Genomic DNA, 139,346 nt, shown 5'->3' with positions numbered 1-139,346 from the left:
TTTGAATTTCTCGGCGTATGATTGAATGTTTGATTTGTCGCCAATTTGGTTACAGTCATGGTGTATAGAGGAACTATTTTGCGAAGGTTGGCCATCACACAGATGGTGTTTGGGGCTGTGATGTTCGTATTTGGAATAACAAGTATTTTCGTTGCTGAACACTGGACTTCGTACATTGCTTTTGGCGTCTGGGTTGGTGTTTGGGTAAGTTTCGACCAGCTTGGTCGAATAATAGAGACCTTAAGCAAACCGAGACGGTAACGACAATGAGGACGTGGCAGAACAAAAGATCTAATGGGCAGAACAATAGCCAGCATATGCCTTTTAAAACTATGCTCATTTCATAGCCGTGCTCCGCAAAATGACAACGTGGAATCACAAAAATTTGCGTCGTCTGCAAGCGGAAACCGCGACGGCAAATTAATTTATTTCCATTTGGAACTCAAAGCTGCTTAAATACGTTATGCTGAAGTGCATTTTTTAATCGACGTCCTTCCTTGGCGTTTCTGTCCTGACGCGCGACGTGGCTTTCATGATAGGGTATGTATATTTTTTTTTTGGCAAAAGATCAAGATAATAGGTATTTTGTTGCACGCTCTTTCGACTGGAGTTATATATTTGACCGTTTTGTAGCAGGTTCAATATGAACTTACGGTTTCACAAGCGCTTGATGATTTAAGATGGCACTACTTTCCATAAAATCTAATATCACAGCCCCATAAATTAATATGCAAACAGTTCTAGGATAAAAAAAATAATGGCGGGAAGTATAGATTGTATTTTGAACTGGGGATTTGTTTTCCAATTGAATGAGGCGGTGCAGAAGTCTTACCAATCTATTATTAATGAGAAGCAAATTGGTTTTAGTGCAGAAATGACCAAATAGAAGGCGTTTAAAATAAATCAATGAAAGGATAGGTGTGTGCACTCTGATTACGTTGCATTGTGGTTGCGTTATTTTCAATATTGCCGTGCAAGCGGAATTGACTGAACATTCCGTAAAAGTTAGGCTGTTCCTTTTCCCTTCGCCATAGGTGAATGAAATTTGACTTATTTTGAATGTGTTGAAGTATTTTCCAATCGCATTTGTCGCATATTTAGTCGCTCCATTTAGTCGGACAAACGGAATCACTATGTTTAAGTATGGAGGGGGGCAATGGGATTTTCGGTTTTGTGGTTTTGGCTATTTTTTAGATCGGTTTTCCATTTTTGTGCCAAAAGACTTGGGCTTTTCGGTTTTGGTGTTCATTACGGTTTGCAGATTTTCCGTTTTTTAGCATTTGGTTTTCGGTTTTCGGTTTTCGCGAAAAATACTAACGGGTTTTAGGATTTGATATCAGATGCGGTTTTCGGTTTTTCCAATTAGACCTATTTGAGTTCCGGTTTCTCTTCGATCTGAGCGGCAATTACGCTACAATTACAATTGAAATATCGCAGGGATCCCTAGGTAGCCTACACGTTGCTGTGCTCTTCCCCTCCCCTAAGGTGGGGGGGAGGGGAGGGTGCGGCTACAGGTAGGGTACGGCTAAGCACGGATCATCGCCAGAGTTTCTTTATCAACGCCACCTCGAAGTTGAAGACAAAGTTACAGGCCACACGTGACTGATTGATTAAACATTCCAATAGAATCTCCAAACTTTCAGGTCTTAGTTCGCAAATAGAAATGTTAGATTAAGGATATTCGATGAAACTTTCCAGAGCTCTAGCTTTTTGCGACTGCAAAATTGTAATTCCATCGAGGACTTTTGTGCGAATTTCCTGAATTTAATTAGGCTCTATTACCAGCTGCTGAGTCCGCAGAGACCACGCTCGAGGTCCTCGAGAGTGCAGCTACTAATTTAAGCAGATACTAGAAGATACGAGTGCCAGGTTCATGGTATTCATGAATCCTGTCATGAAATTAGTATAGTTTACTCTGTATGTTCCATTTGTCACCAATGTATCGGATCGATTAGGGTTTTAATAACTGGGATGTGAAAATGTATCGATTTTGACAGTTTTGCATGCGGTTTTCGGTTTTGATCAAATTTTTTTTTCGGTTTTTCGGTTTTGGATGATTTTATCTACGGTTTTGCGGTTTCTAATGGGCCTTAATGCCCCCTCAGTATGTAATTTCAGACCAATTTTCGAGAAGGTCAAATTTGATGTACGTCGTTGTCTGATCAAGTCTTTATTTATCCAAAGATTTGGATGGTCGCTTTGATCAAAGCTCTGATCAAACGCTCTCCCACGGTACTCTTGTTTTATGTATTTTAAGTGCCTGTGTTTGAGATCGGTTACAGCAGCGAAAAGGCCTATTACTGTGTATAGCTAGAGTGTCTTACGTGACATAGCATAATGTTATTGTAACGAAATTTCGTATCCACTATACTCAGTCGTGTTGTAAATCTACTTTCTGTAGTAAAAGAAAATTAACTAACCGCGATTATTTTATGGTAAATCTACTATTTTGATTGTTGAATGAAGAACTGTTGAGTTAAATCAGAGCAATAAAAGGAGTCACTTAACCAATGATTAGGGCTCAATGATTTCCGGCTCAGCCGGAAAGCAAAAAAAGGCTGTTGACCGTTAAAAAGTGTTGACGGGCCTTTGCGACTCCTGTCATTTGCTAGCCCTTTTAAATCTTCTGCCTTCAAAGTTAAGCTCTCACTAGGATATCTAGTAACTCCCGAGATATGTGTCTCAAACTGTCATCTGGGTATCCTCTATTCTTTAAGCATAATTTAAAATTCTATACGTTTTCATTAAACAAGAGCGTGAAACATTTGTCCTTAGCAGGCGTATCACTGCTTCCTTTTACGAATCCTGTATGGATGCCATGTAGATGAAGTTTGTGTATTAGAATGTCTCTGTCTCTTTGTAGTGCATTAATGTGTCACGAGTCAATTCCCTGTTAAGTACCTGCGTCTAGGAATCTAATTTCTGAATTTGATGTTATTCACATAGCCATCGGCTGTGACTGTAACTGCATTCTGCCATTTCTGTAGATTCTTTACTTAGGCAAGACTGCAATTTAGATTTTTTCCGAATCTCGTCAGTAATGTGCCTCCCAAAAACAAATTAATCACAGAGGAATGACAAGAGTTTTGCAGGCCTGTTAACACTTTTTAACTTTCGAAGGAATTGTAACAGACAGTGAATCCCCTTTACAATTCAGGTATAATCACGCTATTTTAGTTATCATCAAAGATGTTCACTCCACGGCAACAGGTTGCAAATGAGTTACTTTTTCTTGTACGACCATAATGCAACACAATGAGAAAGAGTACATCGCCTGGGATGGGTGGATCCGGTTTAAACGAATCAATCTGATACCAAGTACAGTACCAACACTTTAGTTTGATTTTGATATCAATACTGTGACCCCACCGAGTTAAATGGAAAGTTACGTGATAAGATTAATCTAATATAGAATTTTATTACATTGTTGGCAGCTTCTGACTGGGCACTATGTAGCGAATCCTGTGTTCTGCTTGGCTACCCAAGCAGGCAAAACGGGCTCATTTGCTTGCTGGGATTGCCTACTTAGATCTAGAGCAAGAAAATGATTGCGTGGAGCGTACTTACAAAGTTCATAATTTTTGGACAATTTTGGCAGACAAAAGCGGTAGACGACTGTCAAAGTAAAGAAATCATAACAAGTCTTGTCGGTTTACTGTACTACAAACACAGTTGGCTTTCTTTCCTGGCCCTCAAAATTAAAACATGTTATTCTTGATTCCTTGTAAAGCAAATCTTTTTGCTCTATATAAATCCTTTATTGACTATGCAAGCTTGCTCTGTTAAGATGGCTTGATATTAACCGATATTTTGTTTGGACTTTGATGGACCTGGACTTCGTCTCAGTTCATAATATGCAAAAAAGGAACTTAGCCAATATTCAGCCATGTTGACCTCACTATATGGCCAGTAACATATATATCTTGCACTATTAATGTGACTCGTTGGCCAATATTCTATAGTTACTGTAGCATCAAAAATTGCAAGACAGTCAAACAAATCAAACATTTTTCAAAAAATGTTTTTAAAAAAGCCGAAACATCGAATATAAATGCCCTGCGCAATAACACAACAGAGAATACACCCAATATATGATATATAGGTCACTGTCAGTAAAAATCCCATTGGGGTAGTCAGCATTGTAATAGGCTAATGGGGATGTGCCACTGGATGGGGTCACATTTTTATGGGGTACTGCCTCGTGACAAGTATGGGGTCGCGAAAAATTATATTTTCGAAACCTCCACCCCTTCAGTTGGTGGAGTTTTCTGAGCTTGTTTGAATAGATGTGAATCGTATATTTAAGGCCAGCAAAATGTGAAAAATTCTATCATTGAGACTGAAAAGAATACTTAATATGTTATTATTTCATAGTAAGAAAGGAATTATTTGAGAGATCTTTCTGCTGGTTTGTATTGTAGGTTTTCATCACAGGAATTTTGGGATACATCGGAGCAAGAGATGATTCAAGGCCAAACAAGTGTTTGGTGAGTAACTGGACTATTTAAGGAATTTTTTAATTGTTATTTCTGTATCTTTTTCTTCAATACACACCAGCTTATCACATAAAAGCACCCCGATTATTTGATTATTGAACCAAAAGTTTAATTGAATGGCTTAAAAGAACATCAATACATTAGGCAAGAGGGAAGGTACATCCTCGAACTGTTACCCTCTGCTAAAAGTTATCCAACATTGATTTACATGGTCTAAAATGTTGATGTAGATCAGTTTGTTTCAAGTAGCTACAGTGTGCCCACAACTTGTTCCATCATTCTTTGAAACTGCATTAGTTTTAGAATTATGTCAACCTCGTTTTGCCTTTTCAGCCATGTTATACACTTACTCAAACATTCAACAGTTTTTAAAACTGCATCATGTGCTAATGTACTTGTGTGCTTTGTCTGATGGAAAAAATGGTATGGATCTTGAAAGTTATTTTAATATTAATATTCTTGTTAAATGAGACCAGAGATTAGCAAATCTGGATAATAATGATAGTAATACTACAACTTATAATGATAATTATGATAATTATAATAATAGCTGTTGCAGTTAAAAGATACCAATAATCGAGGCCCAGATTATCTATGGCTACCCTTAGTATGGTGGAGAAGTGGGATGAACTCCCCTTCCCCTGCCCCCATTTACAGCATTTATCTTCGATGTTTCTAAGACATCTTCAAAGACTAACAGTAATTTGATGAATTTGTCGAACATGAAGGTAGAAAGAAAGAAAGGAAAAAAAAGCAACAACAGAAACGACTAAATTAGCAAACTAATAATATACGTTTTCTATAGGTTTGCAAAATTCACAAGATAAATATCCAGAATATTTCTGAATTAAACTTCCCAGCCCATAATAACTCTCGTGCAAGCCTATTAAATAAACATAAAATTAAGGTAACTGTTTAAGGAATAAGTTATCAGATTGAAATTAATTTGAGGGGGGAACGACTGGACAAATTTTTAGACTAAGATTTTGAAAAAGAGTACGTGGTTTTCCTGTTTAACAAGATATGTTATTCTTTTTTAAGCTAACAGGCAATTTTGAGTAAAAAAAGGCAGGCATTTTGGCTCTCTATAAGATTTTAATAATTAACCCAACCTCTATAACAAGTCCCTATCTGAAGGACCTGGAGTTGAGCACCCCTCACCTCTCCCCTTAGGTTTTTTCAAGGAATTGACAGTTCTTACAGATTGAATTAAATGGGGGAACAAGTATGGTGCAGTGGTGAGAGTGCTCGCCCTCATACTGCTATGGGTGGGGTTTGATTCCTGGACCTGCCGTCACATGTGGGTGGAGTTTGTTAATGGTTCTCGTTGTTGTTCCGAGGGTTTTTTTTCCCTGAGTCTTCCGATTTCCCGCCCTCCACAAAACCACAACCTGGAGATAGTGGACAGGAAGAGCCACCTCGTGGAATGTCCGCTTCATAATTATTATTATTTTTATTATAATTATTGTTAATAAAAAAAGATTGGTGTGAGATTCAACACATTTCGTTCATGTACATTTATTAGGAGATGGTCGACTTTGAATTCTAATTGAATTGTGTGATGTGTTTTTATCAACAGATTGGATGTTTTATGGGTTTCTCCATTACAGGTTGTGTCTTCTCAGGAGCAATGTTCGTCTGTTACTGCATTACTCTTGCAAGTTACTCCGAAATGAAGAATTTATGTAGCCGTTATTATAGAGGCGACTACAAGTATTACTCTTATTATGATTGCTATCGGTGGTATAACTTTCGTAGATCTACAGCAGAAAATGTGGCAGGTTTAGGTTCTTGTCTCCTCATTTTCTCCTTGGTTGAGTTGTTCTTGGCCCTTGCGTCATCCATCTATTGTTGCAGGGCAGTGTGTTGTAAATCACCAGCACCTGGGAACACAGTAAGTAATTACCACCAACAGTTCAGTTGCTAACGTTAAAAGTTTTCTTAATATTATTTGTTGTTAATACTTTTTTTTATTTATATTGCATCAAATATTTTTGCATACTTACGGTTGGTTTTTTGTGGGGCTAAAACTGAGAACTATTCAATTATAATCCATCAATTTTTTTTTGCCTACACGCAATTGTTATAAATACATCATGTGATCAAATATGCCCTGGCTAAAACTGGGGAATATCCTAGAATATATAACCCAACTGATACTCCTCAATTTACAAATCCTTATGGTCAATACGATAAAAGCCATCGTCTAGAATTCAATTCACGTTGAAAGTGCATTTTTGTTACAGTGAGGATGATATATGCTCGAAGATATACCCTTATATTTGTCCTTGGGCATTATCTCTTCCTTGAAGCTCATGGCGACCCTCTCAGAGGACTCTTGGTATCGAGGAACAGATATATAATGTCCCTGGACAAATATTCGTGCATATGTTAGTGTCCGATGCCAGCTATTGTTAATTTATTGCAATTTATAAATCTTGTGTCCAGTTGCCCAGTCTAGCGTTATAGAAAATTAGTTCTTAGAAAATTGTTTGCATCATGGAACAAACATTATGTTCACTGGACAAATATCTCTTTAGTGAACACAATGCCACGTATATAGTGGTAATAATGATCATGATGAACAATTTGTATAGGTAATAACATGATTTTCAATGCAATTTGGTGTTAATAAGCACACGTAGAATTTTCATAAACAACTAAGTTGGACAAGCCTGTAGGGCAATTGGTGCAAGTTGTATTCTTTGAAAAATTGCAAGAAAAATAATGTTATTACTTGTTCATAATGTACATGAGAGAAACATCAAAGAGACTGGAGACAGACATATATTTACTGGCAGCACAAATGCCCTAATTGTTATTTGCACTTGTGTTACAACTTTGCACTTGTGTTACACCAGAATGCACCTGTTTTCGGCCAATCAGATACTCGTAATGTAAATTATTAATACTGGGTTATTGAAAATTAATAATAATTAGTATATATTACGGACTATTGGAATTTTTAGTTATGAATGTTAATACAGTCAACTCCCCTTTAACAGACACTATTTTTTCCTGTCCACAGTGGACAGGCTTTGGTTGGTTTTGTGCATTCCATTGACTTTATCTGGTGAAATGACAGCTAGCATTTTTAATAAATTTTAGACTGTAAACATTTAATTTATCTGATTTTTAACTATTTTGACTATTAAGACATGGACCAACCAGCAAGTGGTGTATGTACAGCCCCAATACATGTACCCTGGGGTACAGCCGGGTGGGGTTTTTATGCAGACCGATGCTGGTGGGTACCCAGCAACAGGCCAGCAACCTTTGTATTTCCTCCAGCAGGTAACTAGATATAAATAATTATATACTGATACAAATTACACGAATCCAAGTTTGGAAAAAACAAGGTTCTAGGCAGAGTACTTTAAACTCGGAATAGTCAAATTTTTTTTCTTGTTTAGTTTTTTTTTTTTTTCAGAAAAAGAAATTAGTCATTATTCCATGCAGTGCAGTGTTTACTATCGAAATTCAGTTTGGTCTAAAATTATCCATAAATACATTGATTGTAAGACTGTATACTTTGGAAAGGTTTAAAAGAGGAATGAATGCTGTAATTTAGATGCATAACACATAGTTACTTATTCTTTCTCTTGGTCTGTCTTAGTATTGTTCTTACTATCGTGTTTTTTTGGGCATTTCAGATGTTAGGAATTTGATATTTGAAATTCTAAGAGTGACTTGCATCTAATTTCTCCCAACAATATAACCCCTGGATCAAACATTAAGGTAAAAAGAATAAAGGAAATGATCACCAACTAAAGAAGAAGCTCTCGATTGTTAAACAAATTCTCCCTGTCAGGTACCTTGGGAAACATTATGTAAGGACAATATGGACTATATGCATACTCATGTTATGGTGAAAAGGGATAAAATGCTTGCATGGTGAAACTAACGCTACTGACAATTATACATTCAGTATGGTGAATTTTTTAGCTTGATGCATAAATAAAGACAAATTTGAGTTTGTTAGATATGAAGCTATTACTGGCCCAATTCGCCTGAGTGAGCTCTTTGTAACTTAATGGCAGAGGACAAAGTCCAAAGGTCTAGTGTCTATTTCAACATGGGTGACTCAGAGTTTTTTGCCACATGTGTATGAAAACTTGTAGAAAGTCTTCCCCTAGATGCTATCAATGTTCTAGGTCTAAAATATTTCAACATTATTCATTTGACAGCCTGGAGTGGTTGCACAGCCTGGAGTGGTTGCACAACCTGATGCGGCTGCACAACCTGGAGTGGTTGCACAGCCTAGAGTGTTTGCACAGCCTGGGGTAGTTGCACAACCAGGAGTGGTTGCACAGCCTGGGGTGGTGGCACAGCCAAGGCTGGTGGTACAGCCGGGGGTGGTGGCTCAGCAGGGGATGGTAGGACAGCCAGGAGTGGTGGCACAGCCTGGGGCGGTTGCACAGCCAGGTGTTGTTGTACAGCCTGGGGTGGTTGCACAACCAGGGGGAGTAGTGGCACAGCCAGGGCTATTGGCACAACCAGGGGTGGTGGCACAGCCAGGGGTGGTGGCACAGCCAGTGGTGGTGGCACAGCCAGGGGTGGTTACACAGCCCGGAGTGGTTGCACAGCCTGGGGTGGTTACAACGCCTGGGGTGGTTGCACAGCCTGGGGTGGTCGCACAGTCTGGGGTGGTTGCACAGCCCAGGGTGGTGTCACAACCTGGGGGGATTGCACAACCTGGGGTGGTTGCACAGCCTGGGGTGGCATTTCAGCAACCCACTTACTGGCCTGTTCCCTCAGGATCCAACGCAGCTGGAGCAGTGACTTTACCCTATTCAGATGTTCCCCCCCAAGTGCAGTATCAAGCTCTGCAAGTCCAGGTAATTATGCTGGAATACGTTAATTTAACCCTTCAGCCCTAAGGACTAACCAGAATCTAGTTTCTCTTCACAGTTTGGCTCCTTGATCAAACAGAAATGAGAAAAAGTGAAATGATGGTCAACTAAAGTGGCTCTTTATTGTTAAACAGATTCTGTGTGTCAGTACCATAAGAAATTTGTGGAGAACACTACGATGTTTTTTTAAATAAGTGTTGTTGTGAAGGGGCCTGTTTGTTCACTTTAGCCTTGATCTTAGCAAACTCTCCAAACAGAATCTCTGAGAATCGATTGTCTTGCTTAATATTTCCGTAGATTCCTGTAGCAGTAACAGACGAGGACATGCCAGCACCATATTCATTTCAACAGTCAGGCAATGTACCACCACCAGCTTTCTCATCTGAGGATGCCAATCCAAATGGTTAATGTCTGATTTCAGTACATGAATCAGCAGTTACATCTAGAGTATTATTAGGGCATGCTTTAGAAGTTTTGAGTTCGTGAGCTCTTGCAGTAGAATGGGAAAGGAATGGGAACCAAGGGAGAGGAGAGGTTGGAGAGGACAATAGGATAAGAGAGGAGAGGGTGAAAAGTGCGAGCTGAATGAGGGTTGGAAGAGGGGGGGAGTGGAAATGTGAAAATGTGAACTATCCTCAATAGAGAAATCGGAGATACATGTAAGAGCCAAAGATGCTGAGGCCTGTGAGAAGCAAGACATTCTTTCCCTCACTCCTCCCGACCCTCCTCCACTCCTCCCCACCCTCTTCCACTCCTCCCCACCCTTCTCATTCCCAATCTATTTCCTGATTAAGATAAAGCTGTGCCTCCAAGATATGTATGTTTATATACTAAGCTGAATTACAGCTGCATTTTGATTAGCTCATTTTTATAAACTTTTGGATGTGACCGTTGACAACTTTTTTCTTCTTTATTACTAATAACAAATACGGGTAGAGAGATGACGTCACAAGTGGTAATAACATCAATGACACACTAGGCTGCGCCTCATTTGCCACTTTTTGGATCTTACCACATTATGACGTCATCTGCAATCTCTTACTGAACAGAGATATGACAGCTTGCAATCTCTTTATTAATTTGTAGGGGTATATTTCAGCTTTGATGTTCGTGAAGATAGAGGTAGTAATAATGTGCCAGATTTGCCTTTTATCAGGAAATGATGATTTAGATGTAGCACTGTATTGTTTAAACTGAAGTGTGAATGAGGCTTTTGATCCATCCTGCTTCTCAGGACTACCCTCACTTAGACGACTAGACTACACGATCAAACCTACATCTTCAAATGGCTTTTTAAAGTGGAGTACATGAACTATTTTGCTGAGGGTTACTTCACTAGATTGTTATTGACCTCGAGGAAGAGAATCTCAAGACTTGTAAAAAACAAATCGAGCTCCCGCTTTTTGGTCGACTGATGTTGTTAATCACTCAACGTATGATTACAGACCGAATCGAACCCCTCCTAGTCTTATTATCATTAGTAGGCACGCCTAAAGTTTGCGCACAAGAAGATGTTATAACGTTAGTCTAAATAACACATTCAAGATGCCTAAATTGATCCGTATCGTAATGAAAATATCATTACAGTTTAGAATTGTCGTTTTGCATTAGTGGACGCGAATATTTGTTGTAGCCCGATATGCACCTGAAATAAAACAAAGTTCTCTAATAAAAAAAAAAACGTTATAAAACAGGTTTAATTTGCTACGGCAACGAATGGTTTTATGACACACAGGCAAACCTATGGTGGTGTTCACAGGATTTGGAAACCCAAGCCCAGATAAAGTACAAAAATCAACCGCATATTGCTAACTCTTGCTTTGAGCCAGTGTGAAGTTTCCTATCTCTTTCTGCTATTTCCGTATGGTAGAGCGCTCTATGAACAAGTCTTCAAAAATAAAAGCAAAGTAATCACGATCAGAGTAATGCTTATGAGAGGCTGTAAATTTGGTTCAGTGAATCGTAACAGATCAATGTTCACAAGTTAAGTTACCCCCCCCCCCCCTCCCACGTTAATTGTCGTTAGGAATACTTTCTCAATTTTAAAAGGAGGCTAGACAGCCCTTTTTTGTTTATCATTTAAACAACAAGCCCTTGGTATGACAAAAAAAAACATATATCTTTGTGTGTACTTCTGTGTAGAAGGCTTGATTTCCACATTATGCGCCGATAAATTCCAAGCTTAAAGATCCCCTCCGAACATTTGAACGGTTAAAATTTCTTACCTTCCCCCTCCTCCCTGGGGGCCAGAACTGTATTCAAATGCTCTTCCCCACTGCTGGATTCGATGATTAGTTCTTTTTTTTTAAGATCAGCAGCAATTGATTTGATTATGAGAGCTTTAAAACCTAGACCTTGTTAACCTTTTCTTGTGAGCCATTCGCTCGCAAAAGTGAATTAACTCTGCACCTTTGAACAACTCCATGCTAAAATATAAAACGTGTATTCCGCTGAAGAGAATCGACACTTCCGGTTCAAATTCCCCATCCCAGCCAGGGAAGGGTCACATTTGCCGACCCCAGGCACTGAATACAGTCAAATACTTATGTTGCTAAGGAAGAATTATGAAGCCTTGAATTTTTTGGCGTATGATCGAATGTTCGATTTCTCACCAATTTGATTACAGTCATGGTGTACAGAGAAACTGCTTTGCGAGGGTTGGCCAACGCACAGATGGTATTTGGGGCTTTGATGTTCGTCTTTGGAATAGCAAGTATTTTTCTTCACTACAGACTGGACTACGTACGTCGGTTTGGCATCTGGGTTGGCGTCTGGGTCGTTTCGTCTAACTTTTTCGAATAAAAGGTCAAGATAATGGGCATTTTGTTGCACGCTTATTCGACTGCAGTTACATAGTTGACTCTTTTGCGGCAGGTTCAATATGAGGCTTACGGTTCACTGGCGCTTGGTGATTTAAGAAGGCACTACTTCCACTAAAAACCTGAAATCACAGCCCCAAAAATTATAATGCATACACTTCTTGGTTAAAGAAAACAATGGCGAAAAGGACAGGTTGTATTTAGGACCGGGGATTTGTTTTCCAATTGTATGAGGCGAAGAGAAAATTTTACCAAGCTACCAATCAATGAGAAGCAAACTGGTGTGAATGTGGAACTGACTGAAAAAAGAAGGCGTTTGAAACAAATCAATTTAAGGATGGGCTCGGCCTTGACGGTGTGCGCACTCTGATTGCGTTGCATTGTGGTAGCGATAAGTTCATTGTGGCGGTGAAAGCGGCAGAAATAAGCAGATTTTGACTGAACATTCCGTAAAAGTTAGGCCATTCCTTTTTCCCTCCGCCACTGTTGAAAGTAATTTGTTTTATTTTGAATGTGTTTAAGTATTTGTCGCAATGTCAGTTGGTTGTCAAGGACAAACGGAATCACTGTGGTGAAGTAAGTAATTTGAGACCAATTTTCGAGAATGCCAAATGTATCGTACGTCGTTTTTTGAAGTCTTTATTTATCCAGGGATTTGGATGGTCGCTTTGATCAAAAGCTCTAACCAAATGCTCTCCAACGGTATTCGTGTTTTGTTTATTTTAAGAGCGAGCGTTTGAGACCGGTTATGGCGGCGAAAAGGCTTATCGTTGTGTATAACTACAGAGTATTGTGTTACATAGCGTTACGTTATTGTAAGGACGTTTCCTATTTCTAATCAATCGTGTTGTAAATCTGCTTTCTTCTAGCGCTTGAGCAAACTCCCACAACTTTAAAACATACATTTGAATTTACTCACAGATTCTTTCCTCGAAATTTACAGAGGTATTCTTCGTACACTAATCATCGCTGGAAGTGAATAATACTTTCCGCTATTGAGGTTATTAAATGGTTTTGAAGAAAAAATTGTCATGACAGTTCCTGAACTTGAGTTTTTTTGCCAAACCAGTACCATTCTTATTATTTTTCAAAAGTGTACATGCGCTTTTTTTCTTACGTGCTCTCTAATTGACAAGTGTCAGATTGGGACAGATAGTTGCGAAAAAAATGTTTCTTTGGAAGCCTTTTAAATCGCTTTTATCGCTACATAAATAAAAACTTTATCGGTCTCTCTCTTTCATGTGCATTATCTCTGTTTTAACTACCATTCACTCGCCCGAAAATTTTTCAGTTTTAGGACGATCTGGGTAGTCTGCCTTTTGATAGGCAATTGGGAATGCGCCACTGGATGGGGGTCACCATTTTATGGGGTACTGCCTTGTGATAGGCTAATGCCACTCGATGGGGTCACAATTTTATGGCTGGATTGATTACAATGGGGTTGCATTTTCCTCAGAGTTACTAGAATGGGGTTCATCCCACTTTTTTGAGATTTTGGGGGTAGGAAAATTGTAATAGTGTAGTTTGATCGTCCGGGTGAGTGTAGTCCTGAGAAGGACTGTTGTTAAATCATTCGTTGCCAATACATTTTTTATATATATATATATTGCATATATATATTTTTTATATGTATATTGCATCATTTTTATATATATATATTGCATCATTTTTGCATACTTACAGTTCGTTTCACAAAAAGGGGCACATAACTGGATATGTAGGGCTAAAACTGAAAACTATTCAATGTTGAATACAGCATGTGATCAAATAAGCCCTAGCTAAAATTGGTGAATATCCTTGGATATCTAGCTCGACTTATATTCCCCAATCAGTCAAATCCTTTTGGTCAATACGATAGAAGCCTTCGTTTAAACTTGAATTCGAGATGAAGGGCATATATTAACTGCAACAGAGGAAGAAACATGATTTTTTACATAATATCCACGGACAAATATCCGTGCATATTTTTTAGTGTCCGATGGAAGCTGTTGTTAACTTATTGCAAGTTTAAAATCATGTGCCCTGTCCAGTCTAGCTTTGTTCTTTGTTCTTTGTTTGCATCGTGGAACAAACATTACGTTCACTAGACAAATATCTCTCTAGTGAACACTTGTATAGTGTTAATAATGATCATGATGAACAGTTTATGCTGGGCTAGTGACATTTGAAATAATTAGTATTCATCGTGAACCATTGGGACTCTTAGTTTTGAATGTAGTACAGTCAACTTCCCTCTAACTAGACACACGCTGTTTTCCTGTCCGCAGTAGCTCAGTTGTAAACCTACCTAGTAAATGGTTTTGTTCATTCTATCAACCTTATTTGGTGAAATGGCAAGTTGTGTTTTTTAATGAGTTTTAGACTATAAATATTTAATCACCCTGCTGTTTATTTACTTTGACTATTAAGACAAGGACCAGCCAGCAAGAGATGTATGTACAGCCTCGGTACATGAACCCAAGGACACGGCTAGGTGTGGTTTTAATGCAGACTGAAGATGGTGTGGTGCCACAGGGATACCCAGCAACAGGCCAGCAACCTGCGTAAGTCCTCCTGCAGGTAACTAGAAATAAAACGTTTTCTACTGATACAAATGAAATGAATCCGAGTTTGAACAAAACAAAGTTCCAGGCAAAGTATCAAATGTTTTTTTTCTTATTTAGTTTGTTTGTCAGAAAACAAATTAATTATTATTCCGTGCAGTGAGGTGTTTACAATGGAAATTCAATTTTGGTCTAAAGTTATCCATGACTACATTGACTGCAAGAGAGTATACTTCAGAAAGATTTAAAGGGGAAAAGAGGAATGAATGGTGTCATTTAGATGCGTAACACGTAGATTAACATATTCTCTGTCCTCGTCCTCTTAGTGTTGTTCAGGCTATTGTGTGTTTATTAGGCATTTTTTTCAGATATCAGGAAATTAATATTTGAAATTCTAAGAGTGACTTGCATCTAATCTCTCCTTACAATATAACCCCCTGAATCACACATTAAGGTAAAAAGTATGAGGAAAATGGTCACCAGCTAAAGAAGCTCTCGATTGTTAAACCAATTATACAAAGATAGAATGGAGTAGATGTATACTCATGTTATGGTGTACAGGGTTAAAATGCTGGTATGATGAAACTAAAGCTGGTGATCTATACATTCAGTATGGTAAATTTTTTAACTTGATGCACGAATAAAGAAAAAATTCGAGTTTGTTATGAAGCTATTGATGGCCCAATTCACCCGAGTGAGCTCTCTGTAGCTCAATGACAGCGCACAAAATCCAAAGGCCTTGTGTCTAGTTCAATATGGGTAACTCAGAGTTTTTTTGCCCCACGCATTTGAAAAAATGAAGAAAATCGTGCCCCATGTATATGCTGTCAAGAAGTCTGAGGTCAATTGTGTTCTAGGTCTGAAAGTATTTTAACATTGTTCATTTGACAGCTTGGAGCGATTGTACAGCCTGGAGTTGTTGCAGAGCCTCGCGTGGTTTCACAACCTAGGGTGGTTGCTCTGCCTGGGGTTGACTTCTAGCGACCCAATTACTGGGCTACATGAATCCATACATTCACTACATGAATCAGAAGTTACATCTGAAGACCTTTGTAGTGTAATTAGGGCATGCTTTAGAAGTTTTGTGTTCGTAAACTCTTGTAGTGGAAGGGGAAAGGAATAGGAACCATAGGAGAGGAGTGGTTAAAGAGGACAATAAGATAAGAGAGGAGAGGGTGAAAAGTGCGAACTGAACGAGGGTTGAAGAAGGGGTGCGGGGGAAATGTCAAGGATACGAGAAGTCACGGATATTGAAGCCCGGTTAGAAGCAAGAGATTCTTTCCCCCTTTTCCCTCCCTACCCATCTCTTTCCCAACTAAGGTAAACCTGTGCCTCCAGGATGTGTATGTTTATCTAATAAGCTGAATCACTGCTGCATTTTGATTGGCTCATTCATAGATGATGTGACTTTTAACAGTTTTTTTGCTTCTTTCTTATATATAACAAATCAGGAGCCCTTTAATGAGCTCCTGGTAAATATGGGTAGACAGATGACATCACAATGTAGCTGCGCCTCGTGTGCCACTTTTTGGACCTTTTCTCATGTTATGACGTCATCTACTATCTCTTACTAAGTAGAGATATAGCAGCTAATAATCTGCACGTTTACGATACACCACAAACGAACCCAACAGAACGATATAGCATTACCCTCTTACTAATATTTCCGCATGCTAGAGCCCTCTAGGAACAAGTCTTCAAAAATAAAATCAGAGTGATCAGGATCAGAATAATATTTATGAGAGGCTGTAAGTTTGGTTCAGAGAATCGTAACAGTTCAACGTTGACAGGTTAAATTACTTCCCCGTAAAATTGACGTTAAGAATACTTACTCAAGTTTAAGACTCCCCCGTAATATTCACGTTAAGAATATTTATTTAAGTTTAAGACAGGAAAATTGTGATAGGAAGCTGAACAGCCCCTTTTTTTATCATTTAAACAACAGCCCGTGGTATGGCAAAAAAAAACATATCTTTGTGAAAGTTCTTCCCTTCCCCCATCCTACCTGTGGGCCAAAACTGTACTCAAATACTCTACCCGACTGCTGGATTAAATGATCAGTTTTTTCTTAAAGATCAGCGACCGCAACTTTCTTTTCATTCACTATTTGAGCTTTAAAAACCTAGACCTTGTAGACCTTTTCTTGTGAGCCATTCGCTTGCAAAAGTGAATTAACTCTGTACCAGTCCGGGCCATAACCATTTCTGGATACTTGATGACGTCACCAACATGGATGTCGTAGTGGGACATCGAGGAAACTCAATCATTACTTTATTCGAGCCCTAGCGACTTAGTTCCCTACCCATATCCCATGAAACCTTGCAAAATTACAGAAGACAAGCAATTACACACAACAAGCAAAGAACTGATGGTGATCGCGATGACGTGAAGGAAAAATTCAGATGAAAATTCGGGTGGAGGTCCATGTTTGCGAAGGGCTCGATCGAGGAATAACCTCTATTTAGTTGAGGTTTTCAGGTATGCAACATTTTTTTTGATTCCTAAAAAAAATCTTTTAAAAAACTAGAATAAATTTGCTTCCGATTTGTCAAAATTCCAATCGAGTGCACGAGGTTTTTGCTCGAGTGCACAAATGTTGAAAGTCTGTTAGTGTGCAAACTACCAGACGGATTCCTTTGTTAAGATCCATCGGAGTATCGTGTAAACGATAAATTTTAACCATACGTTGTGGCCGGCCAATTTAAAGTAAAAGGACAATTATTTATCGGACCTTTGTAAGCCTACATTGTGAATTACAGATCAAGCCAACAGCATGGATGAACACATTCAGTATCTCGAGACACTTTGTCGTCTTTGTGGCACAAATCTGCCACGGGCCTGGGTCAGTGCTATAAACAAAGAATATTTTAAATCGGAGCTCTGGATGAAATTTCAAATCAATGTCGATCTTGACATCAGAGAGATTCATTCAGCCAAGGCGAATGCACACTAAAAGATAATTTCAGGAAATCACGAATCTAACACGTAAATGTGATTATCCAGCGAGTAAGTTCTCCTTCGGGCAAACATAAAACAAAAAGGTATTCGTTCACTGAGCTCTCACATCTTCAGGTATCGTATCCGGGAAATGTGCGATAAGAGCGGCATGAAGATGAAAATAAAGAAATCACATTGGTGGAAAGCCTTGCCGAAGTGTCTCTATTACAGCATTCCGGAAAGAAAGGTTGGAGGTTAACCACACGAACTGATGAGAGTGAAATTTTCGTCTAAAACCACAAGGGACTTGTTTGTAATTGTGAAACTCGTTTAGAAACACCGCTCGTGCTTTCACATTTTGCAGTGATTACCTAAACAAACTTTCTATACAGGGTGTTCAAATCAAAGGGTAATTGTAAAGGACATATTATTGCTGACTAAAAGCTGTAGGACCGAATTTGTAGTGTTCTGAGACCTAGATTCTCCCGCGAATCGATCAATAGCGCGCAAAATACCTTGTATGATTCTCTTGCATTGAATTCGATCATGTGTATTCGTCTTAATATAGATTGTGACTACTTGATTTTATTTCATCCCACTCATGTATTTATTGGCGTTTATTTTCCAGGTATCATAATTTCAAGATCAAAGCTCCACGTGGAACACCGCTTGTTATTCAAAGTGAAGACGACAACACGTATGACTCGCATGCACTGGCTTGTCTTCTTCCACGAGAAATGGAACGCATTCCAGAGGCTTTACGAGAAGTCCAGATTTTCAGCAGATCGCAGAGAAAGACATACACTTTAGGAGATGTCAAAGGGCAGCAGATCGGCACGGTTCAGCACTTTCTAAACATACAGCTGCATGCTTTGCTTCGATGTGGCAAAATAACCAGGAATTGAAAGGTAAGTTACTGTTTTCTTGCTTTACTGTTACTTTTTCGTAAAGGCTTGATGGACTGAAATTGATAATGTCTATTTAAAATCGGAGAGAAGCAAGATATTGTCTTTCCTCGACCTATACTGGAGAGAAATGAAATTGTCCTGATTCCGCGATCTCACACCTCACTCGTTCCAATTGTTATCAGTGCGCGTTATTTGGTTCAACCTCATTTAATTGGTTTTCTTGTAACCCAAAATAGGGAAATCAACGGAGAACGGACAGTAACATCGAGGCCAAGCTCTACCCTGAAGTTCTCCAGATACAAACAGGCTGGCGGAGGAGCTTTTATTCCTGTGACGCTCTTGGTGGAAGGACCACAGCGTTACAAAGAATTTGTGCTAGAAAGAATGCGAGAATGTCTAGGACATGCATGTTGAATGTTTGAAATAAACGAATATTTTTAATGGTATCTTACGTCCAGTCCTTATTAGCGAATTTTTTTTCAGCTTACTACCGCATTACAACATGGCCGCCACCAAAAAAAAAAAATCAGCTTCTTCTTGTTTCCAGCACCTCTCGGCCAAATTTGCTTTGTTTTGGTTTTGATCTCACCCAATCACAAAGCTCGAAACCGATATCCAGAAATGGTTATGGCCCGAACTGTGCACCTTTGAATAACTCCGTATTAAAATATAGAACGTGCACTCCGCTGGAAAGACTCAATACTTCCGGTTCAAATTCCCCATCCCAGCCAGGGAAGTGTCACATTTCTAACCACCGGAAACTGACAACAGTCAAATGCCTTCGGGTTGCCAGGGAACAGATTTTGAAGCTTTGACTATCTCGGCGTCTGATCTAATCTTCGATTTGTCGCCAGTTTGATCACAGCCATGGTGTACAGAGCAGCTACTTTGCGAGGATTGGCCATCGCACAGATGGTGTTTGGGGCTTTGATGTTCGTCTTTGGAATAGCATCTATTTTCGCCACTGTAGACTGGACTTCGTACGTTGGTTTTGGCATCTGGGTTGGCGTTTGGGTAAGTTTCGTCTCACTGTTCAAATATTAGGGACCTTAAGAAAAGCACGACGGCGACGGCAACGAGGACGTGGCAGAAAAAAAAGATCTAAAGGGCAGAACAATAGCCAGCATGTGCGTTTTAAAACTATGCTCATTTCATAGCTGTCCTCTGCAAAACCACAACGAGGAATCAAAAAAAAATTGCGTCGCCTGCGAACGGAAACCGCGGCGGCAAGTTATGCAAGTTATTTTTATTTCCCTTTGGAAATCAACGCTGCTTAATATACGTTATGCTGAAGTTGAGGTAAGGTGCCGTAAGAGACAATGAACTCATGCGACTATTTTCGAACAGAAATTCATTTTTTAATCGATGCGTGTCTTCCTTTGCGTGAATGGAATGAATGAGCTTTTAGTGGCAAAGGTTAAGGTAATAGACATTTTGTTGCACGCTTTTTCGACTGAAGTTATATAGTTGGCTCTTTTGCAGCAGATTCAATATGAGCTTACGGTTCACAGGCGCTTGGTCATTTAAGAAGGCACTCCTTCCACTAAAATCTGAAATCACAACCCCATAGATTATTACGCATACAGTTCTTGGATAAAGAAAATAATGGCGAGAAGCATAGATTGTATTTAGGACCGGGGACTTGTTTTCCAATTGTATGAGGCGGAGCAAAAATCTTACCAATCTATTTTCATTGAGAAGCAAACTGGTGTTCGTCGGGAATTGACGAAAGAAAGACATTGAAAGACAGGCGTTTGAACCAAATCAATTTAAGGATGGGCGTGCACACTCTGATTGCGTTGCATTGTGGTTTCGTTATTTTCCACTTTATGGCGGTGAAAGGGAAAGAATCGGCAGATTTTGACTGAACATTCCGTAAAAGTTAGACCATTCCTTTTTCCTTTCGCCTTTGGTGAATGTAATTTGATTTATTTTGAAAGTATTTTCCGTACGCATATCTCGCAATTTCAGTTGGTTGTCAAGGACAAAAGGAATCATTGCGTTTAAGTATGTAATTTCAGACCAGTCTTCGAGAAGGTCAAATTTGACGTACGTGGTTGGTTGAAGTCTTTATTTATCCAAAGATTTGGGTGGTCGCTTTGATCAAAAGCTCTGACCAAACGCTCCCTAACCGTCCGCGTGTTTTATGTATCCCAAGAGCTAGCGTTTGAGACTGGTTATGGCAGCGAAAAGGCCTATCCTTGTGAATAGCTACAGTGTATTGCGTTACATAGCGTAATGTTGTTGTAAGGACATTTCCTATTTATACTCGATGGTATTGAAAATCTACTTTCTTTTAGCGCTCGCGCAAACTCCCACAACTTCAAAACATACATTTGGGTTTACTTACAGATTCTTTCCTTCCAATTTACAGAGGAATTCTTCATACGTTAAACATTGATGGAAGTGAATGATATTTTCCATAAGGTCATTAAATGGCTTTGGAGAAAAAATTGTCGTAACAGTCATTGAACTTGAGTTTGTTTGCCAAACCAGTACCATTGTTATTTTTTTTCAAAAGTGCACCGATGCTTTCTTTCTCTTACGCGCTCTCTAATTGACGGGTGTCAGATTGTGACAGATACCTGTAAAAAAAATGTTTGAAAGTTCATCACCTTCATCGTTACGCAAATAAGAAAATATCTAGGTGAATTCTCTCTCTTTCATTTATGTTATCTCTGTCTTAACTGCCTTTTACTCCCTCAGAAATTCTTCAGTTTAAGGAGGATCTAAGTAGATTGCCTTGTGATAAGCTAATGGGGATGTGCCACTGGATTGGGTCACATTTTTATGGGGCACTGCCTTGTGATAGGCTAATGGGGGCGCCACTGGGTGGAGGTCACCTTTTTATGGGGTACTGCCTTGCGATAACCCAATAGAGATGTGCCACTCGATGAGGTCACATTTTTATGGCTGGATTGATTACAACTGGGTTGCATTTTCCATAGAGTTATTTGAATGGGGTCGATGCCACTTTTTTGGGATTTTGGGGGTAGGAAAATTGTGGGCAATCTTTGGCATCATCACATAGCTCTCCAAAGATAACCTCGTTAAAAGGTTATATAATGAAGATACATAAACAAAAAGTGACTGAGTTGGGATCGCGAAAATTATATTTTAGTGAACTCCATCTGCACTTCAGTTGGTGGAGCTTTCTGAGCTTGTTTGATTTGAATTGTATATTTATGGCAAGCAAAACGTGAAAAAATTATCACTTTGACTTGAAGAATACTTAATATGTTCTTATTCCACAATGAGAAATGAATTATTTAATTGATTTTTCTGCTTGTGTGAATTGTAGGTTTTTATCACCGGAATTTTGGGATACGTCGGAGCAAGAAATGATTTCTACCCAAACAGGTGTTTGGTAAGTTACTGGGCTTTTTCAGGAAACCCCTTCAATACAAACTACCTTATTATAGTGAAAGAGCCTCGATTACATGTATTTGATTGATGAGCCAAAAAATTAAAACTGAACGCTTTAAAGAAAACATGCATCAATATATTAGGTAAAAATGAAAGTACATCCTCAAAGATTCACTGCGCATATATTGTTAACCTCCACCTAAAGTTATCCAGCAACGATTTACATGGCCTAAAATGCTGGTGTTGTTCAAGTGGCTACAGTGTGTGCCCACCACTAATTCCATCACTCTTAGAAACTACATGAGCTGAATAATGTCAGCCTTGTTTTGTGTTTTCAGCCATGTTAAGCACTTCCTCAAACATTTAAGAGTTTTGAAAAGTTTAATATGTGCTTATGTGCATATGTGCCCTGTTTGATGAAAAAATTAAAAAATGATATGGATCTTGAATATTATTTTAATATAAATATTCTTATCAAATGGGATCAGTGAGCGAGTCTGGATAATTATAAAAATGATAATAATAATAATAATAATAATAATAATAATGATAACAATAAAAAGATACCAGTAACCAGGGCCCAGATTATCTAGGGCTACCCTTAGTAAGGGGGAGAGGTAAGATGAACTCCTCCTCTCCTGCCCCATTTACAGCATTTTTCAATTTTTCTTGACCAATATTCAATTGATAAATTGGTCAAAAATAGATAAATTAATAAATAAAGAAAGAGAAAAATGAAGACGGAAAGGAAGAGAGAAAAAAAAGAAACAACAAAAATAACTCAACTAGCAAATCAGTAATACACATTACCTTTAGGTTAATAAAATACACATAATAGTTATCCTGAACTGAATTTTTCTGAATGAAACTTTTCAGCCTTAATAACTCTTGTGCAAGCCTAATTGATTAAATATAAATTTAAGGTAACTTTTCAAGGAATAAGTTCTTTAATTGGAAATTGAATTAAACATCCGAGGAGCAACTGGCCAATTTTTAGGCTAAGATTTTATGAAGAGTAGGTGGTTTTTCCATTGCTCTGTGAGACCATTTTAATTGTACTTGACATATTTGCAGTTGGCTTTCAATGAAAATAAAGATCAGTTTTTTAACCTGAGAGAGTGCACCGTCAAAATTCCAACAACCAAGCTCTTCTCTGACAAGCCACAATCTCCTCCTTCTCTCTTAAAAGACGTTAAAATTACACTAACAGTAATTCTTTCCTATATTTTATGGCCTATCATAGGTACTAAAATTTTTATTAAATGGGAAAAATATACACTGTTCAGCAAATTATGTCATTCTTTTTAAGCTAAGAGGCAATATTGATGGACAAAAACAATTTCCTATCTGAAAGCCCTGGAATCTTGAGTGAAAAATAACTGGCGTTTTGGCCCTTTATAAGTTTTGAATAATTAACCCACCCTCTGAAACAAGTCCCAATCTGAAAACCCTGGAATGTAACACCCCTCACTCCTTCCCTTGGGTTTTTCAGAGAATTTAAAGTCCTTACGAAAATTGAATTGAATGGGGAGCAGAAATGGCGCGGTGGTGAGAGTGCTCGCTCTCATACTGCTATGTGCGGGGTTCGATTGCTGGACCTGCAGTCACATATGCATGGGTTGAGTTTTTTATTAGTTGTCGTTGTTGCTCCGAAGGGGTTTTTCTGCAGGTCTTTCGATTTCCCTCTATCCACAACACCACAACCTGGAGATAGTGGACAGGAAGAGCCACTTAATGAAATGTCCGCTGCTAAATTATAACTAATAATTGTTATCATTATTATTGATAAAAAAGATTGGTATGAGACTTAATACGTTTAATTTATGTACGTTTACCAGGAGATGGTCCAGTTTGAATTCTAATTGAATTGTGTGGTGTGTCTTTATCAACAGATTGGATGTTTTATGGGTTTCTCTATCACGGGTTGTGTCTACTCAGGTACAATGTTCATCTGCTATAGCATTACTCTCGCAGTCTACGCTGAAATGAAGAAATACTGTGACAGTTATAAGACTTATTCTCCATACCGCTACAAAAGTTACCGTTATGGTACCAACAAGTACTATAATTGCTATGGGAGCTCTGGCCTCAGAGCTACAGCAGAAAACTTGGCTGGTTTAGGCTCTTGTCTTCTTATTTTGTCCTTGGTTGAGTTGGTCGTGGCCATTGCGTCATCCATCTATTGTTGCAAGGCAGTGTGTTGTAACTCAGGAAGAGTTGGGAACACAGTAAGTAATTACCACCAACAATTCGGTTGTTAATGTTTAAAGCTATCTTGAAATCATTTGTTGCCAATATCTTTTTTTTTTAATTTTTTTATAAATATTGCATCAAATATTTTTTAATACTTACGGTTAGTTTCACAAAAAAAGGGGCACATAACTGGACATGTGGGGCTAAAACCGAAAACTATTCAGTGTTATCATCCATCAAATATTTTTGCTCGCGCGAAATTGTTCTAAATTCATCATGTGATCAAATATGCCCTGGCTAAAAGTGGGAAATATCCAAGGATGTATAGCCCAACTGATATTCCCCAATCAGTTAAATCCTTATGGTCAATATGATAAAAGCCTTCATTTGAACTTAAATTGAAGATAAAAGAGCATATAGATACTTTTACAAAAGAAGAAACATACTTTTTTGTTGTTGCTCAAGTGGGACCAGAGAATACTGAAATGGAACTTAAACCAGCAAAAATTAAGTTGTTCACAAACACTTTCCCCGCGCAATTTGCAAAAGTATGTTGAAGGATGATATACACGCCAAAAAAATACCCTTATATTTGTCCTTGGACATTATCTGTTCTCTTGTTCATCATAACCCTCTCGGAAGGCTGTTCGCATCTCAGAAGACAGTTCGTATCTCGGAACAGATATATTAATGTCCACGGACAAATATCCGTGCACATTTTAGTGCCCGATGGCAGCTATTGTTTATTCATTGCAATTTTAAAATCTTGTGTCCTGTTTCCCAGTCTAACTTTGTTCTGAGAAAATTGTTAGCATCATGGAACAAATATCTCTGCATTGAACACAATCCCACTTGTATAGTATTAATAATGATCATAATGAACAATTTATACTGAGTTATGGACATTTAAAATAATTATTATTCATTGTGAACTAATGGAATTTTTAGGGTTTGAATGTAGTACAGTCATCTCCCCTCTAACAGACACACTCATTTTTCCTGTCCACAGTAGCTCTGTTGTAAACTTACCAAGTGAATGGTTTTGTGCATTCTATTAACCTTATTTGGTGAAATGACAGTTAGCAATTTTGATGAATTATTAGACTTTAAATATTTAATCTATCAGGCCCCAGATGTTTGAAGGGTGGATAACACTATTCACTGGATAACTCCCTATCCGCTGGATAGCGCATTATGTTCTATTAACCTTTTAACTCCCAGATCAAATGTTTCATTCTCCTTACTGTCAACCATACAATTCTTACAATGCTAGCTCAGAGAATTAATTATTGGATCAAGTAATTATCCCCAAATTGATATTTTTCTTTATTCTCATCGCTTATCTGGTTGATATTGTATTGATATTGTGAGGAGAAATTCTGTGTTGGTCACTAATGGGAGTTAAAGGGTTAATTCCTATCAGCTGGATCGCGATTTATCCATTGGATAGTGTTATACGCTCTTTGAACAACTGGACCCTTGGCTGATGTTTAATTATTTTGACTACAAAGACAAGGACCGACCAGCAAATTGTTTGCTTGTGCCAATGAGTAAATAGCTATGTTTTGTAAACTGTAGTGCTTGTAGCCAATAATTATACAGAGCACTTTAGCTATATAGAGACCCTTTGTAAATAGCCCTAGTTTTAATTGTACTAATTTTATATTGTAAATAATTATTTAATTCAGCCTTTGGCTGCAGCTTAGTTATTCTTATGAAACTCTCTATCTCAACCAACCAGCAAATGACTTTTGTACAGCCTCAGCAGAGGGCACAGCCTGGTGTGGTTTTAATGCAGACTGAAGGTGGTGTGGTGCCACAGGGTTACCCAGCAACAAGCCAGCAACCTGTGTATGTCCTCCAGCAGGTAATTAGATATAAATAATTATGTACTGATACAAAGTAAATATATCAACGTTTGGACATGCAAAGTTCCAGGCAGTTTACTATAAACTTGGAGTGATCAAATGTTTTTTTTTTTGGTTTAGTTTGTTTGTTAGAAAACAAATTAATTAGTATTCCATGCGGTGCAGTGTTCACAATGGAAATTCAATTTGGTCTAAAGTTATCCAAGAATACATTAACTGCAAGAGAGTATACTTTAATAGGTTTAAATAGGGGAAAAGAGGAATGAATGCTGTTATTTAGATGCATAAAAGTGAGTGATCAGCATCTAATTTCTCATTACAATATAACCCCCTGAATCACACATTAAGGTAAAAGGAATAAGGGAAATGGTAACAAACTGAAGAAGCTCTCGATTGTTAAACAAATTCTCCTGATCAGGTGCCTTAGGAAACACTATATATTAAGGACAGTATGGAGTAAATGCATAGTCGTGTTATGGTGTAAAGACTATTAATAGGTACTGACACATACATTCTGTATGGTAATTTTTTGAGCTTGATGGGTGAATAAAGAAAAAATCTGAATTTGTTAGATATGAACCTACTAATGGCCCAGTTCACCTGAGTGAGCTCTCTGTAGCTCAGTGGCAGAGCACAAAATCCAAAGGCCTGGTGTCTAGTTCAATACAGATAACTCAGAGATTTTTGCCCCATGCATGTGAAAAAATTGGAGAAAATCTTGCCTAATATGCTGTCAAGAAGTCTGAAGTCAATAACGTTCTAGGTCTAAAAATATTTTGGCATTGTTTATTTGACAGCCTGCAGTGGTTGCACAGCCTGGAGTGGTTGCACAGCCTGGGATGGTTGTACAGCCTGGGATGGTTGCACAGCCTGGGGTGGTTGCACAGCCTGGAATGGTTACACAGCCAGGAGTGGTTACACAACCTGGGATGGTTGCACAGCCTGGAGTGGTTACACTGCCTGGGGTAGTTTCACTGACTGGGGTGACCGTTTAGCAACCCAATTACTGGGCTACATGAATCCATACATTCACTACATGAATCAGCAGCCACATCTGGAGACTTTTGTAGTGTAATTAGGGCATGCTTTAGAAGGTTTGTGTTCGTGAGCTCTTGTAGTGGAAGGGGAAGGAAATAGGAACCATGGGAGAGGAGTGGTTGGAGAGGACAAAGGATAAGAGAAGTCACAGATATTGAAGCCCGGTAAAAAACAAGAGATTCTGTCCCCAACCCACCCCCCCACCCACCTCCGTCTCTTTCCCGATGTAGGTAAAGCTGTGTCTCCAGAACCGGTATGCTTATATAATAAACTGAATTACTGCTGCATTTATTTTGATTGGCTCATTCTTATAATCTTTTGGAGGACAGACATAGATGATGTGACCAAATACGGGAAGACAGATGACGTCACAATGTGGCTGTGCCTCGTTTGCCACTTTTTGGATCTAACTACATTATGACGTCATCTATCATCTCTTACTAAACAGAGATATGTCAGCATGAAATCTCTTTGTTAATTCGTAAGGTATATTTCAGCTTTAATGTTTGAGAAGATACGGGAAGGAATAATATGCCGGATTTGCCTTTTCTCAGGAAATGATGATTTAGATGTGACACTGTATTGTTTAAATTGAAGAACTGAATGTGGCTTTTAATCCTTAATTGCAGCCTGTGTTTTACAATTTTAACTATAGTAGTAATACTTATAATAAGCTAACGTTGTGACTCGAATGATTATCCATTTGTTCATATTACAATAAAGTATGTCAAACATGCAATTTTTTCATGTATATGGGTGCGAAATTTTGTTTATGTATATTCTATTTTCATTAACTACGAAACCTGAAGATATCAATGTGTAAAATGTTGCGTTTATTAATTGTTGCCGTTCTTTGGTCACTGAATCCTCCGTCACTAACAATGTTTGACAGGAATACTTTGCAAAAATAGAACCGAATCATATTTTAAGCTTTTTACTTTTCAAGATGAACAAGAATCTGTACGTTTACGATACACCACAAACGAACCGAACAGAACAATGTAACGGATTGAAACTGATCAATTACAACCGAATTACACCAACTGAGTCTTATACCAACATTATGGCTGAACAAACCAATCAGTTCACATGAATCAAACAACAACTATTCAATTAATTCTGATGATGACTTCTGCGCAGGTTGTCGAAATATCAGTCACTATTACTGACAACAGTCCTTCTCAGGACAATTTTGGTACTATCAATTGAGTTGATAACGTAAACTGGCCACTGTAAAGAGTTTTAAAGCTGACGTTTCGAACGTTAGCCCTTTCATCGGAGCGAGGTCGCGAATTATCATGTTATACTCTCCCACCGACGTAGCTTCTCAGGACTACCCTCACTTAGACGATTAGACTACACGATCAAACCTACATCTTCAAATGGCTTTTTAAAGTGGAGTACACGAACGATTTTGCTGAGGGTTACTTCACTAGATTGTTATTGACTTCGAGGAAGAGAATCTCAAGACTTATAAAAAACAAATCGGGCTCCCGCTTTTTGGTCGACTGATGTTGTTAATCACTCAACGTATGATTACAGACCGAATCGAACCCCTCCTAGTCCTATTATCATTATTAGGCACGCCTAAAGTTTGTGCACAAGAAGATGTTATAACGTTAGTCTGAATAACACATTCCCACGTAAATTGACGTTAGGAATACTTTCTCAATTTTAAGACTGGAAAATTGTAAAAAGGAAGCTAGACAGCCCTTTTTTGTTTATCATTTAAACAACAAGCCCTTGGTATGACAAAAAAAAACATATATCTTTGTGTGTACTTCTGTGTAGAAGGCTTGATTTCCACATTATGCGCCGATTAATTCGAAGCTTAAAGATCCCCTCCGAACATTTGAACGGTTAAAATTTCTTACCTTCACCCTCCTCCCTGGGGGCCAAAACTGTATTCAAGTGCTCTTCCCCACTGCTGGATTCGATGATTAGTTCTTTTTTTAAGATCAGCGACTGCGAATTTCTATTCATTCACCAGCAATTGATTTGATTATGAGAGCTTTAAAACCTAGACCTTGTAAACCTTTTCTTGTGAGCCATTCGCTCGCAAAAGTGAATTAACTCTGCACCTTTGAACAACTCCATGCTAAAAAATAAAACGTGTATTCCGCTGAAGAGAATCGACACTTCCGGTTCAAATTCCCCATCCCAGCCAGGGAAGGGTCACATTTGCCAACCCCAGGCACTGAAGCCTTGAATTTTTTGGCGTATGATCGAATGTTCGATTTCTCACCAATTTGATTACAGTCATGGTGTACAGAGCAACTGCTTTACGAGGGTTGGCCAACGCACAGATGGTATTTGGGGCTTTGATGTTCGTCTTTGGAATAACAAGTTTTTTCTTCACTACAGACTGGACTACGTACGTCGGTTTTGGCATCTGGGTTGGCGTCTGGGTAAGTTTCGTCTAGCTTTTTCGAATAAAAGGTCAAGATAATGGGCATGTTGTTGCACGCTTATTCGACTGCAGTTACATAGTTGACTCTTTTGCGGCAGGTTCAATATGAGGCTTACGGTTCACTGGCGCTTGGTCATTTAAGAAGGCACTACTTCCACTAAAAACCTGAAATCACAGCCCCAAAAATTATTTTGCATACACTTCTTGGTTAAAGAATTATGGCGGTGAAAGCGGCAGAAATCAGCAGATTTTGACTGAACATTCCGTAAAAGTTAGGCCATTCCTTTTTCCCTCCACCACAGTTGAAAGTAATTTGTTTTATTTTGAGTGTGTTGAAGTATTTGTCGCAATGTCAGTTGGTTGTCAAAGACAAACGGAATCACTGTGGTTAAGTAAGTAACTTGAGACCAATTTTCGAGAATGCCAAATGTGACGTACGTCGTTTTTTGAAGTCTTTATTTACCCAGGGATTTGGATGGTCGCTTTGATCAAAAGCTCTGACCAAATGCTCTCCAACGGTATTCGTGTTTTGTTTATTTTAAGAGCGAACGTTTGAGACCGGTTATGGCGGCGAAAAGGCTTATCGTTGTGTATAACTACAGAGTATTGTGTTACATAGAGTTACGTTATTGTAAGGACGTTTCCTATTTCTACTCAATCGTGTTGTAAATCTGCTTTCTTCTAGCGCTTGAGTAAACTCCCACAACTTTAAAACATACATTTGAATTTACTTACAGATTCTTCCCTTGCAATTTACAAAGGTATTCTTCGTACACTAATCATCGCTGGAAGTGAATAATACTTTCCGTTATTGGGGTTTTTAAATGGTTTTGAAGAAAAAATTGTCATGACAGTTCCTGAACTTGAATTTTTTTGCCAAACCACTACCGTTTTTATTATTTTTCAAAAGTATAAATGCGCTTTCTTTCTTACGTGCTCTGTAATTGACAGGTGTCAGATTGGGACAGATAGTTGCGAAAAAAATGTCTGAAAGTTTCTTTGGAAGCCTTTTAAATCGCTTTTATCGCTACATAAATAAAAACTGTATCGGTCTCTCTCTTTCGTGTGTATTATCTCTGTTTTAACTACCATTCACTCGCCCGAAAATTTTTCAGTTTTAGGACGATCTGGGTAGTCTGCTTTTGATGGGCAATTGGGAATGCGCAACTGGATGGGGGTCACCATTTTATGGATTACTGCCTTGTGATAGGCTAATGCCACTCGATGGGGTCACAATTTTATGGCTGGATTGATTACAACGGGGTTGCATTTTCCTCAGAGTTACTAGAATGGGGTTGATCCCACTTTTTTGAGATTTTGGGGGTAGGAAAATTTTAATAGTGTAGTTTGATCGTCCGGGTGAGTGTAGTCCTGAGAAGGACTGTTGTCGGTACTAGTGACTGACGTTTCGACAACCTGAGCGGAAGTCATCATCAGAGAGCAATTTGTGAGCAATTTTTGGCATCATCACATGGCTCTCCAAAGATGACCTAGTAAAAGGTTTTATAGGGTAGATAAATAAACAAAAAGTTTCTAAGTTGGGATCGCGAAAATTATATTTAGTGAACTTCATGAACTCCATCTGCACTTCAGATTGGGGAGCTTTCTGAGTTTTTTTTGATGTGAATTGTATATTTAAGGCCTGCAAAACGTAAAAACGTTTATTACGTGGACTTGAAGAGTACTTAATGTGTTCTTAATCCACAATGAGAAATGAATTATTTAAAAGATCTTTCTGCTTGTGTGAATTGTAGGTTTTTATCACTGGAATTTTGGGATACGTCGGAGCAAGAGATGATTTCTACCCAGACAGGTGTTTGGTGAGTTACTAGGAATTTTAAGGAAACGTTTTTTGGATAACTTCCCTATCTCAATACACACTACCTTATTATAATAAAAGAGCCTTGATTACATGTAACTGATTAATGAGCCAAAAATTAAAACCGAATCGTTTAAAAGAAAATATGCATCAATATATTACGCTAGAATGAAAGTACATCGTTAAAGATTCACTGAGCATAAAATGGTTTACCTCCCAAAAGTTATCCAACAACGATTTACATAGCCTAAAATGCTAGTGTTTGTTGTTCAAGTGGCTACAGTGTGTGCCCACCACTAATTCCATTGTGTGGTGTCTTTTTATCGACAGATTGGATGTTTTATGGGTTTCTCCATTATGGGGTGTGTCCTCTCAGGACAAATGGCCATCTGCTATAGCATTACTCTTTTAGTCTACGCTGAAGTGAGGACACACTGTAACAACTACAACGATTACGGTTATGATACCAACGAGGACTATGATTGCTATGGGAGGTATGGCCTTCGTAGAGCTACTGCGGAAAACTTGGCTGGTTTTGGCTCTTGTCTCCTTATTTTGTCCTTGATTGAGTTGGTCTTGGCCCTTGCGTCATCCATCTATTGTTGCAAGGCAGTGTGTTGTAACTCAGTAGCAGTTGGGAACACAGTAAGTAATTACCACCGCAGTTCAGTTGTTAATGTTTAAAGCTATCTTTAAATCATTTGTTGCCAATACACTTTTTATATATATATTGCATCAAATATTTTTGCATACTTACAGTTCGTTTCACAAAAAGGGGCACATAACTGGATATTTAGGGCTAAAACTGAAAACTATTCAATGTTGTAATCCATCAAATATTTTCGCCCGCGCGCAATTGTTCTAAATACAACATGTGATCAAATAAGCCCCGGCTAAAACTGGGGAATATCCTAGGATATCTAGCCCGACTGATATTCCCCAATCAGTCAAATCCTTTTGGTCAATACGATAAAAGCCTTCGTTTAAACTTGAATTCAAGATTAAGGGCATATATTAACTGTAACAGAGGAAGAAACATGATTTTTTATATAATATCCACGGACAAATATCGGTGCATATTTTTTAGTGTCCGATGGAAGCTGTTGTTAACTTATTGCAAGTTTAAAATCATGTGTCCTGTTGTCCAGTCTAACTTTGTTCTTTGTTCTTTGTTTGCATCGTGGAACAAACATTACGTTCACAAGACAACTATCTCTCTAGTGAACACTTGTATAGTGTTAATAATGATCATGATGAACAGTTTATGCTGGGCTAGTGACATTTGAAATAATTAGTATTCATCGTGAACCATTGGGACTTTTAGTTTTGAATGTAGTACAGTCAACTTCCCTCTAACTAGACACACGCTGTTTTCCTGTCCACAGTAGCTTAGTTGTAAACCTACCTAGTAAATGGCTTTGTTCATTCTATCAACCTTATTTGGTGAAATGGCAAGTTGCGTTTTTTAATGAGTTTTAGACTATAAATATCCAATCACCCTACTGTTTATTTACTTTGACTATTAAGACAAGGACCAGCCAGCAAGAGGTGTATGTACAGCCTCGGTACATGAACCCAAGGACACAGCCTGGTGGGGTTTTAATGCAGACTGAAGATGGTGTGGTGGCACAGGGATACCCAGCAACAGGCCAGCAACCTGCGTACGTCCTCCTGCAGGTAACTAGAAATAAAACATTTTCTACTGATACAAATTAAATGAATCCAAGTTTGAACAAACAAAGTTCCAGGCGGTGTATCAATGTTTTTTTCTTGTTTAGTTTGTTTGTCAGGAAGCAAATGAATTATTATTCCGTGCAGTGAGGTGTTTACAATGGAAATTCCATTTTGGTCTAAAGTTATCCATGACTACATTGATTGCAAGAGAGTATACTTCAGAAAGGTTTAAAAGGGGAAAACAGGAATGAATGGTGTCATTTAGATGTGTAACACGTAGATTAACATATTCTCTGTCCTCGTCTTCTTAGTGTTGTTGTTCAGGCTATAGTGTGTTTATCAGGCATTTTTTTCAGATATCAGGAAATTAATATTTGAAATTCTAAGAGTGACTTGCATCTAATCTCCCCTTACAATATAACCCCTTGAATCGCACATTAAGGTAAAAAGAATGAGGAAAATGGTCACCAACTAAAGAAGCTCTCGATCGTTAAATAAATTCTACAAAGATAGAATGGAGTAAATGCATACTCATGTTTTGGTGTACAGGGTTAAAATGCTGGTATGGTGCAACTGAAGCTGGTGATATATACAATAAGTATGGTAAATTTTTTTAGCTTGATGCACGAATAAAAAAAAACTTCGAGTTTGTTAGATATGAAGCTATTGATCGCCCATTTCACCCGAGTGAGCTCTCTATAGCTCAGTGGCAGAGCAAAAAATCCAAAGGCCTAGTGTCTAGTTCAATATGGGTAACTCAGAGGTTTTTTGCCCCATGCACGTGAAAAAACGGAGAAAATCTTGCCCTATAAGTCTGAGGTCAATTGTGTTCTAGGTCTGAAAATATTTTAACATTGCTCATTTGACAGCTTGGAGTGGTTGCACAGCCTGAAGTGATTTTACAGCCTGGAGTTGTTGCACAGCCTCGAGTGGTTTCACAGCCTAGGGTGGAGTTTAAGCGACCCAATTACCGGGCAACATGAACCCATACATTCACTACATGAATCAGCAGTTATATCTGAAGACCTTAGTAGAATTAGGGCATGCTGTAAAAGTTTTGTGTTCGTGAGCTCTTATAGTAGAAGGGGAAAGGAATAGGAACCAGGGGAAAGGAGTGGTTGGAGAGGACAATAGGATAAGGGAGGAGAGGGTAAAACGTGCGCACTCAATGAGGGTTGGAAGTGGGGGGGGGGGGGAAGAGTCAAAGATACTGAGGCCCGCTTAGAGAGAAGGGCGAGAGGTCACAGATATTGAAGCCCGGTGAGAAGCAAGAGATTCTTCCCCCCCCCCCCCCCATTTCTTTCCCAACTAAGGTAAACCTGGCCTCCAGGATATGTCTGTTTATATAATAGGCTGAATTACTGCTGCATTTTGATTGGCTTATTCATACATGGTGTGACCTTTAACAATATTTTGCTTCTTTCTTATATATAGCGAATCAGAAGCCCATTAGTGGACTCCTGGCAACTACGGGTAGACAGATGACGTCAAAATGTGGCTGTGCCTTGTGTGCCACTTTTTGGAGCCTACCACATTATGACGTCATCTACTATTACCTACTAAGCAGAGATATGGCAGCATGAAATCTCTTTGTCAATTCGTAAGGTATATTTCAGCTTTGATATTCGTGAAGATAAAGGAAGCAATGATATGCCAGATTTGCCTTTTATCAGGAAATGGTGATTTATATGTGACACTATATTGTTTAAATTAAAGTGCTAAATTCGGTTTTTAATCCTTAATGGCACCCTGTGTTTTACTATTTTAGCTATAATAGTAGTACTTATAATAAGCTTAAGTTGTAACTTGAAAGATTATTCATTTGTTTAGTTTTAAGGGGGAGGCCCCACATCAATAACGTTGTCACCTTAACATGAAGGCGTGAAATATTATAATAAAATGTGTCAAAAAGGCTATTTTTCACGTATATGGGTGCGTAATTTTGTTTTGTATATTCTACTTTCATCAACTACGAAACCTGAAGAAGTCAATCTGTAAAATCTTGCTTTTATTAATTGCTGTCCTTCTTTGGTGACTGAATCATTCGTCACTAACAATGTTTGACAGGAATACTATGCAAAAATAGAACCAAATTATATTTTAAGCATTTTACTTTTCAAGATGAACAAGACTCTCTACGTTTACGATACACCAGAAACGAACCGAATAGAACAATGTAACATACCCACGGATTGAAACTGACCAATCACAACCGAATTACACCAACTGAGTCTTACACCAACATCACGGCTGAACAAACCAATCAGTTCACATCAATCAAACTTATTACACTGACAACAAGTATTCAATTAATTCTGATGATGACTTCTGCGCAGGTTGTCGAAATATCAGTCACTATTACTGACAACAGTCCTTCTCAGGACAATTTTGGTACTATCAATTGAGTTGATAACGTAAACTGGCCACCGTAAAGAGCGTTAGCCCTTCATCGGAGCGAAGTCGCGAATTATCATGTTATACTCTCCCACCGACGTAGCACAACAGTTTCTTCAGAAACTTTCCCTGCTTCTCAGGACTACCCTCACTTAAATGATTAGACTACACGATCAAACCTACATCTTCCAATGGCTTTTTAAAGTGGAGTACACGAATGATTTTGCTGAGGGTTACTTCACTAGATTGTTATTGACTTCGAGGAAGAGAATCTCAAGACTTGTAAAAAAAAAATCGGGCTTCCGGTTTTTTGGTCAACTGATGTTGTTAATCACTCAACGTATGATTACAGACCGAATCGAACCCCTCCTAGTCCTATCATTATTAGGCACGCCTAAAGTTTGTGCACAAGAAGATGTTATAACGTTAGTCTGAATTACACATTCAAGATGCCTAAGTTGATCCGTATCGTAATGAAAATATCATTACAGTTTAGATTTGTCGTTTTGCATTAGTGGACGCGGGTATTTGTTGTAGCCCGATATGCACCTGAAATGAAACAAAGTTCTCAAATAAACAAAAACGTTATAAAACAGGTGTAGTTGCTACGGCAACGAATGGTTTTATGACCAATTTCGCTCCCTTTCCATTATGGGTGAGGACATCGTCCCCGCAGACACCGCCAAAGACCTTGGTGTGATTTTGGATTCTAATTTAACTTACGATGAACACATAATTAAGACCGCTTCCTCGTGCATGTCCCGCCTCGGCCAAATAAACCGTGTCAAGCATGTTTTCGACAAACGTACACTTTTGATGATTATTAATTCCTTAGTTTTCAGCAGGTTATTTTATTGTTCCAATGTTTGGTCAAATACCTCAAAATGTAATGTTGACAAGTTACAGGCGGTGCAGAACTTCGCATGCCGCATTGTTAGCGGTGCGCGTAAATTTGACCACGTTACACCAATTCGCAAGGAACTAAATTGGCTTTCAGTTCAAAGCCAGCTTTACTACCGGAACGCTACTATGGCCTTCAGATGCATGACTGGTCAGGCTCCAGATTACCTCTCATCAAAATTCATAAAGCGAGCCGAGGTTAGTCGACGTAGCACCAGAAATTCGCAGCTTTTGCAAATTCCATTCTTTAGAACAGCTAGCGGTCAGAGAACATTTTTCTATAGAACTGTAAACTTATGGAACTCTTTGGATAATTCCTTTAAACTGTGCAACTCCGTTAAGGTTTTTAAAAAACGTTTAAGGACCAAATTACTCAAAGAGTTGTAATTTTATATATTTGTATGCTTTTATTTTTCTTTTAGAACATTCAGATTTTAAAACATCTTTAATTGTAAATAGGATTTTTTAATTGTAATAGGATTATTTTTATAACATTGTCTTTGAAAAGCCCCCTTGGGGAAAGTCAATAAAGTATGTATGTATGTATGTATGACACACAAGCAAACCTATGGTGGTGTTCACAGGATTTGGAAACCCAAGCCCAGATAAAGTACAAAAATCAACCGCATATTGCTAACTCTTGCTTTGAGCCAGTGTGAAGTTTCCTATCTCTTTCTGCTATTTCCGTATGGTAGAGCGCTCTATGAACAAGTCTTCAAAAATAAAAGCAAAGTAATCACGATCAGAGTAATGCTTATGAGAGGCTGTAAATTTGGTTCAGTGAATCGTAACAGATCAATGTTCACAAGTTAAGTTCCCCCCCCCCCCCCCCCCACGTAAATTGACGTCAGGAATACTTTCTCAATTTTATGACTGGAAAATTGTAAAAGGAGGCTAGACAGCCCTTTTTTGTTTATCATTTAAACAACAAGCCCTTGGTATGACAAAAAAAACATATATCTTTGTGTGTACTTCTGTGTAGAAGGCTTGATTTCCACATTATGCGCCGATTAATTCGAAGCTTAAAGATCCCCTCCGAACATTTGAACGGTTAAAATTTCTTACCTTCCCCCTCTTCCCTGGGGGCCAAAACTGTATTCAAATGCTCTTCCCCACTGCTGGATTCGATGATTAGTTCTTTTTTTAAGATCAGCGACTGCGAATTTCTATTCATTCACCAATTGAGAGCTTTAAAACCTAGACCTTGTAAACCTTTTTCTTGTGAGCCATTCGCTCGCAAAAGTGAATTAACTCTGCACCTTTGAACAACTCCATGCTAAAATATAAAACGTGTATTCCGCTGAAGAGAATCGACACTTCCGGTTCAAATTCCCCATCCCAGCCAGGGAAGGGTCACATTTGCCAACCCCAGGCACTGAATACAGTCAAATACTTATGTTGCTAAGGAAGTATTTTGAAGCCTTGAATTTTTTGGCGTATGATCGAATGTTCGATTTCTCACCAATTTGATTACAGTCATGGTGTACAGAGCAACTGCTTTGCGAGGGTTGGCCAACGCACAGATGGTATTTGGGGCTTTGATGTTCGTCTTTGGAATAGCAAGTTTTTTCTTCACTACAGACTGGACTACGTACGTCGGTTTTGGCATCTGGGTTGGCGTCTGGGTAAGTTTCGTCTAGCTTTTTCGAATAAAAGGTCAAGATAATAGGCATGTTGTTGCACGCTTATTCGACTGCAGTTACATAGTTGACTCTTTTGCGGCAGGTTCAATATGAGGCTTACGGTTCACTGGCACTTGGTCATTTAAGAAGGCACTACTTCCACTAAAAACCTGAAATCACAGCCCCAAAAATTATTATGCATACACTTCTTGGTTAAAGAAAACAATGGCGAAAAGGACAGGTTGTATTTAGGACCGGGGATTTATTTTCCAATTGTATGAGGCGAAGAGAAAATTTTACCAAGCTACCAATCAATGAGAAGCAAACTGGTGTGAATGTGGAACTGACTGAAAAAAGAAGGCGTTTGAAACAAATCAATTTAAGGATGGGCTCGGCCTTGACGGTGTGCGCACTCTGATTGCGTTGCATTGTGGTAGCGATAAGTTCATTATGGCGGTGAAAGCGGCAGAAATAAGCAGATTTTGACTGAACATTCCGTAAAAGTTAGGCCATTCCTTTTTCCCTCCGCCACAGTTGAAAGTAATTTGTTTTATTGTGAATGTGTTGAAGTATTTGTCGCAATGTCAGTTGGTTGTCAAAGTCAAACGGAATCACTGTGGTTAAGTAAGTAACTTGAGACCAATTTTCGAGAAGGCCAAATGTGACGCACGTCTGAAGTCTTTAATTACCCAGGGATTTGGATGTGACGCACGTCTGAAGTCTTTATTTACCCAGGGATTTGGATGGTCGCTTTGATCAAAAGCTCCGACCAAATGCTCTCCAACGGTATTCATATTTTTTTTATTTTAAGAGCGAGCGTTTGAGACCGGTTATGGCGGCGAAAAGGCTTATCGTTGTGTATAACTACAGAGTATTGTGTTACATAGAGTTACGTTATTGTAAGGACGTTTCCTATTTCTACTCAATCGTGTTGTAAATCTGCTTTCTTCTAGCGCTTGAGCAAACTCCCACAACTTTAAAACATACATTTGAATTTACTTACAGATTCTTTCATTGCAATTTACAGAGGTATTCTAATTGCTCTCTAATTGACAGGTGTCAGATTGGGACAGATAGTTGCGAAAAAAATGTCTGAAAGTTTCTTTGGAAGCCTTTTAAATCGCTTTTATCGCATAAATAAACAGAAACTGTATCGGTCTCTCTCTTTCATGTGTATTATCTCTGTTTTAACTACCATTCACTCGCCCGAAAATTGTTCAGTTTTAGGACGATCTGGGTAGTCTGCCTTTTGATAGGCAATTGGGAATGCGCCACTGGATGGGGGTCACCATTTTATGGGGTACTGCCTTGTGATAGGCTAATGCCACTCAATGGGGTCACAATTTTATGGCTGCATTGATTACAATGGGGTTGCATTTTCCACAGAGTTACTAGAATGGGGTTCATCGCACTTTTTTTAGATTTTGGGGGTAGGAAAATTTTAATAGTGTAGTTTGATCGTCCGGGTGAGTGTAGTCCTGAGAAGGACTGTTGTCGGTACTAGTGACTGACGTTTCGACAACCTGAGCGGAAGTCATCATCAGAGAGCAATTTGTGAGCAATTTTTGGCATCGTCACATGGCTCTCCAAAGATGACCTAGTAAAAGGTTTTATAGGTAGATAAATAAACAAAAAGTTTCTAAGTTGGGATCGCGAAAATTATATTTAGTGAACTTCATGAACTCCACCTGCACTTCAGATTGGGGAGCCTTCTGAGTTTTTTTTGATGTGAATTGTATATTTAAGGCCTGCAAAATGTAAAAACTTTTATCACGTGGACTTGAAGATTACTTAATGTGTTCTTAATCCAATGAGAAATGAATTATTTAAAAGATCTTTCTGCTTGTGTAAATTGTAGGTTTTTATCACTGGAATTTTGGGATATGTCGGAGCAAGAGATGATTTCTACCCAGACAGGTGTTTGGTGAGTTACTAGGAATTTTAAGGAAACGTTTTTTGGATAACTTCCCTATCTCAATACACACTACCTTATTATAATGAAAGAGCCTTGATTACATGTAACTGATTAATGAGCCAAAAATTAAAACTGAATCGCTTAAAAGAAAATATGCATCAATATATTACGCTAGAATGAAAGTACATCATCAAAGATTCACTGAGCATAAAATGGTTAACCTCCCAAAAGTTATCCAACAACGATTTACATAGCCTAAAATGCTAGTGTTTGTTGTTCAAGTGGCTACAGTGTGTGCCCACCACTAATTCCATTGTGTGGTGTCTTTTTATCGACAGATTGGATGTTTTATGGGTTTCTCCATTATAGGGTGTATCCTCTCAGGACAAATGGCCATCTGCTATAGCATTACTCTTTTAGTCTACGTTGAAGTGAAGACACACTGTAACAACTACAACGATTACGGTTATGATACCAACGAGGACTATGATTGCTATGGGAGGTATGGCCTTAGTAGAGCTACAGCGGAAAACTTGGCTGGTTTTGGCTCTTGTCTCCTTATTTTGTCCTTGGTTGAGTTGGTCTTGGCCCTTGCGTCATCCATCTATTGTTGCAAGGCAGTGTGTTGTAACTCAGTAGCAGTTGGGAACACAGTAAGTAATTACCACCGCAGTTCAGTTGTTAATGTTTAAAGCTATCTTTAAATCATTTGTTGCCAATACATTTTTTATATATATATTGCATCAAATATTTTTGCATACTTACAGTTCGTTTCACAAAAAGTGGCACATAACTGGATATGTAGGGCTAAAACTGAAAACTATTCAATTTTGTAATCCATCAAATATTTTCGCCCGTGCGCAATTGTTCTAAATACAACACGTGATCAAATAAGCCCTGGCTAAAACTGGGGAATATCCTAGGATATCTAGCCCGACTGATATTCCCCAATCAGTCAAATCCTTTTGGTCAATACGATAAAAGCCTTCGTTTAAACTTGAATTCAAGATGAAGGGCATATATTAACTGTAACAGAGGAAGAAACATGATTTTTTATATAATATCCACAAAATCATGTGTCCTGTTGTCCAGTCTAGCTTTGTTCTTTGTTTTTTGTTTGCATCGTGGAACAAACATTACTTTCACTAAACAAATATCTCTCTCGTGAACACTTGTATAGTGTAAATAATGATCAAGATGAACAGTTTATGCTGGGCTAGTGACATTTGAAATAATTGGTATTCATTGTGAACCATTGGAACTTTTAGTTTTGAATGTAGTACAGTCAACTCCCCTCTCACTAGAAACGCGCTGTTTTCCTGTTCACAGTAGCTCAGTTATAAACCTACCTAGTAAATGGTTTTGTTCATTCTATTAGCCTTATTTGGTGAAATGGCAAGTTGCGTTTTTGTAATGAGTTTTAGACTATGAATATTTAATCACTCTGATGTTTAATTATTCTGACTATTAAGACAAGGACCAGCCAGCAAGAGGTGTATGTACAGCCTCGGTACATGAACCCAAGGACACAGCCTGGTGGGGTTTTAATGCAGACTGAAGATGGTGTGGTGCCACAGGGATACCCAGCAACAGGCCAGCAACCTGCGTACGTCCTCCTGCAGGTAACTAGAAATAAAACATTTTCTACTGATACAAATTAAATGAATCCAAGTTTGAACAAACAAAGTTCCAGGCGGTGTATCAAATGTTTTTTTCTTGTTTAGTTTGTTTGTCAGAAAACAAATTGATTATTATTCCGTGCAGTGCAGTGTTTACAATGGAAATTCCATTTTGGTCTAAAGGTATCCATGATTACATTGACTGCAAGAGAGTATACTTCAGAAAGGTTCTAAAGGGGAAAAGAGGAATGAATGCCGTCGTTTAGATGCGTAACACGTAGATTAACATATTCTCTGTCCTCGTCTTCTTAGTGTTGTTGTTCAGGCTATAGTGTGTTTATTAGGCATTCTTTTCAGATATCAGGAAATTAATATTTGAAATTCTAAGAGTGACTTGCATCTAATCTCTCCTTACAATATAACCCCCTGAATCACACATTAAGGTAAAAAGAATAAGGAAAATGGTCACCAACTAAAGAAGCTCTCGATCGTTAAATAAATTCTACAAAGATAGAATGGAGTAAATGCATACTCATGTTTTGGTGTACAGGGTTAAAATGCTGGTATGGTGCAACTGAAGCTGGTGATATATACAACAAGTATAGTAAATTTTTTTAGCTTGATGCATGAATAAAGTAAAACTTCGAGTTTGTCAGATATGAAGCTATTGATGGCCCATTTCACCCGAGTGAGCTCTCTATAGCTCAGTGGCAGAGCAAAAAATCCAAAGGCCTAGTGTCTAGTTCAATATGGGTAACACAGAGTTTTTTTGCCCATGCACGTGAAAAAATGGAGAAAATCTTGCCTTATATGCTGTCAAGAAGTCTGAGGTCAATTGTGTTCTAGGTCTGAAAATATTTTAACATTGTTCATTTGACAGCTTGGAGTGGTTGCACAGCCTGAAGTGATTGTGCAGCCTGGAGTTGTTGCACAGCCTCGAGTGGTTTCACGGCCTAGGGTGGATTTTAAGCGACCCAATTACAGGGCTACATGAGTCCATACATTCACTACATGAATCAGCAGTTACATCTGAAGACCTTTGTTGTAGAATTTGTTGTAGGGCATGCTGTAAAAGTTTTGTGTTCGTGAGCTCTTGTAGTAGAAGGGGAAAGGAATAGGAACCAGGGGAGAGGAGTAGATGAAAAGGACAATATGATAAGAGAGGAGAGGGTGAAATGTGCGAACTGGAAGAGGGGGGGAAGAGTCAAAGATACTGAGGCCCGGTTAGAGAGAAGGGCGAGAGGTCACAGATATTGAGGCCCGGTGAGAAGCAAGAGGATTCTTTCCCCCACCTAACCTAACCCCCCCTTTCCCCCCCCCTCCCCCCCCCCCTCATCTCTTTCCTAACTAAGGTAAACCTGGCCTCCAGGATATGTATGCTTATATAATAAGCTGAATTACAGCTGCATTTTGATTGGCTCATTCATACATGGTGCGACCTTTAACAATATTTTGCATCTTTCTTATATATAACAAATTAGGAGCCCATTAATGGACTCCTGGCAAATAAAGGTAGACAGATGACATCAAAATGTGGCTGTGCCTCGTGTGCTACTTTTTGGAGCTTGCCACATTATGACGTCATCTACTATCACTTACTCAGCAGAGATATGGCAGCATGAAATCTCTTTGTCAATTCGTAAGGTATATTTCAGCTTTGATGTTCGTACAGGTAAAGGAAGCAATGATATGCCAGATTTGCCTTTAATCAGGAAATGGTGATTTAGATGTGACACTGTATTGTTTAAATTAAAGTGCTAAATTCGGTTTTTAATCCTTAATGGCACCCTGCGTTTTACTATTTTAACTATAATAGTAGTACTTATAATAAGCTTAAGTTGTAACTTGAATGATTATTCATTTGTTTAGTTTTGAGGAGGAGGCCCCACATCAATACCATTGTCCCCTTAACATAAAGGCGTGAAATCATATAATAAAGTGTGTTAAAAAGGCTATTTTTTCATTTATATGGGTGCGGAATTTTGTTTTGTATATTCTACTTTCATCAACTACGAAACCTGAAGAAGTCAATCTGTAAAATCTTGCTTCTATTAATTGCTGTCGTTCTTTGGTTACTGAATCCTTCGTCAGTAACAATGTTTGACAGGAATACTATGCAAAAATAGAACCAAATTATATTTAAGCATTTTATTTTTCAAGATGAACAATAATCTGCACGTTTACGATACACCACAACAGAACGATCTAACATTACCCGCGGATTGAAACTGACCAATCACAACCGAATTACACCAACTGAGTCTTATAGCCATTACCATCAGGGCTGAACTGACCAGTCAGTTCACATAAACCAGACTTATTATACTGACAACAACTATTCAATTGATCCTGATGATGACTTCTACTCAGGTTGTTGAAATATCAGTCACTATTACCGACAGCAGTCTTTCTCAAGACAATTTTGGTATTATCAACGGAGTTGATAACATAAATTGGCCACCGTAAAGAGTTTTAAAGCTGACGTTTCGAGCGTTAGCCCTTTATCGGAGCGAAGTCGCGAATTATCCTGTTATACTCTCCCACCGACGCAGCTCAACAGGTTCTTTATAAACTTACCCCCTTTTCAGGAGTCCCCTTACCAGGACGATTGAACGACACGATCAAACCTACAGCTTCAAATGGCTTCTTAAAGTGGAATGCACGAACGATTTTGTTAGGGGTTACTTCTCCAGATTGTTATTGACTTCGAGGAAGAGAATCTCAAGACTTCTAAAAAACAAATCGGGCTCCCGCTATTTGGTCGACTGATGTTGTTAATCACTCAACGTATGATTACAGACCGAATTGAACTCTACTTACACTTATTACCATTATTAAGCACGCCAAAATGACACGTTCAAGTTGACCTATATCGTAATTAAAATATTATTATAGTTTAGATTTGTTGTTTTGCATTAGTGGCCGCAGGTATTTGTAGTAGCCTGGTTGCACCTGAAATGAACACAAAGTCCTTTAATAAAACAGGTTTAGTTGGCACGGTAACGAATGGTTTTATGACCCACAGGCAACCCTATAGTGGTGTTCATAGGATTTGGAAAACCCAAGCTCAGATACAATACAAAAAACCAACCGCATCTTGGTAACTCTTGCTTTGAGCCGGTTTTGTCGTAATGCCTTAAATTTTTTATACCTCTTACCGATATTTCTGCATGATAGAGCGCTCTGTGAATGAATGTTTAAAAACAAAACCAAAGTGATCACGATAGCCGATCCGAGGATAAGAAAATTTCACAATTAACCAAAAAGAAAGCAAATTTATTCATTTTTTTAAGGCATATTGATTGAAGCGCGGGTTGCATTTAGTGTTGAATCAGATTGGCTGAGAGGATTACACGAGTTTTCGGCACCACTCACAAAGCAAAGTAAAGCAAATGCATAGCAATCCCGGATTAGTATCGAAACTCGATTGCACATTTCTTTATCTACCAAAAATTAATAAACTCTACCTGTTCATCATTTAACTCCGATCTTTGCGCCCATCTGAAAAGGTCCTCATATACGTTGCCATCGAAACGTCCCAATGGAGAGTTAAGTACGTAATCTGAATGATCAAAGGCGTCAACCAGAGCCACTGCTTCAGGTCTTTACGTTGAGAAATACAGAAACAAGAAAATCGGGTTAACTCAAACAAGTTGCTGATTTTCAAACCCATTCACGATATCATAAGACAACAGCGCTTATGTTCTTAGGCATAAAAATATTTTAACCCTGACTCACAGTTACTTTAGCCCGCGCCACTAGGAGAGGGTTGAACTGACTTTTAGAACAGCCCAAAACAAAATAATGCCTATGAATATAAACTGTATTACCATTATTACTTTGGGGGGCATTAAGAAAAAAAACCTGAAACCAAAAAAAAAATGACAAAACAGTCTTAACAACCAAGCAAGCGGGCGCGCGGGCTAAAATAGATTTGGATTCGGTTTCACAACGATGACTAAGATAATTATCAAGGCCTTAGTTCTCCTAGGACCATTCCGTCCTGGCCTCGACCTTGTGTACTCGACCCAATTTTCTTAACTCGCGTTCAAAAATGTCGAATATAAGGCCCAGGCCCTACTTTCGAAAATGTAGGCCTTACGCCATATCTTTACGCCATATCTTTACGCCATATCAGTTTATTATATTCCGTTTCTTAAAGGTTCTAATATTTAAATTTCATTACTATCAAAAACTCGATCTTGACATCAAACAATTCCCAAAGTTGAGAAAAATAAAAAAAACTGGCTTTCCAGAACTGCTAAATATCAGAACCTTGAATATCAGAACTTTCGGGCCCTTCGTCAGAGCGAAAGACGAAAGGGCTAATGCTCGTAACGTCAGCTTTCAAACTCTTTACGGTGGCCAATTTACGTTATCAACTCCGCAGTTGTTAACACTAAATTACCCTCTTAAGAATAAGGGATCTTTATTCTTAGTCAACTCACCTGAGCTTGTCCATCAAATCATAAACTTGTTGTCGTATAGTTTGAGTTTGAGCGCAGTTAAGAACTCCAGCCTAACAGGAAATGGAGAAAAAAAAGAAGGCAACAGATACTTCATACAACTGATATTAAAAATGGCTTCCTATCTTTCATTTTCATTTTTCATGCAGGTTTCTCTTCTACACTACTTAAAGCTGGATACATCATAACTTTTGTTGTTCGCTTGTTTGTTCTTGTTTGTTTATCACTCGGCATGAAGGTCAAGGCGTTTCATCTGAGCTAAAATCATTTCTATTACCAGCTTCATAACATTATCGCTCTTGCTTACGAAGTTTTTAATCTAAAAAATCGTTTGTTACCTCCAGAAAACTTCCTGAGTCTTCAACGATACCCCAAAGAACAAACAAATCTGCCACACATTTCAGCACCCTGCGTAAACTTGAACTAACACCAGACAGGTTCTCCATCGAATCCAATAAATACGAAACCATAACACAATGACTATAACCCTGAAACAAAGAGAAAAAATAAACTAATAATTTATATCTAAGTGAGATATCTTTATTGGAGGCACATATTACTTCCAGACGTCCGCGCGAATCAAAGGCTGCACACACTCCATTAAAAGGCTGAAGCAAAAGATCGCGTAATCATCACTGCAAATCCGAAGAAGAAAAATATTGAGGAGAGCCAATGAGAACTCAAAGTGTTGACACGGGAGCGGGTATATGCGCGGAAAAACGCAACGCCCAACCCAACAACAAAGATGACAACGTAATCAATCGCAACAGCCAATCAAAAAGGGAATAACACTAAGAAGAGCCAGTGAGAAAAAGAAAAACGCGGGTGCGCGAGGCAAGATTGCGCTCAGTTTCCTGCTTATTAGTTGTGTTGCTGGTAAGCAGTTAGCCTGCATAGCAGGCGTAATTTTGGCCAACGAATGCGCAGTATTTTCTTAATGAAAATTAAGGTCGCCATATTTGATCTTAATGGCAGCGGAAGACTGGGGGGAGATAGAGATTTGTACCAAGAAGGTGAGCGACGTAACTCCAAATCAGACATGGCCGGTTGAATGAACAATCGCGAGCTTCATCACGTTAACTCGCCCTAAGAAGACGCCTGCTCTGTAGGCTAGCGTGCAGTTTTAAGAGTAAGATTAGTTAAATTCCAGATTACTTTTGAAAATCAATCAACTGAACATTTCTCTGCAACACAGCTTGTGTTATGGTCACCTCGCTCTTTGGCTCACCTTAGCACAGCGTAGTAAGTCTACAGACAGCTCGTTCCAAGCATCAGAGGAGTCCGTTCCAGAGGAAATTTTTCTTTGAAGCTTTTCTGCAACAGCCCTCACCTCGCTGAAGGAACGCAAGGGAACGTTAAACTAATTAGTGACAGCCTATTTCTTTTTCTACATGGATATGCTTAAAACTGATGCAAGCTACAAGGCCACTGAACGGACGGACACCTGACACCGCCTCAAGCTTGAAAAAGCAGGACGCTTGACGTATCTAATGGGATCGCCTCATAACGGCACGCAAAAGTAGGTTAGCCTACTTACGGGCTTCCCAAATCATTTTTTTGGGGTGGCGGTGGGAACGGTTAAATTCTCTCACCTGCCAGTCCTGTCCTGGTAAATTCTTCTTTGTACACCTGGCTCCAAAAATCCTTCTCCGTTGATTACCGGACACTGTTCATTTCTTCGTGACAAATACCTCAGTGAAACAGGTAGAGCTTTTCCCTCTTGAGCTTGAGAGGCGATTTTTACCAGAAACCTGTAACGAAATATAATCCCCGCAAATGTAATCAGTTGTGCAGCGCGAGAAGAATTTCAACTAATGCCAGAAGCTGAATACACGAATGATCAGGGAGAAGAACACGATCCCAAGCGCAGAAATGAAGGTGAAATTATATGAGTTTTTCCTTTCAAAGGAAAAAAAACGCCAAAAGTCAAAGTACGAAGTGACTTCACAAACCCATCACCACTGGGCGAGGGATGTTTCTACCAGGTCACTAGGCAGTCGAAACATTGCGATCGTTTTTGATAGTAGGGCCGTCTAACTTAAAAGCTTTTTAACCTTTTACAAAAGTAAATTTAAAACCTCAATTACATTTAGGTCAAAAGTCGGGGGCGACGCAACTTTAAGTTGGGGGTGACGCACAAAAACTTCAGGGCGACGCAATCATACTTCGGGGCGACGGAACTTCACTTGGGGAACCCATGCAGTGGGGGCGACGTCACCTATATCCATTTAGGCAGTACAATAATGTATACAAGCTTACCTTGCTACTTGCAGGAAAAGGACATCATTATCTCCTTCGTAAGTACAGGCAGCATTCAACAATGTATACAATTCAGGAAGACCGCTGTACAGTAAGTAGCCATGTCCACCACACGCTAGTCGGCACGTCTCTGCATGATGCATGGCCGTTGAAGTCGAAAACGCCTTAAGACCACTGGTGATAGCATGGCTCTACAAATAAGAAATAGAAAAAAAAGAATAAACTTGAGGAAAACTTAGGCAAAGTTTGTTAAAAAAAAAAAAAAAAAAAAAAAAAAAAAAAGAAAAATCTACGTGTCGATAATATCTCTCACTTAGGATAAAATTCGTATTACAATGGCTGCCACACGACATCCTCTATTTAAAAGGGCTGGCGATAGTATATTACATTGAATTTTGACTGGTTAACAACCCATAGTATCTCAACTCATATACCATAGACCATTTTCAGACTGGGAACACGAAAAGGTTTTACTTTACCTCTGGTAATATGGACAAGTCACCAGCTGCAATTTTCTTTTGACGTTCCTGAAACGATCTCCACACATGATCAAACGCAAACTTTGAGGCATAGGCCATGGCCAGCCCGGGTAACAGTTTGTACTGTTGTGTCTTGTAATCGATAATCTGGGTCTCGGGTTCCCTGTTGTAAGATCAAAGACAACTTGTGGGTAAATCACTAAATATACGTTTCCGAGTGTTTCACCAACGGTTAATTCAACCAAACCTTCTCGTAACGCGTATAATGACAAACGAAAGGCAAACAAACAAACAAACAAAAACCTGACGCACACAAACCAACAAACAATTTAAAACGTCATGTTAAAACAAATCAAACAAACAAACAAACAAACGAAAAACAAACTGAGTCCTCATTAACGCCCAAGTCAGCGCATCTAAGAGTCAATTTGTCCCCTTTGAGTTCAGGGAATTAAAAAAAATTATTCGAAGGGAAAAAAGATAAACTAAAAGCGTGCACGAAGCCCGTTACTCGAGGATGCGAATAACGACCATGAAAGGAACGACTCGAGGAACGTTTTGAGTCGATATCGTTTGAATTTACGCGATTTCAAACGCTCGAGGCTTTCTTTCTATCAAGTTTTTTCCAAGTGTTACCTTAAAAACACTTGCTTCCAGCTGCAGCAAATGTACCATGAACTGGTGACATGACGCGCGCGAATAGTGCCAATACAGACATAAATGGGGCGATTCTAGTCCATTGTATCTCCTAAACAAGCACAGTGACCTATCCTTTTTATTATATATATTTAAGGAAAGTTAAAAAAAAATTGTTCGATAACTTTTTTTTTCTGAGGAGTCACCTCAACGTTTAATTCAGGGGTAGTAATGAAACGAGAAAATATCATGCTAGTCACTCTTGGGTGTCGACAGGTGGATGACAGGAATGAATATGGTTTCTAAAAGCAATATACTTATATTCCATACCCTTGTTTCAGCTGACCCTGGCGACGCACAGCACTGTAACGAATGGCGATAGTGATCGCTTTTGATAAATCCCAGAAGGAGTCGCCAACAATGCCTGCCCGCGTCAAACTCATGGTACCGTACAACAGTTTGGAGTTGGCTGGTTTTGTGAAGGTTCCGTCAGGGGACAACTGTTGGTTATTGAGAGTAAAATCAATATATGAAGCCTATCAAAATCAATTTAAATAGATGTAGGGGAAAATGCAAAATAGCTGGAAAAAAAAAAGAAAAGTGCCAGGCTGAGGGATTAATAGAAAGTTATGTACGCTTTTCTCAGAGCGAAGACAGAATGTTATCACAGCAAGGAATTTCAGGTCACGTTTTATTGCGATAAACCATTTAGGGGTTTTGAGTTTTTCCGTCATTAATTTATATGGTTTAATTCGTTTTTTGATTGGTATCAGACCAGCCTGGGAAGGTTGACAACGCACGAGTAGCGACTCGCGATATTTGTTATGTTATTCCACCGTTAAGCACGAGTAAAAAATACGTTAAACTGTGATGAGAGAAAGTTGGATTTTGAGCACTCTGAATATTACTTGTCTTTAATTAGAAAAACTTAAGCAACTACATTGAGGTTTACACCCCTTTCAGTGTCCAACCGCTTATCATTGTGCCATAAAAGCCAGCACTAACGCCAAGTTATATATACGAGCACAACAACCCATTTCATACTACCTTTGAAAGACCCATTAGCATCTGGTCTAGTGGAATACGGACATGGTCAAACATTAGATATCCATTGTCACTCCCGTTGTACATCATAGAAAACTTGGCTCCAATGTCTCCTATCGTGATACCTGAATATTTTTGAAGAATAAAAGGTCTTACATGATAAATCACAGTGCGCCAAACAGATTGTAGTGGTTGTTGAAAGGGGGTAAGTTTCTGTAGGTGTTTTAAGTGAATTGACCATGGTAAACAGTTTCTAAAGCTGGCGTTCCGAGCCTTAGCCCTTCGTCTGAGCGAATAGATAAAATTGTGAGTTGTGGGTGTTTTATCTGTGTAAAAATGGAGCTACGCTGTTGGTTGGAACATGGTAACATTACGAAGCAAATACAGTTCAAATACAAACGCAACTTGAAGGAAATACACGTATTTGCTGCGCGGACGTACACACAAACGCAGGCACAGTCGTGTAAGCAAGAAATGAAAAAAGAACTATACCCATTCTTGTCTTCTTGCGTTTGCGCTCGCGTTTACATCTCATACGTGTATCTCTATGCTACAACACTATTGAAAAGGAAAAGTCCTCTTCAGGTTCGTTTCGCCATGAATTGGGGGGCCTGTGGAGTGGACGTGAGTGTCTGCATTTTTCTTTTTTTTCTTTTGCTTTCTCTCTTGCAGAGATCCCTTACCTGGCAAAGGTTGATGAGTCTCTAGATCTCGTAACTGAACTAGAAACATCTGAATTCCATGATCAGTTCCATCAACAATCAGCCTTGCGGGCACAGTCGCAAAATTAGAAGTTTTTCCCACTAGAAAACATTTTCAATCAACATTTCAAAATGGAAGCACTGTAGCATAACATTAAGAAAGGACAGAGTTTAGGCGATAAATTTATTTGCACTCATAAATCTACAAAAGTAAGTTACTCTCAACCATGAGGGAAAAAAGCAAACACAAAACTAACATTTAAATCAATAGTTCAAAAGTTCAAGCAACAAATTTAACCACAATGATGAATCTACAGGGGCAAATTCCCTTTCTTTCTTTTTTTTTTTAATTTTTTTTTTTTTTACATAAGGTCATTCAAGATTTAGCGATTGAACGAAAACAGCCGTCTAGGTAGAGAAACACCCTCTCTTGTCCCAATCCCTTTTCGCCCACAACTCCTCCTCATCACCTGGTACTTAAGTATCTTTTCTAACCAAATCTTTAAAATGCATCCATATATAATATAATTTCGAACATACGATTTCCAGGCCACCATTTACACGCTGAATGAGTCGGCGAGTGAATAATAAACTCCTGTGTGGTCTTATCGTATGTTGCTATTGTCTCCAGGCCACGCACAAAAGTTCCTGAAAATATAATTTATGCACAAGATAATTCATCAAATTACTAAATGCCAAATACCTAACCTTTTCCACCCTAACGTCAGTATGTATATTCTCCATATTGTTCTCTATACATTTCATAGGATGCTGACAAGGAGAATTTGTTCATAGACCTTCATACTCACCATGGCCAATTTCAGTCTGGGCATATGTTCCTATTATCTGAAAGGACTCTGCAAGAGGCAGCCATTTTGCTTTTTGTTCTTCACTTCCTTGTCCCTTAATTGACAGAAGAAAGAAAGTACATTTATATAAAAGCCTTCTTGCAGTAATGAACACTGCTTAAGCAGAAGTGGAAATAATGCCTGAAAAAATTCAGGTATAGGATTTGAACCCATCACCTATGTGATACCAGTGTAGTACTCTTCCAACTGAAGTAACAACATAACAAGCCAACTGGGAGCTGGTCATATTTTTGCTTCGTAATAAACCCGTGAAGTGATGAATAATGTTCAAATCTTGTACAGGACTGAATTTTTTCAGGCCTTATCTTCATTTCTGCTTAAGTAGCATTCACTACCGCAAAGATTGCTTTCATATTCATTTCTTAATCTGCAGTTCACATAATGATTTTCATATATTCACAGTAAAGAATGTACATATAATCAGTCTGTTCATAACTGTAATTTTCAGCAACTAACAAAAGAAGCATGAGGCAGGTTCCACAGAGAATGAGGACATGCTGTCCCAACCCCCTAGCTTTCAGTCCTTAGCTTACTCTGCTGTACCTCTTATTACAGGTATGCTCTACAAAAATATTTGAGATAAATTATAAGGTCTATCAGAAAGAACGTTGTGTCATTCCATTTGCAACATAATGAAACATTTGCGTTTCATAGCTGTCAGCCTTTTTCATTATTATCTATTTCTGACTAAAATAAATTTCTGAAAGTGAGATGTTTAAGAGTGTTTCAGAATTATGAACTAATTCAGAAGGGTATCAATTTTTTTTTGGAGTCAGTTTGTGCTTTTTTCAACAAATATGAACAATTTGAGGTACCTTTATGGTAGGAATGAACATCCCTTTATGCAAGGTGTGTGGCAGGTGGGTTTGTGTGCTCCTAGAGAAAGAGTTGATAGCCTGTAATTTTGTATATATATCCCATCATGATTTACCAGATTTATATTTTGTATTACAATTACACAAGTTTTCAGTTACATGTGCATGTGGAATTGAAATCTTATCAGAAACATAGTACTTCTCCATGATCCCTTTTAAACAGTCATGTCAGAAAGTTCTAAAATTGGTGACTACCCTATTAATAAGGAGTAGCTGAATTTTATCCCATCTGTTACTGAAGCATTGACTTGGCTAAAAACAAGTAGGTTGTAATCATAGTCAGCTGAGAGTTCTTTAATCTTAGCTTGCCCAAAAGATACTTACAATTGCTGTTTACCCCTGCAATTATGCTCATTAAGTCTGTTGCTGACTGAGAAGGACCCCACACTTAGGCATAAACAATGACTGTACTCATCAGTTAGCGGCAGAAATCAAGTGATTGTGGCCCACAGCATTTATCAGTAGTGTTCATGCTTTTTATAAACCAGTAATGGTCATGTCATACTTTCTCCTTTGTTTAAAATGCACTATCTATACCTTCCTAAAATGCTTTGTTCGTTAGGATCAGTTATCTGATGTTCTTTCACTAGCTCTACAATTCTTAATCCTTTCTGTAAACCTCTCTCATAAGCACGTCTGCGATCCAGGATGTAATCATCTTCTTTGCTAAACACAGGATCCTTCTCTACCAATGACTCTTCAATTGAATAAAAGGAAAAAGAAGAAATATTTTATAACAAAAACCTTTAATTAAAAGCTAACTAAAAACAGATTTTATCATAAATATTGAACATGCAGGGCAGACAATTGGTTACATCAGGGGCATTGACATGATTTTTCATAGGAAGGGGGTCACAATGTGTCAAATAGAGGGTTTTCACCAGTTTTTGTCACCTGAATATTGTAGGTTGTTTGCTTACAAACGTGTGTGGGGGAGGGGGGTTTAACAGGCACCCCAGGACCCCACCCCAGCATGGGTTGCCCCCCTATGTTGATGTCTTCTTGTATCAGGGTTCAAACATGTCCCAGGGTCATTAAACAGGGGAGGAAAGTCCCTCTGGCAGTTCCTACTACCATTTTAATGCGATAAGTCCACTATAAGTATTAAATGCATCCATGAAAAGGTAAATTCAACTGAAAAGTCAACACATATATCTTGCCAAATCTAATCTCACTTTCAGTTTACAAGTTGAATAAGGTACAATACTACAGTGCTACTCCCTCAAAGTAGCTATGTAGTACTGCATCACAGTTGATCCTAACCTCCCCCCATCTCCTCCCTTCAATCACCCTGCCTCTACCTTTCTCCTGTCAGACACGTGGTCCTTATATGTACCACTGGGTAGAGAGAGACTCTAAAACAGTTACATGTCTAGCCCATGAACATGAAAAAATGACCCTCTCCACCCTAAACCCAGACCTTGCGATCCAGAGTCAGATAGCACAGTAATTGCTTGGCAATGCATCCTCTCATACATGTAACTGTATCTATACCTGCTGAAAACCCTTAAGCCATGACTGCTGATTCACAACTTTAACCTCAAACCAGTTAATATCCAAAGACCAATTACATAGCAGAAAAATGTGAGCCTTCACCCGAAAAAAAAACAGAAAAAGTTGAATGTACAAGCAGAGTAATTTGACAAGCTTAGTCTACCACTGTTCCATCACAAGGGCTGTAATCTGATTGGCTGAAGTACTCACTATCTATTCTGTGACAGGTAAGCAGAGTAAACAGAGTAGCAAAAAGTGTGCACTTGAAAAAAAAATATATATATATAAAAAATAAAAACCATGATCTTGAGGTTTTACACAAAAACAATAGGACTACTTGCTCTAGATTTCTATGCGTGATGGTCAATTTGGGCTTCACCCTCATCACAGTTGTCAAGCAATAGAAATCTCGAGCTCATAGTCTAAATATCACATAGACAGCAGGTTATGTGTCACTCAAGTGTGTCAGGTTTAAGGTCCACTTTGCAAGGGTCTCGGTTTGCGTGACATTTCTCGAACTGCATGGAGTGTCGATTTCAATGCGAACACTCCATTTCGCATTTGATCGCGTTCGATGCTGATGCGTTTGCCACGTTCTCCCCAATTACCTGATTAAAGCAATTATCAGAAATTATTTATCCAAATGCCATCTAACGCTAATGCCAACCTCATAGCTATAACCACCAATCGATATTCTCACCTAAGAATTTCTTACGCTCTGTTCTCTCTCGGCCTCCATAAAGCAAGTAAGTTAGTTCCCTTGTGTCAAAGGATGCCTTTCCTCGTTCACGGGCTAAATCGGGATTTATTTTACCTGACGATGGCTTCATTTTGATACAGACCAAATAGATTCCACCAGAGATCAATGGTTTTATGAGGTAAACATTACGCAACTCATACCAGGGATGACGTGACTTCGCTGCTAAGTGGCTGACCATAATTTTCGGTCTAGTCTCCCTCGGTCATCCTTAAAATGTGCAGGTTGTTGCTGTTGCTTCTCTCTTTCTTTCAAGAAGTTGAACATTCGAAAATACATATACATATATATGTATATAGATATATATATATATATATATATAGATATATATATATATATATATAAAGATATATATAGATATATATAGTTATATAGCTCTTTGGCATACAAAGCTTTGCTTTCATGTCCAAATTGAGCACTCTACTAGGATGAGTCATTGCTGCTAGCATTATGCATGCTCACTAGTTTTTCTAGTTTGAGCACTCTGGCATGGCTTAGATGATCCCACATATGTGAGATCACTTGGGGTGGCTATATGGTCTTACCCCCATCCTGGCATCAGCACTGCACTGATGAGGCCCAGAAGGCCGAAACAGTACTGTCTGCAGTTATATAGATATATATATATATAAACCTATAAACCATTTCCGAAAACATTTTATTTCAAGAAGTTGAACATTCGAGAAAAAAAATATATATACCGGTATATATATATACGACGGTCTAAACCCAGCTCCCACTCCCTATTGGTGGGTGAACAATCCATCACTTGGCGAAATCTGCCTCGCAATGATAGGAAGAGCCGACATCGAAGGATCTAAACGCAATGTCGCTATGAACGCTTGGCTGCCACAAGCCAGTTATCCCAGTGGTAACTTTTCTGACACCCCCAACTTAAAACTCCTAAAGACTAAAGGATCGATAGGTCACTCTTTCGCGGTTTGTATTCCTACTGAAAATCAAAATCAAGCGAGCTTTCACCCTTTTGTTCTACGCGAGATTTCTGTTCTCGCTGAGCTCGCCTTAGGACACCTGTGTTATCATTTGACAGATGTGCCGCCCCAGCCGAACTCCCAACCTTACTCTGTCTCGGACGCAGATCGGCTCCGACGCGAGGTTTCAGGGTGAAAGTCTGTTAAAAAGAAAAGAGAACTCTTTCCGGGGCCCCCACCGGCGTCTCCGGGTTCGGTTGCGTTGCCGCGCCTACCAACGAGTGGCAATAACCGCGTTTCGGTTCAGGAATGTTAAACCCGATTCCCTTTCGATAGGCGGCCCGAGCATCGGGCGCTTTGACACGGAATTACCCTATCTCTTAGGATCGACTAACCCATGTCCACTGCTGTTCATATAGAATCTTTCTCCACTTCGGTCTTCAAAGTTCTCATTTGAATATTTTGCTAGCTATTACCACCAAGATCTGCACCGGGGGCCGTTTCACCCGGCTCGCGCCAGAACCATGGGAGAGGAGTGGTTGGAGAGGACAAAGGATAAGAGAAGTCACAGATATTGAAGCCCGGTAAAAATCAAGAGATTCTGTCCCCCACCCACCCACCCACCCCCGTCTCTTTCCCAATTGAGGTAAAGCTGTGTCTCCAGAACCGGTATGTTTACATAATAAGCTGAATTACTGCAGCATTTATTTTGATTGGCTCATTCTTATAATCTTTTAGAGGACAGACATAGATGATGTGACCATTAGCAATTTTTTGCTTTTTCATTATATATAGCAAATACGGGTAGACAGATGACGTCACAATGTGGCTGTGCCTCGTTTGCCACTTTTTGGATCTTACTACATTATGACATCATCTATTATCTCTTACTAAACAGAGATATGGCAGCATGAAATCTCTTTGTTAATTCGTAAGGTATATTTTAGCTTTGATGTTCGTTAAGATATAGGAAGCAATAATGTGCCGGATTTGCCTTGCTTTTTATCAGGAAATGATGATATAGATGTGATACTGTGTTGTTTAAATTGTTTAAAGTGCTGAAAGGAACATTTAATCCTTAATGGCACCCTGTGTTTTACTATTTTAACTACAATAGTAGTACTTATAATAAGCTTAAGTTGTAACTTGAATGATTATTCATTTGTTTAGTTTTGAGGGGGAGGCCCCACATCAATAACGTTGTCACCTTAACATGAAGGCGTGAAATCATATTATAATAAAATGTGTCAAAAAGGCTATTTTTCACGTATATGGGTGCGTAATTTTGTTTTGTATATTCTACTTTCAACAACTACGAAACCTGACGAAGTCAATCTGTAAAATCTTGCTTTTATTAATTGCTGTCGTTCTTTGGTTACTGAATCCTTCGTCAGTAACAATGTTTGACAGGAATACTATGCAAAAATAGAACCAAATTATATTTTAAGCATTTTATTTTTCAAGATGAAAAATAATCTGCACGTTTACGATACACCACAAACAAACCCAACAGAACGATGTAACATTACCCAAGGATTGAAACTGACCAATCACAACAAAATTACACCAACTGAGCCATTACCATCACGGCTGAACTAACCAGTAGTTCACATGAACTGAACTTATTACACTGACAACAACTATTCAGTTGTTCCTGATGATGACTTCTACTCAGGTTGTTGAAATATCAGTCACTATTACCGACAGCAGTCTTTCTCAAGACAATTTTGGTATTATCAACTGAGTTGACAACGTACATTGGCCACCGTAGAGAGTTTTAAAGCTGACGTTTCGAGCGTTAACCCTTCGTCGGAGCGAATTCGCGAATTATCCTGTTATACTCTCCCACCGATGCAGCTCAACAGGTTCTTTATAAACTTACCCCCTTCTCAGGAGTACCCTCACCCCGACGATTGGACGACACGATCAAACCTACAGCTTCAAATGCCTTTTAAAAGTGAAGTACGCGAACGATTTTGTTAGGGGTTACTTTTCCAGATTGTTATTGACTTCGAGGAAGAGAATCTCAAGACTCCTAAAAAACAAATCGGGCTCCCGCTATTTGGTCGACTGATGTTGTTAATCACTCAACGTATGATTACAGACCGAATTAAGCACGCCAAAATGACACGTTCAAGTTGATCTATATCGTAATTAAAATATTATTATAGTTTAGATTTGTTGTTTTGCATTAGTGGCCGCAGGTATTTGTAGTAGCCTGGTTGCACCTGAAATGAAAACAAAGTCCTTCAATAAACAAAAACATCATAAAACAGGTTTAGTTGGCACGGTAACGAATGGTTTTATGACCCACAGGCAACCCTATAGTGGTGTTCATAGGATTTGGAAAACCCAAGCCCAGATACAATACAAAAACCTTGGTAACTCTTGCTTTGAGCCGGTTTTGTCGTAATGCCTTAAATTTTTTATACCTCTTACCGATATTTCCGCATGATAGAGCCCTCTATGAATGAATGTTTAAAAAAAAAACCAAAGTGATCACGATAACCAATCAGAGGATAAGAAAATTTCACAATTAACCAAAAAGAAAGCAAATTTATTAGTTTTTTTTAAGGCAAATTTATTGAAGCGCGGGAAAACACGAGTGAGCAGGACGCGGTTGCATTTAGTGTTGAATCTGATTGGCTGAGAGGATTACCCGAGTTTTCGGCACCACTCACAAAGCAAAGTAAAGCAAATGCATAGCGATCCCAGATTAGTATCGAAACTCGATTGCACATTTCTTTATCCATCAAAAATTAATAAACTGTACCTGTTCATCATTTAACTCCGATCTTTGCGCCCATCTGAAAAGGTCCTCATATACGTTGCCATCGAAACGTCCCAATGGAGAGTTAAGTACGTAATCTGAATGATCAAAGGCGTCAACCAGAGCCACTGCTTCAGGTCTTTACGATGGGAAATACAGAAACAAGAAAATCGGGTTAACTCAAGCAAGTTGCTGTTTTTCAAACCAGTTCACGATATCATAAAATAACAGCGCTTATGTTCTTGGGGATAAAGATGTTTTGACCCCAACTCACAGTCATTTTAGCCATTTTAACCCCGCTAGGAGGGGGTTGAACTGACTCTTAGAACAGCCCAAACCATAATTATGCCTATGAACAAAACTTATATTACCATTATTACTTTGGGGGGCATTAAAAAAAAACCTGAAACCGAAAACAAAAAGACAAAACAGTCTGAACAACCAAGCAAGCGGGCGCGCGGGCTAAAATAGATTTGGATTCGGTTTCACAACGATGACTGAGATAATTATCAAGGCCTTAGTTCTCCTAGGACCATTCCGTCCTGACCTCGGCCTTGTGTACTCGACCCAATTTTCTTAACTCGCGTTCAAAAATGTCGAATATAAGGCCCAGGCCCTACTCTCGAAAATGTGGGGCTTAAGCCATATCTAAACTTCTAAATTTCACCAATAGAACTGCTAAAGGACAAGTGTATTATATTCCGTTTCCTTAAGATTCTAGTATTCGAATTTCATTACTATCAAAACTCGATCTTGACAGCAAACACTTCACAAAGTTGAAAAAAATAAAAAAAACCCAGCTTTCCAGAACTGCTAAATATCAGAACCTTGAATATCAGAACTTTCGAGCCCTTCGTCAGAGCGAAAGACGAAAGGGCTAACGCTCGTAACGTCAGCTTTCAAACTCTTTACGGTGGCCAATTTACGTTATCAACTCCGCAGTTGTTAACTCTAAATTACCCTTTTAAGAATTAGGGATTTTTATTCTTAGTCAACTCACCTGAGCTTGTCCATCAAATCATAAACTTGTTGTCGTATAGTTTGAGTTTGAGCGCAGTTAAGAACTCCAGCCTAACAGGAAATGGCGAAAAAAAAGAAGGCAACGGATACTTCATACAACTGATATTAAAAATGGCTTCCAATCTTTCATTTTCATTTTTCATGCAGGTTTCTCTTTTACACTACTTAAAGCTGGATACATCATAACTTTTGTTATTCGCTTGTTTGTTCTTGTTTGTTTATCACTCGGCATGAAGGTCGAGGTAGTTAGGCGTTTCATCTGAGCTAAAATCATTTCTATTACCAGCTTCAGAACATTATCGCTCTTACTTATGAAGTTTTTAATCTTAAAAATCGTTTGGTACCTCCAGAAAACTTCCTGAGTCTTCAGCGATACCCCAAAGAACAAACAAATCTGCCACACATTTCAGCACCCTGCGTAAACTTGAACTAACATCAGACAGGTTCTCCATCGATTCCAATAAATACGAAACCATAACACAATGACTATAACCCTGAAACAAAGAGAAAAAATAAACTAATAATTTATATCTAAGTGAGATATCTTTATTGGAGGCACATATTACTTGCAGACGTCCACGCAAATCAAAGGCTGCACACACTCCATTAAAAGGCTGAAGCAAAAGATCGCGTAATCTTTACTGCAAATCCGAAGAAAGAAAATATTGAGGAGAGGCAATGAGAGCTCAAAGTGTTGACACGGGAGCGGGTATATGCGCGGGAAAACGCAAAGCCCAACCCAACAACAAAGATGACAACGTAATCAATCGCAACAGCCAATCAAAAAGGGAATAATACTAAGAAGAGCCAGTGAGAAAAAGAAAAACGCGGGTGCGCGAGGCAAGTTTGCGCTCAGTTTCCTACTTATTAGTTGGGTTGCTGGTAAGCAGTTAGCCTGCATAGCAGGCGTAATTTTGGCCAACGAATGCGCAGTATTTTCTTAATGAAAATTAAGGTCGCCATATTTGATCTTAATGGCAGCGGAAGACTGGGGGGAGATAGAAATTTGTACCAAGCGGGTGAGCGACGTAACTCCAAATCAGACATGGCCGGTTGAATGAACAATCGCGAGCTTCTTCACGTTAACTCGCCCTAAGAAGACTCCTGCACTGGAGGCTAGCGCGCAGTTTTAAGAGTAAGATTAGTTAAATTACAGATTAATTTTGAAAATCAATCAACTGAACATTTCTCTGCAACACAACTTGTGTTATGGTCACCTCGCTCTCTGGCTCACCTTAGCACAGCGTAGTAAGTCTACAGACAGCTCGTTCCAAGCATCAGAGGAGTCCGTTCCGGAGGAAATTTTACTTTGAAGCTTTTCTGCAACAGCCCCCACCTCGCTAAATGAACGCAAGGGAACGTTAAATTAATTAGTGACAGCCTATTTCTTTTTCTACATGGATATGCTTACAACTGATGCAAGCTACAAGGCCACTGAACGGACGGACACCTGACACCGCCTCAAGCTTGAAAAAGCGAGACGCTTGACGTATCTAGCGGGATCGCCACATAACGGCACGCAAGAGTAGGTTAGCCTACTTACGGGCTTCCCTAATCATTTTTTTGGGGTGGCGGTGGGAACGGTTAAATTCTCTCACCTGCCAGTCCTGTCCTGGTAAATTGTTCTTTGTACACCTGGCTCCAAAAATCCTTCTCCATTGATTACCGGACACTGTTCATTTCTTCGTGACAAATACCTCAGTGAAACAGGAAGAGCTTTTCCCTCTTGAGCTTGAGAGGCGATTTTTACCAGAAACCTGTAACATAACATAATCTCTGCAAATGTAATCAATTGTGCAGCGCGAGAAGAATTTCAACTGATGCCAGAAGCTGAATACACGAATGATCAGGGAGAACACGACCCCAAGCGCAGAAATGAACGTGAAATTACATGAATTTTTCTTTTCAAAAAAAAAATAAAAAGCCAAAAGTCAAAGTAAGAAGTGACTTCACAAACCCATCACCACTGGGCGAGGGATGTTTCTACCAGGTCACTAGGCGGTCGAAACATTGCGATCGTTTTTGATAGTAGGGCCGTCTAACTTAAAAGCTTTTTAACCTTTTACAAAAGTACATCTAAAACCTCAATTACATTTAGGTTAAAAGTCGGGGGCGACGCAGCTTTAAGTTGGGGGTGACGCACAAAAACTTCAGGGCGACGCAACCATAGTTCGGGGCGACGGAACTTCACTTGGGGAATCCGTGCAGGTGGGGCCATGTCACCTACACCATTTAGGCAGTACAATAATGTATACAAGCTTACCTTGCTACTTGCAGGAAAAGAACATCATTATCTCCTTCGTAAGTACAGGCAGCATTCAACAATGTATACAATTCAGGAAGACCGCTGTACAGTAAGTAGCCATGTCCACCACACGCCAGTCGGCACGTCTCTGCATGATGCATGGCCGTTGAAGTCGAAAACGCCTTGAGACCACTGGTGATAGCATGGCTCTACAAATAAGAAATAGAAAAAAAGAATAAACTTGAGGAAATCTCTGGCAAAGTTTGTTGTAAAAAAAATATATAAAAAGAATAATCTACGTGCCGATAATATCTCTCACTTAGGATAAAATTCATATTACAATGGCTGCCACACGACATCCTCTATTTAAAAGGGCTGGCTATAGTATATTACATTGAATTTTGACTGGTTAACAACCCATAGTATCTCAACTCATATACCATAGACCATTTTCACGGCATAAACATCGCACTTTTCTTCGAAATCATTCAGATGTCGCATATTTTAAGGTAATTATTTGAGTGATTTTTAGTACAGCGACTATAATTCCATCTGCACTTGTCGTAAGACAGTTCTAACCAACTTTAGATCTACGCCTCTCATCGCCTTTTTACGATCTCATTTTCAACGAACGCAAATGGAATAATCGTTGAGGACTGTGTGAGCGGCGGATACAAATGACAAAGGTACGAAATGCCATCCACGAGATAAATAGAGACTGTTCCATGAAATGTGCGCACGAACGATTTTTATTCACGAGTGGCGATGCATCAAAAAAAAAGAACGAGCGAATGCAGCGACAAGGGAGCTTTTTGATGCATTATAACAAGTGAATAAAAATCGTTCGTGCGCACTTTCCATGGTGATGTTTTTATTTCACACATTCTAAGATTTATACTGAGCAGTACGAAGCGAACGACTGTGAAAAAACATCGTTCGTCCACTCAAACACGAAGGATAGCACTTCACAGTGTAAATCTCAGTATGTACGAAATAAACTATTTTGGCCAATGTTCCCAGACTGGGAACACGAAAAGGTTTTACTTTACCTCTGGTAATATGGACAAGTCACCAGCTGCAATTTTCTTTTGACGTTCCTGAAACGATCTCCACACATGATCAAACGCAAACTTTGAGGCATAGGCCATGGCCAGCCCGGGTAACAGTTTGTACTGTTGTGTCTTGTAATCGATAATCTGGGTCTCGGGTTCCCTGTTGTAAGATCAAAGACAACTTGTGGGTAAATCACTAAATATACGTTTCCGAGTGTTTCACCAACGGTTAATTCAACCAAACCTTCTCGTAACGCGTATAATGACAAACGAAAGACAAACAAACAAACGAACAAAAACCTGACGCACACAAACCAACAAACAATTTAAAACATCATGTTAAAACAAATCAAACAAACAAACAAACAAACGAAAAAAAACTGAGTCCTCATTAATGGCCAAGTAAGCGCATCTAAGAGTCAATTTGTCCCCTTTGAGTTAAGGGAATTAAAAAAATTATTCGAAGGAATAAAAGATAAACTAAAAGCGTGCACGAAGCCCGTTACTCGAGGATGCGAATAACGACCATGAAAGGAACGACTCGAGGAACGGTTTGAGTCGATATCGTTTGAATTTACGCGATTTCAAACGCTCGAGGCTTTCTTTCTACTAAAAATCAAGTTTTTTCCAAGTGTTACCTTAAAAACACTTGCTTCCTGCTGCAGCAAATGTACCGTGAACTGATGACATGACGCGCGTGAATAGTGCCAATACAGACATAAATGGGGTGAGTCTACTCCATTATATCTCCTAAACAAGCACAGTGACCTATCCTTTTTATTATATTTTTCGAAACAGACATTGGTAGGGTATATTTAAGGAAAGTTAAAAAAAATTGTTCGATAACTTTTTTTTCTGAGGAGTCACCTCAACGTTTAATTCAGGGGTAGTAATGAAACGAGAAAATATCATGCTAGTCACTCTTGGGTGTCGACAGGTTGATGACAGGAATGCATATGGTTTCTAAAACCAATAAACTTGTCCCATACCCTTGTTTCAGCTGACCCTGGCGACGCACAGCACTGTAACGAATGGCGATAGTGATCGCTTTTGATAACTGCCAGAAGGAGTCGCCAACAATGCCTGCCCGCGTCAAACTCATGGTACCGTACAACAGTTTGGAGTTGGCTGGTTTTGTGAAGGTTCCGTTAGGGGACAACTGTTGGTTATTGATAGTAAAATCAATATATTTACTGTGAAGCCTATAAAAATCAAATCTAAATAGGTGTAGGGGGAAAGACACAATAACTGAAAAAAAAGAAAAGTGCCAGGCTGGGCGATTGATAGAAAGTTATGTACGCTTTTCTCGGAGTGAAGACAGAATGTTATCAGAGCAAGGAATTTCAGGTCGCGTTTTATTGCGATAAACCATTTAAGGATTTTGAGTTTTTCCGTCATTAATTCATATGGTTTATTTCGGTTTTCGATTGGTATCAGACCAGTTTGGGAAGGTTGACAACGCACGAGTAGCGACTCGCGATACTTGTTATGTTATTCCACCGTTAAGCACGAGTAAAAAATACGTTAAACTGTGATGAGAGAAAGTGTGATTTTGAGCATTCTGAACATTACCTGTCTTTAATTAGAAAAACTTATCCAACCACAATGAGGTTTCCACCCCTTTCAGTGTCTAACCACTTATCATTGTACCATAAGAGCCAGCACTAACGCCAAGTCATATATACGAGCACAACAACCCATTTCATACTACCTTTGAAAGACCCATTAGCATCTGGTCTAGTGGAATACGGACATGGTCAAACATTAGATATCCATTGTCACTCCCGTTGTACATCATAGAAAACTTGGCTCCAATGTCTCCTATCGTGATACCTGGATATTTTTGGAGAATAAAAGGCTGTTACCTAATGAATCACGTTGCGCCAAACAGATTGTAGTGGTTGTTGAAAGTGGGTAAGTTTCTAAAGAAACAGTAGTGCTGCCTCGGGGAGGGGGAAGGAATAGGCTTTATCAACTGAGGTGATTAAGTGAATTGACCATGGTAAACAGTTTCTAAAGCTGACGTTCCGAGCATTAGCCCTTCGTCTGAGCGAATAGATAAAATTGTGAAGTGTGGGTGTTTTATCCGTATAAAAATGGAGCTACGCTGTTGGTTGGAACATGGTAACATTACGAAGCAAATACAGCTCAAATGCAAACGCAACTTGAGGGAAATACACGTATTTGCTGCGCGGAGGTACACACAAACGCAGGCACAGTCGTGTAAGCAAGAAATGAAAAAAGAACTATACCAATTCTCGTCTTCTTGCGTTTGCGCTTGCGTTTACATCTCATACGTGTATCTCTATGCTACAACACTATTGAAAAGGAAAAGTCCTCTTCAGGTTCGTTGCATCATGAATTTGGGGGGCCTGTGGAGTGGATGTGAGTGTCTGCATTTTCCTTTTTTTTCTTTTGCTCTCTCTCTTGCAGAGATCCCTTACCTGGCAAAGGTTGATGAGTCTCTAGATCTCGTAACTGAACTAGAAACATCTGAATTCCATGATCAGTTCCATCAACAATCAGCCTTGCGGGCACAGTCGCAAAATTAGAAGTTTTTCCCACTAGAAAACATTTAAATTAACATTTCAAAATGGAAGCACTGTAGCATAACATTAAGAAAGGACAGAGTTTAGGCGATAAATTTATTCGCACTCATAAATCTGCAAAAGTAAATTACTCTGCTTTTTTCACGCGGGTTATTCAACCATGAGGAAAAAAAAAGCAAACAAAAAAACTGACATTTAAATCAATACTTCAGAATGGAAGTAGTATAGCGTTAGGTACAGATTACTAAAGAGTTCAAGCAATAAATTTAACCACAATGATGAATCTACAGGGGAAAATTCCCTTTTTTTTTTTATTATTTTTTTTTTTTACATAAGGTCATTCAAGATCTGGCGATTGAACGAAAACAGCCGTCTAGGTAGAGAAACACCCTCTCTTGTCCCAATCCCTTCTCGCCCACAACTCCTCCTCATTACCTGGTACTTAAGTATCTTTTCTAACCAAATCTTTAAAATGCATCCATATATGACATAATTTCGAACATACGATTTCCAGGCCACCATTTACACGCTGAATGAGTCGGCGAGTGAATAATAAACTCCTGTGTGATCTTATCATATGTTGCTGTTGTCTCCAGGCCACGCACAAAAGTTCCTGAAAATATAATTTATAAACAAGATAATTCATCAAATTACTAAATGTCAAATACCTAACCTTTTCCACCCTAACATCAGTATGCATATTCTCCATACTGTTCCCTATACATTTCATAAGACGCTGACAAGGAGAATTTGTTCATAGACCTTCATACTCACCATGGCCAATTTCAGTCTGGGCATATGTTCCTATTATCTGAAAGGACTCTGCAAGAGGCAGCCATTTTGCTTTTTGTTCTTCACTTCCTTGTCCCTTAATTGACAGAAGAAAGAAACTACATTAACATAAAAGCCTTCTTTGCAGTAATGAACACTGGTTAAGTAGAAGTGGAAATAATGCCTGAAAAAATTCAGGCCTGTATAGGATTTGAACCCACATGACCTATGTGATACCAGTGTAGTGCTCTTCCAACTGAGGTACCAACATAACAAGCCAGCTGGGAGCTGGTCATTTTTTTGCTTCGTAATAAACCTGTGAAGTGATCAATAATGTTCAAATCCCATACAGGACTGAATTTTTTCAGGCCTTATTTTCATTTTTTGCTTAAGTAGCATTCATTACTGCAAAGATTGCTTCCATATTCATTTCTTGCATTTCACATTGATAGTGATTTTCATATATTCACAGTAGAGAATGTACATGTAATCAGCTTGTTTTTAACAGTAATTTTCAGCAATTAACCAAAGAAGCTTGATGCAGGTTACACAGAGAATAAGGAAAAGCAGCCCCAGCCCCCTAGCTTTCAGTCTCTAGTTTACTCTCCTATACCTGTTATTACAGGTGTGGTCTACAAAAACATTTGAGATAAAATGTAAAGTCTATTAGAAAGAAGGTTGCATCATTCTGTTGCAACATAATAAAACATTTGCATTTAATAGTTGTCAGCCTTTTTCATTACCATCTACTTCTGATTAAATTTCTGAAATTGAGACGTTTAGGAGTGTTACAAAATTTTCTGTTTGGAGTAAGTTTGTGCTTTTTCAACAAATATGAACAATTTGAGGTACCTTTATAGTAGGAATGAACATCACTTTATGCAAGGCGTATGGCAGCTGGGTTTGTGTGCTCCTAGGGAAAGAGTTGATAGCCTGTAATTTTGTATACATCTCATCATGATTTATCAGATTTTAATTTTGCATTACAGTTGCACACTTTTTCAGCTCGTGGAATTCATATCTAACTAGAAACAAAGTACTTCTTCAAGATTCCTTTTAAACAGTCATGTCAGAAAGTTTTGAAATTGCTGACTACCCTATCAATAAGGAGTAGCTGAATTTTATCCCATCTGTTACTGAAGCATTGACTCGGCTTAAAACAAGTAGGTTGTAATTATAGTCAGCTGAGAGTTCTTTAATCTTAGCTTGCCCAAAAGATACTAACAGTTTCTGTTTACCCCTGCAATCATGCTCATTAAGTCTGCTGCTGACTGAGAAGTACCCCACACTTAGGCATAAACAATGACTGTGATTGTGGCCTACAGTATTTATCAGTAACGTTCATGCCTTTTATTAACCAGTAACGATCATGTCAGACTTTCACCTTTGTTTAAAATGCGCTATCTATACCTTCCTAAAATTCTTTGATCATTAGGATCATTTATCCGATTTTTTTTCACTAGCTCGGTGATTCTTAATCCTTTCTGTAAACCTCTCTCATAAGCACGTCTGCGGTCAAGGATGTAATAATCTTCTTTGCTAAGCACAGGATCCTTCTCTACCAATGACTCTTCAATTGAATAAAAAGAAAAATAAATTATATTTGATGACAAAAACCTTTAATTACAAGCTAAAACAGGTTTTATCATAAATACTGAACATGAAGGGTGGACAATTGGTTAGGGGGGGTCACAATGTGTCAAAATGGTATTTCTGACGAATAAGTCTGCGAATAAGGCAGAAATAGATATTTTGTCAGCACGAGATACGACAAGGCCTGGGCCTTAGGCCCGAGCATCATGGGTAATGATGCAGTGGTATATAAGGGAAAGTATAGCACGTGATGTCCATCTAGGCCTCAGAACCAACCATTCACCTCTGGCTGATGACAAATTTATTTTAGTTTGAAAACATATTTTCTTTAGCTGTGAAGCCTCGTAGGATGGCCTGCCAACTGCTCTGAGTTTGGGCCATGGTTCCTACCCAGATTTCCTGTCATGTTTTTCCCCAAAGGGGTTTTTTCTGGCAGGTTTTTTCTGGCCTCTGTATAACCGTAGTTATGTCCTTGTAAGCGGTTGCCCATCTCTGTTAATCCAGACTTGGTGAAGTTTGCATGTTAGTAATGTATACCTTTTTTCTTTTTTAATGTGTAAGGAATTGACTGTATATCAGGATTGTATATGGTATATCAGTTGCGAATATATGTATGTATGCATTCCCCGGGCTATATATGCCTCGGGTTGGTTCTCGGCAGGCTTCCCTAAATAAACTTATTTGGTGTACACTACTGTGTTATTTATTGTGTAGTGGAGACAAAATCAGAGGGTTTTCATCAATTTTTGTCACCTGAATACTGAATATTGTGTGAGTTGTTTGCTTACAAAATTGGGGGGGGGGGGGGGGGTCCACAGGCACCCCAGGACTCCACCCCAACATGGGATCATGGGTTGCACCCTTATGTTGATGTCTTCTTGTATCAGGGTTCAAACATCCCAGAATCACCAGACAGGGGAGGAAAGTCCCTCTGGCAGTTCCTATTACCATTTTAGTGCGACAAGTTCATTATAAGTATTAAATGCTTCCATAAAAAAGTACATTCAACTGAAAACACATATATCAACAATACAATAAAACCATGAGCCTTAGGGATAATTATACTAAAACAATACGTCTATTCGCTCTAAATTCCTACGAGTGATGGTCACCTTGAGCTTCACCCTCATCACAGTTGTAAAGCGATAGAAATCTCGAGCTCATAGTCTAAACGTCACATAGACAGTAGGTTATGTGTCACTCAAGTGTGTCAGGTTTAAGGTCCACTTTGCAAGGGTCTCGGTTCGCGTAACATTTCTGGAGTTAGAATGTCGATTTCCATACGAACACTCCATTTCGCATCTGATCACGCTCGATGCAGATGCGTTTGCCACGTTCTCCCCAATTACCTGATTGAAGCAATTATCAGAAATTATTTATCCAAATGCCATCTAACACTAATGCTAATCTCATAGCTATAACCACCATTCGATATTCTCACCTAAGAATTTCTTACGCTCTGTTCTCTCTCGGCCTCCATAAAGCAAGTAAGTTAGTTCCCTTGTGTCAAAGGATGCTGTTACTGCCGTTATGCGTGATGTCACGCACTCATTAGCTAGATCCCGAGAGGCGCTGCGAGTTAAAAAATACATGTGCTCGATCGAAGTGGAGAATCGTTTCAACGCCCGTTTAACGTCATCGTTTATATTATAAGGACACAAACGTAAGTTTTTTTTTGGTTTCGTTTCTTGTTTGTCTAGCCTTTTTCCGTATTTATAGTTGTAAATTTCCTTTGTTTCCTTTTAGTTTTCGAAACCGTACAACGTTCGTTCAAGATTGTAAAGTCCATTTCATAATTACAAGTACGCGTGTTCAAGTTTGTGTTGTCGTACCGTTTTATGCGTGCACATTTCGTTTCGAAAAGTTTAACCCTCATCGCATACTGGTTTATTGGAACTTATCCTACGTTTATTTGCAATGTTGGGCGAACTGTTCGCCACTCATCGCTAATTTGAAGCGACTACCGAAGGATTAATTAGTGCCTAGTCCACCATGAACGATGAACCTGTCGCTGAGGGCGCTGGGCCTGGGTTTCCTCCGAACGAAAGCTGTCCCGATACTCGTGTAAGGAAATTAACTGAAAAGGGTCAAGAAGAGAAATTAAGGCGACTGAAAAACGATCAAACTGCCAAAACGACTGCTGTGACAAAGCAAAGGAATGCTCTCACAAACTTAATGGAAGATGAGAACAATCTTCATTTAGTGAAATCAGAGGTTATTGTATTGAACACATTATTCAAGGAGTATCAAGAAGCACGTGACCTTTATTATTGCCAGTTGACCTCCGAACAGGATCAAGACAGGGAACTTGATCGCTATGAAAGTAAGGAGAAGTCATTTTGGAATTTAGGAAACAGGTTATGGAATGGATGAATGTAGCAGAACGTCGCTTAACAGAAGAACTTGATCTGCTCTCAGAAGTAAAATCGGCTTCATCCAAATCGTCCCGTGTTAGCACCCGTTCGAAGAAGTCTTCAGCCAGCTCAACGCCATCTGCACGAGCAAAGGAGAAACTTAAGCTAGCGGAATTACAAGCTGAAAAACAAATGCTAGAACGCAAACAAGCTCTACGAGCAGCAGATGAAGCCTTGAAACTGGAAACTGAAATAGCGAAAGCCCAGGCCAGAGAAAGGGTTTATGCCGATTTGGAAAATGATGGTAACCTAGAAAATAAGGATGGTATTGTTCCCTGTCTCCAGCAAAGTGAACCTAAATTCATGGCTTCAACACCTGCCGCTCATCTCAACCCTGCTGCCCCAGAGTTTCACTCAAACAGTCTAGCCGGCGAGATATCGCCTCCGGCTAACAACGGGACCACTGATGTACCACAAGGAATTATCGCTGCAGCTGATGATCCCTATCGATTGGAACCCCATGAAAGGTCTTTCAAAGAAGTGATGGCCATGCAGCGACAGCAAAATGAGCAAATGATTGCAACCCATCGGCAACTGGCTGCAGCAATGACTCTGCCTCAACCTGAAGTGCACAAGTTTAAAGGAGACCCCATCGAATATGGAACCTTTATCATGGCATTCAAGGCAAGGATAGAGTCCAGAACATTCAGGGCGGCAGATTGCTTATACTACCTGGAACAACATCTTGAAAGGGAACCACGAGAACTTATTGGAGGCTGTCTGCATATGGACCCTTCTGAAGGATATAAGGAGGCGAGGAGGTTACTGGAGAAGGAATATGGGGATCCCTTTAAAGTTTCAATGGCCTATGTGAACAAAGCTCTCGGATGGTCCCCAGTTCGGCCAGATGACGCATCAGGACTAAAGCGTTTATCGCTTTTCTTGATTAAGTGTAAAAATGCTATGATGAGCGTGTCTCATATGAATGAGTTAAATCATCCTACGAACCTGCAGACCATTGCAAAAAAGCTTCCCTCGCATCTCCAGTCAAGATGGCGTGATCGTGCTGCGAAATTGAAAGAGAACGGAAGGATAGCGAGCTTTAAGGATCTCGCTGATTTTGTGGTGTCAGCAGCCGAATCAGCGAACGACCCTGTATTTGGCGTGCAGGCTTTAAGTAGTACCCAGGAAAGGCGCAGAGATAACAGTGGGAGAGATGGCAAGAAGAAGCCCTCGTCAGCAACTAAAACAAGCAACAGTTTTGCCACTGGTATCACCATTCCCGGCATAGAGGCTGTAAACCATGCGAACCGAAACAATGCTGGTGGCAAGGAAAAGTTGTGCCCCTTCTGCAGCAAGAACCATGACCTGGATGATTGTGCGGAATTCCTCAAAAGGACCATGGATGAAAGGAAGACATTTCTTTACGAAAGAAAATTATGCTTTGCCTGTTACGAATCTGATCATGTATCCAAAGGTTGTGTAAAGAGACGCACCTGCAAGAAGTGCAAGAAACGGCACCCAACAGCATTGCACATTGATGGTTTCACAATGAATAGAGAGAGCGTCAGTAACAAACCCCAAGCGACGGAAGTTCAATCTATAGCGGTTAGCAATAGGCGCATTGATGTCTCTAAACCTGTACAGGACGCACCAAGTTGCAAGGAGTCCGTAGTGCTACATGCCATACTCCCAGTTAAAGTTAAACAGAAGGGCTGTAACAATTCAGTTGTCACGTACGCGTTTTACGATAATGGTAGTGGCGGCTGTTTTGCAACCGAAAATATCAGGAGACAGTTAGGAATAGACGGTGTCAAGGTTATGCTACAACTCACCACCATGCATGGACAGAGTCAAGTGGAAAGCATCATTCTGGACGATCTTATCGTTACGAGCCTAGATGATGAGAATCCCATTGAGTTGCCTCGCTCATACACAAGAGATGAAATCCCAGCAGAACATCACCAAATTCCCACGCCCAGTCTCATAAATCAGTGGTCACACCTTTCCGAGGTTGCGAAGAAAATCCCTGAGCTTGAGCCTCGCCTGGAGATTGGACTACTCATTGGCAGCAATTGCCCGCCTGCCTTAGAACCATTAGAAGTTGTACCTTGTCGAAGCGATGGCCCATTTGCCCTCCGTCTCCGCCATGGTTGGACAGTCTGTGGACCTCTCCATATCCGAACTGATCATGACAAGGACAAAATAATCGCGAACCGAATTACAGTGAGAGAAGTGGAAACGCCGAAGGAAATCATTGCTCCAACGTCATTGCTCAGAATGTTGCAGATGGACTTCAACGATCACACCGTAAGCAAAGCACCGGACGAGCGTGGGCCTTCTCAAGAAGACAGAAAGTTTTTAACTATGGTTGAAAGGGAGACGAAAGTTGTCGACGGCCACTACCAAGTTCCTCTTCCATTGCGACATAGCGATATTATCATGCCCAACAATAAGGAGCAAGCAATCAAAAGAGCAAACTGGCAGAAGAAAAAGATGTTGAGAGATTCTAAATACCGCTCTGATTACGTTTCCTTCGTAAACGATGTCATCGCCAAAGGGTATGCACAAAGAGTTCCAAATGAGTTGCTGATACCGAACCCAGGCAAGGTGTGGTATCTACCCCATCATGGGGTGTATCACCCGAAAAAACCAGAAAAAATACGCGTCGTATTTGACTGTAGTTCAAAGTTTCAGGGCGTGTCGCTCAATGACTGTCTGATGCAAGGTCCAGATATGACAAACTCCCTAGTAGGCGTGCTAACCAGATTTCGTGAAGACCCCGTAGCCTTCATGGGAGATGTGGAATCCATGTTCCACCAGGTTACAGTTCCTCCTGAACAGTATGATTACCTCCGTTTCTTATGGTGGCCAGATGGCAATCTAGAAGCCGAGCTACAAGAGTATCGGATGGTTGTACATTTATTTGGAGCGGCCTCGTCGCCAAGTGTCGCTAACTTTGCCCTTAAGCGAACCGCAAGGGATAACGAAGATAAGTACGGTACCTTGGTTGCTGACACGCTGCGAAATAACTTTTATGTGGACGATTGTCTACGTTCCGTAAGCTCGGAAGGTAAAGCAGTCGAGCTGATTGAAGGTCTTCGGCAATCCTGTAAGAAAGGTGGATTCCGCCTCACCAAATTCACTTCCAATAGTCGTGCAGTTTTAGAGTCTATACCAGAGGATGAGCGATCGAAAGAAGTCAGATCAATAACTCTTGACTGTGACAACCTCCCTATCGAGCGTGCCTTAGGGATACAGTGGTGCGTACAATCAGATTGTTTTGGATTTCGAATCGTCATTAACAGCAAACCGTTTACAAGACGAGGAGTCATGTCCACCATCTCATCAATCTTTGATCCCCTGGGCTTCATCGCTCCTTTCACACTTCTAGCGAAGAAGCTGTTACAGGATCTCTGCCGCAATGAAGATCTCGACTGGGATGACGACATTCCGGAAGACTGCCGCAGTAAATGGCTAAGATGGTGTGGAGAGCTTCCGTTACTAGAGCAATTTCACATTGATCGGTGTCACAAACCGCCGGGTTTTGGCCCAGTTGTCTCCAGACAGCTCCATCTGTTCTCCGATGCAAGCCAGGTGGGGTATGGATGCGTTGCCTACCTACGTCTAATGGATAACATGGGTCGCATACATTGTTCCTTTTTAATGGGGAAGGCTCGTCTTGCACCTATTAAGGCCGTAACAGTCCCACGCTTAGAATTAACTGCAGCAACCGTATCTGTTCGCGTGGGACAAATGCTGTATGAAGAGCTTGAAGTTAAGCCTGAGTCTATCATCTATCACACCGACTCGACGACGGTTCTCCGCTACATAAGAAACGAGCGGAGGAGGTTTCAGATATTCGTGGCAAATCGTGTGCAATTGATCAGGGACTTCACTAGTCCTATGCAGTGGAAATACGTGGACACCAGTAGCAATCCGGCAGATGATGCCTCAAGAGGACTTTCCGCCGCTGGACTTCTGCAGCAGCAACGCTGGTCAAATGGTCCACACTTCCTAGGGAAATCAGAAAAGGACTGGCCGCAGCAGCCCTTTCCAGTCGGTGAGGTCCCAGATGACGACCCTGAGGTCAGAAAAGTTGCTTCCGCCGGTACCATGGTAATGGAAGCCACGGCTACGTCAGTTAACAAACTAATAGAATACCACTCGAGTTGGTATCGCCTGAGATTGTCGGTGGCCGCATTCCTTAGAATCAAGGCTGTATTGCGAAAACGGAAGGAGATTAGAGGCCAGGGTTCTCTCGAGATAGATTCGGACCATGGTCAGGCAAGGTCGGGCGTGAAGTCACTACAAGCTGAAACGAAGGTAGTGGGTGACTGCTGCGCACCGCTCTCAGTTCAAGAGTTTGAAGAGGCCGAGATGGCCATCCTTCGCTTCGTACAGTTGCAGTCCTTCAGTAGAGAGTTTGACGCTCTCAGACAAGTCAGTGACAAAGGCGGTGGAGACGAACGGGGTCGGGCAAAGCAAAAGAAAATGGTGCTGAAGAAAGCAAGTTCCCTAACTCGGCTGGATCCCTACATTCATGAAGGCCTCCTTCGTGTTGGTGGCCGCCTTAGCCGCGCTGACGATCTTCCAGAAGAAACGAAACACCCCATCATCTTACCTCGCAAGAGTCACGTTACGAACTTGATTATCAAACGCCTACACGAACGCCTAGCACACGCAGGCCGCGGTCACACACTTGCTAAATTGAGGGAGAAGTACTGGGTCACCGGTGCCAATGCTGCTGTTCGTCACCTAATCGCAAATTGTGTTACTTGTCGCCGTAATCGTGCCCCTGTCGCTGAACAGAAAATGGCTGACTTGCCTAAAGACCGAGTGACTCCAGCCCCGCCATTTACGTATACTGGCGTGGATTACTTCGGTCCGTACATGATCAAAGAAGGTCGAAAGGGACTCAAACGGTACGGATGCCTTTTCACATGTTTAGCAAGTAGAGCAGTGCATATTGAGACCGCCAATTCTCTCGAAACAGATTCATTTATCCAGGCTCTGAGGCGATTTATTGCTCGTCGTGGGCCTATCCGAGAGATCCGGAGCGACAACGGAACAAATTTGTAGGCGCCAAGACAGAGTTACAGCAAGCAGTTTACGAAATGAACAACGAGCAAATCAGAAGCAGGCTGCATCTAGAGGGTACAGATTGGATTTTCAACCCACCGAGTGCCAGCCACATGGGCGGCATTTGGGAGCGGCAGATTCGCACTACCCGCAAAGTACTCACTGTTCTACTCCATGAGCATGGCTCCCGTCTGGATGACGAATCCTTTAGAACTCTACTATGTGAAGTTGAAGCTATCATTAACTCGAGACCGCTAACATTCGCTTCGAGTGATCCCGATGACCTCAACCCACTAAGTCCCAGCAATCTCCTGACGATGAAAACCAGCGTTGTACTTCCCCCAGCAGGAGTTTTTCAACGCGCAGATGTCTATATGAGGCGGCGCTGGCGGAGAGTGCAGTACTTGGCAAACTTATTTTGGACGCGTTGGAAGAGAGAATATCTCCCAACTCTCCAACCTCGTTCGAAGTGGAACAGTCCCAAACGGAATCTAGCTGTCGGAGACGTTGTCCTGTTGAAAGACGACAACTGCCCGAGGAGTGTTTGGCCGATGGGACGAGTCATAAGCGCGGAATCAGACAAGAAGGGGTTGGTACGCACGGTTCATTTGAAGACCCAAACCTCCCAACTACGCAGACCAGTTGACAAGGTTGTCCTCTTGCTAGCTAAGGAAGAACAATCGTGCCTCGATAATGAACAATGAAACAGGAAGCTCGTAAGGGCTGAACCTTCATGGAATATTCATAGTCCCTATTTCTTTAAGCGGATTGTGTGACGGACTAGACTCGTTAGCTTTAGCAAAGGACATGACAAGTTATTTTTCATAATTACTACTTTATTTTGTAGCTAAGAACTTTCCATGTTAAGCATCGCTTAAGGGGTCGGGAATGTTACTGCCGTTATGCGTGATGTCACGCACTCATTAGCTAGATCCCGAGAGGCGCTGCGAGTTAAAAAATACATGTGCTCGATCGAAGTGGAGAATCGTTTCAACGCCCGTTTAACGTCATCGTTTATATTATAAGGACACAAACGTAAGTTTTTTTTTGGTTTCGTTTCTTGTTTGTCTAGCCTTTTTCCGTATTTATAGTTGTAAATTTCCTTTGTTTCCTTTTAGTTTTCGAAACCGTACAACGTTCGTTCAAGATTGTAAAGTCCATTTCATAATTACAAGTACGCGTGTTCAAGTTTGTGTTGTCGTACCGTTTTATGCGTGCACAGATGCCTTTCCTCGTTCACGGGCTAAATCGGGATTTATTTTACCAGACGATGGCTTCATTTTGATACAGACCAAATAGATTCCACCAGAGATCAGAGATCAATGAGGTAAACATTACACAACTCGCACTAGGGTAACGTGACTTCGCTGCTAAGTAGCTGACCATAATTTCTCGGTCTAGTCTCCCTCGGTCATCCCTAAAATGTGCAGGTTGTTGCTTAACATTTTACTTCAAGAAGTTGAACATTCGAAAAAAAAAATTATATATATATTTATATGTATATATATATTTCATCGTGTTTTCCTTGCCCATTTCCAAAAAAGGCCCCTTTTATTTAAGAAAAGGAATATATACTAGCCATCCCATTTTATAATTATTATAAAAAAAAAGTTTCTTATTTTCTTATTTTCCATTCTTCTTTTTCTGTTAATTAAACAAAATTATTATCATGTCAATTGTCTTTTGTGAATGGCTTAGTGGCTAATGAAAGATCACTGAGAGCGATGTTTTTTGCGGGAAAAGGCTGAGTGGCATATTCTCGCTTTAGCTTTCTTGTTCGTTTGTCATGTTTTCCCAGCTGAAGACAAAAGACCTGAACAGGAAAGATGTTGCATGCAGGGAATTCGATATCCTGGTAAGCCGGATTTTGCTCTGTATGACTGTATGAGATTGGCAAAACATGAGGGAAGCTTACTTCATTTTTCAAGAATCAAACAGTGTAGATGCTCTGTCTGATTATTTTCTGTTGCCTGCTTGGCATATGGGTTTCTCTTTCACGTAGAAACAACAATTATACACGGGAAATAAACATTTTCTTTTTCTATGGGATATTTTTTTGCTTATTATTTTTTTCCCTACACGAAATATTACCTCTAAAGAAACCCACCGAGGTTCTTGTTAAAGCGGACAGGGAAAGCCAATTCCAGTGCCTAAATGTAAAAAGGTATTTTTCCATTAGACTCCATCAAAATACAAACAATGAAAACTGGAAAAAAAAATGGCTTCATCATCTTTCTATATTCTTGATGTAGTCTCGTACTAAGACCTTTCACGGCCAAGCGCGTCGCTTGCGCATTGTTGTATACATGATAATCTCTACTTTCTTGCGTATTTCGCCTTTCTCAACCACAAGTGCAAGACCAAGGCCAGCAAAACCAATCAAGTGGAGAAGGAACTCCTCAAGAAGGCTGTGGATTCATATGATATTATTTGCTTGTTACCTCCCATTTTTTTTTTGCTTTTGTTTTTTTGTTTTTTTGTCGTTGTTGGTTTTATCTCTTTCGGTGCATGGAACACGCCGTTCTTCATAACTGTGTGATGCTAAGCTCTTTAATTCTAGATAAAAAATTTTTTTTCTATTTCTATTGCTTAATATGTTACGAACGAGACAGATGGAAAATTTAAAACTTGTTTATCGACTTAAAAATATATATATATATATATATATATATATATATCAAGATATTTTCTACGAGTATAAGACATGATAAAAAAGTTGCCAATCGCACTGGTTGCCAAACTTCTCTACAAGTGCACTAATGCCATCGACCTTTTGGCCTTAGCAGTATCGCATTGGTTGAGCATACAGTGACTAAGTTTGTAAGACTCAGGTTTAACTCTTCACGGGCAACTCAGATTCTTTCATTGTTCCACGTTCCATAATCGTGATTATTCTAGTTGTATAGATTCCGCTCCTGTTCTAACAGTGGTTGATTTTCAAATTTAATTTCAAGAGGCGAGTGGGCCACAGACCGTTTCATGTACATGTACTCTCCATTTCCCATGTTTCCTTGCGACTCTTTTTGGCGGAATTGCCGCCCACAAATCACGTGAAAACAAAGCAGACCAAAAGGTCTCTCTGGCAGCTCAGAGGAGCTATTAAAGATTGAATTTCACAAGGACTTGTGGTAAGTCCGAACAAGTTTGTGTAACTATTGCTACAATTTAGATTTGTTGTCACGCATCAACGGCCGCAGGTACTTGTAGTAGCCTGGCTGTACCTAGAATGGAAAAACAGCTGATTACTACATAAAAAAACGGTAAAATAACGCAACTATAACTAGCGGTCAAAAAAGATGGAAACGACGCAAAGTTTGATGTGCTTCGTAGAGGGTAAAAACCATTAATTGAGACAGGAAACTTTCCTAATATCTGTGTTGACCGAGAGAACCTGAACGTGACTTTGAATTTGAACAAGGCAATAACGTCACACGATAAACAACCAATAACGCACTAGCTGAGATCACGTGGCGCTTTTCCCATCAGCCAATCAAATGACAAGCATAACATAATGTCATCACTTTCTGGTCACAGACCAAGACACAGATGTACAAACGTTACAACTATAGACAAAAAAAATGACCCGTTGATCTTAATAGAAACTCGTAGTAAACTGATGCGTTACAAACCACAACTCAATTTACCTCCTGATCATTCAATTCTGATCTTTGAGCCCATCTGAAAAGGTCTTCATAAACGTTGCCATCGAAGCGTCCCAGTGGTGAATTAAGTAAGTAATCTGAATGATCGAACGCGTCCACTAGAGCGACTGCTTCAGGTCTAAACGTTAAGAAAACAAAATAAGGACGTATCCAGTCGCAATGCAATCTTGAAAGAAAATTAATGAGACGAAGGGAAAAGAAAAAGTTTTACACTTCTTGATCTGAAAAAACTCCTTGAAGCGAAAACCGAAGTACTGAAAAAGGGTCAAAGAGTGAAAATAAAATTTCGAATAAGATCGCATAAATGTATGGTACATGTTCAAAGTAAATTATATAACGCATTATTTGTAAGACAAACCTGAGCTGTTCCATCAATGCATAAACTTGCTGTCGAATGGTTTGAATTTGGCTGCAGTTCAGAATTCCGGCCTGAAAGCAAAATGGGAGAAGATGTTTGGGTTTCTCTGAAAACGTGCACTTGGTATCGAAACCATGGATTTGAAACTTTCAGCAACATGTAGTTTTCAGTAACATGCAGTCGCAAAACACTAAAAGTTATCTAATGGCTGTTAAACTGACATAAGTGCGCATACACATGTAGTTTGTTTTCACGGTTTTCTAGCATTTCCTGATCTCTCTTTTGATTGGACGTGAAAAAATAAACATTCAGGACCCATTTTCAATGCTTACGATTTAAAACAACACTTTGGGGCAAGTAACAGTATAATGCTCCCCTGATTTTCTTCGATAAAAATCTCACTCTTCATCTTGTGAAGTGTGATTACTGCTATAGACTTACTTGTGTATTTCCCTCCTTACCTCTAGAAAACTACCTGAGTTTTCAGTAATACCCCAAAGAACAAATAGGTCTGATAGAGATTTCAGGACCGTGCGTGAATTTGGGCTGACTCCAGAGAGGTTCTCCATCGAATCCAACACATAGGAAACCATTACACTGTTACTGTAGCCCTGTAAAAAGAACGAAAGATAAACCACTTTAATCTACGGTGACTCAGAACAGTTTACCCCTACCACCTCGCACCAGCCTTCCTCCTCCCAGGATGGCAACGACTTCAGGAGGAAAATGACATTTAAGTTACCTAGACCTAAGACCGATATGGTCAAGAAATCATGCTCATACAAGTCAATTACTCGGTGGAACGCTCTGGAAAATCAAATGAGATCAATTCAAGACGTTGACGCTTTTAAAAAGTCACTCAAGTGTATTTTTAAGCCACGTATGTTATAATGATGTACTATGTAGAATTTTTATTGTTGAAAATATGTAGAAATCTTATATTAGTCTTCTTATAATTAGTTAGGAATTTAGTTTTATTGGATTTAGTTAGGAATTTAGTTTTATTGTCCGTACACGACCACATCAGCTTTTGCTGAATTTTTTATCGTGTTTAAATAAATGCTGTTGTTGTTGTTGTTAATACTGGTACCCGTACATTTTCCGAGGTGGAAGGAGCCATTTTGAAAGTGAAGTCTCTTGCTTATAAATACAACACAGTGACCCGGCTTGAGCTTGAACCCAGACCTCTCAATCTGTCCCCGGTAGTTCGACGGACGGATAACGCTATCCACTGGATAAATCTCTATCCAGTGGATAGCGCAGTACATTTGTGAACATTCATCCATTGGATAACGATTTTATCTGCTGGATAGCGTTATCCACCCCTTTAACAATTGAGCCCTAATATGGAGTGTACGCTCTATCCCCCACCAAGGGGGAGAGGGTGATGCGTGAAGAGACCAAACAAAGGCTGCGAAGGAGACTATTCAAGACAAAGATACCCTGAAACTTTTACCTTGGCACAGCGCACTAAGTCTACAGACAAGTCATTCCACGCATCGGCAGGATCCATTCCAGAAAGTATTCTCCTTTGAAGTGTTCCTGCTACAGTCCTCATTTCACTTATATTCAAAGACAAGAGAAATTTCCCAATAAAAATGAGACATTAAAGTTATTCTTCACTCAGAGCAGTTTACTTTCAAGTTAAAGGCACACTTATATCTCCAGTGTAGATGCTAGCTCAAAGAATGTTGATAAAAAGCCAAGAAACTCCAATCCATTGAAAATGGAGAGCAACAAACTGGTGCTAAAATCTCAAGACTACTTCAGGTATCTGCTCCAATGACAGTCTCTTAGACAGAACAAATTCAGTGAGTCCTTATCTGAAAAATGATTTGACTATTGTTAATTTTGCTTGGTTTTATTTCTTTGCCTCACATTCCCTATACATAGTTGCTAAAAGAGCGATGCCAACCCTTTGATCACTATATGAGTGATTAGCGTATAAATTCTCCTTACAATATCACCCCTGAATCAAACATTAAGGTCAGGAGAATAAAAGAAATGATCACCAACTATAGAAGCTCTTGATTGTTAGACAAATTCTCCTTGTCAGCACCTCAGGAAATGTACGGAGAATGGTACGGAGAATATGCATACTGATGTGGGCGTGAAAAGAGTTCGGACTACTTGAGAACCCTTTCGTTTTTTCAAGTTCCTTGTTCTGGACCAAGCTCACCTTGCAGTCCTTTCCTGGTAAATTGTTCTTTGAACTTCAGGTTCTAAGAATCCCTCTCCGTTTATAACTGGACAATGTTCACATTTTCGTGACATATATTTAAGTGATGGTGGAAGAGTCTTTCCTTCTTGAACTTGTGAGGCGATTTTTACCAGATACCTATTGACACGTTTATCAAAATGAAATCTTTAGGTATTGCGGGCGATAGCTGGATGCAAGCTCACTGATAACATAGGGAGACACACAGTTTTCAGCTCACCTAGCGACTTGCAAGTAAAGGACATCATTATCTCCTTCGTAAGTACAGGAAGCATTCAACACTGCATAAAAGTCAGGAAGACCACTGTACAGTAAGTAGCCATGTCCACCACAAGCCAGTCGGCACGTCTCTGCATGACGCATGGCTGTTGATGTCGTGAACGCTTTCAGACCACTAGTGATTGCATGAAGCTACAAACAAATTGAGCATTAGATGAAAAAAAAATTAAAAAGTGGAACAGTGCGAATTCATTTAAGCTGTCGATGCCAGTTTTTAAATTTCTAAGAAATAGAGAATTCTGAATCCCCGCCTCCATCTTTCTGCACTCAAGAGAAAATTTTGTCAGGCTCTAAGCTTACTAAAAAATTTCAGCAACCTATCAAGTTCAAAATAGTCTACAGTTATTTCTGTTTCCCCCAAAAAGGGGATAAAAATGATAAAAAATATACTTGCTGCAGTTGTCAAACACTAGGCAACACATTAAATTACATTTTTAAGTCAAGAATTTTCATACCTCTGGTAACATAGAGAAGTCCCCTGCCGCAAAATTCCTTTGGGATTCTTCATACAATTTCCACACACGGTCAAACGTAAACTTTGTAGCGTAAGCCATAGCTAAACCTGGTAACAGTTTATATTGCTGTGTCTTGTAGTGGATAAGCTGGGCCTCAGGCTCGCTAATTAACAGAAAAACTAAATGTTCACATGAGGATCTAACTTCAAAGTAACTATCTTCATAATAGGAAATCTATTCTCGTTTGGACTCCCACTCTCAGTCCACTCTTAGCCATATTTTATGTTAACACCTCATTAAAGAAGAAAGTTGGTTTATCAACTGAGTTGATAATGTAAATTGGCCACCACTGGGAGTTGCAAAAGCTGACATTTCGAGCGTTAGCCCTTCGTAAAAGCGAAGGGCTAACATGGCACAAGAGACACCTCGCTGGAAAGCAAACGTGCGCACTGTGACATCCAAAGCAGAGGAACTTGCTTTAACCTTGCCGTTGTTGTTGTTTGAGAAGTCTCACTGCGCATTTTTCTCGACCAGGGTGTCTGTTTTATCATATAAATGCTTACCGAGCACAGCCTATTTCTTACAACTTACTCTGATTTGGGTCGACCTTGCCGTCTCACTGCACTGTAACGCAAGGCAATGGTGATTGCTTGGGACAGTAACCAAAAACAATCAACAACAATTACTGTCCGCACATAACTCATAGAGCCATACAAAAGCTTGGAGTTTCCTGACTTTGTGAACGTGCCATCAGGCGAAAGCTGTGCATGGAAAAGAGTGAAAAACGGAGTTTCTTTTTAAAAAACCAAAACCCAAGTTATCACAGCGATTGATCAGAACAGAAATTGACATCTTCGCTAGCCAATGAGGACTCAAAGGTAAACCAAGCAAACTGCTTGAAGCGCGGGAAAACGCAAGTGACGAAGTCGCGATTGGTTTTAGTTTTGCATCTGATTGGTTGAGAGAGTGGCGCGAGTTTTCTAGACCAATCACAAGCAAAGTAAAGTAAAACCAAAGTTAGTGTAAACTAAGCCGTAGAAGGTGTACGCAGAGGGAAGGGGGGGACCTCCGATATGTGGATGTGATCAGCGTCACCAATAAAATGTCAGTGACCAAAACTTGTACCATCTGAGTGCTTATTACCAGCAAGTCCCAGGCAAAGTAAAGAAAAACCTATGCAATTCCCAAGGCATGTAACTAATTTTAACACAATTTAAAATTGCTCAATACCTTCGCTAGCCCCATAAGCATCTGGTTAAGAGGAATCCGGACATGATCAAACATCAGAAATCCATTGTCTGTTACATTTGTAAAAGGAGAGAATTTGGCTCCAATGTCTCCTACTGTTATACCTAAGAAATAAGAAAAGGAGGTAACAAGGACACTGTTATCCTCCTCGTTGTGGGAAGTCTTTGAGGGACAAGAAATAACTCCACAGGCACTATTGTCATACGGTGACAGGCAAATAAGTGGTCCTGTATTCAACAGTTTTGCTGAGACAAGCTTTAAGAGATAATCAGACAATTTGGTTTTATATCAGAGTTGATAAATGTAAATTGGCCACAGTAAAGAGTTTGACAAATGTTAACCTTTCATTAGAGCAGATGAAGTTGAAGATAAAACATACCAGGCAAAGGTTGGTGAGTATCCAGATCACGCAACTGAACAATAAACATCTGTATCCCATGATCCTTTTCATCCACTATTAGTCTTGCTGGTATGATGGCAAAATTGGAAGACTTTCCCACTGAAAGTTAAAGATCATAACCAGTTTGGCAAGTAATGCAAAGTTATCTTTAATTTTGCTTGTAAATCAAGATATAACAAGGGGTAATTTATTTCACCATCCAAGCAACACCAGTCCTGTAATGAGCTTTTTAGTGAATAGCACTTTGCTAATAAGACTGGAAGAAGCATTCAGAGTCCTAAAAGTGAGATTTTTTTGGACACCTCCCTGAAGTAGATACTGTACAGCACATGTATGCAACATGAAAGTCTCAGGCTCACACATTTCTGAACTAAACTACAACTCTGTATTCTGTTTCAACTTTCAATTGTATTTAATAATTAATAAATAACAAACATTCATCTGATGAAAGAGGACTTACAATTTCCAGGCCACCATTTGCATGCAGTCAGTGATGGTGAGTGAATAATAAACTCTTGTGTACTTTTATCATATGTTGCTGTAGTCTCTAAGCCACGAATAAAAGTTCCTAGAGAAAGATGTGAAAAATCATAAGAAAATATCAATCTTGTCAGAAACAGTTTTCAGAACATTTCAGAATTTTGAAAAAAATCATAAACCATTCATTTCATTATACAGCACAGACTTTTACATTTAATTTGTGTGTGTTTACTTTGCAAGGTGAAATCAGTACAATTTAATGTTATATACCAAATTTCCAAATCCTCCTCTAAAATCCTCCTCTAAAATCCTCCTCTTAAGTACTCACTATACAACCCCTCTCCCCTTACAGGTGGGCAAAGACAGCAAATAAATGCCCCCTTCTCTTTCCATCACTCTATTTGTTATATCAATCAATTCTCTAAAACTAAACTTGCATCATTATATGTGACAAGGGGCCTCCTAAATTAAGCCACACTCTTCCTTAATTGCTATCTGTTTCGACCAAAATTTTGAATATCAGGGAAGTATAGAAAATTATTTATTTACCATGACCAAGTTCAGTCTGCGCATAGGTTCCAATGATCTGATTTGATTCTGCAAGAGGCAGCCACTTAGCTTTCTGTTCCTCAGTTCCTTGGCCCTATCACATTGTATTGCAAATCATTAACATTGCATAATTATCGGTGAGAAGGCAAATGCAAAGCTCGTTGTCAGTTGAGTCATTAAATTACTGATACAAAAAAAGTATTGAGCCAAATGCTGTGTGACCTGAGCTTCTGTTGAGCCACAAAAGGGCAAAATCTGTTTATTTGAGCCTAAGTGGTCCTCCAAGCCAGAGCTTATCCTGGTTTCCTAAGCTTGAAAGGACTAGGAGCATTACTACTCCCCCCTGGATGGGAGCTAGTCCATCCTAAGGGTACCTCCCCCTCTCCCCCCTCCCCCCAGCATTTCAGCAAGCTTTTTGCTGCAAGGCTGAAGTACATTTAAAATTTTTGATGAAAGAGTGCTTAGTATTTCTTTGCGGAACATTTGGCTGCCATCTTGGATCTTTAATGCAGAAGGAGATCGAGGAGAGAATGAAATTTCTAGGGAGGGGGTGGATAGTGCATGTAGGGGGGAGAAAGATGAAGAAAGGGGGGGCACTCTCTTACTCCACATCAAACATGGCAAATCAGTAAACAATTAACAGCTTGTAAGATCAATGGGCTCTCTCTAGTATGGGCAAGACATCTGCACCATTCAAGCAACAACATATACCAGTATACTGCTTTAAATACAATTAAATGCTCCAATAAAATTTTAAGTACTATCTATATTTTCAATTTTAATCATTTTTTTCTAATTAAAAGAAATTACCACCAAGTCTGGAAATGGAGATGAATATTAAAGTTAATTAAAGATAGTTCACCTGCAAATGGAAATCACCATTAACCCTTTAACTTCCAGAAGAGATTACCATGTAACTTCTCCTTAAAGTATCCATACATTATGCAGCAAACAGGTCATGAGAATATTCAACCTCATCAAGTACAATTTATTACCTTGATTGAACACCTAATTCTCTTAATCAACTCACAAGGAAATGTGTGGTAGCCAAAGGGGAGAATTGACATTCAGATCTTTGGAGTTAAAGGGTTAAGAATGAAACACATATGTTCAATATATAAAATCCGGGTATACCTTTAAAGTGGGAATAAACATAACTTTGTTCAAGTGGAATGGAAATATAGTCCCAGCAAACCTAAAGGACAGAACGCATAAATTTATACAGAAATTTACTGCTCATATAGCGCTATTTACAACAAAAAGATCAAAAGCGCTTTACAAGAAACATAACTGTTACAATGATAATAAATATTTACAGGATCAGACAGAAAATGAACACAAAATCACATGTATGTTAGTTCACTGACTTGTATTACTGTCAAGGACAATCGAATTTGGTAGAATTTTAAACTAGGATAAGTGAATCGAAGAGGAACAAGATGGGAATTACAAGGTAAACGCATACCTCTCTAATAAGGTGATTTCATCTGGATCAGTGATTTGGTGTTCCTTACACAGTTCAACAGCTCGTAATCCTCTTTGTAAAGCCCTCTCATAGCCATGTTTGCGATCAAGAATGTATGCATCTTCTTTGCAAAACACTGGATCTTTCACTAACAATGACTCTTCAATGCAATGCGATGCGAAAAAAAAATGACAACTTTACAAACGACCAGAACTAATGTAATTAATTTCTCTGCACTTTTGGGAATTGCTGAGTAATCTTAAAACCTTTTTTTCAAGTATTGATCGTTCCACTACTCTTGATATAATGAGTAAGTCTAGATCCTTGGTTGTAACGCTTAAAGATGTTAATGGAAGTTTCATCTTATCCTATCCCAAATCTCAGATCTTTTCACACAGTTGGAACAATTAAGTTATGTGGAGATGAAAAATTACCTAGGAATCGTTTCCGTTCTGTCTTATGCTTTCCTCCGTAAAGGAGGTACGTCAACTCCGTCGGGTTGAATGAAGCTTTTTTTCGCTCTTTGGCTAAATCTGGATTAACTTTAGTCGGAGAAGGTTGCATGGCGCCGCAAATTCAAACAAGTCAGATCTTTACACACAACGCTGAGAAATGGCGGCGAAACGATATCGCGTAATTATTTCGACAAGATTGCGTGACGAAATCGAGAAGAATCTGGGTCCAGTTTCAATTAAAACTACATGAAAAAATACAAAATTCATTGTTTTACTCCTTTACAATTCCAGAATTCTGCGGACTAATAAGTGTCAGATCATGCAGGTGCTAAAGTAAGTTGTATAGAGGAAAGAAAGCAGTTCAAGTCTTCAGTGATCATGCTGGATTTTAATAGGAACTTTCTCATTCGAAAATTATCGATGGCAATTTCCTTTGTCACGTTCGCTTTCCTGAAAACTTCGACCGCGAGCAGTGTTCCTTCTCCGATCCAGTTTCCTCCAACCATTGGTATCTCTCAAAATGAACAGTTTCCTAAGGGGCATCTTCAACCTTTGGGCTATCAGCGTGTTCCTGATGGACCCGTCAAAGAGTACTTTGACGTTCTTCGAGGTGATTTGTTTTGGGAGAAACATGTTGGTAAAGGCATTCCATTGGTGTTTCGAAAGGGAATCGGCGAATCACCCGCTTTATTTACGTGGACGGATGATTATTTAAAAGACAAATATGGAGACCTAGATGTCCTCATTGAGTTAAAACAAGAAAATCGTTCTCATCCTCCTCGAAGGATGACTATTGCGGAGTTTCTCTCTCGGTACGAGGAAGAAGATATGTATATTGTTACAGTTTTGCCTGATCCGATGAGACGAGATGTTCAGGTAAGGTAACCAAGCAGAAGTAGAGGTAAACAAAAATGTTGGTTTAAAGAAGTTCACAGGTTGTTAACTATCTATTGTTTGCTTCTCGCGCCCTTGATGGCAAGAAAATTAATCTTTTTATTGCTCTAACGGAGTCGATTACGTGTAAATCTGAAAATTTATATTGGATGAAAAACCGTCCATCCGGTATTCTACCGAAAGTGCAGTTCAAAAAAAGTATACAAAAGATTCAAAAGACACTACTTCAAGTTATAGATAGTTCATGTTTTTGTTGAAGTGATCGGTCCAATTAGGTTATTGTTAGTTAAATTTTAATTCCTGAAAGATCTAACTGCACGTAAAATACAACTGTTGCACGCTTCCTGGTAAATTCGGTCTGATATTAATTTAAGAAAATACCCAGCTGATAACGTTGTCCATTGCTTCTTACTTGCTTAGTGATGAATTGATCTAACTTTTTAACTCCCAGAAGTGAATAACATAACTTCTCTCGACAATATCCATACATTAGTCAGCAAACAGGTAAAGAGAATATTCAAACTTATCAGGTAGAAGCTGCTATCTTGATCTGGAACCAAGTTCTCATAACTAATTTATAAGGAAATGTGTAGCAGCTAGAGGGGAGAATTAACAATTAGATCTTGGGAGTCAAAGGGTTAACTCAAGTTATTGTAGAAGTTACTTGTTACCCACCTCTACCAGGGGATTTATTGATTAAGTTACAAGGAAGTATTTATAAAAGAATTCAACAAACTTTCAAACATTGATAATAAATAATGCATTGTATTTCCTCGAATAAGATCTTAGACGCTTTTTTACATTTTTGGCTTAAAAGAGGGGCACTTGTTTGAGGGAGGGAACTTAATCTAGGGAGCACCTATTATACTCCTATACAGATTCCACTCTAGTTGGAGCTTAAAACGTTTTGAATAAAGTGGCAATGGAAAAAGGTTTTCCTAGTATCCCTACTATTTAAGAAACCAAGGGAAGAGGGGGCACTTATTTGAGAGGGGTTCTTTTTTGACATTATTGCCTCATGGGGAGGGCACTTTTTCAGGGCAGGGTACTTATTAGGGTGTAGCGCTTATTCAAGAAAAAAAACCAGTATATATATTGTCAGCTTATATTTTTCTCTAAAACTTCCTTGAACTCAGGTTCCAACCTGTTTGCTTTGTGGTACATTTCTTGATTATGTCCATGAAACCAATTTCTGGATGAGTTCAGGAGGAACGCGATCAGTCATTCATTATGATGCAGATCATAACTTGCATTGCTTGGTAACTGGGCGCAAGGATTTTATCATGATGGAGAAAAAATACTATACAGACTTGTACTTCCTAGAGAAGGTAAATATATAAATAAAAACTTAGAGAAATGGTAGAGTTTAAAATGTTGTTTTACACTTTGTATTCATTTTAGTCCAAAAGAGTAGAAAAAGGTGGTTATTTTTTTCAGGGCTTCTTTAATTTTCCACCATATACTCAAAGTGTTTTTCTATAACTTTCAGAATCAACATTCAGGATCAGGGTTTTCAGAAATTGACCCAAACAGGATTAACTTGTTTGAACATCCTAATGTGGCTAATGTACCATGGACCTATGCAACACTCTTGCCAGGGGACTGTATTTACATTCCAGCAGGTAAAGCCATTAGGTTGGGTGTCAAGGGTTACCAATTACTGCAGGAAGTTTGATTTCTGTGCATGAAGGAACTATCCTGTAGTACTGTATTTTACTTATTATAAAGGGGGTAAGTTGCTGAAGAAACCGTGATGCTGCATTACTGAGGGAGTCTAATGAGATAATTTTAGTTTTATCAGCTGAGTTGATGCTGAAAATTGGTGTAGAGTTTCAAAGCTGATGTGTTGAGCATTAGTCTGTCTCTAAACAAGCTTCTGTGCTGCATAATAATCATTTATATACATGTGGTTTGTGCAGAACAACCTCTTAGCACTTGAAAATTATTACCAACTCGCTTTTTAAGATTTAACTACATCTTTTTTTTCTTTCCTTCTTTTTAAATGAGTGATTTGTTACACTTATTGCATGGTAATATTTTGATAAATATTAATGAGCACTCATTTAAAATCTGAATTTTGCAATTTCATTCCCAGTATATACTTGCAAAAAAATTAGGAACCATAATTATATACCTAATTCTTTTCAACTTTTTTCTCCTTGTAGAATACATACATCAGGTGCGGTCATATAACAGAACCATCTCAGCAACAATTCTCTTCACATCAGGACCCCTGGTGGGGGCACCTTTTGAACCCAAAGGTTGTGACAGAGAACATTTTGAATACACACCACTTAGTGAGTTGAAAGTACACTGGACATATAACAAGGGAGACAGGCTTATTGAAATGGGTTACATGAACGTGGAGGTTCTGCGTTATAGCATACTAGCAACCATGAAGGAAAGAAATGAAGATGTTTTAACAAAATTTACATTTCTTGATCTATGGCAGCAACAAGAAGACAGAGAGGGGGACCATGATAAAGACAAACTAAGTGAAGAACCTTTTAAAATTTTTCATCAGCTTTTGGATACTGAGAGAAAAGGATTCTTGACAAAACAGGACATATTAACTATTACACAAGAAAATCTTAAGAAAGTGGCCCGTTTACTTGATCCTCCTCATGGGCCTGTGGTAAAAGAGGAAGAAGAAAACAGCTTAAATGAAGACACAGGATCGCACGAAGAACTTTAATTAATGTTGTTAAATTATCTAACTGTAAGTTAACAAAGAGAGTCACGAGAAACAGATAATCTAGCTTCTGCTTCAACTGTCAGTCTCTTCAGATGTAAAATATTCTATAATTATACAGACTGTGCAATAAGATTTTTGTGCCCAGTGGGTACTACCCAGCCTTAAGCTATTGTTATTTCATACAGTCCTTGCTTTCACTGAGAAAAAGCCTAATTCCACCTCCTTATGCTTACTCATCCAGGGATAAGACCTGGCAAGAATAAAAACTGCTGAAAGTTTGCAATGTGTTCATTGTTTTAAAGTTTCAATGTTTTTACCTGAATGAGAATTACACAATTCACTTTAACACAAGTGTTTTAATGAGAAACAAAACCATTCACTTTTGATTTACATTCTACAACTATCTTTTTTAACTTTAAAGTGGCAAGAGACTTAGGCAAATACAAAGACTAAATACAATGCATCATGAGACTTAAATTGGACCATAATTTTTTTTTTACAAAAAGATTTACACTGATAGATAAATAAGTGCACTTCCATCCACCTGACACTAAAGGTTCTTCAAAAATTGTACTTCTTTCTTAATATTTCATGTAAATCTTTTTGATCTGCTTTTAGCTGTAAAAACCTAACTTTAAATAACAACTACATGTATGTTCACCCAAATGTCTTTCCTTTAACAGTCAGTCTCCAGCCTCTTAACCCTTGAACTCCCATGAGTGATTTCTTCTTACAATATCAATACAATATCAACCAGATAAGTGATGAGAATAAAGAAAAATGTCAATTTGGGGATAATTTGTTGGACCAACACTAAATTCTCTGAACTAACATTATAAGAATTGTATGGTTGACAGTAAGGAGAATTACAAATTTGATCTGGAGTTAAAGGGTTAAAATACAATAAAAGAGAATATTCATGTTGGCAGGAAGAGCTTGTCTTTCCTTGTATATAATGGCAGTTCTCTTCATTAAGGTATATTTGAGAAGAAACTGGTTAAGGTTGAGGGTATACAGCCAACCATACTCATGACAACACTTTCCAGCTGTCTTTTGTCATTCCACCATAAATTCATCCAAACAGTCAAGTCCTGAACAGTGTTTTAACAAACATGTGAGTTTTGAATTATTGATCCATTCCCAGGAAACTCACCACTCCAAGCGGCACAATCTTCTTCTGGATCAATCTCATTCCATCAGCTCAAGCTAAAGGAACACAATGACAGACAAAGATAAACAAGACCGTTTTTGGCAGAGGACAGTATTCATAAAATCCCACTAACATCACTAGCTTCACTTTCCTGTTAAGATACATGTACAATGCCACTAGAAAGTGATAAACAATATGTTCCCAGCTGGGGCATTTCTTTACAATTTGGTTTAAAACTGAATTGCAACACTGTAATATTTGAACCTTCATTTCTTAGGAAGTAAACAATAAATTTTAAAGAAAACGTTACATTATTGATAATAAATAATGGTAAAATCCTTTGATACAGTATAAGATTTTAGTAAGGGTAATGGAAATAGTCATTAACTTACAAGATCCTCAGCATCGTCTGTATAATCATTGGCTGGACGTTCTTCCTTTTCAACAGCACCATCATGACCTTCTAAAAACTGTTAGCAAAAAACATTTTTAAGTTAATAACTGCTGATGTTTATCTGAAGCACTGAACCAGATATCAATTATAACCTAGACTGAGAGAGAATTGATAAGCATGGTAATAATGGAGCTCACAGCAAAGCAGACGATCAAAGGCTGGTTAAACAGTCAGTCATTCTTAGCTTATGCTGGGCCATTGTTTGGTGAGGGTACAAAAAAAGGTAGGCAAGCATAAAACAGAGGGAAAATGGAAAAAGCTTGGCTGGCCACTTCTCCTGCAAGGAATCTTAACCCTCTAACTCCCAAGATCTGATTGTTAATTCTCCACTCTAGCTACGACACATTTCCTGGTAAATTAGTTACAAGAACTTGGTGCTAAATCAAGATAGCAGCTTCTATCTGATAAGTTTGAATATTCTCATTACCTGTTTGCTGAAGAATGTATGGATGCTGTAAGGAGAAGTTTTATGTTAATCACTTCTGGGAGTTAAAAGGTTAACGTCTTGTCAGGTTTTTTGACTCTCCCTATTAAATAGATTAATTTAAATGTACATGACTACACTGTACAATCCACGATAGCTTACCTCTTTAGCTTGATTGTCTGTGACATTACTATCTGGAGATTCAGTTTGACTAATTAAGGTTACTTCCTCTATAAAACAAAAGAAAATACAGAAATTATCATAACTGTGAACTATGGGCATCAGTAAGCCCCAAATCTCAAAATGGTAAACACAGCAAAAGCTTCTCTCAAAGCTGGGTTTTTTGCTAGAGATGGAGTTGGGGTTTTAAGAACCTTAGAGCCTAGGTAAAATTTTAAATTTCCACCCATAAGGAGACTCTTATATAATATATATATTAAGATTATGCTGCAAGGCTGAACATTTTAACACTAACAATTATATGAACTGTTTTGACTGAACAATAAATGTAATTCTTCTATTTAGTATGTAGTAAGCATCTCCTTTCTTACTTTTCACTATCAGAAGCCAAAATCTATGGCCTAATTTATTGACGATCTTCTCTTTCAACTCTTGCAGAAATGTGTTAAACATCAAAGATTCCCCAGCCTGAAAAAATCCAAACATACTTAGGGGTGAGGTAAATGAGAGCTAACCAAAGTAGTATATCATCAGTAGACAGCTGACTGGTAGGAACAAAATTTGTAGGGGCCCCAAAAGATTGTACTTACGGTGGCACATTATTATTGGGCAGAGAGAAGGAGTACCTTAAGGTTACGCTAATATTGATACAATATATTGGGGTGGAAGCCCATCACTGTGAGGCTGATCAGGGAATCCCCTTGAAAATGTGTGAAAATAACACTGTGCCCCAATCCAATTTAGCTTATTTGAAAAACATTTCCATTGTGCACTGCACATGCAAAACTGGTGATTTCTTTTTTGCAAAACGTAAAATATTGAATTTCTTCAGTGCTTTTTTTACCTTGATAGCCTCCTCTCTCAGCACATTTACACACTGAAGGGCCTTTGAATAAAACTGATCTCCAAATGCATCTAACACCAGCTGCACAATACACTCTCTCATTTGTTTGGCAGCTGCATTGTTGGAAAACGTACAATGTTAAATCCTAATTAATAAATACATTTCTGTCTTGAACATCAACAATCATTGTCCAAGTGATTGTAATGGTAATATTAACAAGGCAAAACTTTCATTTCTATTTTCATGTTAATCAGAAGTTATAAACATGTAACTTCTCCCAAAAATATCTGAACAGTATCCTGCAAATAGGTAATGAGAATACTCAAAGTTGTCACTGGTAGAAATTGTTATCCTGATCTAACACCAAATTCTCATAACTAGTTTAAAAGGAAACGTGTAACAGCTGGAGGGGAAAATTGATCATTAGATACTAGGAGTTAAGAGTTAAGTTTAAATATGTGAATAAACTGTGAACAACATTCTTGTTTGTATTTTCAACAATGTTGAGAAAAGTGATAATTAATGTAATTATATAACAATAATCATTGTCCAGTTCATTGAAAGAATGTGAACAAGCAAAAGGAGACTTTCTAGTCTGATCTTAGATGTTGAAAGGTTCATAGGTACTGAAAAAATGCAGTCTCTACCTTCATCAAACCTGTCTTCATCCCGTCTGGTGATGAGAGTACGGAAGTCTCCCACTGGATCAACTGTTCCAACCTGAACAAGCAATACTTATCAGATACAAAGTTGCACAGCTTACATATTATTAAAGTATTTATGTATTTTAATTTTTGGAGTTGTGAAATGTGCAACAGGGAAGTTCGCTTGTGGAAGTTGAAGTCAGAGTTTACTGCAGTAGAGAACTCTCTGTCTGCTCACTAATTAGTGCCAGTCTCATCTATCATGCATTTAAACTAAACACACAGCATCAAAACAAGAAGATATCAAATGGCATTATCATACCTTAGTGATCGACCCTCTTGCCAAACTTGCCATACTGAAGTCAGTTTCATCAAAAGCATTTGTTCTGCTGGTTGATGGTTCTCCATTTGGCTTGTCTACACTGAGGTCAAATAATGCATAGTGCAATCAATTGTCAGCTGAACATCAAGAACACTGCCTTAACAACCAATCAAATGTATACCTTTAACCAGCCCAACTTTGTCAGTTTCTTTTTTTCCAAATCTTAAAAAGCATATTTATATTTTTGAATCCTACTGACACCTTGTGATTTTTTTTCTCTTTGTTCTTCTCAGCCATTCTGATTACTATGGTCTTGCATGGTTGTTAACCCTTAAACTCCCATGAGTGACCAAGACATATTTTCTCCTTACAATATCAGTTCAATATCAAACAGACAAGTGATGAGAATAAAGAAAAACATCAACTAGGGGTTTTTTAAATGATCCAATACCAAATTCTCCAAACTAACTCCAAAATAATTATATAGCCAACAGTTAGGAGAATTACTGCACTAATAACATCCTGGCAGTGAAAAGGTTAAGGGTGCTCAGCTGAAATGAGCTCTGACACAATAATTAATAAAACTAGATCAAACTAACAACACATTGATGTGTACATAATCATACAAAACAAGAATTAAGTAAAAGTTCACTGAAACATTACAAACGTATCAGTCATTGATGACAAGATATTTATCCATACATTGGTTTGAATATGTGTTCAGCTGTGTACTCTTTCTTTTTTTCAATTTTTTCAAGGCGGAACATATCCTTTAGAGCAAAAATAAAACAACAACATAGACAAAATTTACATTTAAACAGACTTAAAATAAGTTACTGAACAATTGACTTAAAAACAATTTTTCTGTTAGTACCTTTTGTTCAAGCCTTGCACACCCCCACCCCTTCCCCCCCAAAAAATAAGAAACTGAATCATAAAAGAGATTTCCTATCCCTTTTGAACTCCACAATTACTGATAGTACCTAGATTGTTCAGCACCAAGTACTACAGAAATAAAGTTGCAAGATACATCTACATACATATGGTTTACAAAATGTATGCAAGTGACATAACATTAATATAGATTTAGCCAAGCCTAAAAGCGGAGCTTGCATTTTTTTTCTTTTTCCCACACGTCTCAAGGGCACAACGTCTTGCCTCGGTCAGGACTAGAACCCGGGTTGTCCGACTCAGAGCCCAGTGCACTGACCACTGGATTACTGAACAAAGCCGTGGCATTGGCGTGTCCGCGGTACAGTTTACCACGCATGTTAAAAGTAGCACCTTGTACAGTTGTATGGTCGTACAGTCATACATCCAAATTTTTTCGGCTTGATGGGTTACTACTATTTTGTATAATTATGGGCTACGCTCTGCAAACTCCACTAAAATTTGTACATCACTGCCAAGTTCTACTAAGGAGTTTCTCACCTTAATTTTCATACACTCAGGAGCACACCTTGCCTTGAACTCTGTGCTAGGCTCCAAATAACTGCACAGGAATAGATTAATTTCACAGATCAAAAGAAGAATTTCTCTCTGTTCCTCTCAGAATGCAAAACTCAGGAGACACTGTATGCCCCTCCTCTTTAGAAAGCCCCCTGGTTAAACAAAATGTAGGTCCAACCATCTTTCTGAAAACTTAAGTTATTCAGTTTGTACATACACCCACCCACAGTGACTGTAGGCATCTGATCTCTCCCTACAATATCACAGCTAAATCAAGCATTTAAGCCCTGAGAGTAAAGGAAATGATCACCAATGAAAGGAACTTTCAATTGTTAAGTAAATTCTCCTTGTCAGCACCTTCGGAAATGTATAGAGAACAGTATGGAGAATATGCATACTGACATTAGAGTGAAAAGGGTTAGGGACTTCAAAGGGTACAATAAGACCATTAAGTACCTTGCAATCACAGGATCTAAATCTGGTAATGATGGATCATCTGGGTTAAGAGCACGATGTTGAATGCACTGAAATGTATAGTTTGAACACAAAAAACTTAATAGTTTATTGTTTTGTAACAAGGAAGAGGAAAAGAATGGTAACATCACTAGAGAGGATAATTGTTGTGATAAAAAACATATGAATCCAACATAAATCATATAAGTACCCCTCTAGATTACCTGGAAAACTCTTTGTCGAGCAGGGTTAAAAGTTCTGCTACATTTAAGTGCCTCTGTGGCCTGCCCATCCTCATCACTTAAGCAAAGGAAAAAGAGATTACTTATCAATTAAAATAAGAAGCCCTAGAAATTACTGGTAGATATCTATTGAACAATTAATTGTTCAGTCAGTGTAACTGTATATCTTTACAGGTTTTAAAGGAAAGGTACGTTTGATAAAGGAATGAGTTAACCCTTTACCTCCTAGAAGTGATTAACTGGTTTGTTCTCTTGCAAACATGTTGCGAGAACAGAGAAGCAAATCAGTTATCTCTTGATAAAGAATTGAATTCTCCTGTCTAACTTACAAGGAGATGTATGATGATCAGTTTAGAGAATAACTAATTTGATCTTGGGAGTTAAAGGATTAAATTCCTATCGGTGTTCAAAAGTTACCATATTTTATCATCTACATTCCTAACAATATTTTCCATCGATTTCTCATCAAAATAATCTTACATATCATCACAATCAATAATGGACAGTCAGTTAACCCTTTAAACCCTAAGAGTGACCAGCATCTAATTTCTCCCTACAATATCACTTCTGAATCACACATTAAAGTCATGAGAATAAAGAAAATGGTCACCAGGTAAAGAACCTTTTGATTGGATAACAAATTCTCCTTGTCAGCACCTTGGGAAATGTATAAAGAACAGTATGGAGAATATGCATACTGATGTTAGGGTGTAAAGGATTAAGAGCCACAAAATGAAGACAGTGTGGGGTTCAAAACATTGACTTTGAAAAGAATGGTCACTTAAGGATTACACTGCAGTCAGATAAACCTCAAGTAAGCTGCTGAAACCATTTTGTACCAACCAAAGATAACTCACCGTTGAGCATCTGTTAAATCCATTGCAGTGATGAGATTATCCACAGCATCTTGTTGCTCTTCTAATAAAGCAAAATGAAATACAAAAGCTTGATTAAACATTTGTTCCCATGGGTAACAATGTCATGAGAACGATATCACAAAATTGTCAAGTCAAACATGGATTTTTAAAATTTCACCACTGCAAGTAATATTACTTATATCAATTATCACTAACCTAAAAACAAGACCATCAGGTGATAGGTTTTCATTTTTAGCTACAAAAAACTAACCTAAAAACAAGACCATCAGGTGATAGGTTTTCATTTTTAGCTACAAAACTCTTTCATCATATAACCCTAAAGATTGATTAGCACCTAATTTCTCCTTACAATATCATCCCAGAATTCCACATTTAGGTTACGAGAGTAAAGGAAATGATCACCAACTAAAAAAGCTCTCAATTGTTGAACAAATTCTCCTTGTCAGCACATCATGCATACTGATGTTAGGGTGTATTAGGGTTAATCACAATTGCCAAAACTAGAGATTTATCACATAATTGCATTCAAAGTAGGGATGTACATGTACATGTATAAAACCATTTTTGATCATTAATTTTATTAACAATGCCTAATGTTGCCAATTTAATTTATATTCATCAAATTTATAACAGCATGCACTTGCCAGATGGTTCCCATTTCTTGTTAGCATCAAGGGGTGCAAAGGCAAACTGACGTAGATCTTCTAAAAATGGCAAAGCTGTGAAAAGGAGGCACTGGAGTAAAATCCAAATAAAAAAAAAGAAAATAATCAACTTAAATCATGTCACAACACTAGTATCAAACGAGTTTACGGTGCTTCACTGCAATATTGTTTTTATGCATATCTCAGGCAGTAACCACCATACATGTATTACTAATGAGGATTGCAATATTTCTTCACCCAGCGAGGTACTGGAATAGAAATTCCAGGTGCAATTAAATTTGTTTAACATTTTTTTTTAACTTTCCATAGCAACCATGGATCAATATCAGTATCTGGGCAACTGCCCACCTACCCCTCCCCTAACCCAACAACAGTCAACAGTCAACAACAGTCAATTGTTGGGTTAGGGGAGGGGTAGGTGGGCAGTTGCCCAGATACTGATATTTATCCACAACCACAATAGATACAACTTAGCCCACTGAGCAGTTAAAAGGAAAAAGACGTCTACCTCATAGTCCTGTTTAATGTGTGGAGCCAAGAAGCCCAGCTTGGGTGGAGCATTTTTCACTCTACAATATCTTACAATTGCGACAGTGTTCAGCTCATACATGCCATTTATCAGCGCTGAGAGTGCAACTGCAGCATGCTAAATACAAAAAAAAAATATCATTATTGAATTGATAATTTACATGTTAATTAGGGTACTAAATGGACAATTGGATGTTGAGAGTACCTTTTAATGACACTGAAGGTCTCGTCATATACATGTAAATATCCCAAAGAGTAAAAATCTTGATGAATCTCATAATAATTAATCTTCATCTCCCAAAATCTCAAATTTCATTGGATTTCTGTGCCCAAAAATCTATATATTTTTCTTTTTAAATGGCCAAATGATCGTTAAATATGGCAGATCAGTTAGCACAAACTTTCGTGGGGATAATGGATGGAAATCAAAGGATCATTAGCTTTTAGTACAATCATAGTAAATTCTTATTACAATCTGCACAGTATATCAATTCATGAGTTCACCAGACAATCACTTTGGATTTTTTTTTATTTCATGAAGTCTTAAAGTTTAATTACCTGATCACCTGGCTGTGGAACAAAGGCTATTACATTGTCTCCAACATACTGATATCTCTGGACCTGTGGAATTGCATGTTAAGTTATTATATACTGCTACTAACATACACCGTACCCTCATACATGTACATTCAGTCATATGGTATCTCCTCAATTAACCCTTTACCTCCCATTAGTGACCAAGAGAAAATTTCTCCTTACAATCTCAATACAATATCAAGCACAGAAGCAATGAGAATAAAATAAAATAAAATATCAATTAGGGGATTATGAATTGATCCAATACCAAATTCTCCAAATTGACATCATAAGAATTGCATGGCAGACAGTGAGGAGAATTACTAATGAGATCTTGGGAATTAAAGGGTTAAGTTCCCATGCTCTAATAAGCACCTTCTCTCAAATAAGTGCTCATTTCAACGTCAAACATATGAACCCATTGAATAACCACCCCCCTATCTCCCTCACCTTCTTAATAGTAGGGATAAATGGAAAACCTGTTTCCATTGCCACTTTATTTCTAACTTTTTTAAGCTTCAACTATGGCAGAATCAGCACAGGAGAACAATCAGCACCCTCCTTGATCAAGCACCCTCCTGCCCACGAGGGACCCCACCCCTTTCAGTCAAAATTTTAAATAAGCCCCAAGGCGCTTATTCCAGGAAATGGAGTACATTCATGAGAAATGAAGAAATAAAGGAAAGTACAGTGCCTCAAAAATCATTCTGTTGATATCTTTGAGCATATCCCCATTTTGACATTATTTTACATGAAAGATTGATATTCTCAGTGTTAAAATACAAGATATACCGTAGATAAACTTATCAAGAGAGAAATTGCAATTACAGGTATACAAAATGGTTGTTACTTTTTAAATTTCTATTTTACGATCAAATTAGTACATTTCCTTTTTTGATTAGTTGTTTGCTCATTCAAGTTGACTTTTCCTAAATTGGTTCTTAATTCTGTCATCAGCACTTACATTTTCATTGGAAGTGAAACAGAGTAAGGATAAACATCTTTCTGTGGGGAGTTTCATGCTGTCTTTGTCAATTTTGGTCAAGGGAACCAATGTCTTTCCATACCGGTACCCTATTTGATAACAAGTAAATAATTATTTATATTAATAGCACTTATGATCAAAATTATACCATTTCATAGAAAAGGTTGTGGTTATTCATTGTGGTGAATAACTACAAAAGCTAAGTTTTTTTCGTTTGTCTCATGATGTGGTCACGTGTGATGTAGATCATTAACCTCGTCGGCTGAAGAAGACTAGCAGTATACAGTTGAAACGTCGCGATCTACATCACAAGTGACTGCATCGTGAGACAAAGGAAAAAACTTAGCTTTTATTTATTATTATACCATTTTTTATGACATGAAGCTCCTGGTAAAAAAAAAAGAGAAAAAAATAAAACACTCTGCTTAAAGAAGTAATTAAATACATGTAGTTACTGATCTTCAAATTTCAAACCCCCCCCCCCTCCCCTTTGAAATAAGCTATCCTTTGAATACCTCCCCTCCGATTTTCACTAGAACACTGCAGATGCCCCCCTTAACGAAGCAGCCAATGTTTTCTGATAGGCAGAGGATTCCCTTGCTGAACTAGTTGTAGGAAGTGCTTTTATTTAGTATTTTGGTATTTTCAATTTGAGAACAAGTACCTCAACTAAAATTTTAGGATCAGTGTTGAGTAAAAATTTAAAAAAAAAAATGTCCCCACCAAAAAAAAGTCACAATCTCACCCTCACAAATGTTCCCATACATTCTGAAGTAGGCTGAGCAAAAACTTCAAAGAAATGGGCTACTAATGGTTTTATTTTTTTTCTCATGTTGTTGAGCCTAGAGAAAGTAAGCAGAGATTCTGCTTGACAGAGATGGTGAATTTCATCTCAGTTTTAGGCTCTCACTGAAACCTCTAATACTAAATCACACACCCCTCATAAAAAAGCCCCTCTCCCTCCTTCAACCCCTCCTAGTGCCACTGCAAGGATTTATGGGCAAAAAAAAAAACATTTGTGTCAGAGTTATACCTTGGGCTACATTTTCTTTGTCAACTTCAGTATCATCTTCATCAATCAAGTGATATGACCGTTGCATCTGTACTTCCATTGTGTCAGGGTTAGGAGACATTTGAGAAACAGCTGACAACTTCTTCCAGGGTGGTAACTTCTCCTCCCTTACCTTCAGATAATTCAAAGAGCTAAAGTTATTCTAGGACAAAAATACAGTTGTAGCATTTTCAATTCATCATGTTGAAATCTACTGATGGGTCAATTGACTGGGGATAAAGAGAACGGATCAAAGCCCTGCATGACTTTTTTACACTTGGTCAAATAATCTCACCATGTTTCACAGGGAATGCAAGAAAATTTGACATGAGTTTAAGGCTTCTCTCCTTGCATCTCTTCAATTGCAGATTAAACCAGCTTCTTTGCTTCAATAGCAGGTAGGTGTCTGGGGTATTAGGTGCAAAACTCATTTGCCAAACACACAGTGCATGAGTAACTACAATTCCAGACACCTGTCAACACTGGTTGGATAAGTGCAATGAGCAAAAACAGGATAGGGTGAGATGAGGTACATGTCCTGCAGTATGGGGGAAAACAATCCCTAAAAATCCATTAAGGACTGATGGAAAACAAATGATACAAAGCTGCTTGAAAATTCAAACTTTCAGTGGTGATGTAGAGTACTGTCAACATTCCACATAATGCTGTACTTTTTGTATTAACTGTTAGCCAGAAGAGCCTACTAATCATAGCTAAATGCTGGTCACATTGATAAATTGTCATTAAAAAAAATAACAATAATAAAATATATTTTCTTTACCCTATTGTACCCATAAACATTTATTTTCAGCTGAGAGCCAATCTCCAGAGGTCCTCTAAACACAGTGGTTTGTTTGATTGATCTTGTCTGGAAAAAGCTCAGCATCGGTAGAACACGACTTAAAAAAAAAATTTTTTTAAAAAATTATTTTTCATTATCTAGCACAATCATATGATATATCATAGCTCTGCATTAACCTTAAACAAATTATTATGGTGTAATAATACCTAAAGGAATATGTCTCGCCATCTAAAGCCTCCAACATTTGTCTCATACAGTTTTCCCCTGCCACCTGCATGGATAAAAATAAGGCACAGTATATATATTAGTAAATTATTGGGCCATTTAAATTTACAGTCTTGTAGTTAGTTGCCAAGCTTTTGATTTGGAGTGAGGCTAAAGGTGACCTTGTTATGGTAGAGACCAGTATCTGTTTATCATGATAACAATAATTAACTAACATTTGAAAGAAGCAACTTATCTTTCATAATAAGGTCACCCTTAGCCTTACTCTTGTTTAAAGCCTTAGCAACTAAGCATGCAACTGTAAAATGGACATTGCCACGATTTATGTAATACCCTGTACATTAGTAATAAATAGCAATTGCATACCATTCTATTAAAGATTTTAAATTATCTATGAGCAATTTTATTTCAAATCTGTATTGTTGAAAATAACCTTACAAGTTCATTGTACAATCAGAAAAATTTCAATTCATTCACTCCAAGAAGTGATCAAAAAGGAAAACCTCTTCACAATATTGCTATGTTTTCTAGCAAAAAGATGATGGTAACATTTTTTTTTTTTTAAATTAATGAACTTTATTCTATGGCAAGATAGAAAAATATTAACTGTGGGATTTGTTTGATTTAACACCAAATTCTCAAAGCTTAAATTATTAGAGATGAAAGACAGAGAGTGGAGAATTTATATTCAGATGCTAGGTATGAAATTGGTTTAAACCTGCTGTGGTGTTCTTTCTTTTCTGCGATCTGGAACTGAAGTTGAAGGTCCACTTCCATCTGTGGTACAAGTTCTCTCATCCTCATCATCATAAAGATCAGGTCCTCTGAGAAGAGCATGTGCATGTCGGTAAATTCATTTATTAATAAGAGAATTCAAATCCAAATTATAGTTTCTTTATTTTCTTCTGTCAATAAAACCCATTCTACCTCAGTGTCATCCTGTCTGCTTGTATTTGTTATGCACTAACAGAGGTCACACAATTTTCATGCAGCAAAGAGGACACAGAGATTTTACATTTGTGGAGACAAACTTTTGCCATGAGAGATGACCAAAATGTTTGTTATAAACATCCTTTTCACTTGTTTGTACATTACTGATTAAAAGAAAGTTGATAGTCTTGACCTGTAACTCAATCCTCGATTCTCAAAACTACCAAGAATCAAGGATTAAGAATTGAGGCTAGAAACTATCGAGAATCTAGAATCAAGGATCAAGATGCTCAAATAAACTTTTCAAGGATCTCAATCTGCAGTTGACAAATGACAAAGCCTTTAATTGACACATGGCTCCTCTTTAAACAGACATATTGCACACATGCAAATTTTCATATCCAAGTTTTCTAGAATAATTTGAGAATCAAGTTTTGAGGGTTTGTCAACATACTTTTGAACAATACTGTACAACTATGCCATCTTCAATTCCACCATTGCAAATTAGTGATTAAAACAAGCATCTGGTACATTTATCATGCAATGTTAGGTTGTAAGCAACAGTTTCATGCTCACATTAATGTCAAGTGGACTTGCAAGCCTTTGAGGCCTTCTGTGATGGTCTCCAACTGATCGTTTCCAAATGGTGAACCAAGATCAGTGAATAAATATATCTTTTTTTCACACTTCTTTCCTCTGAAAGGAAAAATTAAATTATCTTCCTTTACAATGTAATTCAGAAAATTTGGATCATTTTGTATCTTTTCTTTTCATCACATCTTTTCTTAACCCTTTAACTCCCAAGATCTCATTAGTAATTCTCCTTACTGTCTGCCATACAGTTCTTCTGATGTTAGTTTGGAGAATTTGATATTGGATCAACTGGTAATCCCCTAATTAAGATTTTTCTTAGTTTATTCTCAATACTTGTCTGCTTGATATTGTACTGATATTGTAAGGAGAAATTCTGTATTGGTCACTCATGGGAGTTAAAGGGTTAAGATGTCAAAGCAGAAATAACATTTTTGATTCTTTCTAATTCTTACACTGTCTGTTCTCGCAACAAATCCACACCAACCACGATGGCATCAATGACTATACAAAAGTTAAGGTCAAACATTTAACATTGAAAAAGTTCCGTATGAAATCTATACTAAATATTATATACCTATTACTGACCAAGTTTGAGATCCTTGCTGCAAGCACCAAGTGTGCAGCAATAAATCCAAGTGGGAAAAACAAGGTTCTGTAACTTACAGAGGACTGTGAAAACGAGGTTAGTAAATTATTAAATTTATTACATCTCTAGGTTCAGATAGGGGAGGAAAATTTCGATTCAAACAACAATTTGAAGTAAACAGGCTGCACAGTGAAATACCGCCTGCTACATGTAAATTGACCAATCATAGTACACATTCTACATTCTGAGTGATATAATTACTTTATTATAAAAATAACTTCTAATACCATAATTTATCAGTTAAAAAAAAATGATTTCATGCTACAATTGCCTGTTTAACTAATATATCACAGATGACATTCAAATGTGGTCAGAACAAAACAATTGCACAAGAACAACACCTGCCTGTGTCACCTAGATTCTTTTCACCATGACACACAGAAACTATTTAAAAAGTTTGTTTCTGTTTCCTGCCTTGCAACAAATCACACAAACAATTAAAGTGGTGTGATTTGTTTGATGATCACAAAAATGAAAATAATTTTCAGAGATCTGCTGTCACAGGAAAGTTTCAGTATGACCAGCTTCAAGGTTAACCCTTTAACTCCCAGATCAAATTTGTAATTCTCTTTACTGTCAACCATACAATTCTTATAGTGTTAGTTCAGAGAATTTAATATTGGATCAACTAATTTTCTTTATTCTCATCATGTATCTGGTTGATATTGTATTGATATTGTGAGGAAAATTTCTGTCTTGGTCTTACGGGGGTTAAAGGGTTAAAATCAACTATACAGTAGATCTACATGTCATGTAAAACATTAAAAATGCAGAAATAGTAACAATATTTTGTCAGTTTGCAAGGATACAGTCTGTTTCAACATTACCTGCAATAGAAACACACTTACTGTAAGTGTAAATTGAAACATCTTATATAATATACAGACAAAACTCACTTAAAAAGACAGTTCTACTTATGCCCCAAGGAGAAATCAAACTTGATTATGAAAGTGATCTTCACAGTAATGAACACTAATTAAGTAATAGTGAAAAGAAGACCTGAAAAAAAAAAATTCAGGCCTGTACGGGATTTGAACCAATGACCTCTACGATACCGGTGCAGTGCTCTACCAACTGAGCTAACAAGCCAACTGGGAGCTGGTCACTGTGTTGGTTCCAAATAAAAAGAAATCATATTAAACTAAAACTCACAAAAATGTCACTTACCAGGGGTTATCTGATCATGGATAAAACGAAGCAGTTCTAAATCAGGTAAACCAAGTCTGCGAGCCACAGTGATATTCTCATATTCCCCATTATTTTCATTCAATTGGTTTGATGTTCCTGTGAACAAATAATATTTATCAATCTCAAATCATTGTCATTATGGATTATCGTAACCACCAAAAGTAATGGCCTGGTTGTACAGGCTGTGTTTTTTTACAAATAATAACAAAAACAATAGTAATAATAATGATGATGACAATGATAATTACAATAACAATCCTCATGCACAGAGCCTTCTGTCTCATAAACTCATACACGTAAATGAAAAAATCGCAGATCAATCATTTGAAAGTTCCAGAGAGCAAACTTTAAGAAATCAAGAAATTGAACTGTAACATGCACATACCTTCAGTACCAAACAGAACTAAAGCAAATTCATCTTTTGTATTTGCAAACATCTGAAATGAAAAATAACTGTAAGGACTTTGCTTTCAGTGGAAAATCACTTGAAATATTGTGCATAGTATGGATCATTTGCCTCAGTTCTTGAACATGCCAACTGAGTAAATACATGTATCTCAGGTACCTTTTGTAAGAAAGGGCTCCAAGTTCCCTTTTTCAAAAAGTTGCCTTTTCACAAGCTTCAGCTGTAAAATGGTCACCATAGTAATAAAAAAATCATCATACCATTGGGAGGAAATTTCATGTTGCATTACCAAGGTTTGTACGTTTAATAGTTTCACCAAACATCGATAGACTTTTCAATTTTTTTTTTTGTCAGTTGGTCATCTATTTTAAGTTGAAATCTTGGTTGTCAAATATATTTTTCACTTGCCATGACCACCAAAACGGTTGTAATTTGGAGTGCATTAGAGAAAAGGGCGGCTTTAAGTTGGTGCAAAGACCATAAGTGTCCACAAAGAATACTGACAACAACTAATGGACGATACGTAAAGCATAAATTAATACGTACCTTTCTTTGTACAATCATGTTGACAGCTTTCACTGATATCTCAAGTGAGGTGGAATGGCTAGGGGGGGCCTGACACATCGAAGGGCCCACATCCAAAATAATAACAACAGCATCCTTAGTGACACACATAAAATAAAGAATTATTCTTTGTGACTCTTTCGAAACTCATACTAATGCTGCATGAATCAAAAATAGTAGATCACCTTCGGGACTAAGGATTCTTTTCAGAATGGTGTGGGGTAATATTGGAGTATTTCTCTTGAACTTTCTTGGGAATTTCAAGGTTTGAGTAATTTGGAGTTTAAGGTATCGGGAGTGAAGAAAAAGATCCACCCATTGATAGGAAAAAAAAGAAATGACTATCACATATATTCTGCATTTCTTTCATGAAGCGGACATGTACTTCAGTCAAATCAAATGAAAATACAGGGAATCTGAGTGCAAATGAAACATGTTCAGAAGTTCACCAACGAGTCGAACGACTGATCGCGAGAATCAAAAGGAATCTATTGCAATCCAGATCAGAAGATCCTCATCGCCCCGATCATGCGTTTCTTTGCGGCAGCTAAGATGGTCTGCGTGGTGTTCTACACATAGTCATACCCTCGATAACCTCACAATGAATCCCAACTATGGAAACCAGGTTATCTCTCTCATAAAGTAACAGAAGTTCTGCGCGTAAAGGGAACTAACCCACTCCCACAGGTTTCCGATTTAATTGAAACAGAGAGAAAGATCGATTGGAACTTATATTTTCAGGGATTTAGGCGCCCACTCGATGGGTGAAACGCAAAGAGAGCCTAAAAAATAGAAAATTTCGAGCTAAGAAAACAAAGTTACCAACCTTCGCAGCCGCCATTTTGTAAATGTTGACGTCACATGATCCGGTCTGAACTTGCCTGGTATATTTTCCCGCCAAATCGAGTTACCCCGTGGCATCCCCCGTGAAAAATGCTTTAATTTGCTCCATAAGGGATCCAGACAAGAATGAATTTTTAAGTCTTCCAACATGTGTCTTCATCGCATAACAATTAACCGAGAAACGACCAGCAAAATTTCAAAAGTAAGAGAAATAAAGAAAGTGCTAGACAATATAAATGAATAAATGAAGAACTGAATAATTAATTTTTAATGAAATCAATTTAGCACCCATAGGTAGAGATGTTTATTCTGTAGAAAACATCCGGGACAGTTTGTAGCTTTGCCGGGCTCCGTCGATTGCCACTGAATTTCTTCATTCTTTATAACAACCAAACTTCAAGTGCCTACGAACAAACTTTTGCATTCGTAACATGTGCACGAGAATTTTCCATGTTTTCAATATAGTATGCTTCTGAGACTGGTATAGAATGACAAGAAAACGAGATACATTTTTGTCGTTAAGTTACCTTTTCCTCCACGTTCTGAGATCCGGAGAAACTTTCTTTTTAAGTTATTCAATCCGTGTCTGTTCCAAAAAGGATTTTGTCCGTTCTTGTTCGGACCATGAGCAGGACCTCCTCACTCCCGAAGTTCTGCGAGGCGCGTTGACATCAACTTTTTTTCGCTGTTATCTTTTTGGATTCACGCGACGGACTTTGCCGAAAATGAGGAAGAACTTGAAATCTAGTTCTTGTTCAAAAGTGTTTTGAATATAAAATATTTCTTTACCATCATGAGTTATTTTTTTAAAATAAAGCAACCACGGCAAAAACAGAGCAGCCTATATTTAGTCATGGTAAACCGGAAATCCAGAGGTATCCTTTGATAAGACCCTGAACTGCGCAAGAACTGGCAAAGCATAATATGAAGTCTCATTGGCAGCCACACATAGGCTTTCTGTTTAGGGGGCGTGGCGTGCGGCATTCCAAAGAATGCCGCAAAAGATTATATCATTATTGCGCGAAAACCACAAAAATTTGCGCAAACTGAGATACTTATTTTATAAGTTGTTTTATTATTTTTTTACTATAAATTAATAGCAATTTCCATCGTCTAATCAGCGTGTTACAAGATTTTTAGGCTGTCTTTGCGAGACTGTAACAGAAGCAAGCTCTTAAGAAAATATTTCATTTGCCATTGATGGAGGTTTTTTTTTGGCCTCAAAACAGTCTTGCGTACGTGTTCTTATTTCAAATTGCCTGGGGTCATTTAACATTCGTGGGAATTTTTCTTTTTTTTTTTTTTGAGAAAGGGTTATTTCCATCAAGTAGAGCTAAAAACAGACCGCAATCATCTATATTTAGGCGGAAACCCTAGGGTATTCTATAAAAAGAAAAAAACCGGTAAGGCCAGGCGTAGCTAGTGGCATGGTAATGTATTTTGGTCCAGCTGTTATTTGGTGTTGTCACGCAAAACTTTATCTAAGATTGCGTTCCGTTACTAAACCGCAACTAGTGACACACCTTCGTGGGAGTTTTTGGCGGCAGAGGAAAAGGGAATTAGGAAAAATCGAATAAAAGTGGGTTACATTTGTCATTTATTGTTCGTAATGTTCAGGCTTACCAAGTTAAATAAACACAGAGCAAGGACTTGTGTAAAATTTCCCTGACATCTTTCACGTTTCTATTTGTTTTCACATTTTCTTTTGATAATCTTGAAAGTCTTGACAAGTAAAACGTATCTGAAAGAGAGGTGGGTGTCTTGTTCAAAATGATCGATTGCAACACCTTTTTTGTCATAATTTGAGATAAGAAGGTCAAGTTCACAACAATCACTCTTGCGATGTAATTATCGTGTAAGGGTTGTAGAGAAAACGAAGACCCACGAAAACAAAGACTTACGCCCCGAAAACAAAGAGCCGGAAACGAAGACCTCTTTATTAAACATGATCTTGTTATGGTTTCTCGCCGGAGATATCCAGCTCCGGTTTTAATCTTTCTAGGAGTGTTGAAGACCAATCAAGTCTTCGTTTTCGGGTCTTCCTCTTCGGGGTTTTTTTATTTAACACTGGCGTTTGACTGCATACTTCATCAATATTAACCTGGCGCTACAACCATCATGTAGGGGTGATTTTGTCATTTTGTCACAATTGTCTTATTTATCTTCTGAAGTTATGACGAGAAGAAAAAAGACAAGACGCGTGTTTTTGTTGTTGAGTTAACTTTCTTCTTCATTTGAAGATTGCAACGATCAGGTTGTTCGTCACAAGACAAGTTCTGTGAGGTCCTATTTAGAAGTGTGTTGATGAAAAGAACATTTTTAATATAGTGTTATTTTTGTTAAGTACTACTAAAAACAGAATAAAAAGGTCTTTTTTAGGAATAACCGGAAATCCTGGGGTATTTTAAAATAAGAAAAAAATCAAATTCAAAGATAGCGCTTTGCGAACCTGGCGGCACTGTAGCCGTTTACTCACAGCTTTGTGCGTCGGGTAACGCAATCTTGTTAAACGTTTTGCGTGCGGTAAGGAGTTTCAGGCTCATTTTGTGAGTTTTTAACATATACCCATTTTCCATCGAAGCTCAAGTATTATAATTGAATAGAGCCTTGACAGTTGTTTTGGTTATTCAAATAACATATCGGTACTGTGTATTTACGCGCCCAGTCCAGCCGTCGTGAGCGCCAAATGTTAGTTGATTGTTTGACCAAAATTTCAAGAGTTTTCCAAAGTCTATAGAAAAAAATTTATACGCGCGTAACGTCTAATGGTAAACTCATCTACTATGGAAACTTTCGTCCATTAGGTTACGCCGGAGAGTGAAACGAGAAATCTTCCTATTTGCTTGCGTGGTCGGAAGTTCTGAACGTACTTTGAGGTGTCAGCTACGCAGGTTGTCCCCTTGAGATATGATAGCGTGGCTTAAGTAAAAATACTGCATTTCCCAAGCAGTGTTCTTATTACTCAATTATGTATCATTTTTACCTCAGAAATTGGTTAATCTGCAATCCCCAACATGGAAGATCAATGCAGACCAAATTTACTCGATCCATAATTCTTATCGATTCGGAACCTCCTCCCTTAACAGGAATGTTGTCAAAAGTCGCATTTTAAGCGCTTTATTATTAATATTTTTTTTTTTGTCAGGGTTTCCTGACAAAAATCTGGTAACACTTTTTATTAGAAGCCAGATTTAAGAGGGATTTATAGGGATTAAGAAGGTCTGGTTGAAATGTAACCGACCGGCTTAAAGATCAGTTACTAAATTCGCCTTTCTTTTTCAAGTATAACATCCACGATCCTTTGAAATGAATGTATCCATGTTTTTTAATCATCATTATTTTCAAGCAAGTAAAACTTAATTTCACGTGAAGGATGTCTTTAATTTTTCGAGTGAAACCGCTCTAGGGCATAATGGCTTAGCGGAAAACCACAGGAAACCGTCTTAAAATAAACCATTCTAGAATCATTAATAACAGATTGCATCCAGACAAACTAGGCAATGAAATGGGATTCATCAACGAGAAATAGAACCTAAAAGTTGGAACAGCAGAATGACGGCATGGCGGAAAATTACCCAAAATCCTAAAAGAGGAAATGGCGACCGCCGTTGCGTCTTTAAGGATTTGGGTTAATTTTGTGCCATGGCCACGAAAAGGGATTTGGGATGATTTTCCACTGTTCCACCTTTTAGGATTTGACGTAATTTTCCGCCTTTCCGTCTTCAGGGGTAACTTTTTGCAATTTCATTTCTTAGAATTTGGAGTAAATTTCCGCCATTCTGTATTCCGTCATTCCGCTGTTCCAGCTTATAGCGTCGCCCGACAAAAACGAAATATTTCGAAACAAGAGAAAAGGATTAAGGACAGTACTTCTTTTCTGTACAGAAACAGGTATTCAGACGTGCAATTCTTAAATGCAAATTAAAGAAACGGATCATGAGCTAAACCGACTGTTTAATAATGGGCTCGCATAACCGCGGCGCAACATTTATTGCTTTTTTTTTTTCCCAAACCAGAAACATCTCTTATGTCTAAGGAGAAAATAAACGCAAAAACGAAGGGAAAATTTGGAGGTTTTAGCGCACCTCTTGTGTCCACTCGTTCACCAATAACTTTGAAGTAAGAGTTTCCGAGTTCTACTTTGCACACAATAGTTTAAGTAATCTCTTTAACTTTCTTTACCTCTGGGTTTTTTCTGAGAAAAACCAAATTGCCTCGAGTCAATTAAACGACAGACACATAACAGCTTTACCACCATGGGGGCAAACAGCTCGGCGAAAAACACGAGAAATCGTCCAAAAATAGACCACATCCAGAGAGTCCAGGCAATGAAATAGGACTAATCAATAACGAAGAGACAAAGATGTACAATATTATGAGACATTGGTCGAAGTAAGACAGTCAAAGAACACTTTTGTTGTAAATATTTAAGAGACAAGCGTATAAAAGTGCCGTTTTTTTACACGCAACTTCAGGAAATATATCCTGAGGAAAACTGGTTGCAAAACAGGTTGTGCTATTTTGAGCTCGGATACCGCAGCGAAACAACAATGGGTCCAATAGCAATTTCCGAGAGTCAGAAACACCAATGATGTCTTAGGGGTGTGTATATATAAACCCGATCCGACACACACATCACTCAGTTCAAAGCAAACGCTGGCTGAAATTGTGGAAGTCGTATCAGAAGAAAACGTCCTTCCTGGCACAGCACAAAAGATGATTCACACCCAAGTTGAGAGAAGAGGTTCTATTTCTGGCTCTTCGGTGACACCACTGGAATCTCGATTTACGAGACTATATTCTTACCAGGAATTTATTCTGGAGCGCAGCATTGTGGTTCTCGTGTTAGCATGCTTTGTGACTGTCGCACTTTCCTCAAGATTGCTAAAGCAAGATGTTTTCTGTGCTGGGTTTGTGCGGGTGTAAGAAGTCTGAAGATTGAATTGGAGATAAAAGATTGAAGGATAGCTTCACTTCTATCCTAAATACGGCTTGTGCAGATTCAGGTCTGATGAACTTAGCTACCTTTGGTAAACGTTGCGTCTTTTACTGAGGTGCCATGGCATTCTGAACAGAGCACACCTCATTTAGTATTACAATTTTGAGGTCATAAAAATGCATTTGGTCAGACTGTAATGATGGTTACTCCAATCTCAACTGACAGGCTAAGCGGCCAACGAGAAACAATGGTGAAGAAAAATCCATCGAGAACATTCTTGAGGACATGTACGCTAGTAAATGTCGAACGGAAATACGCAGGTCATGGCCTAACCTGCAGATCTACGTGGATCATTGTATCCATCGTGAACTGAGACTTAAATAAGAACTTAACTGTTGTATCATATTGTTTAAACAGCAAAAGGAATTGGAAATATAGTTTATCTATGTCAGTAGACCTAGTTGCATAATTGACATGTATGTTTTCAGTCACCGAGAGTTGGTAAATAATATTGTTTCTTGAAAGCACGGAATAGACGTCGTAGAAAACAGAGGAAATATTTTAAAATTTTAGTTCATATGCATCAGCAAAACAAAAAAAATAAAGACTTTTCAAGGTTATCTTTGTCTGTCTTTTTGATGTTTCTACACAACGTCGAACAGAACTGTAATTTTACAGAACCTACCAGACCAGTTACGCATGATGTTGCAATATTCAAAAGGCTATCAAACATTCCACTTTCCTTAGCGTCGAAAACTTAAGAGGAGCATTCTTGCAAAGTCCTTTTTGGATAAAGAGGTTTTTTTTAGGAAAATGCTTCGGATTGGTTTCAAGGAGAAATTGTGGGTTGGGTTGGGGGTGGGGCATTTCCAAAAAATACTAATTCTAGGGATATGTTGTCGACGGATTCGTGCCTTTTGATCTCTTCTATTTAGAGTTGTGTATCCAGTTTAGGGACCAATCGCTGGGATGGGGTGGGGTTGGGAGATTTTAGCGGAATCACATGGTTTTCAGGGGGAACAGAAGCGGGATGGGTCGTTGCCAACAGAGTATAGAGGGAACTATAGAACATCGACCGCCAATCAAATGCCAGTTAACTGCGAATGAGGGGGGTGGAGTGGGGGGAGGAATTCATAAGAATATTACAGAAAAGGGATCCAAATGCTGAGAGGATCGGTACATACCCACCCATAATATACGCGAGTACCCCTCCCTTGTCTACAAGGCAATGTTGTATGTTATGCAACAGGAAGTTGTGTTCTCGTCGGTTTGATCTCGATCATGGTCCATACACAGAAAGTGTTTTCCCATCTGGAGTAAAATCTTGCACAGCATTTTCGTTAGCTACTCAGATCATCTACAGACACTTAATCTGCCCGTATTCTCTCCCCAAACGGGTCTTAATTTGACGACTTGTGCGGCGCACTAACGCAAAACCTATTCAATTACCCTTGAATTACTGCAAGAAAACTGAGACAAAATACGTTTTACAAGCCTCCTCTGAACAATTGAGTGCAGGGATCAAATTGGTCGTAATTTGCTTTTTTCTCAACAAAACTAACTCTTTAGTTGCAGCGCCAAAACATGCGATCGTGTTACGCGCGTTCTTTAAGTCTTATCCGCAAACATCACGATCGAGTGGTGATGCTAAAGTTAGCCTTTTCCACACATTTTATCAATAACACGAAACGCGACAGAAAACAACACGATAGCCGCGGAGGAGTGACTCGACCTAGACCCCCTTCTTTTTCGCTCTGCTGTACTATCGCGCCGTTTGCCCATTACGCACGGATTACACACTGTTTTATTTGCCGAAGGCGTGGAATGGGAGATACCACGCTACAGTACACTTTAACAAAATTGGAAAGACAGCAAGTGTATGCGGCTCCCCTGCCCCATGCAAACTAGCAGCTTTCGAGAGGTTGAAAGACGAATTTCAACACTTGACTTGAGTATCAAGCCCGGTGTGTGTTGTGTCTTGCTGTTATGCAGAAGCGTGAGCAATCCCTAGTGACAATAATTATGTAACTAATTTAAGATGGAGCTATTTGAGTTTTGCCAGTATTATTTAGTCGTTTAAAGCAAAAGAACATAGCCTGAAATTTGCAAATTTACGACTACTCAGATTTGCGGTCATATCCAAGGCAATAGGAACACACAAGAACGCCAGCTTAAACACTTTTAGCAATATCTTGCACACAATTGTGCCTGCTTGTTTGCATCAAGTCACTCACGTGTTACACTTTAAACGTGACCAACTCCTCTTTTCTCAAAAGTGATCAAGAAGCAATTTCTCCAAACAGTATCAATAATAAAAATTTTCAGCAGCAGTGCGATGAGAAAACAGAAAAATTAAACTAAGGGGCATTGTCTGATTCAAAACCAAATTTTCGGAGCTGAGATGATACGAAATGCATTGCAGACAGTGCACGGATTCTAGCATTGTGAATATGGAAGTGAAAGCGTTTAGATGCCGCCATGCAGTTGACTCCCGCCGTCTCCTGCTGTTGAGAGAATTCATAAAAGGGTCGATCTTTTATCGAGGAACGAGCAGTCCCACTTTCTCAGCTTAGACATTCGCTTGAGCGATAATAGTGATGTACAAAAATAATCACAAATAATAATAATTTATCAGCGGAAACATTTGGGTCGACGCCGCGACTACATTTGTTGCGGCTCGGGAGCATAGGTTACCCACGCTTGTTATACTATACTTCATAGAAGCCTGGTCCGCTCTTTCAAAATTTCGGTTAACAAGAGGGTCGCCTATTGGTAGGAGGGTGCTTAAAGGAGTCCTTAATGAGTTAGCGTAGCTATAGGACAAACAAGTAACGCTTATAAAAGAACTCGGCAAGTACATGGAGATAGAGATAACTGGAACGAAAAGGAAGCGATTCCGCCGTCGTTAAGGCTTAAAAAGTTGTAAATAACAAGGCAATAAAAACAGTTTTTCCTTGTTCCCTAAAATTAAGGAAACTGAGGGAGGATTCGAAGGGGCGCTTGTTTAACATTATGGCCTAGCGGGTGTGCGCTTTTTGGGGAGAGAGGGCGCTTATTCGAGGAACTAGGGTACGAGTCCATCCGCTCGATGTTGCTTTTGTGAAACAGGTTTTTTGGTCTTTAAGAACACAACCGTTTTCCTTATAACAATTTAATACAGTTCAGCGTCCTCGTAGATTGGGGATGAGCTACCTGTGCTGAAAAAAAAAACAGTTTTTCTGGCGGGTTTGAAAATAGAATTTGCAACCGTGTTTACAAGCTCTTCTCCAGACACATCTATCAAAACTTGCACAACAAGTCAGTTGTTTTTCCTAATAATGTATGCAGACTATGCCTAAAAAGGCGAAAATCGGTACACTGATTTAAGATGGAAGAACTCTTTATTTCATAGAATTACATTCATAGATTGTCTGGTGTCGCCTAAAGACCTTCAAATATTCAAACATATAAAAAACGATGAAATACATTTAGTACAATAAAACAACATTTCTTGATCTTGCAGTGTGAAACTCAGCGCCGGAAAATCTCAACACAAAAACTTGGAAACAATTTCATCATAACTATACAAGTAAAGAGAAAAAACAAAGAAAGTAAAAATGTCATCCTTTGTTTCAAGTAAGAATGTACGAAACTGAAAAACTTACGAGACTTGCCACTTCCCTCCAATTTACTGTAAAGAAACTGAAATTGGGTTACAACAGAATCAACACCGTTTTTGGACGATTTGATGATTCGAGATGTTGCGATCAATATGCGAATCTTTATCATAATTTGCAAAAAAAATTCCACTAAAAAAAAAAAAGAGATTATTCTGTGCAAGAATACGAGGGAACGAGAAAGAAAAATATATTTTTAAAAAAACTCAGCGAATTTCTGATAATCACGACATATGCCGCATTTCTTCGAGTAAGCGCCCGGGTACTTATTTAAAATTTCGGCTGACGGAAGGTGCTCAATCGAGAGAATCGCTTATCACGAAACTATTAACCTGTACAGATTCAGTCGACTTAATAATTTTTTTCTCGCCGAGTTTTCTTGTCCTAGATTTAAGGATTTGGCCGAAAAGGGTTAATGATTCCAACTCTAGGAGGTGGAGTTGTCCCCATTCCGCCTAAATCGCGCTGATGTCCAAAGGATTAAATTGTACTCCTGCTTAAACTTAAGTGTAAGTAATGTCAGGAAAAAAACATTAAACTATCATTTGCTGGATCTTGTAGCTGAAGGTGCAGTGGATAAAACGGACGACGGTGAAACGATGCATTCAGTTCCTTGGCCTGCGATGGGGAAGTTATCACAAGCCATATTTTTCGGCCAGGTAAAACCGAATCGCTGCATTAGGGGAAGACATCCACGTCTAACGCTGATACAAAGATCTCTGCATGGTTTAAACGGAGCAATGCAAGATGGAGCATATAATGAACACAGGAAAAGGGACAGATCTGGGGAACAGCCGATTTTTACAAGAGGAAAAAAATGGTGAACTTCTAAAGCTGCTTCTTCCTGTTTGCGATGATTGAAGAAGTTGGGAAACAGCGTCATATTGTAGTGCAGATCTTGACACAAAGGAAGGGTTAAGGCTTCGCATCTCCCTGCAAAGGATTTCAGTGAGTCATTACTGTAATGTCCAGTTTAATTCTGCTTCTTAGGTGAATACACGAATTCGTCAAAAATTTATGTTCAGAATTTCCATCGAAATCAAAATTGATTTTATAAAAACAACTGTGTTTCTGAAGAGTGCAATTTACAAGTGTGACCCCCGTTCAGTGCTATGTCATTCCATTTTATAACAATGAAGTGCTCAAGAAACGTTGTAAGTACGAAACTTTTGTTACGTTGGTCAAATTTCAGCATCAAGGTAGAGACTGGGTACTAATTCCAGGCATTCCATTCCCTTCCTGCTGTATCATGGTTTCAAGTGATCCAAGACTATGCCAAACCCTTTAGTCCTAAGATTAATAGGTAATTCTCCTTTCTAAATCCCACTCATTTCCTCTTAAACTAAACCGGCCTGAGAATTTCGTCTGATATCGAGATAACACCCTCTAGCTGATAGGCTTGTCTACTCTCGTAACCCGTTTGCGAGGTTACATTTGAAATCGCAAGGAAACGCTACATGTTTGCCTCTGAGAAATTGAGGGTTGACACCTGTACTCTGATTGAAGGATGGGAAGACGTACGTTTTATTTTACGGATTAATTTTAGGGTCCCATCAAATGAAGAAACTCTTTCCAAGTGGATGTGTCTCATAACACTATATTTCGTTCGACTGATTTAAAAAAAAAACACTTGCTTTTCCTGCGCTTTGGTGAAACGGCCTGGCGTGCCAATTGTCTCCTATACCTCAGTGGTCGAGCATCCGAGGTACTAAAAGGAAGGTCGTAGATTCGAATTTTTATTTGGAGTACGTGGAGTTCTTTTCTCTGAGTATGCCTGTGTAATTCAATGAGTGACATCTTCTATCACGATGACAACGATGTTCTGAAAATAAGTCCTTTGAGTACACTATCACCAGCTCTCTCATTGTATGATTTCAATCGAGGCTTTCTACTTTGCTAATCGTATCAAGATGTGGGCCGACGCATGTCACATATCAACTTAGTAATCGCCCAACTCACTGTTGAATCTCTGTGGCCTAACTCACTGAAGTATCTCTTTGGCTTAGCGGTAAAGCGTTGGAGCGCGGAATCCGAAGGTCTAAAACCCGATTCCTCGTGGGGACCTAAAAGTTTTATTTTAACCCAGGCGCGTGAAAGATGAAAACACATTTTTCTACACTTGAGTAAGTTAACTTGTAAGATTTATTGCTTACCAGATGTAGTTTGGTTAGCATTGGATATAACAGATCGCTGAGGAGCAGTACACTGTGTTCCTGGACCTGCAGCGGGGAATTTATCACAAGCAAATTTCTCCGGCCAAGGAATACCGAATTCCTCAAGTATGGGGAGGCAGCCCTTTTTAACACTGATGCAGAGGTCTCTGCATGGTTTGAACGGTGCACTGCAGGAGGGAGCATACAAAGAACACAAGAAAAAGGACAGATCTGGGGAACAGCCGAATTGAACAAGAGGAGAAAACTGCTGAACTTCTAAAGCTGCTTCATCCCGTGTGTCATGGTTGAGGAAGTTGGGGAACAGCGTCATATTAAAATGCTGCAGACCTTTACAAATAGGAATGGCCGTGGTTTCGCATTTTCCTGCGAGAAAATTGTTGTAGAAATATTAAGCACAGTTAATTTAGTAATACAGAATTTAGACCACCTGCACATGGTCCAAGATTAAAATTCAAGCAAAAGATTCTTTAAGATAAGAAGTTATGAGGACCAAGCAATTCCAACTCAAGTTAGTTATTTCAAATAATCTATTGCTCAAAATTTCTGTGCTGTTGTTCAGTTGCATGTCACACTTCAACGATGTTAAAAAATTTTGAGCAACCCCTACGGAAGAAACAAGCAACCCCGAAATTTTCATTGTTTATCTCCGGATTCCCTTACATGAAACAACTATGAGTTTGTCTACTCCTCAATGGAATGCTAGTTTATCGCAGCAGGGTAACCTATGCAGTTTGGCAGGTGTTTTGAGCCAGTTCACCGATACTCAATAAAACTCCGGGGTAGAAAAGGGGTCTGGAAATAAATATGTCTGTCCTAGGGCCCACGCCCCAGGGCTCGAACCTGGACCTTTAGATCACCAACGTGACTTTCATAATCGAAGAAAATTAAACCTATAAAGTAAAACTTCCTTCTATACTCTTTTACCTTTCGTATAAAAGTAATATTTCTTACAACCTTTCTTTGTTACTCACCATTTCCTAAGGTATTCGTGGTGGTGAGAATGGGAGCCTTAGGGGAGGGCGGTGCATCCAAACAAACAGGGACTTCTGATTTGCGTGAAAACTTTGAACAAGAAACCGGCCATTTCATCCCCAACTGTCTAATTTTAGAAATGCACTGTTTTCTGACGCGACTGCAGAGTTCCTTACAAGGTGCAGTGTATGGGTGTGGGTTACAGGGCGGGGCGAACAAAGAACAGAGGAAGAAGGCTAATTCTTGGGAGCAATTGGTCTGGATGACTGCATCAAACTTGCTTAATTCAAGAGAAGCTTGGTCTTGGGTTTGATGATGAAGGAAGTTAGGAATCTTCGTCTTGCTGTAATGAAAGGCGCTGCATGCGGGCACCCTTAAAGGTTCGCATTTTCCCGCTGTAAAAAAAAAATAATAATAATAATAATAGTACAAATGGTATGGTTATGCAGCACGACAGATCTCTTTGTTACAGGCTCTTGATGGGATTTTTGGGCCTAATCAATTAACCTTTTCAATAGCATTCCATTTTGCGACCTAACTGGCCAATGTACAGTAAAGATACTACTTGATTGTTCGGTTACTAATGGTTATGAAGCGCGACAGATCTTTTTGTTACCGCCGGACTCTCCTTAGGAGTTTTGGCCTGACGAAATAATAATTCCGATGGCAATCCATTAATTGTCGACCTAGATGACCGATGTAAGGACCCCTTTAAGTCGTCCAGTTATACAGAAGGGACTAAAAGGTAAAATATGCAGTGCACAGTCAGGGGCCAAAATCTGAACGGTAGCACAGTTTTCTGTCCTCTTTGATTTTGCGGAATATTTCTACCTATTCTCTGGCAACAGACGCCGACCAACAAACTGAATAAAATACCTCTACTATACATCCCTTTTCTGCCATTTCAAATATACTCCCCCCCCCCCTTTATTCACTTACGCAAATAAACAACCAACCAGACAAAAACATTTGCCAAACAGCCATTTTGTCTGAAGTATAATTTAAACAAGTCCCAGTATTTCTCACCTTGAGGCTGAATTACCGGACTCGGAGACGGAGACGGAGACGGAGTCGCAACAGTCGCTACGTCAGGTCGATCAATACAGATACTGTCTCCCCTTCGAGAAAACTGTTCGCAATTCATGGCTTCCGGCCATTTGAAATTAAATTTCAGTAAAAGAGGAAGGCATCCGTCTCTGACACGTACACAGAGCTCTCTGCACGGGAGTGGTGGTTTGTCCAGAGAAGTGCAAATGGGAGTGTACAATGTACATAGGAAGAACGCCAAGTCCGGTGAGCAATTGATTTGTACCAGAGGAGAAAATTGTTGAACTTCGAGAGATGCTTCAGCTTGAGTCTTGTGGCGGAAAAAGTTTGGAAACTCTGTCATGTTGTAAGGTATACTTTTGCACAAAGGAACCGTCAGGACCTCGCACTTTCCTGAAATGAAACACCATTAAATTTACGTACCCATAGTGCAATTCTGTACCGGCGAGCCAAGTGGCCCATACAGCCGGAGCTTATTCCGTTTTCCTTGGCATAATTCGATTAAGGGCCTTACTACTCCCACCCTGCCTAAAAACACAAAACAACGACCCGGCCGGGGCGGCGAACACGGACTCCCCAGCGTATTAAGCATCGGGTCACTGCGTCTCATACGCGTATCCATAACACTTAAATTAATTTACTTCATCCACCACATGTTCATATTTTTTTGGCCATTGAAGTGCAATGCTTTTAACAACCCAGCAAACATGATCGATGTCTGTTCATTTTGCAAACGATTTGCTCATTTATGAGATTGCTGATGTCATATTAGTGAGTAGTAACGTTCACTTATAAGCTGGGGTTGACTCGAATGTCAAAACTAACGCAAGCAAAGTACAAATACAAAAACGTCACAAAGGGACACCAGGTATGCATGAAGTTCCAGCAAGTCTTATAGTATTAGATTTATTGAGAATGCTTCTGTGTAGTTTCAGGCCCAGATCTGGGAGAAAAACATGGGAGAAATTAACATAAACATTTTTCCATTAGGGAATGGACCTTGTTTCACACAGAGAATTTTCTCAGGCCAGGTGTTTCACCCCGACAAGTTACTAAAACATGGAAATTCAGATAATTTTAAAAAAAACACTACCATACGCTAATTTTTGTTCGGAAAATGTTTTGCAGAGAACATTTTGAGCGATTTTGGGGTGTATAACTGTCGTTGGGCTAAAACTACTGTTCATTGTGTAGTTTGATAAAACTGTCAGGGTAAAGGGATCGCTTTAAACCATCGACTGCCGGTTAACCCTGTAACTCCCACAAGTGATGAACATGTAAGTTCTTCCTGTAATATCTAAACATTATCCAGCAAATAGGTCATGAGAATATTCAAACTTATCAGGTAGAAGTTGTTATCTTGATCTACCACCAAATTCTCGTAAATTATTTACAAGAAAATGTGTCGCAGCTAGAGGGGAGAATTGAAAATCAGATCTTGGGAGTTGAAGATTAAGTCTGGGTTGGAAGTATACTCATTACCTGGAACTGTGGGCTGCGGCTTCGTAGTCGGTTCTGGTATTATCTGTCCATTGTAGCACGGTTCTTCATCTTTGCCAGGGAAATTCCTACACTTCAGGATTGAGGGCCATTGAAGGCCACCTCTTTTTGACAAGCGCATTTCTCGCTTACATTGTGATCGTGCCTTCAGGCAAAACTCTCTGCAGGGCAGTAAAGGGCGTTTGGTCTTTCTGCAAGGTGGTACGTGGAGTCCGCAAAGGAAGGTGGACAGAGTCGCGGAACAATCTTTATCAGCATTTCGAAGAATTCCCTCAAACTTCTGGAAGCTAACGGAAGCTTCTCTAGCATCCTTGTGACCGAAGTAGTTTGGGAACTGTGCTTGCCAGTTTGGAGGCAAGAAACGGTTGCACTGATGGGTTACTGGTCGGCATTTCGTTGCTGAGTGAGCCGATGCTATCGAAAGAAAGTTGAAGATTGGCAAAGGTAATGCTATGTCTGTAATAAGACCGCCACCCGAAGTTACCAAACTAAAACCAAAGACTGTTGATGGTAAACTACTAATTCAATGCCTGTTTGCTTTGATAGACGCATATGAGGTCGTCACGCTCCACTCAAATTAAAGTGTATCTCAATGTGTAATCTATTTTTTCTTATCGCATGCATATTCACTGCTTAAGGAATCCCAGTTAAAGGGAGAAATTACATGTTGATCAATCCTGGATATCGCGAAGGGGTTAGAATCGTCTTAAGATCACGCTATAATCATTAAAACTTAAAGGAAACCTTACCATTGCTGTCAAAAGGCAGCGGCGAATTTTTTAGGAGTAAAGAACACCGTTTACTCAAGAAACATTTTTCAGAGGACAAAAACCCTCGCCATTTTTACCACAAATAGGCAATGATATCTAAACACATGCAGGAGAAGTTAATTGACATGTTTCATACCTGGTGTTGGTGTGTTTGTGCTCTTCGGCCATGATCCGTTGAAGCACTTTGATGTGCCCTCTTTGGGCAAGTTTTTGCATCTCATGGAGGGATCTAAAGTTATCTGAAACTTATTAAGAAGGTCCCTACAACTTTTAGTCGCCCGCTTACAAAGTCCTTTACAGGGAGGTATGGGCTGCTGGGCCCCACCACAGGGAGGTGCCAGAACTGAACACAGAAAATGTTCTATGGATGAGGAGCACCCGCTTTTAACCAGAGGACCAAGCACGTTTGCCAGCGCAATTGCATCATCTTGGGTTTGGTGATTAAGGAAGTTTGGAAACTGTGCTGAGCTGTAAGGCATATTCCGACACATTGGAATCCTTAAAGATTCACAACGACCTGTGGCGCAATTAAAGTACAGGTATTAGAAGCCTTCGTGTCACCTGGTCAAGCTCCCCATAACAACACCTTTCACCAATAGGTGACTCGTGCACACTGGCCCCGAGAAAATTTAGCATGCTTGTTGAAAATCTTTGTTAAGGAGTATGAAAACGAGCCTTCCTTTTCTAAAGGTGTGATCTTTGAACCTTACGCGACATCGATATTTCATCAGAATCGATCCCTGGAAGTGCTGGAGAGATGCACGGGGTCGAGGAACAATTTTCCTCCTTTTACATCTCCGAGCTTTTGTCTCACGAATGGGGACAGATTAAAAGTCGCCTGAGACGTTCCTTTGTTAAGACCAACAATGGCGCGAGTTGGGGAGGAAATTCTTAAAATACTAAAACACTTAACACTAGAGAGAGATTACATATAAGAAAAGTGCTAACAAATTAAATCCGCTCAACGCATCACGTTCATCGACAGAAAATTCTAACTCTTAAGTTTTCCCCTTAAACCAACGTAATATATATTAATGATAATAATAATAATTTTTTTCTCTCAATCATGAATTTCATACTTTGCTTAGATCTTGAAAGCCGAACACGTTTCCTTTTAGACAATTCCTCGAGGGAGGATCTGTGCTCAGTCGCAGGAGTGGAAACTGTCTTTTTGTCACCATCTTCATCTGCAACATAGGAAATAAGTGTCGTTTAGTATATACTCTTCCAAGAGAAGATTTTGAGGTCCCGTCTGTCTTGCAGAAGACATTTTTTAAAGGATAGAATGAGCTTTCGCAGGCCAGTCAAGTCTTACTCAGTTTTTAAACTATCATGCATGTTCCTTGCGCTGACTCGAATTGATCCGCACAGCAGACAGCTTAACGAATTTAAAATGAGAAAGTTAATATTCTTATGAAAAGGAAGTGCGTGTTTCTCTTTAAATGGCTTTCTAATCTCTTGGGAAGCATTTATTTTGTCTTGTAACGCAAGGCGCCTCTCCCTTCAAAAGTGGGAGAAAGCGGATAGGGTTGTTTACTTCCTTGTACAGATACATGATAATGGACGATGTTTCGCGGACAAATATCTCTGACTCAGTGGCTTTATTGTACACATTTATTTTTGCAATGATGTCGGGGTCAAGAATTCGCAATAGCCATCAAAAAGTCAGTGCGTTTATATGCGCCGTCGAGGCCTCCTTAAAAACCATAACGGATGTAACACCATAATGGGCATCATCCGATCCCATTAATAGACCGAATCGACTCAAAAACCAAATTTAGGGCGGAAATACCTGTACAGTTTTTAAAGCGTTTCCCCCTTTCGCTATTTTGAAAAGTGAATTATCATTTCTGCAAAAACAGTACCATACTTTGTTGAAATTTTCAGTTGTTGCTAATGAAATACTTATGAAGAACGGCGAAAAAGTGCCTTTGGGATTTTTTTGGACCGCAAGGCATCTCAGTGGCATACCTTAAAACAAACCCTTATGGTGCGCGAAAAATAAACACGATAAGGCATTTTTAATTAATGATTAACTGGCTGAATTCTCACCGAATACTGGAAAAAAAATTTGTATCGATCAAAGCAGATAAGGAACGAGCGGTAAAACTGATACAATTACTTTAGACTTCCTGCTGTTTTTTCTGTTATATTCCAATCAGTATTGGTTCATAATGTCATACCCATGATTAGATTCGCATCTAGACAAGCATGCTACGGAATGGGTTCCACCGAGGCCATTCACACGCGATACCAAAACGGGAAAGTTTTTATATATTTGCCAAATATACGCTCGGCTCAACAACACTTAACCACGATACAAGATTAGGGTTTTCTTTGACCTACTTCTGCATGACAGTAGTAGCATATGTTTATTCAAGTGATGCCAGCATTCAAACTACAAACCCGGCTGAACAGACGGACAAACCTTGATCTCCTTTACAGACAGTTAGTAGCAGAACATCAGAGAGATCGGATTGCAATACGTTCAAGACCGCAAAATACATAGTCTGAAAGCGCACATTCTTTTTGATGGTTTTATTTAGTGGTATTCATACTTGTTTGTTGGAAGGCTAATAGCCATTTCGAAAGCTTTCTTGTCGGTGAGGCATCTAGCTATAGGCGACGAGTTACATAATAAACCAACCACTTTCTTTCTCAGTACGCGGCAAAAGCAATTTGTTCTGTTGCGTTGTGAACGAAATCTCGAAATGCACGTCGAAACGCTGAGTGGGGTATCCCGCCAGCACAACTTGCCTGGTAAACATATATCTCCCAAAAAGTAAATTCAACTTGACTTTTTGCGGGTATTTACAAGACCTGACCTGACTCTGTAGCGAATTGTTATGAGTGAAATGTTAATAAAAATGAGACTGCTAACAAGTAAATTCTCCACTCCTTAAAACTATCTCTAAAAACGCAACTAACTTTACCTTTCCATTTCTGGTACTCTGCAACATTTCTCTCAAGGTTTTTATTTCTTCGTCCATCACGATCACACAAGCAGTAAGAATTACTGCCAATCCGGCTAGCAAAACAATCACAGCGAACAGCAGTCGTCGCCCACCGTAAATATTAGACTCTGCTTTACTCGACTTTTCAGAAGACATCGTGAGTATCCTTACCACTCACTTCGTCCAAAGAAGGATGTGCTCTTCTCTCAGATTTGGGCTGTTCTGCTCTTACGATGCTTTTTCTGCGTCATAAGGGCGATAAGCCGATAAAAATTTAGCGAAAAACAGATCCAGTTACCAACTTGTCGTCACTTTTGCCAATGATAAGTTCCTTATGTGACCTCGCTGATAGCCTGTTGGACCACTCGGCTTGCATAAAGGTAAATTTACCGATGCCGAGAGATATCCTGTCCATTTCACCCAGATTTACCTGAAGAAAAAATAAACATTGTAGAATCTGCCAGATTCATTAACTGACTTCTCTTTTGTCGCGTGCAATGTAATTCCATAAATAGTCACTTTTCAATTCAATAATGCGGTGTTAAGTTTATTATCAATTTTGATTTATCTGAACCTTTGTTTTGAGAGAGCAATTGGCAGCTGTATAGTGTTTTGGTTTGATATGCCTTTTCTCGAACAGCATACCACTTAAAAATATATGTATATGCCACGTTGTTTTTGAATTCGGACCTGGTTCCACACTCTTGCATTTTTGAGCAAGAGTAGTAGTGCTCGGCATTTTTCGACTTTTTCCCTTTATGACTTTTACGTAATCTATTTTTTTTTTTCAAAAGTACTTGTACGCTTTGGCTGATTGTAACCCTTTAAGTCCCATGAATGACCAAGACAGAATTTCTCCTCACCATATCCTTACAATACAAAGTACACAAGTAATGAGAGTAAAGAAAAATATCATTTACGGGATTATTAGTTGATCCAATACCAAATTCTCCGAACCAACATAATAAGAATTGTATGGCACACAGTAGAGAGCATTACTGATGAGATCTCGGGAGCGAAAGAGTTGAAACGGCTTCTTGAATCATCAAGAAATAATTTTCAAGCAAAGAACGAGGAAAGAAGTTTACCAGCTGGACAAACTTCAAGAATTGTTAAGGTGTGAATTCTTCACAATTTCCATTTCAAAAGTAAACACGTGTGATTTATGATTTGAATTCAATCTAGGTTTGTTTTTGCAGACAACACGTGATAGGGAAAGCTTGTCGTGGTGGCCTTTGGCCTTTTATGAGAGAATTTGTGGGCGCTCATGGCACGGAATATATTTAGTTTCAACTTGATTTATTGAATTGAGTCGGTTAAAGAAAGTAGCCTTGAGTTATAGAGGATGGTGTACCCTCTCTCCTCTAAGAATGTATGTCCTTATGTTAAAGCTGAACGTGTTTATGCCGAAATGGGTCCGAAAAATTTTATGTATACATTCCCATCGGAATGCCGTTGATTGTATGTCAATAATTCTTCTAGTACTTGCTTGGGTGGTTTGTCCATCAATTTTATTCGATGAAGGAGAGAATTTAACGAATTTTATAATAGGAAAATAAATCTTGTTTACAAACTTCAGTTCTCGCAAAAAACCAGTGCAAAATACAATCGAATCTTGGAAGTAAGAGGTTCTCAATGGGGTGATGCCTTTCACGGCTAACGATTAGATTTTGGTCAATTTACAGCTAACGGTTGATGTCTTTCCATTGTTGTCACCAGGAAAAAAATTTCAGTGAATTTTTTTACGATTAAAGGTGAAAATTTGTCAATTTTTTTTGCCTTAAGGCTAAATTTCTTGGCCGTTTTATGGCCAACGGTTAACCTTATTAAGACCACCAAGTAGCCACCCTTGGCGCAGGAAAAAAAAGTTGCTTAATGGAAGAGAGAGCTTGAAAAAAAATTGTTCTAAAAACTTATGACCTGGATCCACCAATTATTACTATTTGTTGCCTGAGTAATCAGGAAAGGAAGCTTAGTTAATCTATTTTGTGCTGCAAAAGTTGGCAAAACATAGGTTGAAACGAGAGGGATCAATCCAACAAGGTTCTAGATAGCGAAATTCCAGATCATTGAATTGCTTTCGCAACGGAGAAAAGCAAACTCAAAACATAAGAGAGGTTACAATTTCTCGAGAAAGTACAAGGACAAAGGAGATTCAAATAGATTGTGAATAGCAGACTTGGAGAACTTAGGCTACATTTCCCAACATTTATAAAATGCGACGAGGCTGGTTTAACTGTTCTCGAGTTGAACTGTTGAACTGGTTGTTGGTGGCATAAGTGGCTGAGCTCCAATGCAGCTGGCGCCACTCCCTGCGGAGGGGAATTCGTCACAGTCGATTTCCTCTGGCCAAGGGTAACCATACAGTTCAATGTTGGGAAGACATCGACGTTTCACTCGCTCACAAAGCTCTCTGCAAGGCTGATACGGCATTCCACATGGAGGAAAATAAAGAGCACACACGAAAAGGGTCATCTCTCGGCTCTCACAACGCAAACCAAAATAGAAGGAAGGATGAATTTCAGAGGCGGCCTGTTCTTGAGTACTGTGATTGAACAAGTTAGGAACCATTGTCATTGTGTAGTTGACATATTTACAAATCGGTGCAGCTAACGCCTCACACTTCCCTGAAAGGATAAAATAAGAATCTTATCAGTTGCATATATTCAGTTCTAGGCCAATAGTCATGTGTCATATTGATTCGATTTGGCACTCGGGGCGCTTATTTACTTTGGTTACCTAAAGGGTTGGGAGAGGGGGTTATTAAAAACAGGGCGCTTATTTTTTTTTTGAGAATCAGCAGAATATGCGAAACATAACTTAGATATTTATTTGAAAGGGATCAAGAACACCGGAAAACGAATTAGAAAGGAGGCGCCTATTGGAAGGAGGGCGCTAAATCGAATCTTAACGGTGGTCTCCCTTGTAACTGCTCCTCGATGAGTACAAAGAGCAGCTCCGATGGAGATTCATAGTCATCGGTATTTAGCCGGCTTATCTCATTTAACTATATAACTTCATTAATCATCAAAGGTCTGAACTCTCAGCTAATATCAAAACCTTTCGCTTGATTCGAATTTACCATAATTTAGAACTACGTGCGCGGAAACGGCTGAACAGTAAGGGAAGGAGGGTGTTTCTATTATTTCTTTCTATGGATCGTTACATTTTATATTCAAGAGCTTACAAAAGGTATCATCTCACCTCCCCTTTTCTGTGATTGTGAAATTGCGAGTTGGCTGGTTTCCTGGGGTCTGTCAACGCACACCTCTCCACTTTCTCGAAGCGGAAACTTTTCGCATGCCAGCGTGGAAAGCCATCTTCTTCTAAACACCTTCAGTACCACAGCACACCCACGCTTAACTCGAAGGCAGAGCTCCCTGCACGGTAATGGAGGTGTGTCTAGAGTGGTGCACATCGGAGCGTACAAGGAGCAAAAGAAGAACTCCACGTCACGTGAACATTTCCTGTCAACAAGTGGCCAAAGTTGATGAACTTCGAGAGATGCTTCTTCCTGCGTTGTGTGTATGAAGAAGTTCGGAAATGTCGTCATGTTATAGGGTACGTTCTTACAGAAAGGAATGGATAAGGACTGGCATTTGCCTGATATGGAAAAACGAATAGGAAGATAAGATTTTCGAAAATAAAAAAAATTTGGTAAAAATTTTTTCAGCATTTGAAAATACTGCTCTAAACGATTCTTTCAAATGTTATTAAATGCCAATGACCAATCGAATTAATTGTTATTTTGATTTATTTTCCATTTGATATAAGAACTTAGCTTTGGTGGAATGACTTTTGATTACATGAACGCCTTGATATGTCAATGGGGTCCTGTTTTTGACGTTTGGAGGCTGCTTGAATGTCTATAAGCTACCCTCTCTTGTTATATATTTTAATCATCATGCACACCAGTGCAAATTTTGTTGATATTTTTTTCATAGCCACTAAATAGTGAGATTTTTTTGCGAATATACATGTTTGGCCGGTTATTTACAGGAAGTCTAACCCAAACCACGGTTTCACGCAGTCGGTGGGCCAGGCTTTGTACATAAGGGGATTGATTTAGTAAAAAAAAAAAAAAAGGTCCTTCCACTGTTAGCTTTCGGACCTCTTGACACTGCTTGCAAAAATACATCTTCAGATAAAACGTTCAGCTAGATTGAGGATTGTTTACTGAGACTACGGTTTGGTAAACGAAGGGGACCTTTTTTTGAATAATCAGACCTTGAAGTTTGCAATGGCGAATCGTTTTCATTTAATACCTGGTTGTGGCTTTGCAATCACTCCGGTTGAAGGTCCATCATAGCAAGACACTTCTCCTTTCCTTGGAAATTGCTGGCAATTAAGATTCAGGGGCCACTTAAAGCGAAGGTGATCGAAGACCCGTTGGCATCGTGTCCGCGTTTGTTGGCAAAGTTCTCTACAGGGGGGAACGGGAAGAACCATTTTCCTACAAGTAGGGCCATATAGACTGCACAAGAATCGCGATAATAGGAGCGCACAGTCATTTAGGGCAGTGTCAAGGATTCGACTAAACCTTCCGAAGCCATCAGAAGCTGTTTCTGCGTCCATGTGACCAAAGTAGTTTGGAAACTGAAGAAACGAAGGTGGAACGTATGAAGCACATGGATGTCTTTGGTAAAGATCTACCGTCATTCGAAAGCATTTGGAAGCTTGTGGTCCATTGTAGCACTTTGATGCACCTTTTGGTGGTAAACGGGAGCATCGCATGGCAGGTGGCAACTGAAGTCGAAACTTCTTTAAAAGATGTCCACATGGCTTTGTTGCCTTAATACAGAGCTCTTTGCATGGTGGATTAGGCCTTCGGAGGCCATTAGAGGGAGGTGCCACTAAAGAACACAGAAAATATCTGAGAAAGGGAGAGCAGTTGCTGTTTAGAAGTGTTTCAAACTTTGTAAGAAATTTCGTAGCCTTCTCTTGTGTTCGATGATTTAGAAGGTTTGGAAACACTACCAAGTCATTCGATGATCTCCTGCAGAGAGAAATTCTATTCTCTTCGCATCGGCCTACAAAAGGATAAATGTATCATTACTAAGATAAATAGATAAGAAATATTGGCTGAAGAATTCAACCATAAAACATGGTAAAAGAGCTTGCCAACTTGAAAATGTAATAAATGATTGGATGACTAAAATCAAATAAAGATCTTCATTTAGTGAGAAGGAAAGTGAACAAGAAAGAACGAAGCGAAATAGATATTTCAATGACTAAAGAGAGGATATTATTTTCATTAAGAATGTGTACTTACAGCCAGGCTTACATCGCTGTGCTCCTTGTTTCAAAGCTCTGGACAACCGCTTGTGCCTTCCTTTAGCTACCTCTTCGTACGTGGATGCTTCCTCAGTCAGGGGGGTAGTATCCCGTGCTTTGTTATCATTGTCACTCGCGTCACCTGAGTCAAAATCACACAGCACATCCTTAGAGTATCGCCTCCCCTTAGCGAAGAGCTCCTCCCTTCCCTCCCCCCATTATGAGTCAGAATTTAAAATAACCCCCCCCCCTCGAATAATCGCTTTCAGCGCTTTCTCGTTACATTAGACGAGTCTTAAGATAGCCTTAAGAATGTATAACACGGATCATGTTTATAACTTTCGAGCGGCTTTGCACATTTGTACCGGCCGCATTTGTCTCAGATTGTATTGGGATTGAAATTGATTTTACGAACAAACAAACAAACTGAGGCGCTACAAAATCGTGAAGACAAGCTTTGTAAACTGATAAAAGCCCCCAAAGCCCCTTCCCTGCTATCGTCCTCAATTTGAAATTAACACCCCAGGCGCTAATTAGATGATTTGTGATCTCAACAATCACTAATTTTGTCCAAAAAAAAATACTCTCTGGCGCGCTTGAGAGCAGAAAGGTGTCAACACCTGTGATTGATGTTTTTGATTTCACTTCAGTTTTGGCTTCGTACCAACGAAAGGTCAGATAATGACAAACTCCTTTCTGTAAGCCTGTTGTAAGATCATTGTTTTCAAACAAAAAAAAAGTTATTGGTGTTTGAGATCACTTCACGTTACTCGAGGAAGGACGAGGGGACATTCTCCCATTTAACCCAAAAGAAATAAACTTGGCAGCCACTCCAACCTGATTTGCTAAGCAGACAAAGATCTTCATGGAAGATGAATTTCCGGTATTAAAGATGACTCTAAAATCCCGTGAATTGCGCTCGTGGGAACAAGCAGATTAAAATGATTCCACGTTACCTACATAGCGGCTATTAGAAGCACAAATTTTAAAAGTACTTTTGTCGGTCCCTTTGGTTATTGCATGGTTTGCAAGCTTCCCTCAGATTAATGCCATACGTTAGCAAAGACCAGCAAAAACAATTACAAAAAAAAACAACAACAATACCTGCGACAGTGCCTCTCGAGTTTGTGATTTCTTCCTGAATCAAGATCATCCCTGCTATCAATACTATTACGACCCCAGCCAAAGCAACGATTGCAGCGAACCGCAGTCGCCGCTCCCTCTTTGCGTGTGTCTTCATACCCCTGTCCTCTATTATTTTTGAAGACATCTCAGCCTCCTACCCATTGATTCTTGAAGAAAAGTAACGCTTAAAACTGTTCAGTCTTACTCTAACGATGGAATTGATAGCTCTAGGCGGTGGGCGTTTAAAAACGTCTGCAGATATTGTTTTGGCCATATTTTGGCAGTATTAATTGTCCGGAAGGGATTATCATGTTACTTTCTCAGAAGAGATTCGCTTCGTTCAAGGAATTTTGCACGCTTTGAGCACGCTCTAGGAATAAGAGTATCCTCGTTTGTTGACTTATAAGCATGTGGAATTTTTTCTCTAAGAAGCCCTCACAACAGAAGTAACAAACTTGCAAAACTAATGGAGAGGCTTTGGTGAAAAGCCGCGGACGGACACACAGAGGCAGCTTTGAAGCCATGCTTACCACTTTACGAAATTTTCATCATTCGCACGAAAGGCAAAAGCAAAGGCAAAAACAAAGGCAATCAACGGAAAATGACGAAACAATTAAACAATTGATTTGGCTTTTAGCAACAGATCTATCTGACGAAAAAAACTTTTAGGGGGGGAGATCACTTGGTTTTCGGGGGAACGGAGGGGACGATCAGAAAAATTGACAGCCAGAGGTAAGAGTTTATATTTTCTTTCAGGAGGGGAATCAGGTAAATTTTATCACGTCACCAAGCAAAATTCTCTACCTCACCCCCCCCGTCACTGCAATAAATGATGAGCGGTTTCTTCTGGGAGTTTAAGGATTAAAGGTGCTACCGAAAATATATCTGTCAATTCGTTTTTGACTGGTTCGCCCAGCATTGCACTGATTGACATTGATAGTGGAAATTCTCCTTTTCTTTTACCTTAGCGTTTGAGAAATGTGGCTTTTCATTGAAATTTGCGCTTTCGTGCTGGGAAAAATGAGATATTATCTACTACTACAATAAAAGACTGGTATTCTCAGTTTCGCTACAAGGGTATCAAATACTACTCCTAATTTTATTTTTTATCTTCCAGATATTACATTAATCAATCCCTACATGTTCGTTTTCGAATTACGTCAATGCCGTATCATCAAATTAAGTCTCTATCAGTGTTCCAACTGGAACGAACAACTCGGAAAGCCCACTTATAAAACAGCAGTGAGTAACAAAAAGCACCTCTTCCAGCGATTAAGTATATTGCTGCAGTATATTTATCAGTTGAGTAAAAAAGTATTACAGATGGTTGTCTTAGTTTTCGTGGGATCTTTTAAAAAAGTGCCGTTAACTTTTTTGCTTTTAAATTGAGAAGCCCTCTTTGATTTTGTCGTATTCCACGAGAATAAAATAATACAAGTGTCTGTTGTTAATCGTAACAATGGAGTTAGTTTCCGAAGCGTAAGTCTTCGATTTAACGTGCGTCAATACAAGAATATAAAAGAATTGGTAGGATACGGGCAGTCCCTCTTCCCCATGCATCTTACGGGATAGAAACGAACAACTTGTCGCCCGCGTTTGTCGCGCAACATTGGTGATCAAATTTCCTTTTCGGTATGCGTGAGAATCTTCCAAAACGGAAGCAAGAAACTTTTAGGCCGTAGCAGTAAAAATGACATTGGCGATCAGAATCCTCCATGCGCCTTGTCAGGCAATTGTCACTCAGGGATGTCACTGGGATTTTTCCAGAACGGAAGCGAGGAACTTATAACCGACGTTAGAAACGTAACATTGGTGATCAAATCTTCCAACCGGCATGTCAGGGGCACTCATCCAAAGGTTCTTTTCGGGAACGTAGCATTCCACTGAACTGAACACGGAACCTCCTCTGATGTCACTCATACCTCCAATGACATAAATCTTGTCACCGTGTGCCACAGCAGAGTGCTTCATTCGAGACTTACGCATCGGAGCAATGTGCTGCCATCTGTTAAGCTTTACGTTGTACACCTCACAAGAATTAAGAACATTCTGTCCGTCATAGCCGCCAAAGATGAAAATTTCGTCATTCAACGTCACAGCAGCAGCAAACTGTCTTCGTTCAATCATGGGTTGAACGGAAGTCCAAGCATCTGGATAAAAGTGAAGGCTTTTAGTCAGACAAGAAAATCGGTAAAGCAAAATATGTGTTGCGATTAAGTCTTTGTTTACTGCAAATTATACTTGTTCTTAGCAGTTAATACAGTTAAAAGGCAAGAAAAAAAAAAAAAACTAGAAATTGCCAAGAATACCAACTGGCTGTTGGATGTACCGCAAGCGGCCCAAGCTCTAGTTGTGAGATGATCATCTTGCGAAATAAGAGTCGTGACGAAATTATAAAAGTATATTACACGTACATGTACATAGTAAACCTAGAAATGGATAATACGCTAAAAAGGGGTGCTTTTCAATATAGAGAGCAGTCAGATAACAAATGATGCGCTGTGGAAGTAAGATGAGGTATTTTCATTGAGAATTTGACGATACTTTTTTATTCCTAAGAGCGGAAGTAAATATTCCTATACAACTATTATGATTTCGCCATGACTCTTATTTCGCAAGATGATCATCTCACAGCTTGAGCTTGGGCCGCCTGTGGTTGCACTTGTTAAATTGGAAAAAACGAAGGGAGCGTTCAGTGATAGATAGCACGAATGAACTCTTTTTATTCAAAACATAATTGTCTCTTTTTCACATGTTCCATTTATAGACTACTTTTTCGGCGACTTTGATGAGATTAATTTGGTAGGTTTTTTTAAAAAATTTTCCTGTAGAGGAATGCCTTTGCTCAGGTTTTATTCTAGCAATGAGTCCTCGGTAAGTTTCGGTCATCTAGCTTATGCATAACATGGTCCAACTTGTTAAAGTGGTCCAAACGGTTATGAAGGGTTTACAATTACTTTCACTAGGAAACCCTTTCCTATGCACGATCTATTTTCGTAATGAAAGGAAAGATTTGATTATGTATTCAAACTAACTCAGTCCTCAAATGGTGTCTAAAGGTGGGCGTATATTTACCTCTAGTTGAATCATAACATTCAACTGTTCGCATTCCTTCACGAATAGCAAATGTGTTTGGTACTTGGAATCCACCAATTGCATACACATTGTCTCCAGATGACACTAAACAGTGGCCTGCCCTGGGAGAGAGCAAAGATTTTCGCTGTCCAACGAGCCAGGATCCATCTTTAAGCTCAAAAATACTGACATGAGACGTGCATCTATTGGTTTTGGGATCCAGGCCTCCAACAAGAAGAAAGGTGGTGGAACCTGTGGACACAGCACCGAAAGAGTCCAGCTCAACATCATGCACCACAGGCTGATGATCAGTTGCATCCCACGAGTTACTTTGACCGCTGAAGCGTTCTATGAATGGAATCGCTCTTTCTTTAACGCAGACATCTCTTAGCCCCCCAATAGCTAACATATTATCTTGTGAAGTTACCAGCTGAAGCCTGGAAGAAATTAGTGAATAATGTGATCTCAAAAACACAACGAAGACAATAGCAAAACATGCAATAAAATAAACATTATTTACATACTTTTTAAATATAAACTTAACTGCCTTAGAGTCATATTCGCAATTCGTGATAATTTGTCCTTCCTACACCATCTTTCTGCATTATTTAGAAATGTTTGGAGCTTTTCTACCCGGTTGACGTATTCCGAGATTTAATTCTGTGTAAGAGAGCTTTTGTCTACGTCCAAAAGGCGTGACCTTGAGTTCCTTTGATAAAGTGTAATTAACACATAACTTATCATGATACACGCTGGTGATACACGCATGATACACGCATGATACAAAGCCGGCTAAATGTTGAGTACTCAGTCAGTCGTAACCGGCAAAACAAAAGTCTTTAGTAGATTTACCTCCATCGCGGCAGCTTCATGGCCGACAATTCCACCCACTTGCTAACGACGGGAACAAAACAACAGACATTGCTTAAGATTGCTGAATTATCGCATCCGCCTGCTACCAGAATCACTTCCACACTTCGGTACGATTTCCTCGCAGTCATTTTCCCAGCCTCTTTTTCGTAGGTAGCTTCTTTGAATTCTGTAACAAGTCTTGGAATGATCAATTCATTCAATTCCTTTTCATGTAGCGGGTCATTCAATTGTGACAAAGAAACGAAAGGTAGTCGAACTAATTTCAATAATTGACCACAAAAGTCTTTCCTCGCTTCCAAATCGTAGCTTATCCAGTCGGTGATAATTTCAAGGAGTTGGTCTTCATTTTCAACCGATATATCATCTTTGGACAGGAACTTGATAATCTCTTCTTTGGATAACTTCAAAAATGATTCTGTCTTGGCAACTTTACTAAATTCTCGATTTACGTATTGGGTGACTGTTTGACTTAGATCATTGCACGAGAAAGCGTCAGCCATCGAAAGAATCATAAAACAGTTTTCTGTATCGAGTACACTCTGTAGGAATTGACAACAAGCTTTCTTCACCTTTTCCACAAATAAATAATTTGATGCTTCTAGCAATTCGAAAACATTTTCGATGTGAATTTGAATCCGTCCCGTGTACATGAAATCTAAAATGCTTTCCATGGCAGTAGCAGTAATAGTACTTACACTAGCACTTGTTTTATCCTTTTCCAGCATTTCTGTGGTAAACATGGCAAAGAAGAACCGGCTATTGGCCGCAAGAACTGCCTTATGCGCTGAAAAGTTCTGGCCATCCACTGTCAAATTAACATCGCATAATATTCCTGAATGTCGCTGTGTGTTCAGCACTTTTAAAATAATGTTGTCATCACCTTTTAATTGAAGAAAAGAGGGACCTTCGTTGGTTCTTACAAGGCCCATAATCATTGCCGACTTTGACAGAGCTACCTGGATGCATGAACGCAGTAAAATGATGAAATATGATTGAAGTCCAGTTTAAATCACGCACGCTTCAGTCCCGCTCCAATGACCAATCTTTCACTACAGTTCGTAATTGATGTAAACAAATCAGTGTCCTATAGTGATATTGAGTAACCTTAGCTTGCCAATATTGTCATGTGGTCTCAGGATTTCCGTTTCATGGATGAAAGTTCGTTATAATAACAAGTCCTTCAATAAATGAAAGTGTTCTCTTGGTGTTTGTTCTGCTTACAGCTGCAAAGAAAGTCAAATAAATTGGCAACACATTCAAGAGGGATGTTTTTTTTTTTAAGTTTGATTTGCAATTACTCTTGACAACTGGTGGCAACTGAATTATTAAACTCGACAAAAATAATTTACATTAGAAAACGTATATAGAGCAGGTAGCGGAAATCCCTTAAGTACTTTCGTGGGATTGTAACAAGCTTTTGAATTAATGAGTACGCAAAAAGTTACTGATTTGTCTCGTAAGTGGAATAAGGCCAATTTGGCCTGAAACAACTATCCTGAATAGAAAGATAATGATTTTACGAAGGGTTATCGGAAGAAATGGTTGAACTGTAACCGTGTTAACTGACGCGTTCAAATCTTTCTTTGCACGTTAGAGAAAAGCATTGCGGGAGGGTATCTTTATCACTTTTAAATCGTTAGTTTAGTCAAGTGCTCACACTCATTTGATATTGTACACGAAATTCTTGCCCACAAGCCTTTCAACAATCTTTTCCAAGGAATGAAGGACGACTTCCTCTTGCTCCCACGAAATAAAAAATTAAAGATATGAATTGGAGCTCAGCCACCAACACGAAAAGAAAAAATAGATTGCAGGATCTCGTTTTGCAAAAACCGAGAAAACTTTAAAACCCAAGGCTCCTTTCAGCCGAAAGAAAGAAGTCAAAGAAGATTGCTAGGTAACGAAAGGCTAATATGGTATTCATGCTCATAATTCATTAATGTGTTAAAGCAAATGGTTTGATAACATTACTACGGAAGGTCAAGAAGTGCGTCAGTGGTTACAATTGATTCCGTGACGTTTACTCTCCTACGCAGCAATGTGTTTTGAGTCTTCACGTAAATGTATCGTCATTAATTTTCGCCAACGAGTCCTTTAAACCTCTCTTCCAAACAATGAGAGACGTTCCCGCAAAAATTTGTATTGAAATAAAAGCCACCAATACTGCCAAAAGAAACTGCAAACTTTATTTTTAATCACGTTTTAGTCACGTTTTGAAAAATCCGAGGAAGCATAAGTTTCCTCCACTCTTAACGAAGAAGACTGTTAGGCAATGCATCATAATTCATTGAAGGATTAAAATCTAGGATTTCAATTAATTTACTACGGAAGTTGAAGAAGAGCGTCAGTACTTACAATGGGCTCTTTTTATGATAAGCTGAATTCCGCGCTCATTTTTGATTGCAGTGCGCACTTATGGTCTATTGGAGAACAGAATCGAAGCATGGCTGACGTCACATGATTACCAACTGTTTGCATTTCATATTTACATGCTTCCTTCAAGCAATAGATCATAGAAGGAATCAAACTGTGGTAAAGACATCAGTGACACTCGTTTGCACTTCCAGTGCTACTTTTTCGATCTTACCACATTTTGATATCATCTGTGTCTATTACTGAACAGGTGCACTTCAACTTGGAATCCATTTGTAATAAGTATACCATAGTTCTAATGTTCAAGGTTTGATAACACTAAAAGCCTCTCACGACAGTCTTATTTTTTCAACTTCCCTATTGTGTCCGACTCTTCCTGTTTGCTTTCCCACGCAAGAAAGGTGCTTTGAATTTTGGTATGAGTCCAAACTACATGAGTTTGTTGGTTCATTGATTTCAAAAGAATGGTAAGTTTAATTGAGCGACCGGAAGAAACGTATATAGCGCCGTCGTTTGGGAAGTCGTTGATGTCTCCTTTAAATCATAGACGAACTGACGATTTAATGCAAACCGAGGTGTTACGAAAGCAGTGGCCTCAGGGATTCTTTATAAGAGAGTAGATTTGATTAAATAATGTCCATCCACTGCTGGCTTTCAGTCCTCTTGACACTGTTGACAAAAAGTAATATTTCAGATAAAAGGTTCAGCTAAATTGACATCAGTGACACTCGTTTGCACTTCCAGTGCCACTTTTTCGATCTTACCACATTTTGATATCATCTGTGTCTATTACTGAACAGGCGCACGTCAACTTGGAATCCATTTGTAATAAGTATACCATAGTTCTAATGTTCAAGGTTTGATAACACTAAAAGCCTCTCACGACAGTCTTATTTTTTCAACTTCCCTATTGTGTCCGACTCTTCCTGTTTGCTTTCCCACGCAAAAAAGGTGCTTTGAATTTTGGTATGAGTCCAAACTACATGAGTTTGTTGGTTCATTGATTTCAAAAGAATGGTAAGTTTAATTGAGCGACCGGACGAAACGTATATAGCGCCGTCGTTTGGGAAGTCGTTGATGTCTCCTTTAAA

The 139,346-nt window shown here is 38.9% G+C and overlaps 12 protein-coding genes and 2 long non-coding RNA genes across 20 annotated transcripts in view; 7 read left to right on the top strand and 7 right to left on the bottom strand.

Moving 5' to 3' along the window:
- The window catches only part of LOC131777856 (accumulation-associated protein-like), an 11,227-nt gene extending 86 nt beyond the window's left edge, over window positions 1-11,141 (top strand). The window contains exons 1-7 of one of the 4 annotated variants that reach the window (XM_066166687.1): window positions 1-204; window positions 4,422-4,487; window positions 6,076-6,390; window positions 7,653-7,790; window positions 8,684-8,900; window positions 9,102-9,334; window positions 9,647-11,141. The exon at window positions 1-204 is cut by the window's left edge and continues 85 nt beyond it. In XM_066166687.1, the coding sequence (XP_066022784.1) occupies window positions 58-204; window positions 4,422-4,487; window positions 6,076-6,390; window positions 7,653-7,790; window positions 8,684-8,900; window positions 9,102-9,334; window positions 9,647-9,757 (1,227 nt within the window). In that variant the 5' untranslated portion in view covers window positions 1-57 and the 3' untranslated portion in view covers window positions 9,758-11,141. Of the gene's footprint in view, window positions 541-4,421; window positions 6,391-7,652; window positions 7,791-8,683; window positions 9,335-9,646 lie in introns of all 4 variants that reach the window. The other 3 variants (XM_059094211.2, XM_066166688.1, XM_066166686.1) reach the window with 3 other exon arrangements.
- Window positions 11,142-16,900: 5,759 nt separating this feature from the next.
- On the top strand, window positions 16,901-18,989 carry LOC131777867 (uncharacterized). Of its 2 annotated transcripts, XR_009339652.2 has the most exons (4): window positions 16,901-17,189; window positions 17,784-17,895; window positions 18,277-18,556; window positions 18,793-18,989. It is a non-coding gene; the product is annotated as an uncharacterized lncRNA (long non-coding RNA). The 2 variants fall into 2 exon arrangements; XR_010717608.1 differs by lacking the exon at window positions 17,784-17,895.
- A 334-nt stretch (window positions 18,990-19,323) lies between these two features.
- Window positions 19,324-27,308, top strand: LOC131777868 (uncharacterized). The gene is made up of 5 exons (XM_059094224.2): window positions 19,324-19,570; window positions 21,858-21,923; window positions 23,815-24,150; window positions 25,857-25,982; window positions 26,781-27,308. Exons 1-5 carry the CDS (start codon window positions 19,424-19,426, stop codon window positions 26,976-26,978), a joined length of 873 nt encoding a protein of 290 aa, XP_058950207.2. The 5' UTR covers window positions 19,324-19,423; the 3' UTR covers window positions 26,979-27,308.
- A 1,910-nt stretch (window positions 27,309-29,218) lies between these two features.
- LOC131777870 (uncharacterized) lies at window positions 29,219-34,842 on the top strand. The gene is made up of 5 exons (XM_059094225.2): window positions 29,219-29,429; window positions 31,186-31,251; window positions 31,581-31,895; window positions 32,778-32,927; window positions 33,794-34,842. The coding sequence occupies exons 1-5, from the start codon at window positions 29,283-29,285 to the stop codon at window positions 33,905-33,907; spliced, it is 792 nt and encodes a 263-aa protein (XP_058950208.2). The 5' UTR covers window positions 29,219-29,282; the 3' UTR covers window positions 33,908-34,842.
- Window positions 34,843-37,640: 2,798 nt separating this feature from the next.
- LOC131777846 (uncharacterized) lies at window positions 37,641-42,682 on the top strand. The gene is made up of 5 exons (XM_066166673.1): window positions 37,641-37,843; window positions 39,699-39,764; window positions 40,094-40,408; window positions 41,228-41,377; window positions 42,255-42,682. The coding sequence occupies exons 1-5, from the start codon at window positions 37,697-37,699 to the stop codon at window positions 42,366-42,368; spliced, it is 792 nt and encodes a 263-aa protein (XP_066022770.1). The 5' UTR covers window positions 37,641-37,696; the 3' UTR covers window positions 42,369-42,682.
- Window positions 42,683-43,352: 670 nt separating this feature from the next.
- Window positions 43,353-55,096, bottom strand: LOC131777850 (peroxisomal acyl-coenzyme A oxidase 1-like). Its single transcript, XM_059094204.2, has 16 exons — window positions 54,898-55,096; window positions 53,241-53,400; window positions 52,644-52,704; window positions 51,769-51,862; window positions 51,500-51,607; window positions 50,942-51,061; window positions 50,262-50,383; window positions 49,545-49,714; window positions 48,579-48,741; window positions 48,100-48,290; window positions 47,433-47,591; window positions 47,069-47,174; window positions 46,179-46,328; window positions 45,823-45,893; window positions 44,842-44,977; window positions 43,353-44,326 (listed from the first exon to the last, which is right to left on the bottom strand). The coding sequence occupies exons 1-16, from the start codon at window positions 55,025-55,027 to the stop codon at window positions 44,264-44,266; spliced, it is 2,004 nt and encodes a 667-aa protein (XP_058950187.2). The 5' UTR covers window positions 55,028-55,096; the 3' UTR covers window positions 43,353-44,263.
- A 1,571-nt stretch (window positions 55,097-56,667) lies between these two features.
- Window positions 56,668-76,687, bottom strand: LOC131777851 (peroxisomal acyl-coenzyme A oxidase 1-like). Its single transcript, XM_066166674.1, has 17 exons — window positions 76,550-76,687; window positions 69,328-69,404; window positions 67,704-67,863; window positions 67,146-67,206; window positions 66,297-66,390; window positions 66,028-66,135; window positions 65,418-65,537; window positions 64,685-64,806; window positions 63,963-64,132; window positions 62,971-63,133; window positions 61,940-62,130; window positions 61,275-61,433; window positions 60,911-61,016; window positions 60,021-60,170; window positions 59,657-59,727; window positions 58,660-58,795; window positions 56,668-58,114 (listed from the first exon to the last, which is right to left on the bottom strand). The coding sequence occupies exons 1-17, from the start codon at window positions 76,600-76,602 to the stop codon at window positions 58,052-58,054; spliced, it is 2,004 nt and encodes a 667-aa protein (XP_066022771.1). The 5' UTR covers window positions 76,603-76,687; the 3' UTR covers window positions 56,668-58,051.
- Window positions 75,332-76,546, top strand: LOC136280894 (uncharacterized). The gene is made up of 2 exons (XR_010717463.1): window positions 75,332-76,357; window positions 76,441-76,546. It is a non-coding gene; the product is annotated as an uncharacterized lncRNA (long non-coding RNA).
- An 846-nt stretch (window positions 76,688-77,533) lies between the features above and the next one.
- LOC131777853 (peroxisomal acyl-coenzyme A oxidase 1-like) lies at window positions 77,534-87,053 on the bottom strand. Of its 2 annotated transcripts, XM_059094206.2 has the most exons (16): window positions 86,871-87,053; window positions 86,437-86,596; window positions 86,106-86,166; window positions 84,972-85,065; window positions 84,403-84,510; window positions 83,922-84,041; window positions 83,525-83,646; window positions 82,886-83,055; window positions 82,295-82,457; window positions 81,781-81,971; window positions 81,522-81,680; window positions 80,799-80,904; window positions 79,804-79,953; window positions 79,343-79,413; window positions 78,967-79,102; window positions 77,536-78,543 (listed from the first exon to the last, which is right to left on the bottom strand). In XM_059094206.2, exons 1-16 carry the CDS (start codon window positions 86,998-87,000, stop codon window positions 78,481-78,483), a joined length of 2,004 nt encoding a protein of 667 aa, XP_058950189.2. In that variant the 5' UTR covers window positions 87,001-87,053; the 3' UTR covers window positions 77,536-78,480. The 2 variants fall into 2 exon arrangements, with proteins under 2 accessions (XP_058950190.2, XP_058950189.2); XM_059094207.2 differs by lacking the exon at window positions 78,967-79,102 and having other exon boundaries at window positions 77,534-78,543.
- Window positions 87,054-87,144: 91 nt separating this feature from the next.
- Window positions 87,145-90,758, top strand: LOC131777854 (bifunctional peptidase and arginyl-hydroxylase JMJD5). Its single transcript, XM_059094208.2, has 4 exons — window positions 87,145-87,767; window positions 88,922-89,113; window positions 89,275-89,407; window positions 89,951-90,758. The coding sequence occupies exons 1-4, from the start codon at window positions 87,270-87,272 to the stop codon at window positions 90,478-90,480; spliced, it is 1,353 nt and encodes a 450-aa protein (XP_058950191.2). The 5' UTR covers window positions 87,145-87,269; the 3' UTR covers window positions 90,481-90,758.
- On the bottom strand, window positions 90,277-106,776 carry LOC131777855 (X-ray repair cross-complementing protein 5). 2 transcript variants are annotated; one of them, XM_066167122.1, is made up of 27 exons: window positions 106,663-106,776; window positions 106,096-106,147; window positions 105,690-105,806; window positions 105,332-105,349; window positions 104,329-104,377; window positions 103,859-103,978; window positions 103,071-103,176; window positions 102,334-102,398; window positions 102,107-102,224; window positions 101,308-101,458; window positions 100,254-100,363; window positions 99,272-99,334; window positions 98,694-98,831; window positions 98,165-98,255; window positions 97,500-97,560; window positions 96,625-96,700; window positions 96,404-96,471; window positions 95,930-95,990; window positions 95,201-95,268; window positions 94,499-94,598; window positions 94,180-94,252; window positions 93,533-93,645; window positions 93,060-93,156; window positions 92,671-92,738; window positions 92,023-92,100; window positions 91,634-91,686; window positions 90,277-90,415 (listed from the first exon to the last, which is right to left on the bottom strand). In XM_066167122.1, exons 1-26 carry the CDS (start codon window positions 106,738-106,740, stop codon window positions 91,669-91,671), a joined length of 2,157 nt encoding a protein of 718 aa, XP_066023219.1. In that variant the 5' UTR covers window positions 106,741-106,776; the 3' UTR covers window positions 90,277-90,415; window positions 91,634-91,668. The 2 variants fall into 2 exon arrangements, with proteins under 2 accessions (XP_066023219.1, XP_058950192.2); XM_059094209.2 differs by lacking the exon at window positions 90,277-90,415 and having other exon boundaries at window positions 90,957-91,686.
- Window positions 106,777-115,846: 9,070 nt separating this feature from the next.
- LOC131777875 (uncharacterized) lies at window positions 115,847-125,653 on the bottom strand. Its single transcript, XM_059094232.2, has 8 exons — window positions 125,515-125,653; window positions 123,661-123,768; window positions 122,718-123,098; window positions 121,794-122,225; window positions 120,291-120,704; window positions 119,264-119,659; window positions 118,272-118,655; window positions 115,847-117,051 (listed from the first exon to the last, which is right to left on the bottom strand). The coding sequence occupies exons 3-8, from the start codon at window positions 123,070-123,072 to the stop codon at window positions 116,660-116,662; spliced, it is 2,373 nt and encodes a 790-aa protein (XP_058950215.2). The 5' UTR covers window positions 123,073-123,098; window positions 123,661-123,768; window positions 125,515-125,653; the 3' UTR covers window positions 115,847-116,659.
- Window positions 125,654-126,821: 1,168 nt separating this feature from the next.
- Window positions 126,822-132,161, bottom strand: LOC131777862 (uncharacterized). Its single transcript, XM_059094219.2, has 5 exons — window positions 131,914-132,161; window positions 130,808-130,951; window positions 129,801-130,565; window positions 128,740-129,138; window positions 126,822-128,162 (listed from the first exon to the last, which is right to left on the bottom strand). The coding sequence occupies exons 1-5, from the start codon at window positions 132,077-132,079 to the stop codon at window positions 127,768-127,770; spliced, it is 1,869 nt and encodes a 622-aa protein (XP_058950202.2). The 5' UTR covers window positions 132,080-132,161; the 3' UTR covers window positions 126,822-127,767.
- An 853-nt stretch (window positions 132,162-133,014) lies between these two features.
- LOC131777885 (kelch-like protein 12) lies at window positions 133,015-136,817 on the bottom strand. Its single transcript, XM_059094246.2, has 3 exons — window positions 135,862-136,817; window positions 135,010-135,446; window positions 133,015-134,084 (listed from the first exon to the last, which is right to left on the bottom strand). The coding sequence occupies exons 1-3, from the start codon at window positions 136,815-136,817 to the stop codon at window positions 133,684-133,686; spliced, it is 1,794 nt and encodes a 597-aa protein (XP_058950229.2). The 3' UTR covers window positions 133,015-133,683.
- Between the last annotated feature and the right edge of the window lie 2,529 nt (window positions 136,818-139,346).

This window comes from Pocillopora verrucosa, chromosome 5, assembly GCF_036669915.1.
Source record: "Pocillopora verrucosa isolate sample1 chromosome 5, ASM3666991v2, whole genome shotgun sequence".
NCBI classification, from domain to species: Eukaryota; Metazoa; Cnidaria; class Anthozoa; order Scleractinia; family Pocilloporidae; genus Pocillopora; species Pocillopora verrucosa.
The sequence above is the reverse complement of the archived record's forward strand: the minus strand, read 5'-3'. Positions and strand labels throughout refer to the sequence as shown.

What these genes read in the sequence shown, in the direction of transcription:
- LOC131777850 (XM_059094204.2), bottom strand. Translation starts at nt 55,027, where the DNA reads ATGAAGCCATCGTCAGGTAAAATAAATCCCGATTTAGCCCGTGAACGA. An exon ending in ACTCAGGAAGTTTTCTGGAG is followed by an intron (nt 45,894 to 46,178) that starts GTAACAAACGAT and finishes ATTTCCTGTTAG; the next exon opens with GCTGGAGTTCTTAACTGCGC. An exon ending in CGGAGTTAAATGATGAACAG is followed by an intron (nt 44,327 to 44,841) that starts GTAGAGTTTATT and finishes TGTTCATTTCAG; the next exon opens with GTGCAACCAGGCTACTACAA.
- LOC131777855 (XM_066167122.1), bottom strand. Translation starts at nt 106,740, where the DNA reads ATGTGTCAGGCCCCCCCTAGCCATTCCACCTCACTTGAGATATCAGTG. An exon ending in GTTTCACTTCCAATGAAAAT is followed by an intron (nt 99,335 to 100,253) that starts GTAAGTGCTGAT and finishes GCAATTCCACAG; the next exon opens with GTCCAGAGATATCAGTATGT. An exon ending in ACATTAAACAGGACTATGAG is followed by an intron (nt 98,256 to 98,693) that starts GTAGACGTCTTT and finishes ATTTTACTCCAG; the next exon opens with TGCCTCCTTTTCACAGCTTT.
- LOC131777870 (XM_059094225.2), top strand. Translation starts at nt 29,283, where the DNA reads ATGGTGTACAGAGCAACTGCTTTACGAGGGTTGGCCAACGCACAGATG. An exon ending in GCATCTGGGTTGGCGTCTGG is followed by an intron (nt 29,430 to 31,185) that starts GTAAGTTTCGTC and finishes TGTGAATTGTAG; the next exon opens with GTTTTTATCACTGGAATTTT. An exon ending in TCTACCCAGACAGGTGTTTG is followed by an intron (nt 31,252 to 31,580) that starts GTGAGTTACTAG and finishes TTTTATCGACAG; the next exon opens with ATTGGATGTTTTATGGGTTT.
- LOC131777862 (XM_059094219.2), bottom strand. Translation starts at nt 132,079, where the DNA reads ATGTCTTCAAAAATAATAGAGGACAGGGGTATGAAGACACACGCAAAG. An exon ending in ACAGCGATGTAAGCCTGGCT is followed by an intron (nt 130,566 to 130,807) that starts GTAAGTACACAT and finishes ATCCTTTTGTAG; the next exon opens with GCCGATGCGAAGAGAATAGA. An exon ending in ACAATCACAGAAAAGGGGAG is followed by an intron (nt 128,163 to 128,739) that starts GTGAGATGATAC and finishes TTATCCTTTCAG; the next exon opens with GGAAGTGTGAGGCGTTAGCT.
- LOC131777851 (XM_066166674.1), bottom strand. Translation starts at nt 76,602, where the DNA reads ATGAAGCCATCGTCTGGTAAAATAAATCCCGATTTAGCCCGTGAACGA. An exon ending in TGCTAATGGGTCTTTCAAAG is followed by an intron (nt 64,133 to 64,684) that starts GTAGTATGAAAT and finishes AATAACCAACAG; the next exon opens with TTGTCCCCTAACGGAACCTT. An exon ending in CAGGGTCAGCTGAAACAAGG is followed by an intron (nt 63,134 to 63,962) that starts GTATGGGACAAG and finishes ATCTTACAACAG; the next exon opens with GGAACCCGAGACCCAGATTA.
- LOC131777846 (XM_066166673.1), top strand. Translation starts at nt 37,697, where the DNA reads ATGGTGTACAGAGCAACTGCTTTGCGAGGGTTGGCCAACGCACAGATG. An exon ending in TCTACCCAGACAGGTGTTTG is followed by an intron (nt 39,765 to 40,093) that starts GTGAGTTACTAG and finishes TTTTATCGACAG; the next exon opens with ATTGGATGTTTTATGGGTTT. An exon ending in CAGTAGCAGTTGGGAACACA is followed by an intron (nt 40,409 to 41,227) that starts GTAAGTAATTAC and finishes CTGACTATTAAG; the next exon opens with ACAAGGACCAGCCAGCAAGA.
- LOC131777875 (XM_059094232.2), bottom strand. Translation starts at nt 123,072, where the DNA reads ATGTGTCGGAATATGCCTTACAGCTCAGCACAGTTTCCAAACTTCCTT. An exon ending in CACAAACACACCAACACCAG is followed by an intron (nt 122,226 to 122,717) that starts GTATGAAACATG and finishes TTCTTTCGATAG; the next exon opens with CATCGGCTCACTCAGCAACG. An exon ending in TCCGGTAATTCAGCCTCAAG is followed by an intron (nt 119,660 to 120,290) that starts GTGAGAAATACT and finishes TTTTTTTTACAG; the next exon opens with CGGGAAAATGCGAACCTTTA.
- LOC131777853 (XM_059094206.2), bottom strand. Translation starts at nt 87,000, where the DNA reads ATGCAACCTTCTCCGACTAAAGTTAATCCAGATTTAGCCAAAGAGCGA. An exon ending in GAAATCACCTTATTAGAGAG is followed by an intron (nt 86,167 to 86,436) that starts GTATGCGTTTAC and finishes TCTGTCCTTTAG; the next exon opens with GTTTGCTGGGACTATATTTC. An exon ending in CAGAATTGAATGATCAGGAG is followed by an intron (nt 78,544 to 78,966) that starts GTAAATTGAGTT and finishes TTTCCATTCTAG; the next exon opens with GTACAGCCAGGCTACTACAA.
- LOC131777854 (XM_059094208.2), top strand. Translation starts at nt 87,270, where the DNA reads ATGCTGGATTTTAATAGGAACTTTCTCATTCGAAAATTATCGATGGCA. An exon ending in ACTTGTACTTCCTAGAGAAG is followed by an intron (nt 89,114 to 89,274) that starts GTAAATATATAA and finishes TATAACTTTCAG; the next exon opens with AATCAACATTCAGGATCAGG. An exon ending in CTGTATTTACATTCCAGCAG is followed by an intron (nt 89,408 to 89,950) that starts GTAAAGCCATTA and finishes TTCTCCTTGTAG; the next exon opens with AATACATACATCAGGTGCGG.
- LOC131777868 (XM_059094224.2), top strand. Translation starts at nt 19,424, where the DNA reads ATGGTGTACAGAGCAGCTACTTTGCGAGGATTGGCCATCGCACAGATG. An exon ending in GCATCTGGGTTGGCGTTTGG is followed by an intron (nt 19,571 to 21,857) that starts GTAAGTTTCGTC and finishes TGTGAATTGTAG; the next exon opens with GTTTTTATCACCGGAATTTT. An exon ending in TCTACCCAAACAGGTGTTTG is followed by an intron (nt 21,924 to 23,814) that starts GTAAGTTACTGG and finishes CTTTATCAACAG; the next exon opens with ATTGGATGTTTTATGGGTTT.
- LOC131777885 (XM_059094246.2), bottom strand. Translation starts at nt 136,817, where the DNA reads ATGATTATGGGCCTTGTAAGAACCAACGAAGGTCCCTCTTTTCTTCAA. An exon ending in ATGAAGCTGCCGCGATGGAG is followed by an intron (nt 135,447 to 135,861) that starts GTAAATCTACTA and finishes AATTTCTTCCAG; the next exon opens with GCTTCAGCTGGTAACTTCAC. An exon ending in ATGTTATGATTCAACTAGAG is followed by an intron (nt 134,085 to 135,009) that starts GTAAATATACGC and finishes ACTTTTATCCAG; the next exon opens with ATGCTTGGACTTCCGTTCAA.